At 38.6% G+C, this 144,179-nt stretch overlaps 1 pseudogene; it reads right to left on the bottom strand.

Annotated features, from left to right (window-relative positions):
• Positions 1–136,367: 136,367 nt before the first annotated feature.
• Positions 136,368–136,831, bottom strand: LOC112934510 (large ribosomal subunit protein uL23 pseudogene; annotated as a pseudogene).
• Between the last annotated feature and the right edge of the window lie 7,348 nt (positions 136,832–144,179).

The following is a 144,179-nucleotide window of genomic DNA, read 5'->3' as shown; positions in this document are numbered from 1 at the left end:
ATTTATTCATGAAAGACACAGATACAGGCAGAGGGAGAAGCAACTCCACATGCAGGGAGCCCAATGCAGGTCTTGGTTCCAGGACCCCAGGATCACGCCGTGAGCCAAAGCCGGGCGCTAACCCGCTGAGCCACCCAGGGACTCCTGGTTGTAGCTGTTTCTGTTGGCCCTCTAGATACATGGCTTTTTGCCGGAAGCAGCTGAATCCTATCAAGAATAATTATTGGTAAGGAGGTAAGAGAACAACAATGATGAGAAAACAAGGAAGGGGAAGGACAGGAAGGAGGAAGGAGAAAAGAGGATAAAACTTAGAAGTCTTAAAAAATTTCTTAAAAAGTAAGAGGAAATGTAAACAACCATCCTTACTTCCCAACAATAACAAAATCCCAGGGTATTGCTTCACCTTCAAATTCTTTCCCCCAAGTCCTGCTGTGATTAACGCAACACAGTTGCAACTGGTTAAACAATTATTAAAGTTTGTCTAATGAATGGAAATATTCAAAACAATTAAAAGGAGGTTATCCAGCTCCCACATTTCCAGATGAGAAGAGGAGAACTAATATTTTGAAATCTCTAGCTAAGTAACACTGTTTTGGCCAATTGTTTAAATCATTGGTAGATTTTTTTTTTTCAGTTTTTAATCTTCCAACACTAATACGGTCTAGTTTTTATACTATTTGCTTTGTGAAACATACAATTGATATTTAAAAAGAGCAGTTGTACGTTGTAATAATGTCCTATGGCGACAGATGGTGATTACCCTCACCAATCCCTTTGTTGTACACCTGGAACAATATAATATCGTATGTGGACTATATTTCAGTTAAAAAAAAAAGGGAAAAAACAGAAGGCATTAGCACAAGGCAATCTCCTTTCCTGTGGAGTGGTTAATAAACATACACCTCCAGACCCTAAGATGTAAGAAAATTAAAAGGATCCTGCTTAAAGAATATTAAGGGGTATCATTATTTTTGTATAGAGAACAAAGGAGGTTTTTTCCTAATAGTGGGAAAACTGGACTCGAATCGAGGTGCCCTTGACACCTATATTTTGGGAGAGCCTTATAGATAAATCAGTGAGGTCCGATCACGATTAAATGGTGTTTCACCCAAACGTTGTCGGTGTGTGGCAACGCATCCATCAGTCAGCTCCGGCAGGTAAAAGTCTCTGGGAGCAGGAACAGGCCCCGGGCTGGCTGGTCTGCGGGGGGCGGGGGGACCGGCCCAGCCTCGAGCCCCTCCCGGCTGTCCTGGGCTCTTCAGGCCGTGATCGTGGCCCGCGGCCTCCGCAGCCCTCGGTCCGGGCGTCGAGCTCGGGATGCAGATGACGCCAGTGGATCCGCTCGAGCTTCCAAAGAGCTGGTTGAGGCGGGGCCCTCAGCCCTTCCCAGGGGCTCGGGACCCCGCGACCGCCTTGCAGGGGGAGCCCCGACGGCCCCCCGAGGCCTGGTTCGCTCGTGGCGGCGGCGAAGCCCGTGGCCGCTGCACCCAACAGCCCGTTAGGTGAGGCCGCGCCGCGGAGGGGAGGGGAGGGGAGGGGAGGGGAGGGGAGGGAGGGGAGCGGAGGGGAGGGGAGCGGAGGGGAGGGGAGGGGAGGGAGCGGAGGGGAGGGGAGCGGAGGGGAGGGGAGGGAGGGGAGGGGAGGGAGCGGAGGGGAGCGGAGGGGAGGGGAGGGAGCGGAGGGGAGCGGAGGGGAGCGGAGGGAGGGGAGGGGAGGGAGCGGAGGGAGGGGAGGGGAGGGAGGGGAGGGGAGGGGAGGGAGCGGAGGGGAGGGGAGCGGAGGGGAGGGGAGGGAGGGGAGGGGAGGGAGCGGAGGGGAGCGGAGGGGAGGGGAGGGAGCGGAGGGGAGCGGAGGGGAGCGGAGGGAGGGGAGGGGAGGGAGCGGAGGGAGGGGAGGGGAGGGAGGGGAGGGAGGGGAGGGGAGGGAGCGGAGGGGAGGGGAGGGAGCGGAGGGGAGCGGAGGGGAGCGGAGGGAGGGGAGGGGAGGGAGGGGAGGGGAGCGGAGGGAGGGGAGGGCTGCGCCGAGCGCCCCGACTGCCTGGACGGCCTCGGTTGTTCAGGGGCTGGAGGGGGAGGGGCCCGTCCCGGAATCGGCGCTTCTCTTTCATCTCCGGAGGAGAAAGCTGCGCCTCTCCCCGGGAGGCCCTGAGGAAGCCCCCCTGGTCCCCCACGCGAGCCTGGATCTCGCCCTCATCCCGTGGGCCGCGGCCTACGCCGGCACCTGCCAACGTCTCCCGTTGTCGCGGTTCGCATAGAGCGAAGGGATGTTCGCGCTGCGCACAGGGATGAGCCCAAGGGGCTTCGAGGTGTCTGCATGCGGCCTGGGGGGAAACTCATTATTCTTTGTATTCAATGATTATGAGAAGAGAAGAACTTACCAAGCATTAGTGGACGTATCAAATATTAAAAAAAAAACACCAATAAATAAAACATTTTCCAAAAATTTTTACGATAGGAACGCCCGGGGGGCTCAGCGATGGGCAGCCGCCTTGGGCTCAGGGCATGGTCCTGGGGTCCCCGTCGGGCTCCCCGCCAGCAGCCTGCTTCTCCCCTCCTCCGCCTGTATCTCGGCCCCTCTTTGTGTCTCTCATGAATAAATAAATAAAAATTTTTTATTTTTAAATTTTAAAAAAATTTTTTATTTATTTTTTCCAAGTAGGGAAACTATGGCTTTCTTTATTGTTGCTGTTTTTTTTTTATTGGAGTTCAGTTTGCCAACATACAGCATATCACCCAGTGCTCATTTCATCAAGTGCCCCCCTCAGTGCCCGTCACCCAGTCACCCCAACCCTCCACCCACCTCCCTTTCCACTTAAACAAATTTTTATGATAAACTTGCTTTCATGCCCACAAAATTTTAACATCAGGTGTTATAGTTGAAATGCCATTTCTGATTAAGACTTTTTATTTTTTTATTTTTTTATTTTTTTAATTAATTTTTATTGGTGTTCAATTTTGATTAAGACTTTTTAATAATAATTTCTTCAATATATTCATGGTCAAGTTTGACAGTAGACTCTTCCTGCAATTATATGATAAAAAAATTTAATAATAAAATTTATAGCACTTGAATTATGATTGAAATAACAGTTTTTCCTTCTCCTTACAAACGTGATTAATGTTGATGTCTTAGGATAACGTTTCTGTAAAACTTTTTTCTTTTTTTTTTTTTGTTTTTTTTTGTAAAACTTTTCCTATTGGATATTTCGACATAATAATAAAGTTACATATTGCAGGTTGCACTTGCATGGTTAGAGCATGCAGTGGCAAAGGGGCAGAAGTATCTGACTTGTATAATGACAGAGATTTAAGCTGATAAGCCCAGTGTCCTCCAAGAGCCCCCATCCGACCTCCTGAAACCCAAGGGGCTCGTGGAGCTACTTAGAAGAGTTTATGTAGAAGGTTCTGAAGGCGTATTCCTGTCCCTGGTGTTAGGGTTGAAGGTGGTGCTGAGGCGGATAGGGCTTCCAGCAGGCACCGGAGGGAAGCAGCTTGCGACTTTGTCACCATGCACATTGGACACATCTGTCCGTTGGTACTGATGTGTTCTGAGTGACCCCTTTAAAAAGCCAAACACGGGATCCCTGGGTGGCGAAGTGGTTTGGCGCTTGCCTTTGGCCCAGGGCACGATCCTGGAGACTCGGGATCGAATCCCACATCAGGCTCCCGGTGCATGGAGCCTGCTTCTCCCTCTGCCTATGTCTCTGCCTCTCTCTCTCTGTGTGTGACTATCATAAATAAAAAATAAAATAAAATAAAATAAAATAAAAAAAAAATAAAAAGCCAAACACCGTCCACAAAATAGCTATATTTATTTTGAAACAATCTAGATAGCTGGCTCCTAGAAATTAATATCCAGGCAGGAGTCCGCCCTTTGACCACGCTTAGTGAGTGATAGAGCAGCAAATGCCACATACAGTCATTTTGCCTGTCCCCTGCAGGCGCTTCTGAGATGTGTCAGCCTCTGAGGATCCCCGCAGGAGGCTGCCTACGGATGGAGGGGATGGCCTGGGGACAAGCCAGTCCAGTCGCCCTGAGTTTCGAGGGGTCTGTATCACTCAGCACAGCCGTGATCCGCTCGCTGTGTACCAGGGTGTTTCGGCACCTTGGTTCGTGAGCCGTCGTGTGGATAATGTTGGAAAAGGACATCCCTGCGTCCCGTTCCCCGTGCCATGTATGTGCCTGACTGAGATGCTCTGGGAAGAGCCCGACTGTGACCAGGAGACCCTGAAATTCTGCACTTCCAGCAAAGGTCTGCGGAAGCCACTTCCCCAGCTGTCTCCCGCAAGGCCACAGGGGTCAGGGCCGGGAAATACCCAACCGTGACCTGCCGAGTGGTGAAAAATGGCATTTGTGCAGGCGGGCCGGCTTCTGGGGTGTGTTGGTCCACAGATGCTGCTCCTGTGGGTGGAAGGAGAAGGTGGAGATGAAGGACTCTGCTTTGAGACAGGAGTGTACACTCCCTGACATTTGAGGTACAGAATCACTCGTGCTGACTTTGACCCTCCCTTCCTTGTGGCTCAGAGTTGGGACGTGGCTGTGCTCGCTGCGGCAGCACCTGTACCAGAAAAAGGAAGTCGAAACATTTCTTCTCTCAAGGTCAGGAATAAACTTCCCATCTTTGCTTCTTAGCCCTTTCCTCTTCACTTCTTATAGGGCCTCATTTATTTCTTTTCCACCTTAAGCTTTCAGCGGTTCCCCCTTCTCTGATTTCTTCTTTTCAACCTTGCAGTGTTTTGTTTTGTCTTTATTTTGCTTTTTCTTCCTAAAACAACTCTCTTGTCCTTCCCCTGGCTGCAGTTCAGTTTTTTCCTTTCTCTTCTATTAATGCCTCTGAAGTATGACAAATTTCACTGCGTTTCTCAAACACTTGAATTTGTCTTCTGCTTTAACTGCTGCCCTGAACTGATCTCATTATGGTCCCCACTGACCTTCGTGTTGTTAAATGCAGTATACATTTCCCAGCTCTTAGTGATCGCTTTACTGCATATGCTACTGTTAATCATTCCTTCTTGGAGAGATTAAAGAGGTTCAAAAATTCTTTGACACTCCTATCAAGAGATGTTTAATTGCTGTTAAAACTAGTGGTACTTATTAAAACTAGTGGGCCACAGTAAGGCAAAGTAGATGACAGTTGATGTTTATTCCCCACAGAATTATCTGTATAACTATAACTTTTCATCTCTAACTCAGAAAAAAATAATAGATGCCTGGGAATTATAATGATAATATATTGATAAGGAAATATCAAACCTACGGTGATTTTATGTCTGAGATTTTTTTGGGAAGATTTTATTTCTTTATTTGAGAGAGAGAAAGGGAGCATGAGTAGGGAGAGGGGCAGAGAGAGAGAGAAGCAGGCTCCCCAAGGACCAGGGAGTCCCATGTGGGGCTCCAACCCAGGACCCTGTGATCATGACCTGAGCCAAAGGCAGACGCTCAACCAACTGAGCCACCCGGGTGCCCCCATATCTAAAATATTATTCACAAATGTTACTAGTTCATTATCTGTAATAAGTTATTTCTAGTCCACCTCTCAAGTGGCTCTAGTCATGACACCATGGCTAGGAAAAGTTGCTCTAACCTAACCCTGTGATGAACTGTAACCTGTAGAGCCACTGTGAAGAAATTTTGACCCTCTGACAGTGAAGTCAATGATTATGGACCTTGAAATAGTACTTGCATGTCCAATACATTTTGCTACCTCGTTTCCAATATCAATCACTTTTATTTCTCTTGGGAATCCTCTGGCTGAAGTTCAAGGCCTTTTTCCAATGCCAAAATCTAAAATCTTCATTTCATCAGCTTTGAATGTATTTTTAAAATGTCAGAATGCATTATGACAACTTTATTTATGGGATAAAGCCAGAAAATCCTTTCATTATCTTCCAATACTCAGAAGATATACCGTGTAAAAGAATATCAGAGATGTTTCTCTGGAAATCTTTGTATCATGCTTGGACCTGCCAAAAATTTGCATTATAGTCCCACAGTCTAGATTGGGAGTTGGGGAGAGAGGGATATTAATAGGTGGTGATATAATATAAAAAAATCCTGTAATCTGGATCTCTGGGTGGCTCAGCGGTTTGGCGTCTGCCTTCGGTCTAGGGCGTGATCCTAGGGTCCTGGGATTGAGTTCCGCGTCAGGCTCCTCCCATGGAGCCTGCTTCTCCCTCTGCCTGTGTCTCTGCCTCTCTTTCTCTGTGTCTCGCATGAATAAATAAATACAATCTTAAAAAAAAAAAAATCCTGTAATTGAAGCACCATGTAACACTGTTTGAGGAAGTCTTCCCAGAAAGGAGGAACTTTGAGGTGGGCCTTATAGGATGAGCTGGAGTTTGTGGAGGGAAGAAGAAGTCTAAGGGTCTTTCAGTCAGAAGGAAAATTGTGTGAAAGCACTTTGGGGAGTAAGAGGTTTGGGAGAAATGCAAATTGTTCCATACACCTAAGTTAAAAGGAGTATGTGACCGTTTTGGCTGGAGTCTCGCTTACATTTTATTTCTGAGGATACACTGTGGTATCTCTTTCCATCTGCTGCTTTCTGAGAGTTAAATAAACGCTGATCCAAGACAGGCTCTGCACCTAGTAGCTTTCCATACTCTTACAGAGTGGGTTAAGATAAATCTCTAGGATATTTATAGATGATACCTTTAAAGCACTCACAGTATATCGACTAAGACAAACTAGAATCATTCTGTATCTATTTACTTGTGGTGGACGTGGGGAGGGAACTAAAGCATAGACAGCAGTGAAAGATTTGTTCAGGAGGGTTTAGAGTATTACTCAGGATCCCTGACTTCCAGGAAAGGCCTTGGTTCATACCTACACACCACCCAAGATCTCCAGACACTGTTTTCCATAGTATCCAGGTTTATCATCATTTTAAGGGAAAGTACATCAAGAGGGCAACTATCTCTGCCTTACAGACCCTTTTTAGTATGAAAAGAGTCACCACTTGTACCACCCACCAAGAAAGGAAATACTTCATAGCTCAGTCTTGGGTATCTACTGAGCCTCATGCTATACTTAGCACAATCTAAGGGGAATTAGAGATTATATGTTCTGCATCCACTCTAACGAGTGGGTTTTTTCCCCTGCACACCAAGCAATTCTCCAATACCAGCAAGGTGTCCTACAATTCAACTCAATTTTCACCACCTGAAGACAGTGTCAGATTCCACAGATTAAAGGTTCAGTTCTATGAACTGCATCCCTTCCTCATCCCACACTCCAGACACCACCTGGGCTTCTGACCTACCATCTATAGCTTGGAGGTTTCAAGGACCCCTTCCTTGGGTTTGATTAATTTGGTAGGATGGCTAACAGAACTCAGAGAAACATTTAAATTACTCACAAGTTTTTATTTACTCTACTCGGCAGGTTGTGATAAAAGGATATAATTCAGGAACAGCCAAATGGAAGAGATGCATAGGGAAAGGCATGAGGAAAGAAGGCAGATTTTTCATGCTTTCTCCTGCCACCTCCATATGTTCACCAACCTGGAAGCTCTCTGAATCCAGGTTTTATTACATAGGCATGATTGATCAAATCATTGGCCGTTGGTGATTGAACTCAATCTCTAGCTCATCTACCTTCCCTGGAGGTCCAATCACATGATTGGCTCCAAGAGCTACCAGCCTCCATCCTTAGTTTATCTAGGGACTTTCCAAAAGTTACCTCATTAACATAGTAAAAGACCTTTGTGCTCTTATCACTTCGGGAAATCTAAGTGTTTTAGAAGCTCTGTGCCAGAAACCAGGACAAAGACCAACTATATATTTCTTATTGTGAATCACAGTGTCACAGATATCTATAAAACTCTTGGAGTTCACAGTCAAGGTGACAATATGGCCCACTTGGAGCTTAATTACATAGAGTTGGCTCTAAGTCTTAGAATTCTTTGTTTTCCTGAATAATCTCATCCATTCCCATTAGCATTAGCTCAAATTTGTGATGGACTTTGAAAACTCCCAGAACTTTTTTTTCTTTTTTTTTTTTTAAGATTTATTTATTTATTCATGAGAGAGAGAGAGAGAGGCAGAGACACAGGCAGAGAGAGAAGCAGGCTCCTCACAGGGAGCCTGATGTGGGACTCGATCCTTGGACCCTGGATCACACCAGAGCCAAAGGCAGACGCTCAACCGTATTTGACAGATTCAAAAATCAAATTAGTTTTTTTTTTTTCCCTAAAAGCCCATTTTAGATGTTGTTCTATTTAAATATTAGTTAATGGTATTATATGCCATTGAGCAACCAAGGCAGATACCTGGGAGTCATATTTGATTTCTCCCTATCCTTCACACCTTAATATCTGACCTGTCACTAAGTCCTGTTCATTTACTTTTCAAGATAATATTCCATTTTCTTTTGTAGTTCAGTGAGAATGTAGCATTCTACAATTCATATTTATACTTGGGTAGCAATGGGTGGTGGTTTTGGAATATCTATTTGACAATATATATTGGCTCAGTTTCATCCAGGTTCTGTATTAGGTTAACTTAGCTTTTTTTTTAAAATTATTATTTTTTTAAATTTTAAAAAATTTTATTTATTTATTTATTTATTTATTTATTTATTTATTTATTTATTATTATTTTTTAACTTAGCTTTTTAAGAGTTCTTTCCTCCATTGATTTCTTCTCAGAAAGCATCTGGGTGGAGGAAAGCTGACTTACCTCACACAATGTGAGACGTATGTATATATGTGTGTGTGCACGTGCACTTGTTTGGGGCAGTGGGGTATGTATGTGTAGGAGATGAGATCCACATGCCATAATTTGATTTCTTTTTTTTTTTAAAGATTTTATTTATTTATTCATGAGAGACATACACCGGCAGAGACACAGGCAGAGGGAAGAGCAGGCTACCTGCAGGGAGCCCGATGTGGGACTATATCCCAGGACCCCTGATCCTGAGCCAAAAGCAGATATTCAACCACTGAGCTACCCAGGCGTCCCCATTATTTGATTCCTTGCAGGTCTCCAGCTGAGATGTCCTTCTGCCTCTCCCTGGGCATTAACCTCTGTCTTCACTGAACCAGTGGCTAAGAAGTCTTAGCTGGTTTTTGATGGTGTTAACATCCACTGTGGCCAACCATAGGCCCCGCCATTATCCTCAGTCCTGAAGTAGCTGCTCTTTGTGGCTTCTGCATTTTAACTCCAGGTCCGTGACATTTTAGGGGTCCTCTCAGCATGCCTTTGCCTCCATGGCTGGTGGAAACTTCTGGATCTTTTGTGTACTAAGCTCTATGTTGACTAAACGTATCTTTCTGATCACCTCTTTCTGCCAATGCCATTTCTTTATCTCTACCATAAACTGTAGTGCTCTCAGATCTAGTCACATTTATCTGAATTTTGTATGCATCCCTTTGAGTTCTGAGCTCTCTTTTTTTTTTTTTTTTTTTTTAAGATTTTTTTACTTATTCATGAGAGACACACACAGAGAGAGAGGCAGAGACACAGGCAGAGGGAGAAGCAGGCTCCATGCCGGGATCCCAATGCGGGACTCGATCCCCGGACCCCAGGATCACGCCCTGAGTGGAAGGCAGACGCTCAACCTCTGAGCCATTCAGGCGTCCCGAGTTCTGAGCTCTCTGTTCTACCTCTGGAAAGTGAAGGACTTTCTTTTTTTTAACCTCTTTTTGAGCAGGTTATATTTTCTCCATATGGAGGCAGCATTTGACATCCTTTCCTTGGGGCCATAGGGTGCTAGGACTATGGGGGAATATAATTTACAGAGCTAATAGACTACATTTACTATTTTCAGAATAATATTCTTATGCAAAGACTCATTTATACATACATTATTAAAACAAAATTATACTATACATATTTTTCTGAAATTTTATTTTATTTTTAGATCTTATTTATTTAAAGAGTTTCTACATCCAACATGGGGCTTGAACTCATGACCCTGAGATCAAGAGTACCATGCTGTTCCAGCCGTGCCAGCCAGGCACCCCTGAAACTTCTCTTTTAACCTAATAATATATTTTGGAATATTTTCCATGCTTAGATATTCAGATGTACCTAGTTCATTTTAATGGATACATAGCACTCTATTTTATGACTATCATAAGTTGTCTGGTTGATGGACATTTAGTTTGTATGCTGTTTTTTTATTATGGATGTTTCTGCAATAGCTATCCTTGTACATTGTGAACAAAAATTTTAATTTTTCTATTTCCTTTATAAATTTGGTGTTTTCTTCCCTGCTTAAAATGTTTTTTCTATTTCAAAACCAAAAATGTATTTCTTTTTTACTTTCTTTTATGGCTTTAAATGTTTAATGCATTTGGATTTTATATTTTACATGTTCTGTGATATAGGCAGCATTGCTATTTTCCATGTATTTTAAAATTGTGTATTTTTAAAAGAAAACTTTTTTTTTTTTCCCCCACAGAAAAATTTTCTGGTTGAATTGGTTCCATTGGGAAAAATTTAGGTTGAGGGATGTTCTAATTGACCTCAATTTCACACTCAACATTTCAGTTCAGATTCTTTTGTCTCAGGCTATAATTGCCAATTGTCCTAAGCCTGTCTTTAGAATAAGATGGATATAAATTTCCAGCTCCTCTGTTTGCAATTGTTAGGTGGTTAATTATCCAAATACTCAATCTCCGTTCACAGATCCTCACTGCAAACATGACGGCGTACAAAGTTAGGTCTCTTTAAAATATATGTAGAATCCCAAAGTGAACACCAACAGGTAGAATTTGTGCAGCTCTGTCATCAGGTTAGACATATTTTCAATGATATGTTTGTAATAAAATATAAAAACAGAATTATCAGAGTCTGCATTTTATTTTAAAAAATATTTTATTTATTTATTTTACAGAGAAAGAGTGAGAACACAAGTAGGCAGAGCAGCAGGCAGAGACAGAGGGAGAAGCAGCAGGGAGCAGGGAGCCTGATGTGGGGTTGGATCCTAGGACCCCGGGATATGACTTGAGCTGAAGGCAGACGCTTAACCTCTGGACCACCCAGGAGCCCCGAAAGCCTGCATTTTAGTGATATTTGTGTATACTGGTATTTTTTGCAAAAAGAGCATGTGTTTCTTTTTTTCCTAAGTACCAGTATTCATTTTTTAAGAAATTGGGAAACACAAGACATGTACAGAGAAGAAAATGATTCACTGGCACCTAGAGAAAGTCATGCTTAATGTGTTGGCCTGTTTTTTTCCTCATGTTGTACCTATATAATCCACTCATGTTTCTTTATATAGAGAGCGAAGGAACACCAAATTCATTTTGGCCAAATGCTGAGAGATTGACTATTAAGATCAATATTCAGCGGAACTGAGACCAAAGGCAAATATAACCATCAAAAATGAATTTACTGAGGTAGATTCAAGATGAGGTCAATAAACTGAACTATTACTACAGTTCCATATTCAAATCTTCATAATATAATTTTGGCAGTTTGACATTTTGGTGCAGAAGCGTTACCGTCTACCTAGACATCTTAGTTGCTGGCCTGCTCACGGGCCTCAGACTCCTCTTGTGGCTTCTAAAGAGATGCTCATTTTCAGCTCAGTTCTGTGGGGGACGTGATGTTTGTTCCTAATGGCCATGCTGCCACTAAGGGATTGAATGTTTGCTTCTTTGGAATTGTAACCAACTAAGGTAAAAATTCATCTACTGTTCATATTCTGCCTTTGAAGATTCGATCATTGCTAATTATGCAATTTTATTGAAGCAATTTCACAAATTTAAGTGCTTTGTTCAATTGGAGAAAAAATAATGAATAAAGTATGTTTTTAATTAAAATTTTTTTGTATACACAAGATTTTTTTTTAAAGATTTATTTATTTATTTATTTATTTATTTATTTATTTATTTATTTGAGAGAGAGAGAGAGAGAGAGAGCATGAAGTGGGTGAGTGGTGGAGGGAAAGAATCTTCAAGGAGACTCCCTGCCAGGCGCTGATATGGGGCTTGATCTCAGTACCCATGAGACTATGACCTGAGCCAAAATCAAGAGTTGGACGCCCACCCAATCGACACACCCAGGTGCCCCTACACATGATATTTCATATAATCACTTGTGCAACTTTCTTAAGTCTTAGATCTAGAAAAGTGGCAGTAAAGCAAAGTCATTGGCTTTCAGTTTAGCAAAATTTTCTTTGACTTTCCATCTGCATCTCAGCTTTCACTGCATCTTTAGTGGAACAGCATGACCCGAAGCTCTTCACAGCAGGTATCATCACGTAATACCTATCCTTCCATGGCAAGCTTCGCCTGAAAAACCACCTTTCCCTGCAAGGAACTACTAGTTGTTGCTAGTGCATCCTGTATATCTGCATATGTTCATCTCTATAAAGTACAATGTTAATTAACCCTTTCTTTTGGAAAGCAGTTTAAATGCTTTTCTTTGTTTTTTTTTTTTGAAGACATTGAGTAGCTATTAACTCTCATTGTTTGATCATGTTATATGAGTACATGATTAGGCAGTTCTCAAATTTTTTATATGCCATATTGTTGTCTGTGGCTGCAGAAGAATTTTGGATGTGGTCACAGTCTTGCTGCCGATAGGCAGTGTTTTTGTTGTTACGCTCTGCTAGAATGACTTCCTGAGCACACACAACTGAAGGATGTGAACAGAACATGTGACTGGGTTCCTGAACCACTCAGAGGTTTGTCTGTTGTATTGCCAGTGACAACAGCGTGATTTGCCATTCTATAGAGATTCCTTTAGTAAGACTGACCTGAACGGTTGGTGTTCAAGATAGAGAAATTACTTGACGAGAGTAAAACTGAACCCATGTAATTTATCATTAATCTATGGTGCAGACATGTATACAGAATACTCCTGGCTGTTTATTTATTTATTTTTTGTTAAAGATTTTATTTATTTACTCATGAGAGACAGAGAGAGAGAGGCAGAGACACAGGCAGAGGGAGAAGCAGGCTCCATGCAGGGAGCCCGACGTGGGACTCAATCCTGGGACTCCGGGGTCACGCCCTGGGCTGAAGGCAGGCCCTCAACCGCTGAGCCACCCGGGGCATCCCATCCTGGCTATTTCTAAAAGTTTGTATGTCTAATTTAAAACGTGGAAGATGTTTAACAGTGTCATTAACCATTTATACCAAGTAGAATATAATTCAGGAAAATATTTTTCAGTAACATAAGTTTTAGAATTCATACCCTGGTCAAATTTCAAAAATCCACCCCCCCTTTTTTTTATGTCTGAAAAATCATTGACTGTCTCTGGCAAACAATTCAATGGGCCTTTTGTTTAATTATTATTTTTTTTAAGATTTTATTTATTTATTCCTGAGAAAGACACAGAAAGAGAGGCAGAGACACAGGCAGAGGGAGAAGCAGGTCCATGCAGGGGCCCGATGCTGGACTTGATCCCAAGACCCCAGGATCATGCCCTCAGCCAAAGGCAGATGCTCAACCACTGAGCCACCCAGGTGCCCCCATCTTAATTTATTTCTAACTTTGCTCCTCATTTCCCTTTTCCCTCACTTTACCTGCCCTAGGATTGTGTCTCCCCACGTAAGGAATTCATGCTTAAGTCACGTTGCAGGCTCTGCTTTCTAGAGAATCTTGGTTAACACATTGGCTGTTTACTTTCTCCCCCACCCTTTTTTTTTTTTTTTTGAGATTTGCCTATGTGTGGCCTTTGTCCATTTTCCTGCCTGGATATTTATATTTTGTTGAATGATTTGCAAAAGCTCTTTGTTAGACGAAGAGCTAATACCTTTGTCACTTATTTTAAATTTTGTTTTATTATTTTTAAATTAAAAAGTACTTTCAATTTTTATTTTTCTGCACTTTGGCATACATTTTTGTTTTTATAGTTTCTTTATGTTTTAGTTGTGAGCTGTGTCACACATGTAGAAGGATGTCTAAAACAGATCTCTTTTAGATAATATAACAAATAATAAAACAAACCGTAGTTACTTCTATTAAGAAACTGGTCATCCACTGCACTACAGAAGTCCCCCACCATGACCTACTTTAATCACATACTTAAAAAAAATTATTTATTTGAGAGACAGAGAGAGAGAGAGAGACAGAGAAAGAGAGACAGCCTGAGCAAGCAGAGGGAGAGGCAAAGGGGAGAATCTCAAGCAGACTCCCTGTTGAGTGGGGGGCCCACTTGGGGCTCTACCTCACAATCCTGAGATCATGACCTGAGATGAAATCAAGAGTTGGACACTCAACTGACTGAGCCACCCAGCTTCCCCAAATCAGACTTTTTCTTCTTGTAATCATTCTTGTGATTTCTGTTTTTTTGGTACTCTGTGTGTGTGGATGTGCATGTGTGTGTGTGTACATATGTCTCTGTGTGTATCACTATTTTCAACTCCTTACCTCTCATCTTTTCAGTGTTGGCTCCCACTCCTTTCTCATCCACAACGGAATGCCATCTCATGTAAAATGTGGAAATATAAGGTAGACGCAGGAAGACCAGACACAGGTAGATGATGACTCTGTTAACACAGAATTCAAGCTAAAAGGAGAAATGAGCAAGACTGACTGAAGTCATGAAAGTTGAAGAAAACAGTCACTAATATTCATAAAATGCTGTAGGATCAGTTGTGGCTACGGCTACTGACGTAAGTAGGGAAAGAAATATCAAATCAATCTCCTAAGCATAGCACAGTATTTTGTGGACTGAGAAATACAGAGGTAAGATAATGAAAGAAGAATTACCCAGAGACATTCAAATATACATGATATATATATATATAATAAATAGATACATATTCCTCTGTTGCATGCCATCTTTTTAATAGAGTCTAACCCCTTCCCTAGTATAAGGTGAACACAGACATATGAGACTAGAAGTTAAACATGGGGTCATAAAACGAACATTATGTGTTTGGAAGTGACTTTATTCCACTCATAGGCCTAAAAACTTTGGGGCAATATCAATTCCATTGTCAAGGGCCATCATCGATCTTGAACTTTAGGGTATCTTCTTTGTTCTTGACTTCTCTATAAGTGATTTTCTTGTCACTTAGAATATAAAACTCTCAGAGAGAGCTTGTATGTCAGTTTTAGAGTAGGAACTTAAATGAGTTTTGGTTAGCCTAGCTAAAAGTTTGTCAATTTTATTGATACTTTCAAAGAACCAATTTTGTTTTCATTGCCTCTTCTCTATTGTTTTTCTGTTTCCAATTTCATTTATCTCTACCCTAATCTCTGTTATTTCCTTCCTTCTACTTGCTTTGAGTTTAGTTTGCTCTGTATTTCTATTTTCTTAAGGTGGAGTCTTAGATACTGATTTGAGGTATTTTTTTCTCTTCTAATTTTGGTGTTATAGCTAAAAATTTCCCTCTAAGCACTGCTTTACCTCTATCTAATAAATTTGGATATGTTTAAAAATGGCACTTGATAGAACATCTGAATATATAACGCCATTGTCATCTAGCTTCCAGTATTGTTGTGAAGTTCAAAATAATTCATGTGGATCCTCTCTTTTTCTTTTCTTTCTTGCAAGTCTTTTTTTTTTTTTTTTAAGTAGGCTCCATGTGGGGAGCCCCTCTCCAACGTGGGGTTAGAACTTAACCACTCTGAGGTGGAGACCTAAACTGAGATCAGGAGGTAGACACTTAACCAACTGAACCACCTAAGTTCCACCCTTGAAAATCTTTTAATTGTCCTCAGAGTTCTGAAGTTGCACACACATATACCACATTATGGCCTGTTTGCATCCATTGTCCTGGATAGGTGATAGCTCCTTTCTTTTTTTTTTTTTTTTTTAAAGTTTTTATTTTAACTCCAATTAGTTAACATACAGTATAATATTAGTTTCAGGTGATTAAACACTTCCATACAATATCCAGTGCTCATCTTGACAAGTGACCTCCTTAATCCCCATCACCTATTTAGCCCATCCTCTCACCTACCTCCCCTCTGGTAACCATCAGTTAGCTCTTTAGAGTTAAGAGTCTGTTTCTTGCTTTGTCCCCCTCTTATTTTTTCCATCTTTGTTCATTTGTTCTTAAATTCTACGTAGGAATTTAAGATACCATGTGATTTCACATGGCATCTGTCTTTTTCTGACTGACATTTTGCTTAGCATTGTAACTCTCTAGCTACATCCATGTCATTGCAAATGGTAAGATTTCATTATTTTTTAAAAAATATTTTATTTATTTATTCATGAGAGAAACACACACACACACATACAGAGAGAGAGAGAGAGAGAGATTGAGAGAGAGAGAGAGGCAGAGACACAGGCAGAGGGAGAAGCAGGCTCCCTGTGGGGAGCCCAATACAGAACTTGATCCCCAGACCCCGGGATCATGCCCTGAGCTGAAGGCAGATGCTCAACTGCTGAGCCACCCATGTGTCCCTAAGATTTCATTCTTTTTTATGGCTGAATAATATTACATTGTGTGCATGTGTGTCTATGAATGCTTTATCCATTTATTATCAGTCAGTGGATACTTGGGCTGCTTCCATAGTTTGGCTATTGTAAATAATGGTGCAGTAAACACAGAGGTGCATGTATCCCTTTGTTCTTGTATTTGTGAATACCCAGTAGTGCACTTGCTGGATCATAAAGTAGTTGTGGAGCCCATCTTGGGGCCTGATCCTACAACCCTGAGATCATGACTTGAGCCAAAATCAAGACTTGGATGACTGACAGACTGAGTCACCCCTTTATTTTTAAGGTTTTGGGGATCCTCCATACTGCTTTTCACAGTAGCTGCAAGTTTGCATTCCCACCAACAGTGCATAAGGCTCCTTTTCCACATTTTTACCAACACCTGTTGGTTTTCACATTGTTCATTTTAGTCATTCAGACAGGTATGATATGATATCTCATTGTAGTTTTGACTTGCATTTCTCTGATGATGAGTGATGATGAGCATCTTTCCCTGTGTCTGTTGGCCATCTGGATGTCTTTTTTGGAGAAATGTCTGTTCATGTTTTCTGCCCATTTTAAAAATTGGATTGTTTTTTGGGTGTTGAGTTTGATAAGTTCTTTATAGATTTTGGATACTAACCCTTTATTGGATATGTCATTTGCAAAAATCTCCCATTCTCTAGGCTGCCTTTAGTTTTGTTGATTGTTTCCTTCATTGTACAGAAGCTTTTTATTTTGATGAAGTCCCAATAACTTATTTCTGCTTTCGTTTTCCTTGCCTAAGGAGATGTGTTTAGAAAGAAGTTGCTATGGCTGATGTCAAAGAAGTTACTGCCTGTGTTCTCTTCTAGTACTTTTTGTTATTTATTTATTTATGATTTTATTTATTCACAAGAGACACAAACACACACACAGAGAGATAGAGAGAGAGAGAGGCAGAGACACAGGCAGAGGGAGAAGCAGACTCCCCATGGGGAGCTTGATGTGGGACTCGATCCCGGGACTCCAGAATCATGCCCTGAGCTGAAGGCAGATGCTTAACCAGTGAGCCACCCAGGCATCACACTTCTAGGACTTTAAAAAAAATACTTTATTTATTTATTAGAGAGAGAGAGAGAGAGAGAGAGAGAGAACATGCTCATGTGCTTGGGCAGAGGGGCAGAGGGAGAGGGAGAGAGAGAATCTTAAGCAGACTCCTTGCTGAGCATACAGCTAGATGCAGGGCTCGATCTCAGGACCCTGAGATCATGACCTGAGCTGAAATCAAGAGTTGGATGCTTAACTGAGCCACCCAGGCACCCATCTTCTAGGATTTTTATGGTTTTCTATCTCACATTTAGGTCTTTAATCCATTTTGAATTAATTTTAATGTATAGTGTAAGAAAGTGGTCCAGTTTCATTCTTTTGCATGTTGCTGTCCAGTTTTCCCAACACCATTTGTTGAAGAGACTGTCTTTTTCCCATTAGATATTCTCACCTGATTTGTTGAAGATTTTTAAAAAGATTTATTTATTTATTTTAGAGACAGAGAGAGAGGGAGAGAGGGAGAGAGAAGGCAGTGGGAGACACAGAGGGAAGGTGAGAAAGAGAGAATCCCAAGCAGATTCCATGCCCAGCATGGAGCCTGATATGTTGCTTGATCTCACAACCCTGAGATCATGACCTGAGCCAAAAACGAGTGTGGTGCCAACCTACTGAGCCACCTAGGCACCTCTGTTGAAGATCAATTGACCATATAATAATGGGTTTATTTCTGGGCTTTCTATTCTGTCACACTGATATATGTGTCTATTTTTGTGAGTTGATGGCTTCTTTCAGTCTAGATACCCAAATCCTTCAGTTTTGAAGAATTTTCTTGTACTATATCCATGATGATTTCTTTACCTCCATTTTGTTTTTCTCCATTTCTATAATTCTTATTATTCAGACACCCAATATTTTGGATAAACTATCTTTTAGTTTCCTTAGCTTTTCTTTACATTTTCCACTTTTTTTTGTTCTGCTCTACATACAGCAATATTTCCTTAATTATATTTTTCAGTTCTTCTGTTGTGTTGTTTAGTTTTGCACCCACACTTTTTTTAATTATCAAGAGTTCTTTATCTTTGACCAGTACTGTTCAATAATAATTTCTTATTTCTTCCAGCAATATACTCTCTTATGTCTCTGAAGAAATTTTAATAATTTCTTTGAAATTTTTATTTTGGCACAGTCTAAGTTGCTTTTATTTTTTATTATTTATTTCTTATGCACATGAATGCTCTCTCTCTCTTCTCAGGTTGGACAATTTCTCCTTGGTTATCTAGTGATTTTTGGCTGCTGTTCATATTAAAGAATGAGGTACAAAAGCACTGACTGGAAACTCTGTGTGCATTGCTGATTCTTGTTACCTGTGCACTTTATTCTAGGGTGATCTGACTGGGGTTTTTAATTGGGTAAGCACTACTATTATTGTCTTTTTTGTTCCTTGGAATGGTCAGAGAATAATTAAATCCTTCTTGTCATGAAAGAGCAATCCTTAACCATTTAATGAATTAGAAAGCAAACTTTTTTCAAGAGAGACTAAATAGTGATATATTGTACAGATTAAATAAAGTATTATCAGTGTAAATAGAATACACTGACATTACACAAGAAGTAGGCTGTATTTGCATGTCATAAATTTCATTGTTCCGACTAAAGCTTAAACACATGTCACTCTGTAGAGTGTATTGCCAAATACTTGACATCAGCACCAGAATTTTGCCATTACACTGCAGCGAATTTTAAGAGGTCCATAACTTAGCTGATACTATTTTTTGGGGGGGGGCAATGGATGTTGGGTGCATCATTAGGAATATCAAGTTGTGGGCAGCCCCAGTGGTGCAGCGGTTTAGTGCTGCCTGCAGCCCAGGGCGTGATCCTGGAGACCCGGGATCGAGTTCCGTGTTGAGCTCCCTGCATGGAGCCCACTTCTCCCTCTGCCTGTGTCTCTGTGCCTCTCTCTCTCTCTCTGTGTGTGTGTGTCTCTATGAATAAATAAAATCTTAAAAAAAAAAAAGGAATATCAAGTTCTCCCAATGATTTGGAAGGAAAGCCACCAGCAGGAGAGAGAGGTCCGATGGTTCTGGTGTTGGCCATTACCTTAAAAGTCTTTAACTCTGCTGTTTTATGCTTAGGAAAAATAATACTTTGGAAGGAGAAATCAATTTGAGATTTGAGATTGGACTTGGGAAATGGATTAAGCAATTTTCTGGATGTTTGCAAGGATTATTCCTATTTTCATGTTTTTAGAGACTTCCAAAGCAAATGGTTCTATAACTATTCTCAGAAGCATATTGTTGCATAGGGGTTGGGTAGGGAAGTTCTTCCTCCTACTTCACTTTCGTCTCTCTCTTTTCTTTTTTCTTTTTTTTTTTTAATTTTTATTTATTTATTAGTCTCACACACACACACACAGAGAGAGAGAGAGAGAGAGAGAGAGGCAGAGACACAGGCAGAGGGAGAAGCAGGCTCCATGCACTAGGAGCCCGATGTGGGATTTGATCCCGGGTCTCCAGGATCACGCCCTGGGCCAAAGGCAGGCGCTAAACCGCTGCGCCACCCAGGGATCCCCGTCTCTCTCTTTTCTTTCTTTCTTTTTTCTTTTTTTAAAGATTATATTTATTTATTCATAAGAGACACAGAGATAAAGAAAGGCAGAGACACAGGCGGGGGAGAAGCAGGCTCCATGCAGGGAGCCCGATGTGGGACTCGATCCCAGGTCTCCAGGATCAGGCCCTGCGCTGAAGGTGGCACTAAACTGCTGAATCACCCGGGCTGCCCCATCTCTCTTTTCTTATGTTCTCCATGGGATAAGAATTAGAAGTGTCAAAAAAAAAAAAAAAAAAAAAAGAATTAGAAGTGTCTCTTGCCAGTGATTCCTCAGTTTTCCTTTTCTTCTGATGTCTAAATTCTGACAAGAAATCTGAGTTGAGTTAATTCCCTTTTAATATTATTAAAATGTAGAAGAAGGTGGCTAAATACTATTTTAGGCTGGATTTTTGTTGTTGTTGTTTGTTTTTACATCAGTGAGGTTATACTAATTTACTTAAAAATATACTTACTTGTGTCTACCAGAAAAATTAAATAAAAGTTAGTATATGTGCTTATGTGCTATATTTGTGACATTTTTCTTGCTGATATTCATTTTGTCATGTCAACAAGCACTAATCTTTATATTTCCAATTCCTGTATCCCCCCCAAAAAATATTAACTGAGTTACGGGTCGTTTATTGGTATCTTAGTATTCATTCATTTGTTAAATGCCTTGTTTGTTTGTGAAGGCAGAGGTAGGGGATATTAAGATATGCTGCAATGAGGATCCTTGATTCACAGATAATAAAATTTGAGATTTCAGAGAAGAGGGCCTTGAAGGTGGGCTTCTACTAGTTGAGAACATTTTTATGGAAGAGGTATGACTTAAACTAGGTCTTGAAGCAGAGGCAGGATTTAAATGGTTGGAGAGGCGGATGCCAGATCAGGTTTGGAGAGTGGAATGGATTAGAATGAGCTGTATGAGTATGAGTGATGTAGAGTTCATTCTGAAGAGGCGGGAGTTTGTGCTAGAAATACTAAAGTTGGTAAGGGAGGCTGTGGTTAGATTATGAAGGCCTTGAAGATTGCTAAGGATTTGATCTGTGGGGAATGTGTTTTGGGAAAAAGGGTGACCCAATATTTTGAGAAAATGAATCTGATGATCCTTTACAGTATAGCACAGTGGTAAAAAGCATGGGTACAGAATCAGAACCATAGCCTTGACTATTTATTTGCTGTATAAACTTTGGCAAGCAGTTTATCCATTCTGGGCCTTAGTTCTCTCATTAAAGAAATTAACTTATTAATTTTTATTTTTAATTGTGGTGAAAAACACTCTTTCTCCATTTTAAAAATGGAGGCATTAAATAATAATGCCACCTACCTCTAGGGTTATTGAGAGGAGTAAATGAGATGAGGTATGTAAAACATTTGGTACTTTCATAAATGCCTGGTACATAATCTTAGCTAAAAATATTATCTAAAAGGGAAGAGACTTATGTCCCCCCACCCCATGGTGCCACCCCGGGGGACCTTGCAGCTGACCAGAGAGCAGCACAAGGAATGGCAAGACCATTTTCACCTACTTTACTGGCTCTAAGGACTCTGGAGGGAAGAGCTAGCACCGACCGCATGCAGGCTGAGCCAGTCGTGGGAGAGGGGCTGAAGTATTAGTGAAGGATGTGTGTTCATCTACTGATGAAAAACCGTATTGGAAAAGATCCAAATAATGACTTCAGAAAAACCTTGAAAGTAACCACAGTGCCTTCCCTACTTAAATATGGAACGCCTCAAAACTGGTCGAATCTGAGTGTCTTCTGGCCAATCTGGTGGAAATGTTATTCTCTAAAGATTAACATTTGCTGATAGCAGTTGTGTCGTGATTTCCTGATTTGCTCTGGGATAAAAGAAACTGCTTGCTTGCTTTGAGTTCATGTTAGCAATAAATATAAGTACATAATAATGTAAAAAAAAAAAAGGTAGGTCCAAATAGAAAGTGCTATTGAGTGCTCATGAGCCTTCAGCAGAAATAAAAGGGAAGAGAGGCTAGGGACGGTGAGAGAGGGGAAACTGACAGTAATTGAATTGTGAGTTGCTCAGGCGTTTTTTCCCCTGTAAATATTGCTACGGTTATTTTTTGTCAAACTGTATTACAGCTGGCCCTTCAATAAGGTGTGTGTGTGGGGTGGGGGGGGGCATTTCGGGGCACTCCTCCCTCAGGTTAGAAATCTGGGTATAGGGCAGCCAGGGTGGCTCAGCAGTTTAGCCTGCCTTCAGCCCAGGGCATGATCCTGGAGACCTGGGATTGAGTCCCATGTCGGGCTCCCTGCATGGAGCCTGCTTCTCCCTCTGCCTCTCTCTCTCTCTCTCTCTCTCTCTGTGTGTGTGTGTGTCTCATGAATAAATAAATAAAATCTTAAAAAAAAATCTGGGTATAAATTTTGACTCCCCCAAAACTTAACTCCTAATAGCCTACTGTTGACTCGAAGCCTTGTTGATAACATAAGCAGTCAATTAACACATATTTTATGTTATATGTATTGTATGCTTTAATCTTACAACAGAGTAAGTTAGAGAAAATTATGTTATTAAGAAAATTATAAGGGGGAGGTGCCTGCATGGCTCAGCTGGTTAAAGATCAAACTCTTGGTTTCCACCAAGGTCATGATCTCAGGGTGGTGTGATCCAGTCACTGCAGGCTCCCCACTCAGTGGGGAGTCTGCTTGAAATTCTTTTCCTCTCCTTCTGCCCATCACACTTGTGCTCTTTCTCTCTCTCGAATAAATAAATAAGTAAAATCTTTTTTTAAATAAAGATTTTATTTATTTATTTATTTATTTATGACGGGGGGGAGGGGCAGAGACGCAGGCAGAGGGAGAAGCAGGCTAGGCTCCATGCAAAGAGCCTCATGTGAGACTTGATCCCAGGACTCCAGGATCACACCCTGAGCCAAAGGCTGATGCTCAACCACTGAGCCACCCAGGGGTCCCTAAATAAGTAAAATCTTAAAAAAAAAAAGTGCCAGAAAAAAATAAAATTATAAGGAAGAGGAAATATACTGACAGTGGTCTACTATAAAAAAAAAAATTCATGTATAGGCAGATCCACAGGATCTGTCTCCTGCCTCAGTAGTGTATGGAGGGAATGGATCCAGGGACTCAGCTTCTTCCAGCTTCCCACCACCCTCCCAACTTCTTTTCCAGTTGAAACCTTCACCACCGTCTATTTACCATCTTCTATGTCCGAGGCCAGCCAGCACGTTTCTTGTGTTTATTAGCACCTTATTGCTGATCAACCGTGAGCTCTCAGATTCATCAGAATTACTCCACGGAGGTGGAGGCTCCTGGACCTACCACCTGGTCAGAGTGCTTGAGAGGGGCCTGGGCACCTACCTCTCTCTGGATTCCATGCCCTCCACCCCCAAGGATGTGGCTCTGGAGGGCAAGGTTCACATTTTCTGCCAGAGGGCATCTGGCTTGTGGATGCCCAACTGGCGCCTCGCTGTGCCCTCCTCCAGGACAGACAGAAACCCTGGTGGTCACTTCTAACTCACTTGCTGCTCTTTCCTTCCCACACTTCTCTGTGTTGTCTTTAGTGCATATTTTCTCTGTCTCTCATCTTTCTTCCCTGGTATACAACAAAATCAAGGATTCTCTAGCCCGTGGTGCACCGCCTCCTGAAGAGCTGAGATTTTTTTTAAGATTTTATTTATTTATTCATGACAGACACAGAAAGAGAGAGAGAGGCAGAGGGAGAAGCAGGCTCCATGCAGGGAGCCCGATGCGGAACTCGATCCCGGGTCTCCAGGATCACACCCCAGGCCGAAGGCGACGCTAAACCACTGGGCCACCTGGGCTGCCCAAGAGCTGAGATTTTGAGCGGTAACTGTGAAGGTGGTAATTGCAATTTAGTAGAGCTGTGTGCATGGGGAGGCGGTATCTACTGTTTCTCTTGGATCTCGAACCAAAGAATAATTTCCTTTGGAACATGTTGATAGTTTGCACTTTGGCTTCTGATTATGTAGAATATTTTGGTTATGGCGAGATGAGAGAGAGGTAAGAATCTAACTGTAACGTGATCAAGTCGGTTTTAGATGAAGCCTAGAAGAGTTAATGAGTTGTACTTCACAGAAGAATTTCTAGGTAGGAGGGCCTTTGTCTTTCAGGTGTGCATTAACATGGGCCAGGGTAGGCCTGGTGTATAGTGTAAAGGGCATTAGTGGGATAGGTAGAATTAGAAAGAACAGTGACCCGAATTTATTTATTTATTTAAAGATTTTATTTATTTATTCGTGAGAGACACGGAGAGAGAGGCAGAGACACAGGCAGAGGGACAAGCAGGCCCCATGCAGGGAGCCGGATGTGGGACTCGATCCTGGGACCCTAGGGTCACGCCCTGGGCCGAAGGCAGGTGCTAAATCACTGAGCCCCTGAGCCACCCAGGGATCCCTGAGACTTGAAATCTGTTTTTCTTCCCATTCCACTGCTTTACCATGATCTATCCTGAGGAAGATCAAATGAAATTGGAACCTGAGTGATTTTCAGCTGGTGATGGTTGAGTCAGAAGCAGTACGGAGGTTTATTTTGCTCAGCGAACAATTTATAGATAAGACACATTAAATATGTAAACAAGACCTGAGGGTAGGACGAAATTTTTAAGTTGTTCAACAGAATACATGGTTTGAGGCACTTAAAAAAAATTCCACTAAGCACTGCTTAAAACACGATTTATATGTGGATAATTGATGTGCTAATTGCAATTTGAAATCTCATTAAACTAATTTCCAAACATCTCTACTGGGTGATTTTTTTTTCTCTAGTTTATGTTGTTTGTACTTGAAAGGAATGAAGCTGTATTTCAAGAATGTTTATAATTCAGATGCTTCACAAATTCCAATTGTTTTCATCATTAATTAGTGATGATTGATGGTTTATTTCTACCTTGTTTCAAGAAACTCCTAAAAGAAGGATTTTTATAGAAGATCTGTTGATATCTCCCTAAACACACACACACACACACACACATAAAATTTACTTTCAGGCAAATATATATATGTATATATATGTACACATGAATATAAATTTAAATATATGTGTATGTGTATATATGTGTATAAATATATATATATGTATTTATGGTTGGGCATTTCCAGGTTTCTGTCTGCTAAGAATTCCTCTCTGCTTTTTAAACTTTGAAAACAGGCTTGAAATTTGTAAAAAGACAGAACATTATTTTTAGTAGGCTGGATTATTTTTTTTTCCACTCCTTCACTCCCTATAGTTATGGATTATACATCTAAGCCTTTACTGTGTGGCCTTGCAGTCTCTCCTTTTAGAAGAGGAAGAGCATACATATTTTTTTTATCTCATCGATTTACTTTGGAAAACGGAATCTTATTTTTTATTGAAACATAATTCATTTACTATAAACTTCACCATTGTAGAGTGTAGAGTTCTGTTTTCAGCATATTCACAAAATTGTGCAGCCATTGCCATTATCTAATTCTGGGACATTTTCATCACCCCCAGAGGAACCATATGCCACTTAGCAGTCTCTCCCTGAACTCCATACAGCCACTAATCTACTTTCTGTGTTTATGGATTTGCCTATTCTGGACATGTCATATAGAATTTAGAGTCATGCATTATGTGATCTTTGATATCTGGATTCTTTCACTTAGTACAATTTCTTTTAAAGATTTTATTTATTAGAGAGAGAAATCATGTGCACATGAGTGGAGGGGCAGGCACAAAGGGAGAGAGAGAGAGAAAGAGAGAGAGAGAGAGAGAGAGAGAGAATCCCAAGCAGAGTCTTTGCTGAGTGCAGAGCTTGATGTGGGGCTCCATCTCACAACCCTGACATCATGTCCTGAGCTGAAAATCAAGAGTTAAACCTTTAATTGAGCCACCCAGGGGCCCCTCACTCAATAGAATGTTTTTAAGACTTATCTAGGCTACAGCATGTACCAGGACTTCATTTCTTTTTATGGTCAAATAATATTCCTTTGTATGGATATACCACATTTTTTTTATTCATGCATCAGTTAATGGACATTTCAGTTGTTTCCACTACTTGTCTATTATGAATAATGCTGTTAAGAAGTTCATGTACAAGTTTTCATTTTATATATTTATTTATATATTTATTATTACTTTTTAAAGTATTTTATTTATTTATGCATGAGAGACACACACACAGAGAGGTAGAGACATAGGCAGAAGGAGAAGCAGGCTCCCCGCAGGGGACTTGATCCCAGGACGCCAGGATCATGCCCTGAGCCAAAGGCAGATGCACATCCACTGAGCCACCCAGGCATCTCATGTACAAGTTTATTTTTTTTAGGTACAAATTTTTATATGCGCAAATGGTTTTAATTCATATGCATAGGAATAGCATTGAGGAATAAGATATCTCTATTTTAGAGAACTGTCAATCTGTTTTTTTTTTTATAGCAGATGCACCATTTTATGTTCCATCAGTAATGCATGGATTCCAGTTCCTCCAAATCTTTGCCAACATTGTTATTGTCATTTTGATTATAGCCATTCTAGTGAGTGTGAAGTTGTATCTTCTTGTGGTTTTGATTTTCATTTCCCTAATGGCTAATGATGTTGAACATCTTTTCATGTCGTGGTCAGTGAAATTTCAATGGCTGTGATGTGAGCAAAGGTTTTAAATCTTCCTTTGTGATTTGACTTGGCTTCTTGTGCTTCTACCAGCTAACACAAGAACATGCCCCGGGTAGCTGCTGATCCAAAAAGCATGAGGAGACATTAGAAGTAGACCAAACCCAGTTCACAGTCGCAGCCAAGAGGAGCTAAGCCCTACACTCTTGAGCAAGACTACCGGTAATCTCTATTTGTTAAGGCATGTCCATTTTTTAAAGCAAATTATATATACTACCTATACTAGCAGAAAAAGAATTACCTTTACTTAAACACTATAATGAAATATAATAAGTTAGGTAGCAGGTCATAAACTTCTATGTTGAATCTATTCTAAAAGTTAAAAATCAGGGGACTTTGGTCCACTCTACCATCCTAGAATGATAGAGCCACAAGGAGATTTTGTAACTGTATAATCCGAGCAGCCCAGGTGGCTCAGTGGTTTAGCGCCGCCTTTGGCCCAGGGCCTGATCCTACATCCGGTGCCCTGCGTGGGGCCTGCTTCCCCCTCTGCCTGTGTCTCTGCCTCTCTCTCTCTCTCTCTCTGTGTGTGTCTCTCATGAATAAGTAAAATCTTAAAAGAGAGAGAGAGATTCCTTAAAAATCAAAGCGAGTTTAAACATTTGCCCCCATGAGGGTAGGACTGCCTCTGCTTTTTCATGGCTGTATCCCTGGTGTGCACCACTGGTACATAATAGGGGCTCAGGAGGTATTTCTTAAATGAGCAAATACATTTAATTTGCACATAATTTAAATTTATATTTTATTAGCTTTCCCCTCCGGCAGCTAGAAAAATCAGAATGCGAAATAACTGACAGGGAGGGAGAAAACATGGGGAAGGCATCCTTAGGTAGAGCTACAGGAAGTGGATGCAGAGATAGGGGGCGGGTAAGTACACAGGGGCCTTCTCATCCCTCTGCTCTTCCCCCACGAGGAGAAGGCGCAGAGGGAGCGGCGGGGCTGTTTACCAGCTTTCCACTGTGCTGGCCCGTGCAGCCTCTCAGGCCCATGCAGTGGCCGCCACTCCGGGCACGCTCCCTGCCTGCTCTAGGCCCCATGGCCATGCACAGCAGCCTCTGCCCTTTCTCTGCTTTTTATTTTATTTTTATTTTTAAAGACTTATTTATTTATTTATGATAGACATAGAGAGAGAGAGGCAGAGACACAGGAGGAGAGAGAAGCAGGCTCCATGCCAGGAGCCTGACACGGGACTTGATCCTGGGACTCCTGGATCGCGCCCTGGGCCAAAGGCAGGTGCTATACCGCTGAGCCACCCAGGGATCCCCTCTCTCTGCTTTTTAGACACTCGTCCCCATCCCTGGGTGGGGGGTGGGGGCAGGAGTCAGCGGCTGCACGGCGCTGCCCTGCAGGTTGGGTACAAGTCACTCGTCCTCAGTGTCTCCACTAACGTGGAAATGGAACTCCTGTGTCACCTAAAGAAATCATAAGCACTAAACATCTGCAAGGTTTAATGAGCAACTCCAGAAAGTGGGAAGTTTAGAAATGCAAGACTTTATTCTGGTTATCATCCAGTGGCTTTAAGCCCAAGGTCTCTTGCTTCCATTTCAAGTTTCTCTTGTAGTCAAACCTATAATTGTCTCGAGCAAAAGTTTTTACTTCCCCACCTTTTTAAAAAGGGTTTTATTTATTTGCATGAGAGAGAGAGAGAGAGAGAGAGAGAGAGCGCTAGCAAAGAGTAAGGGTGAGAGGGAGAAGCAGACTCTCCGCTGAGCAGAGCCTGGCGTGGGCTCCATCGATCCCAGGACCCTGAGATCAACCCACTGGGCCACCCAGGTGCCCCCTCCCCCACCTTTTTAAAGACCATGAAATCTTTGATTCAAACAAATTTCCTGTGAAAACTCCATGTATGCGCCCCGGGAGTAGGGGTGTCTGGTGCTCTCCACGAACCCAGCAATGTCACTGTTTGCAGCAATTCAGGCCAGCGCAGTACATGGCGATGAATTAGCTAAGACAGGTGCAACACAGTTATTTCCTCAACAATTACATTGTGGGTGCCTCAGAAAATGACTGCTTAGCCGGATGCTCATTTCAAACAGTATTAGGGAAAGGAAATAAAATGGAATAAAATATTGAGAACAAGGGAAGCTATTTGTGCTTCGATTTCTGAAATACTGGTTTTTGTTTTTCCCCGCCCTGGGGATTTTAATCTGGCCACAGGCAGAAGGTGGTCATTAGTGAGAGATGGTATCTTCTTTTTTAAATGCTCTGCTACGCTGTATGTACATGGTCGTAATTGGCTCTCGAATGCTCACTGTGCACAGAAATAAGGAGGATGAAAGTGGGTCCCGGACAGCACCAGCTTCGGTAAAGGTCACGCTGCAGAAGCAGCCCAGGCCGCCATAGGAGGAGCAAGAGTTCAGGGGTAGAAGACTGGTCTGTGTGCTGGTTGCAAGAGCTAAGGCTTATCTCTTGGCCTTTGGGACCTTCAGCTTTCTAGGTGTAAGATGGGGACACTAATCCTTGTTCTGCCTTCTTCATGGGGGATTTCTTCCAGGAAGAAGCAGGAACCTCGGGGAACCTGTTTCCTTTGAGCATCTAGTAAAAACTTACTCTCTTGTCAGTGACCTTCATTACCCGGTAACCTAGGGCAGGGGCTCAAGTCACATAATGAACATAAGAGTATTTCAGCACGTTGGAAACGAACATGAGCTTTTCTTATGTTAGCATTTCAAAAATACCTGTGGATGAGGTGCAATTTTTTTTTGCTAAGGTGCACTGTGTATATTAGACTGTCTTAGGCCCCTTGGGGAAGAATGAGACCAGTAGATCATGCATTTGGGAGGCAAATGATCAAACGAACCCATGAATTGAAAAGGGCATTATTAGCTGCGTTGGTTTGTTGAGCATCTTCATTGCGTCGGGCACGGAGACAAGGGATCTCCATGACCCCTTGCTAGGTAGGTGGTCTCTTGTTACAGGGGAGGAAGCTTAGGAGCTGGGAGTTTACAATAAGTTGCACCAGGTCATGCAGCTTCGGAGGGTCAGAGCCAGTACTCAGACCTCTCCCTCTTCCTCCCTTTTTCCCCCACCCTTCTCTTCATCTTCCTTTTGCTTGCCCATCCCCTTTCTTTCCTCCTTCTCCACACACACACACACAGACACACACACACAGACACACACACACACAGACACACACACACACACGCCCATCCCATATTTAAAACTAAGCACAGATTCTATTATTAGCCAATTGGATTAGTTTTCCAGTTACTTTATAGGAGTCATACCTTAGGATTTTAATCTCCATGTTTTTAATATTTTAAAATAGATTATCAACTTCCAAATAAGACATCTTAAAAGCACAGGTTGTTGGAGCTGACATCAAATCTATACTTTTAAAAAATACGACCGGCGGAGTAAACTAAGCCTGTTTCTCTCAGTGTTATATTAAATCTCTGAAAATTGGGTTTTTCATGTAGTAGAAAGTCCCCTTAGAGAAAAAAGCATTTCAGTTGTTACTAAAACTTGGTGTGACAGCCATTAGGTTTGTTATTCTTACTGAGAGCATTACTCATAGCAGTAGGGGTGGAGCTTTCTTTAACCAAGCATAAGGAACATGTTCAATACAGATATCCTCTGTGAATTCCATCTCAGCTTTATACGTAGCCAATGTGATGTAGTAGATTTAGCGTTCCTAGGTTGCTTTATAACTTGGTGTGGGGAATAAGGTACGTGGTAAAGGTGAGAATTTTTAGCAAATGCCACGTCTGAATCTCCTCAATTTCTCTATGGGGAACACATGTAGGTTGACGTAAACGGGGCTGCTAATTATCTAACTCGAAGTATCATGTGTTTAGTGGGCAGTCTGTCATGAGCAAGTCCCAAATATACATGAAAAAGAGTAACTTTTCAGATAATCCTTTGGAATATCTAAACAAAAATACATATTTTGAGTAGCACAGATTGGAACAGTGCATGAAAACTAATGTGTATCTCACTGTCACACCAAGGGACATGCACCATTTTTCAAATCAAGATTCATAGGTTCAGGTTCTTGGGGTGCCTCGGTGGCTCAGTCGGTTAAGTGTCTACCTTCAGCTGAGGTCGTGATCCCAGGGTCTTGGGATGGAGTCCCGCATCGGGCTCCCTGCTCAGTGGGGAGTCTGCTTCTCTTTCTCTCTCTGCCACTCCCCCTGCTCATGATCGCTCTTTCTCACTTACTCTCACAAATAAATAAATACAATCCTTTTTTTGTTTTTAAAGATTTTATTTATTCATGAGAGACAGAGAGAGAGAGAGAGAGAGAGAGAGGCAGAGACACAGGCAGAGGGAGAAGCAGGCTCCATGCAGGGAGCCTGACACGGGACTCGATCCCTGGTCTCCAGGATCAGGCCCTGGGCTGAAGGCAGCACTAAACCGCTGAGCCACTGAGGCTGCCCAAATAAACAAATTCTTAAAAAAAAAAAAAAAAAAAAGGATCCATGTTTTTTTCCCTTAAGGTTCAAGGAGAGAGTAATTACTTGTCAAATAGGGGCTTGGAGGGTTACTTTCATATCCTAAAACATTTAAATTTATATTAAAATTCTATATATGAAGTATTCTTTTTTTATTTTTATTTTTTTAAAGACTTTATTTATTTATTCACGAGAGACAGAGAGAGAGAGAGGCAGAGACACAGGCAGAGGGAGGAGCAGGCTCCATGCAGAGAGCCTGACGTGGGATTTGATCCTGGGTCTCTAGGATCAGGCCCTGGACTGAAGGTGGCACTAAACCTCCGAGCCACCCAGGCTGCCCTAGAATATTTTTTATTCTAAGTTCTGTGCACCTGGGGAATTTTTTTTTAAGTTTATTAATTTTTTTTTAAAAAGTAATCTCTGCACCCTACAAAGGGCTCGAACTCACGACCTGGAGATTGAGAGTCACATACTCTTCCGACTGAGCCAGCTAGGTGCCCCTGATGGAGGAATACTAATTTGGAATTACTATATTCAATGTTGAAGTGTGTTTTGGAACATTAAAAAAGTTCATGTGTAATTTTCATCTAACGATATGTTGAAATGTTGGCCAAGGATTGAGTTTACTGCACATCACTGATAAGAATACTTGAAGAAAATACTTCAAAATTAATTGTACAGACTGTGATTGATTTAAACATTTTTCATTGCATCCTCAAAATAAATGCTTTTATTTTGTTTCTCACGTGTAAGTGGCCAATAAAAGTTTATCTTGAGGTGTCCGTCTGAGTAACAGAGACACACACTCCTCTTATGAAAAATGTTTAGAAGAATAAACTGAGGTCAAGTTTTTCATTAGCTTGAGCTTCTGGGTTTCTTTTTTTCTCCCCAGTTTTATTGAGATATGATTGACATAGAATGTGTAAGTTTAAGGTGTACAGCGTGTTGATTCGGCACACTTACATGCTGCAGAATGATTATCTCCATAGCACTTAGTTAATACCTTAATCACATCAAATAATTACCATTTCTTTTTTGTGGTGACAACACTGAAGATCTACTTTCTTGCAACTTTCAAGTATATAATACAATTTTATTAACTATAATCACCATAGTGAACATTAGATCTCCAGAACTTATTTGTTGTATAGCTGGGAATTTGTACTCTTTGACCCAACATCTCTCCATTTCCCCCATCCCCAAGTTTCTGGCAACCACTCTTCTCGTCTCTGTTTCTACGAGTTTGGCTTTTTTTTAGATTCCACATATAAGTGAGATCATACAGATGGAGATCATCTTTCTCCATCTGACTTAGTTGACTTAGTATAATGCCTTCAGGGATCCTCCATGTGGTCACAAGTGACAAGATTTCTTCCTTTGTAATGGCTGAATAGCACTGAATATTTAACATAACGTGTTTATATATTTAATGTTATTAAACATATATTATTAACATACAATATATATTTAATATAATATTAAGTGTTTATACATATCTTGGCTGTAGTGAATAATGCCACCATAAACAGGGGAGTGCAGATATCTCATCAAGATTCTGTCTTCATTTCTGTTGGATGTATACTTAAAAGTGGGATTACTGGATCCTATGCTAGTTCTATTTCTTGAGGAGCCTCCCATACATTTTTCCACAGTGGCTGCACCAATTCACATTCCTACCAACAATGCACGAGGGTTCCCTCTTCTCCACATCCTCAATAACACTTGTTATCTCTTGTCTTTTTGATAATCAACAGTCTAACAGGTATGAGGTGATATCTTGTGGTTTTGCTTTGCATTTGCCTGATGACTAGTAACATTGAGAGCCTTGTCATGTACCTGTTGGCTTTTTTGTAGGTTTCTGGAAAAATGTCTGTTCCGTTCCTCTGCCTATTTTTTAATCAGAGTGGTTTTTTTTTTTTTTTTGGCTACTAGGTCCTATGAATTCCTTATAGATTTTAGATATTAAGTCATTATCAGATATATGATTTGTAAAATGGTTGCCTTTCAATTTTTTTGATGGTCTTCTTTGCTGTGCAGAAGTTTTTTAGTTTGATGAAGTCCCATTCGTTTATTTTTGCTTTTGTTGCCTCTGCTTTTGTTGTTAAATTAAAAAATCATTTTCAAGATTGATGTCAAGGAGCTTGTTGACTACATTTTGTTCTACATTTTCTCCACTGCCTACGAGTTTTCATGGATTCACGTCTTATGTTCAAGTGTCTAATCCATTTTGAGTTGATTTTTGTGCATGATGTAGGAGTCCAGTTTCATTCTTTTGAATATGGCTTACCATTTTTTCCAGCATCATTATCCTTTCCCCACTGTATATTGTTGGTTCCTTTATCATAAATTAATTGACCATATATGTGTGGTTTATTTCTGAGCTCTCTTTTCTATTCTGTTAGTCTGTGTATCTGTTTTTAAGCCAATACCACACTGTGTTGGTGACTGTAGCTTTGTAATATGGTTTGAAATTAGGACATTTGCTATGTCCAACTTTGATCTATCTATTTCTTTCTTTCTTTCTTTCTTTCTTTCTTTCTTTCTTTCTTTCTTTCTTCTCTTCTCTTCTCTTCTCTTCTCTTCTCTTCTCTTCTCTTTCTTTTCTTTTCTTTTAGATTATTTTAGAGTGAGAGCGTGTATGCATATATGAGCATGCAAGTGGGGGGAGGAACAGAAGGAGAGAATCTCAAGCAGATTACCTGCTGAGTGTGGAGCCTGACCCAGAGCTTGACCTCACAACCCATGAAATCATGACCTGAGTTGAAACCAAGAGTCAGACGCTTAATCTACTGAGTCACCCAGGTGCCCCCTGGCTTTGTTCTTTCTTCAGATTGCTTTGGCTATTCAGGTTTTTGTGGTTCTGTACACATTTTAGGATTGTTTGTTCTATTTTTGAGGAAAAAAAGGCGTTGGGATTTTTATGGGAATTGGATTGAATCTGTAGATTGCTTTGGATAGTATGGGCATTTTAACACTATCACTTCTTTTAATCCACAAACATGGAATATGTTTCCATTATTTGTGTCTCCTTCAATTTCTTTAGTCAGCATTGTATAGTTTTCAGTGTATAGATTTTTCACCTCTTTGGTTAAATTTATCCCCAAGTGTTTTATTCCTTTTTTTTTTTAAATTATTCTTTTTGATGCTATTGTAAATTGGGTTGTTTCTTAATTTCTCTTCTGATGGATTATTAGTGAATAGAATGCAACTGATTTTTGTATATTGATTTAATTTCCTGCAACGTCATTAAATTTGTTTATTCTGACAGTTTTTTGGTGGAGTCTTTAGGATTTTCTTTTTTAAATTAATTCTGTGCCCAACATGAGGCTTGAATTCACAACCCCAAGATCAAGAGTCACATGCTCTATTGACTGAGCCTTCCAGGTGCCCCTAGGGTTTTTTTTTTTTTTTTTGTATAATTTTTCAGATATAATTGCTCATGATTGTACTTACGATCCTATATATTTTTGTGATAACTACTGGAATATCTCCTTTTTCACTTATAATTTTATTTATTTGAATTCTTTTTGCCCTTGATTAGCCTAGCTAAAGGTTTATGTATTTTGTTTATCTTTTTTTTTTTTTAAGATTTTATTTATTTTCATTAGAGACACAGAGAGAGAGGCACAGACACGGGCAGAGAGAGAAGCAGGCTCTTTGTTGGGAGCCTGATACGGGACTCGATCCCAGGACCCCTGGATCATGCCCTGAGCCGAAGGTGAACCCTCAACCACTGAGCCACCCAGGCGCCCCTATTTTATCTTTTCAAAAAAAAACAGATTTCAGTTTCATTAACCTTTTCTGTTGTCTTTTTAATATTTATTTAATTTATTTCCACTCTGTTCTTTGTTTTTTTTTTTTTTTTTTTTCTTCCTTCAGCTAATCTTGGGCTTAGTTTGTTCTTATTTTTCTGGTCTCCTTTAGTTGTTTGAGATTTTTCTTTTTTCTTTTTTTTTAAATATATTTTTCAAAGACTCCATATATTTATTTGAAAGAGTGAAAGAGAGCAGGCACAAGTAGGGAACAGCAGAGAGAGAGAGAGAGAGAGGGAGAAGCAAGCTCCCCCTGAGCAAGGAGCCCGATGTGGGGCTCAATCCCAAGACCCTGAGATCATGACTTGAGCTGAAGGATGCTTAACTGACTTAGCCATCCAGGCACCCTCTTTCTTTTTTCTTAGTGTAGATGTGTATCACTTTAAACTTTCCTCTTCACATTGCTTTTACTGTATCCCATAAGTTTTAGTGTATTGTTTCCATTTTCGTTTGTCTCAAGATATTTTAAAAAATATTTTATTTATTTATTTGAGAGAGACAGAGTGCAAGAGAGAGCAGGAGTGGGATGAGCAGCAGAGAGAGAAGCAGACTCCCTTCAGCGGAGGGATCCTGATGCTCCATCCTGGGACTCCGGGATCATGATCTGAGCTGAAGGAAGACACTTAACCACCTGAGCCACCCAGATGCCCCTCAAGATATTTTTTTATTTCTTTTTTGATTTCTTCTTTGACCCATTGGTTGTTCAAAAGCATGTTGTTTAATTTTCACATGCTTGTGAATTGTTCAGTTTTATCCTTTTAATTAATTTCCGGTTTTATACTATTGTGATTGGAAAGGATGCCTGGTATGAGTGAAAATGATACTCTGTGCAAATGGAAACCAAAAGAAAGCAGGGGTAACTGTACTTATATCGGACAAAATAGACTTTAAGCCAAAGACTGTGCAAAAGACAAAAAAGGTTATCTTATAATGCTAAAGAGACCAACCCAATCCAACAAGAGGATATCACATTTGTAAATGTTTATGCATCCAACATAGAAGCACCTAAAAATATAAAGGAAATATAAACAGATCTGAATGGGGGAATGCATAGAAATACAGTACTAGTAGGGTAATTCAATACCTCACTTTCAACAATGGATAAATCATCCAGTTAGAAAATCGATAAGGAAACATTGGACTTAAATGACATGTTAGACTAGGTATGCTTAACAGTTATTTACAGACATTCCGTCTAACAGCAACAGAATACAGTCTTCTCAAACACACAAGGAACATTCTCTACGATAGATAATGTTAGACCACAAAACAAGCCTTAATAAGTTTATGAAGTTTTTTTTTTTAAGATTTCATTTATTTATTCATGAGGGACAGAGAGAGAGACAGGGACACAGGCAGAGGGAGAAGCAGGCTCCCTCCGGGGAACCGATGCGAGACTCGATCCCGGGATCCCAGGGTCACGCCCTGGGCAGAAGGCAGATGCTCAACCACTGAACCACCCAGGCATCCCAGAACTTTTCAAGTTCTTTATCTGCCAAATTTGGTTTCCTGAAATGGTCATTGCTAATATTTGGTTAGTGCTTACTCTGTATGTGTATGCTTATTATCTACATGCTACGTGTGAATTGTCTTTCTGAATCCTCACCACCCCAGGAGGGATTTGGTGTAATTATTTCCACTTTACAGATGAGAAAACCCAAAGATTATCAGGCTGGTAGAGATAGAAATCTGGAATTGAACCTAGTATTCTGACACCATAGCCCATGCTCTTAGCCATATTATTATCTATGATGTAAGGTAGAATTGAGGAATGGACTAGGAATAGACTAATATTTACTCCTGCTTCTCATCCTTTCCTAAGTCAGTATTGGCTCATGTTCTTTTTAAAGGTTTTTTTTAATGATTTTATTTATTTATTCATGAGAGACATGGAGTGAGAGGCAGAGACACAGGCAGAGGGATAAGCAGGCTCCATGCAGGGAGCCTGATGTGGGACTCGATCCCCGGTCTCCAGGATCACACCCAGAGCCGAAGCCACCCAGGCGTCCCGGCTCATGTTCTTTTCAATTCTTTGTTATTCTCCTTAAGGTTTTCTATCTCATGGGATGTCATATAAATGTCTCCTCCAATGTAGAATATTGCTGGGGTAGGGTTCTCTTTTGGGCAGTCCCAAAGTGATGGTTTCTATGAAGGGATGACGATTTCCCCTGACATAATCCTGTGGTGTCCCTGGTGGGTGGGGCACAGATCCTTGCCCCCTTAGTTGTGCTCCTATGTGAGAGAAAAGCAAGAGGATGGCTGCCAACCAGGCACTGTTTCTGGACAAGTGTCACTTGATAGTTCTGCAGGGTGGAGAAAGGGGCAAGTGTGGGGCCTATCAGGGGTAGAGGGAAGGAAGCAGGCTAGTACATTTCTATAGAAGTAGAATCAGCCGAGGGCTGATAGTCTTTGGCAGCAGGAAATTGGGTATTATTTCTGGAGAACACTTCCTGTCCCCAAAGGAAGAATTTATCCACTTTGCACATTTTCCTAGTTACACCAGGGGCTTCCTAAGAAAAAAAAAATACTGTTGTGGCTTCATGTCTCTCTGTTCAGCCAGGGGTCTGTGATAACTATTTTCCAGGAAGTCCTCTGGGGGAACTCACAGGACAGGAGAGAGGAGATTTATCTTTGATGGAGACGAACATTTTCACTCTCTTCCCTATTTATCACCCCCCATTCCACTGATTTGTCTTTAAGCTAATTAGCTTACTAATTTTTTTTTAACTGTCATTTACTGAAATTCTGTAGGTTTTAGCCACATAGAATTCAGAAGGTCCCAGTGTGGGCTGGGAAGTTCTGGTCAGTCCGCCCAGCCCCAAGCTTATCCCTTCTACCTGAGGGACCTTTGAGGGGTGATGGTGATAGGATTACCAGTGAGACCCCTGCATGGTTCAGGCTGGTGAGCTTGCACTCAGATACTCAGTGCGCTTGCTCCTTGAGAACCAGATCTTACATTTTTCTGCCTCCTTGATATTGTACTCTGGTCCCTTTGATCAGATACCCCCTTTCCCATCTGAAATACAGCAAAGCCCCAGTTCTCATCATTTCTAGGAATAGTATTGCTGATGTAACTATCTGGGAGATTCCATTGACCATTAATTTTTTTTGGATATCGACTTTTGGGCTGAATTGTGCCATCCAAAGTTCATAAACACTACACACTGTACCGGCCTAGCTCCCTCCAAGCCCTTGTGGAAAGTTCTGCACCAAGTGCTTGATCCAAAGCAAGGAGTGTGGTACAAAGTCAGGGTGGTAGTATAAGGCATCACATTTTATGTATTAAAATCAACTCTTCGAAATAACATTTAAATCTTAATAGGAGTATTTTTATACTACTACAAAACATGCTTTTAAAAAGGAATATGTAACCTCATTTATTCTTTGCAGACTTATTTTATTCACCTCCTTCTTTTTCTTTGTTGTAAACAACCGTTTCTCCTTAGTCGCTCATACAGACAGATGGTCTCAGTTATGTACAGTGGCTGCCATCCTCTGTGTTGCTATGCAACAAAATGCATCCTATCTGCGTCCTTTCTCTGTTGTATCCCGTTTCCGTTCAACAACTCAAAATAACTAGCCGCGTGCTTCAACATGCTACTTCCTCCTTTCTACAGAGTTGAATATCTATCAAGTATCTTCCTGGGCTTCCTATCTCTTCCTGTTACAGCCTTGAAAAAAATGTGTTTGCCCCAAATTGATTTTCCTCATCACTTCCTATTTACATCAACCCACTCAGTGCGAAGGCAGGCAAAACATACAGCAGTGAGTCATGCAGCTGTTGGCCCATAGGGGGGAAAAAAACCGGGTCAGCCAATTGTGTGATGTTTGAAAGCAAGATTTTTTTTATTGTGGTCAGGTGTGGGGTTCCTTCCTGTTTGTTCTTTTTATCATGGTGTTTCCCAGCAGACACTAGAAAGTTAAAAAAAAAAAATTAAAAACCAACTGAACAAATATCAAAGCTCGTATCTGGGCTTAAGAAAGAGGATGATAAGCTTGGCAATTCTTACAAAATAAGGGGCGAGCAGGAGACATGAAAGTGTTCTGCATTTTGAAGATAGGAGTTCAGAATTAAAAGAGAAGCCCATGCCAAAAACCAGAAACAAAAAGTCTTTTTTAAAGATGGTAGGTCATGTTGGGGTTCTCTTTCTCTTTTTTGTTTAAGCACTAGGACATTAGACTCATTTATGGATTCTTTCAAAACTCATTTCATGCCCCCTTAATTCATGCCGTTTTTCTTATTCCTAGCAGTCACAAAACTCAAATAATTAGACTAATGTTGACCTAACTAAGAAATCAGTGGATGTGGAATGGGAGAGCTGGTAACATTGAGGTTGGGGCAGTTGGGGAGAATATATTCATCACTCCTTGCTCTTTAGTGATTCCAAATTCCACTATAGGAAGGAAAATCTAATGTCAAGTGGAAAAGCATGCATGTATCTGAAGGCTCAGAGAACACATGTGATTCACATTAGTGTTATCTTTCTTAATTTTAAAAACGAAGGTGCTACAACCTCGCATGATTTAAGTGAAGTGTAAAACATAATAGAATTATGATGCAGTACAATTACTATAAATTCAACAAAAACATTTCAGTTACCTTAAATTTATGTGAAATTGTGCAAAATGTTCCCTTCAGAGGTGAGCACATTGATCTTTTTTTCTGGGACCTTTTGGTTTCTCAGTCAAGTATTCTCTGGGGAGTCATTGTAAATTTCCTTTTGCACTGGCGGGGGGTGGATGCACTTTTCTTCAGTCCTCATTGTTTTTCATGCCTGTCTTTACTACATTTATGTTGGCCTCTTGCCTGAAGAAGATTCTAACGGCATACACTGATAATTATCAGAACAGATGATTATTGTGGCCAGGTCTCCCACCACACTGTTCATGTGGATACTCAGAACACTGAGAATTATTGTTCAGGTCTTGACCACAATCGAAGCTAAGTAACCATGAGGATCTAAGTGTCATAGCACTACTCATTTGAGGTTATGGTGGTTTTTTTTTTTTACAGGACCTTATCAATATCACCACAACCCCATATGTCCCCTTTGAATATTCTGGCTATGTTATGCGTGTGAACAGAATAAAGTGAAGCACCGGCCTTACGTAGTGACAGTGTCAGGTTGGACCCAATGGCGAACAGTGGAAGAGGGCTATATCTGTGCCTTGAATATAGATTGTTAATGATGTTAATGTTCATGGGTGGGGGTGGGATTCTGAAGTCATTTGCTAGACAGATGGTGGTCATATAAAAAAGGAAAAGGAGGGCACCTGGGTGGCTCAGTTGGTTAAGCATCTGACTTCAGCTCAGGTCATGACCTCAGGGTCCTGGGATCGAGCCCCACATCTGGCTCCCTGCTCAGTGGGGAGTCTGCTTGCCCCTCTCCTGGTAATGTGGATATGTTAAGTTCATGTATACATATATATATGTATTTGTGTGTATATATATGCATTTAAGATATGTATATGTGCATACATATGAGTATGTGTGTATATATATATGTATGTATTTATGTGACAAGTAGGTAATAAAAATGATTACAACCGGGATCCCTGGGTGGCACAGCGGTTTAGCACCTGCCTTTGGCCCAAGGTGCGATCCTGGAGACCCGGGATCGAATCCCACGTCGGGCTTGGGATGCATGGAGCCTGCTTCTCCCTCTGCCTATGTCTCTGCCTCTCTCTCTCTCTCTGTATGACTATCATAAGTAAATAAAAATTAAAAAAAAACTTAAAAAAATGATTACAACCACTCAAAATAATTTTAGCTCATTCTTTCAACATGTGCATCAAGTACTACTTTTCATTCCAAATTTATTTTATCTGTGTTTTATTTATTTTTAAGTAATTTCTACATCCAGTGTGGGGCTCAAACTCAGTACCCCAAGATCAAGAATTGCATGCCCTTCAGACTGAGCCAGCCAAGGTGCCCCTGTTTTATCTATGGTCTTAAAAAAAGTTAGGTAAAATAACATTTCTCTACTAGATATTTATAATATTCAAAAATTTGTTTAAACGGTTACAATACTATAATTTCATCAGATGTCCAGATTATTATTACTATTTTTTAAAAATTCTGTGCTTGAGAGAATCTCCTGTCCTGTGGTTCATATCATACTCAGGAAGAGTAAATAATAGAATCAAGTAAAAAGAAGCTCCCTTGTACTTCATTTTGTTTTGAGGGCTCAGGAACATTCAGTTCACCTTCCATCATTCCTTTTAGAATATTTCATTGTATCATTTAAAACTATGAGTCTTAAAAATCGTTTCCATCTTGACCATGGTGCACATTCCAGGAAAGATAGGCCATGGAGTGCAAGTCCTCATCTCCCCCAGGCAGAACTGGCATTGGGCACATGAGGGGAGCAGTGAGGAGCAGTAGCTCATTGACTTGGGGGAAAGCAGCCTAAGTTAGGTTAACCTTCTAGCATCGCCGTGGTGACTGAGTGTCCCCAGAATTCATGGAAGCAGGCATAGGGATTAATATTGCAGAGAATATTTTTTTCCTCATTTAAATAATAAGTTTTGTTTTTTCTTTTAATACTGGAGTAAAAAACATGTTTATTGTAGAGATTTTTGAAAAGCCACAGGGTGAGAAACACTTTTTGTAGATTATCACCAGTAACCTTGGAATGTATTTTCTTTTCCCTTTGATTTTCCTTCCTATGGCGTATGATTGTTCTGCATGTGTTTTTCTAGTTTTTTCCCCCCTACTTATGAATGGTTTTTCCATGTCATTAAATATTTTGAATTCTGATTGATAATAGCTGCATATTCCATATAGAAATAACTTTGGTTACTTAATAACTTTATTTAATAGCTTTATTACTACCAAGAGTAAATTCATTTTTCTTTTAAAAATAGCTCAAAATTTTATTATGAAATAATACAGAATAGTGAAAAGGGTGCGTTTTGTATCTGGTACCTACCCACCTCTCTGATACCTCATTTTATCGTGGCACACAGCACATAGAACACCCTCACAATGGTAGTCTATTCAGGCTCACCTCTTGTAGAATGATCTGACACTTAAAACTTAAACCTTTCTATTTTTTTAAAGATTTATTTATTTATTCATGAGAGACACAGAGAGAAAGAGGTAGAGACATAGGCAGAGGGAGAAGCAAGATGTGCGATTTGATCCCAGAACCTGGGGTCACACCCTGAACCAAAGGCAGACGCTTAACCACTGAGCCACCCAGGCGTCCCAAAACTTAAACCTTTCTTCTGAACTCAGTTGAGGCTTTTATTTTAGGAGTATCTTTAGAAATTCTATTCTTTCTTAGATATTTGCACTTCAAAGAGGATCCGGAAAATGTAGATAAGCAAATCTCTTATAGAATTTTGTTTAGTGCATCCTGAGCCTGTATGTGGCATCTTTTGGAGAAGATATACTCCTCTGTCAGTATATTTGTGGCTGGTTCTGCCTTGGGATCATAATTGTTTCCCAGTTATTTTATAATTTTGGCACCTGTCTTCCCAGTATCAGTTGTCAGTTTTTATAGTTTTTTTTGGCGGGGGGGATGGGGATGGAAAGTGGGGGAAGGAGAGAGAGAATCTTAAGCAGGCTTCACGCCCAGCATGAAGCCTGACATGATGCTGGACCTCACAACTCTGAGATCGTGACCTGAGCTGAAATCAGATTGAGCCACCCAAGTGCCCTGTCAGTTTTTAAAATAAAAGTCCAGGGAAGAAAACTTCTCTTGTTTCTGCTCAAAAGTTAGCCCAATTCTTGGCATGTTGCTAATAATAATAATAATAATAATAATAATAATAATAATTTTAAAAGCAGTTTACTTAATCAGAGTGGTCAGACGGGACACTGATATCTTAAGATCATGGGATGCAGTTAGTCTCAGCAATGAAGGGATGTTTCTTTTTTTTTTTTCAGCTGAGAAGATTTATTTTTGTTTTTAATTTTTTTAAAAATTTAAATTCAATTTGCCAACATACAGTATAACACCCAGTGCTAATTCCATCAGGTGCTCTCCTTATGCCCATCACCAGTCACCTCATCCCCCCAGCCTCCTCCCTTTCTGCAACCCTTTTTTTGTGTCCCAGAGTTAGGAGTCTCTCATGGTTTGTCTTCTTTTCTACTTTTTTGAAGGGATATTTCTTATACAACTATTCCCAGGACAGAAGTCATATGGAAGATGGCTAAAAGAAAAATTTTCAACAAATTTGCATGATGAGAAAGAGATTGGGTGCTATTCAGCAGAATAATTAAGCTTATGTCTAGGGTTAGAACATTTTGAGTACATTAAGTAAATTTTGAGATAACGTACCTCAGAGTCATAATGGTGTCAGAATTTTTAACTAGTATTGGCATTCTTTTCTGTTGAACCATATCCAGCTAAACAGATAGTAGTGGTCATCAGAGACGCGTTTCCCTGAGTGGGAAGATGAATAATGCTCTCTTTTAAGTAATGGAGATAGGAATAAGCTCTGAGGCTACATGCCTTTGCCATTACTCTTCCTCTCTTTAATGTATTTTTTGTCTTCTTCTAATGAACTCTTACTTATCCTTCATGATTCAATGCAAATATTGTTTCAGACACTTACTGATGCCCCTAGCCTAACTCTACACATCCTAAAACTTGTACTTCAGTGCTTTTACAACTGTTCTATGTTTGCAAATATTTAGTTATCACAGATAAGCATTATGCCATCATTGAATGTCCGCTCATCTCCCTTATCCTTGAATTTGTCAAGTATGGGACCATATTCTATTTTCCTTTGCATTCTGGGGACTTATCACGACCCATTGCTCATATGGTATGTGATAAATTTTATCAGGTAAATGAAGAATTACCCACAAATCATGTTGCAAGTTATTGACAAAGCTCATAAAACCACGTACAGCGATGTGTTTTCTTATGCTATCTTTTTTTTGGCTATCTTGATCAAATGCACAGACAAATTGGGGAATTAAGCCTCAGCCCATGACATCTACAAGGCCCTGTTTCCCTTGTGGTCTTTTCTTTGCTAAGATTATCCACCTCAAGCCGTAAGGGCCAATATCTTTTTTCTGACTGTACTTGAGTACATTCCTATCACAGAAGACTTTTCTCTTTGGTTCCCTCTGTCTGGAATAATTTTCCTCCAGCTATTTGCATGGCTCAGCTCATCACTTCATTATGTCTTATATCCTCCAAGGCCACCCTGTTTAAAAGACCAAACTTCTCAACTCCATCACTTTATCCTAATTTATATTTCACACTGAACACTATTTGACATTATAATACACATTTTAAAACTTACATATTTCTTGTTGTTATCATCCCCTAGAATATAAACTCCTCAAGGGCATGGACTTTATTTTATTCATTGCTCTATGCCCAGCACCCAGTACAATGTGTGTTTATCCAGCTTGTAAGTAAATATTTGTTGAAGGTTTGAACTTCTCTGCTCTGAGAACTGGGCTGATAGTTTAGATGTGCTGAGAGTTTGCATTGGTATGCAAGAGAAACAGTTTTTCTTAATAAGAAAAATCAGAATTATGGATCAACCATTGAACCTTGTTTGATATACGCTAACCCACCAATATATTAAGCTGTCTGCTGTTGACAGTTTGCTTTGTAGCCAAAGTGGTCTGTTTTTGGCTTAACTTACTGTTTGTAGATGTAACTATTATTCTTTTTTTTTAATGTTTTAAAAATATTTATTTTTTTTAGAGAGGGAGAACATATGTGTGCACAAATAGGTGGAGTGGTAGGAGGAGGGAAAGGGAGAAGCAGGTTTCCCTGCTAAGCAGAGAGCCCCACTCAGGGCTTGATCCCAGCTGGGACCCTGGGATCATGACCTTAGCTGAAGGCAGATGCTTAACTGACTGAGCCACCCAGGATCCCGTGTGATTATTCTTTTGAACCTATCAATGTGTTCTAGGATCTGATAACACTCTCCAAGATAGAAAAAGCTCTAGGCCTCTAACAGGACATTTACAATACAAGTGAAGGAATTTCTTATTATAGAATAAAAATAATAGAAATAGAAATTTCAATATTTCTCATTAAAAATCCTATTGAAAAAAAACTTTTATCCCACAAATATTTTCAGGGATTTTTGACTGCAGCACAGAAGCAATTAATTCAATGGCAGAAGAATAAACTTTTATTTTAATTTAAAGATTTTATTTATTTATTCATGAGAGACACAGAGAGAGAGAGAGAGAAACAGACACAGGCAGAGAGAGAAGCAGGCTCCATGCAGGGAGCCCGACGTGGGACTCGATCCAGGGTCTCCAGGACCACACCCCGGGCCAAAAGCGGTGCTAAACTGCTGAGCCACCTGGGCTGCCCAAGAATAAACCTTTTAACAAGTGGTACTGGGGCAATTGGAACTCCATAAGCAAATAAATGAACCTCAGCCTGAACCTCTTTCACTCAAATGTATCATGCAAAACAGAAAATGTGAATCTATCAGACTTTCAGAAAAAAAACATAGGAGAAAAATCTTTGAGACCAAGGGCTAGGCAAAGAGTTTATAGACTTGACACCAAAAGAATGATCAATAAACAAAAATATTGAAAAATTATACCTCATCAGAATGAAAAAAACTTTTGCTCTGTAAAAGATTGACTCTATGACAAGGATGAAAAGGTCAACTACAGGTTGGGAGAAAACATTTGCAAATCATATATCTGGTAAGTGCCTTTTATCTAGACTAGTCCTAGTAAAGGATTCTCAAAATTCAACAGTAAAAAAAACTTTACGATTCCAATTAGAAAATAGACAAAGATACGAACAGGCATTTCACTGAAGAGGATATATGGATGTCACATGACAAATTGTGTAATATCATTGGTTATCAGGGAAATGAAAATTGAAATCACTGTAAGATATCATTACACAATGATCAAAATGTCTAAAATAAAATGTAGTGACCATACCAAATACTGAGGAGGATGTAGAGGAACTGGATCATTCATACATTGCTAATAGGAATGTCAAATGTTACATCTACTCTGGAAAATAGTTTGGCAGCTTTTTTTGTTTTTATTATTTAAGTAAACCCTACCCCCAATGTCGGGTGGGAACTCGAGACTCCAAGACCAAGAGTCATATGCTCTATAAACGGAGCCAGCTAGGTGCCCTATAGTTTGACAACCTTTAAAAGAACTACTTTTGCACTTATCAGGCAACCCAGCAGTTTCACTCTTGAGCATTTAATCCAGAGGAACAATAACAACAAACCTTACATTTATGCACAAATCTGTCTGTAAATATTCATAGCAGGTTGATTTATAATAGCCCCAAACTGAAAATAACCGAATGTCCTTCAGCAGGTCAATAGTTAAACCAACTGTGGTAGTACCACCACACCATGCGGTACGACTCAGCAATAAAAAGGAGTAAACCAGTGATACGTACATTAACTTGGATGGATCTCAAGGGGATTTTTCTGAATAAAAAAAGATTGCATACTGTATGATTCTGTGTATTTAACAGTATTGAAATGACAAAATTGTAGAGATGGAGAACAGATTAGTGGTTGTCAGAAATTAAGGAAGGGTAGGTGAGGTGGGGGTCATTGCAGCTATGAAGGAAATGGAGCCTTAATCCGATGGAGCAGCTCTGTATCTTGATTGTGGAAGTGATTACATGAATTTACACATATGATAAAACTGCTTATAACTAGACACACACAAGAGTGTACGTAAAATTGGTGAAATCAGAATAAACTGGTGAGTTCAGTGGAGGATAAGAATGTCAAAGAGCATAATAATTATTTTTAAAGAGCATTTTTAAAAATTTAGATATAATGGACTGAAGACAGAGGAATTAGCTTATCAATTAATATATTAAGGTGTTACAGAGACAGAGAAATACATGCGCATCTTTGCAAAATGGTACCTGCTTATAAAAAAGGGACATTTCTTAATAGCTTGTTGTAGTAGTTTCCTAGGGCTGCTGCAGCAAATCGCCACAAACTGAGTGGTTTAAAACAACAACATTTTATTCTTTCACAGTTCTCGAGGCTCATAGTTTGAAACCAAGGCGCTGGCAGGGCAATGCCCCCTCTAAAAGGTCTGAGGGAGGTGCCTGTAGTAGCTTCTGGTCCTTGCTGGCATTCTTTGGTCTCTCTGCCTTTCCTTTTATAAAAACACCAATCATTGGATTGGGGCTCACCCTAATCTATTACGATCTCTTCCTAATTTGATTATATCTGCAAAGACCCTGTTTCCAAATAAGGTCACAGTTAGAGGTACTAGGGTTTGGGACTTGAATATGTTTTTTTTGAGGGTACAATTCAACCCACAATGGCTGTTATTGTTTTCTTTAGGAGGATAATGAAGGATACAATCTTGTACCAATCTTGAAACAATACAGACGTATTAGCCGTGGCCAGTTTATTATCTGAGAAAATATGTATGTCTCTCCACATGGAAAGTATTGGTGACCACTTGCTGGGTTTTGGGGGAGTAGTAGGACAAACTACTGTTCACATCCCATCCTTTTATTGTTAGGACTCTCCCTCTTGTCTGCTGTAATACCTTTGACCCACTTCGTACAGCCTGTTAGTAAGAGTCAAAAGACCAGCATTTCTGTGATTCAAATTTAGCAACTTAGTTTGTTCCAAAGAATTTCTCCCTTTGTAGGCATGTGTGGATGTGACACTAGCTATTATGACTGGTGACTTTGCTTTTTGAGTCAATATAGACATTCATTTTATGTGAACTTCATTTATAAGGTGAAAAATGGGGATGCAACATGTTTTATACCGCAGTGCTTTTAACTGGGGCAGGAAATCAAATCAAGAGTCCGAAGCACATTCCTTCTGGAAAATCTGTTAAAGGAAGGAAGTTCCCTGAGGGATTTTTAATCCTCTTGCACAGGACTTTGTTTTTTTGAGGGTCATTCAAAAACAAATCTGTACAAAGTGCCCTATAGGGCACTCAGGACATATTTGGGGAAAATTTATAATGCTGCAGCATTATGATGCAAAATGCCCTTGTCATGCTAAAAGATATAGGATTTGCTGTCCTAGTTGAGTAAGAGAAGAGTAGCATTAAGAAAGAGCAGGTGTGCTCAGAGTTTCCGGCTTATTAGAAAGAGTTCACAGGGGCAGGGAACAGCTTACTTCAAAAGTTTTGCAAACAGGAGTAACCCTGAGGAAACAAATGAGGATGGAGTAAGGCGATAGGGTTTTTTTTTTTTTCCTTTTCTTTTTGTCAAGGAACATTTTTTAGTTGTTATATTTCAGGAACCCAGGAACCCAAGAGGTTGAGTCCCTGCTGGCTTTCCTGTTGATCCTTAGCGGCCTGTGTGGTGAATGCATTCCTCACATCACAGGAAAGACATTGGAGCCGTGGTGGAAATATTAGCAGAGCTGACAGTTCTGTGAGATTCTGAGATAGGAAACTTCAAGCTGCTACCGCAGCTCACCTCCTTAACCCAAAGAAATAGGTTCTACTAGTTGGCTCAGGTGGTTAGTATGTGGTACCAATGAGACGGAGTTGTTGGGTTCGTTCTCACCAAAGGTCTCATTCTCCCCCTGGGGCTTGGCCACTGGCTTCTCTCCATAGTCCGTCCAGTCATTCTGTGTTTTCAAAGGATCACAGGGTGTTTCCTTGCAGAGCATAGCTGGATGGTGCAGCTACATGACGGAATTGTAGTGGGGTTTGTTTATTGTACGGACTTTAATGGGCCGCAAATATAAATGGAATTACGGACAGTGCCTGACAATTTCCAGTATTAAAAGTCTGTCCAAAAAGTATGGAGTATTTTCTTTAGGAGATCTCTTTATAATTAATGAAAACTTTCTGCTCTTGGCTCAAGATTTAAGCATCTCATTTTTGTTTTCATTATTTATTATTATTATTTTTAAGCATTCCATTTTAAAAATCTTCATTCAGTGAGTTCCAGATATAGGTCTATTGTTCACATGTATGAAAATGAAAAAAAAAAGTTATGAATGAATACGCTTGCTCTTGAATATAAGCAGTGCTTCTCTATTAGGTGGGAGAGAGGAGGAAAAGGTGGAGAACGAGAGTCCTTATCAAGAGCAGGGTAGGCTGGTCATACCCGGCTCCCCAAGGAGTCAGGCCCAGCTCCTCCTCCTAGGTGCTTTACTCCGATAATCACATGTTGTCCTGTGGAGTCACCATTATTCACAGAAATCTGTTAAACCCCTTTACTTTATGGGGAAGGAAAAAAGGTTGAGATCATATACCCATTTTAGTCCACATTCCTTCTAAGAGAACAGAATCCTGACCTTTTCCCCCATCTGGAATTGGTTTCACATCCTGGTAGGGCAAAGCATTGCATTTTATCCATTAAGGATATATTTTCATTACAATTGCATAACAACAATACTAATTAATTAGTGTTAACAAAACATTTTTTACCAGCTAGGGTTCTTCTAAACCGTCTCCTTTCTATGGAGTGAGCATTCACTTTAACAACGGTTGGTCAAAATTTGAATCACAAATGGAGGCACAGACTCCTGCTCACTCTCTGTCCTTCAGTTGGACTCTGGGAAACAGTACTTTCTTCTCTCTCCCAAAGATTTGTGATAGCTTACTTATAGCTTAAAGTCAACAGTCCAATATATTGCCTCTTTTATTCTGTTTTTTTTTTCATTCAAATTATAAAATTCAAATACATAAATTGTTGGATAGACTTATAGGCTTTTTTTTTTTTTGAGCCAGAATGCCTTCTTGAGGCAATATTCTCCCTGACAGCAGCAACATCCTTCCTATCTCTTACAGTCCCTAGGTTAATACCTTGAAATATCTGGAACTTATGGATTTTTTTGGGTAAATAAGTCCTTGGGAGGCTGGTGGAACTGAGGATGAGGGTTTCCCAAATTTGTGAGGATCTTCAAGTGAGTGAACTGTAATAATGTTAGCATCCATTTCATTTTTTTTAAGATTTTATTTATTTATTCACAAGACACACACACACACACACACACACACACACACAGAGACAGAGACAGAGAGAGAGATAGAAGGCAGAGACACAGGCAGAGGGAGAAGCAGGCTCCATGCAGGGAGCCCGACGTGGGACTCGATCCCGGGACTCCAGGATCACGCCCTGGGCCAAAGGCAGGTGCTAAACCGCTGAGGCACCCAGGGATCTCCAGCATCCATTTCATTTGTTCAAATTATTTATAGAGCATGTCCTAGACATTTTGCTAGGAAACCACAGTCACGTACTTACATATGCCACCAATGTCACTAGGGACTATATAACACTCCTTGGGCAAGAGGCAGGAAAAGGGCAGGGCAACAGGGCAAAGAACACCCCAGAGAAAGGTGAGTAAGTTTCAAAGTGGATAGTGATGGAGATAATGATACTTGAATTTTTTTTTTAAGATTTTATTTATTTATTCAGACAGAATAAATAAGAGACAGAGACAGAGAGAGAGGGGCACAGACATAGGCAGAGGGAGAAGCAGGCTCCCTGCAGGGAGCCTGATGTGGGACTCGATCCCAGGACCCTGGGTCACGACCTGAGCCAAACGCAGAGGCTCAACCACTGAGCCACCCAGGCGTCCTTGATAATTGAATTTGAGGGGAATATCACTCCATCAGTCATAGTGTCAGGACGAGCTGGAGTAAGTTGTCTGTTCTATAGGCAGATTGAGGCTTGAGAACTAAGTTGAGTTCAGTTATTGAAGATAAAGAAACTCCCCCTTCTGCACACCTGAGTTATAGTGAGCATACTTTGGCCTCTTTACTAGGGACATGATGCTTTCAAAAGTTAACTTGGACTCCTGTGAACAGAACAGGACAGCAAGAGTGAAAATAGGAAGACAATTACGGGGACCCAACATGGTGGTTTGAACCAAAGAGGGTAACCGTAGAGAGAGAGAAGTGGATGGATTCAGGATCTATTTTGGAGATAAAGCAGGCAGGATTCACTGTTGGATTGAGTGGATGTAGGGAGCAAGAGAAGGAGTAGACTTAAAGGGGCCTTCGGGGTCGGTCTTTGGAGCAAAGGGGTAATATTGCCTTATACTATTATTACAAGGGGAGGGGCAAGTCATGGTGGAAGGGACATGGCATCTCTGAGGAACTACAGCCAGAAATCTGACTGGATGACAGAAATGGGGGGGGAGAGGTAGCTTGAAAGTGTGGTTACAGTTGGACCATCAGGGCTTGTCTTTATTCCCAAGGGAAGCGAAATCTTTCTTCCTTTAATTCTCTGTGCTCCCTCTCCCTTCGGATGATTAGATATAATTAGAGTCTTGCTTCTATGGTGTTTCTCCTGAAGCTAAAAGTTTTCTGTTCAAGGATATTAAACAATTGTATTGCCCCTCTAATTAAAAAAAGTTAAATTATGTTATCCTATTCAATCCTTTTGACCAAACTAAAGAAAAAACCCAGAAAGGGATTATTATTTTTTTTAAAAATATTTTATTTATTTATTCATAAGAGACACAGAGAGAGGGGCAGAGACCCAGGCAGAGGGAGAAGCAGGCTCCCTGTGGGGAGCCCAATGTGGGACTTGATCCCAGGACTCCAGGATCACGACCCGAGCCAAAGGTAGATGCTCAACCACTGAGCCACCCAGGCGTCCCTTATTATTATTAATTAATTAATAATTGAGACAACAGTGTCCAACATAGCTACATGATATACCCACATTCATACCGAAAGTGGCAGTGTCCTGCTAGATGCCATACCTCCCTGTTGCTTGCTATAGTATAGTGGGTAGCTATTACCAAGGAATGAATAAAGAAAGGGCCTACTTTGCCTCAGATGAAGAGACTAAAAGGACACCTGGTAGAAACCTTCAACAATTTGGAGGGCTCTTACCCATAAACTGCCGTTGTCATCTGTTGCTCTTAAGAGCACAACTAGACTCAGACCAGGCAGGTCAACACAATGAGATCTGTGATTTGAGAGAGAGATTGGTCAGCTTATATAAGAGGTCATGGGGTCTCATATGGGGACAGCAGTTAGGAATGAAGAGAGGGCACAGAGGGAAGGAACATTGAAGAGGCAGCCCCAAGGCTTTGTACATGATGACCTGAGGCACGCAACTGTGAGGGGGTGAGAATGTGGGTTTCTGGCTTGTTCCCTGGATAATTAAATGCTGATGGCATCCGTCAGGTGTAGGAAGTATCAAGTGTATACTTATCTCACCCCAATTGCGAAAATAAGTATATACTATCACACTAGCCATTTTCTCAAGATTTACAAATTTCATTCTCATTAATTTGTTTATTTTTCAAAGATACGATTCGGAAATAATGGTGCATGTCTTGAAAACAAAGATTCCTTTCTATTACTGATATATTAGGGTGACAACAAGCGTATATAGTTCTAATTCTTTTTTCCCTGGACCATTCAATTTACCCCTTTTAAAACAATAGCATTCGTAATTCGTTACCAGGACTGTTATGTATGACTGTGTTTCACATTTAATATTTGACAGCACGTGGCGCTTTAAACAGGTACAGATTAGTACTGATGTTATATGCCTTATGAACAGAATTTGAGTTCTCTTCATTTGCCTACACATCTACATACCACTAAGATCGATGGCTAATTACAGTGGTTGGCTGGCTCCATTACAATGTCAATAACAAAGTTAGTGCCCCTTATGGAACACTTCAATATAATTGACATCTGTTTTAAAATCTGGTAGAGTAAACTTCCCTTACTCTTCTATTTATGTTTGTGTTGGAAAATAATCAGGGAGATCTTGAAAACAGACCATATGTTCAATGACAATAAATGCTTCAAATAGTCTCTTTGGACACATACTTCATTTGGAGCACAGCAAATGATTAATGCAGATTCTTTTACAATTTCCATGTGGATAAAAGGATTTGAGACACACTTTCTTCTCACCTCAAGTGCGTTGTTGACTGACATGCACTTCTGTTGTTTATTACTACATAAAATAAAAGAGCAGGACATATGTTTGCTGAGATAGCAGTCACAGAGGGGCGAGGCAGCAGGTCAAGAGCTGATTAAGATTTATTTCCTCTGCATACTTGCTGCACAATTATTCTTGTACTTATTTGGTTGTTTAGAGGAAGAGAACTTAAGACTCTTCCTGGAATGGTCTCTTTGCCCCAAACATTCAGAGTTCAAGAAAATATGCAGTAAAAAATGTCTGAGAAAGGAAAAATGTTTAACAACAGCAATTGTAGTCAGTAAATGATTCCTACTACTAATGATGAGAGTAATGGCAAGACTTTAAAGACAGAAGATTAACAAAGCTGGTTTCATAGGATGTCTGCTTGTTTAGTCCTTTATTCTCCATTTGCATGTTAAAGATCTCAAGGCAATAACATATTTTCTGATATCCTTTCATCTCTTGGGTTTGTTAAAATAGTTGCCTTTTAATATTTAAAAATATTTTTATAATATTCTGAAATATCAGCCTAGTAGATTTTTTCCATACCTTATTTTTTTCTTTTTTTTTCCATACCTTATTTTATATCATATTTACTATCTTGAATTTCTTCTCAGAGGGAGTTGACTCATTTTCTGTGGGTGTCAATTTGCTAATCTGTATGACAGAAATCTTAATATTTCCCTTACAGGGACAGTATGAGCACAGAATGCAAGAATGGTGTGCCAGTGCTTGGCATAGAACGTTTTTTAAGTAAAAAGTTTTTCTCCTTCCCTTCTCATTTTGCTTATTTATTTTTTATTTCCTTTCTTCATTCTTCCCTAGTTGTAAATCTTAAATCCATTATTTTCTAATGATACTATCTTTCTCAGGTTTAAATGGTGACCATGGATTTATCTCAGTCAAAATGAAGAGTAGTGGTTCTTTTTGTGGAATGATTGGTAGAAGGAAAAGACGGAGGGAGGGTCAGAGGAAGAGAGGAAGACTTAAAAGGGAAGAGCTTCTCTTTATTAACAATAGTGATAGTTCAGTTTTGTGTTTTGTTTCATATTTTTCTATTACTTAATAAAAAATAGACTTGGTGAAATATAGTTTAACATTCTAGAAGGTAAAATTCTACAAATAAAATGGTGTTCCATATTGAATTAATGTCCAGTTCTTTTTAAAAAATCTACTCTGCAATTATTGTGATCCAGGCATAGACTTATCATGTGTATCTAAAATGTAATAAAAAAAATTAAACTCATTATTTTTGAGATAATTGTAGATTCATATGCCATTGTAAGAGATGATGTAAAGAGAGCCTATGTATCCCTTTACCCAATTTCCCCAAATTGGAACATCTTGCACAACTCCAGTACAAAATCCCAACCAGGATATTCATATTGATGGAATCAAGATAGACAACATTTTCATTAACACAGGGATCTCTCTTGTGGTCCTTTAATAGCCATACTCATGTCTGTTTCATTCCTCCTTCCTTAACCCCTGGCAACCACTAATCTATTCTCCATTTATATGATTCTATAATTCCAAGAATATTATACAAATGGAATCATACAGTATGTAACCTTTTGGGATCGGCTTTTTTCACTTAGCATAATTCTCTGGAGATTCATCCAGGTTATTGAGTGTGTCAACAGTTCATTCCCTTTTATTGCTAAGTCGTGTTCCATTGACTGTACCACAGTTGTTAAACCATTCATCCATTGTAAGACATCTGTTTGTTTTTTTCCCCCTACTGTTCTGCTATCATGAATCAAGTTGCCATAAACAGTATAGGTCCTCCTGGACTCATGATAGGGTTATGTTCCGATCAACCCATAGTAAGTTGAAAATACTGTAAGTTAAACATGCATTTAAAAAATATGTTTAATATACCTAATCTACCAAACATTATAGCTTAACCTAGCCTAATTTACTTTTATTTTTATTTTTTTAAAGATTTAATTTATTCGTGAAAGACTGAGAGAGAGAGAGAGAGAGAGAGAGAGGCAGAGACACAGGCAGAGGGAGAAGCAGGCTCCATGCAGGGAGCCTGATGTGGGACTCGATCCCTGGTCTCCAGGATCAGGCCCTGGGCTGAAGGCGATGCTAAACCACTGAGCCACTAGGCTGCCCATCCTAACCTACTTTAATGTGCTCAAGAACACACACACACACACACACACACACACACACACACTCACATATATATATATAGCCTACAGTTGGGCAAAGTAATTTAACACAAAGGCTATTTTATAATAAAGTGTTGAGTATCTCTTGTAATTTATTGAAAACTGTATCTAAAGTGAAAAGCAGAATGGTTGTAAGCATATGGGTTGTTTACCTATGTTGTTGCATGGATCACTGGGAGCTGTGGCTCCCTGCCCTGGCTCAGCATCACCAGAGAGTTAGACTGCATATCAGGAGATGGGAAAAGATTAAAATTCAAAATTTGAAGTATGATTTCTACCGAATGCATATAACTTTGATACCCTCATAAAACTGAAAAACTGTAGTTGAACCGTCATAAGTTGGTCACTGTTAGTAGTATTTTGTGTGAATATAAGTTTTCATTTCTCTGTGATAAATGCCCAAGAGTACAAATCCAGGGATTATATTGTAGTTTCATGTTTGTTTTTAAAGGATCTACCAAAAAAAAAATAAATAAAAAAAATAAAGGATCTACCATTTTCTAGAATTGCTGTACCATTTTATATTCTCACCAGCATCTAGCATGTGATGATGTTACTTTTTTATTTTGGCTGTTCTGATAGAAGTATAGTGATACCTCATTATGGTTTTAATTACCTTTCCCCTACATCTAATTATGTGATGTGCTTATATGCCATTTGTAAATCCTCTTCTGTTCTATATTTAGCCTTCAAACCTATTAACATATTATGTCTCTTTAGATCTTTAAAAATTTCTTTTATCAGTGTTGGGTAGCTTTTAGAATACAAGATCTTTTTTTTTTTTTAAGATTTTATTTATTTATTCATGAGAGACAGAGGGTGGGGAGAGAGAGAGAGAGAGAGAGAGGCAGAGGCACAGAGACATAGCAGAGGGAGAAGCAGGCTCCATGCAGCCCGATGTGGGACTTGATCCTGGAGTTCTGGGATCACACTCTGAACCAAAGGCAGATGCTCAACTGCTGAGCCACCCAGATATTCCAGAATACAAGATCTTGGTCTTGGTAATCATTCTAAAATGTGTATGTATAACTAGTCATCGTCATGTTGTACACTTTTACTTTTAAAGATTTATTTATTTATTGAGAGAGAGAATGTGTGCACATGTGCTGGGAGGGTTGGATGGGGCAGAGGGAGAGAGAGAATCTCAAGCAGACTCTCTGCTGGGCATGGAGCTTGCAATGAGGCCGGATCTCATGACCCTGAGATTATGACCTGAGCCAAAATCATTTGGATGCTCATCTGACATAGCCACCTAGATGCCCCATATTGTATGCCTTTAAATATAGAGAATTATACTTATCAATTAGTCTACAATAAACTTAAAAATATGTATATAACTCCTGTATCTGTTTTGTGATTTTTACATCCAAGTATTTAATTATTTAATTTCTTTTTTTCTAAGTACTTAATTTCTTTCTTTTTCTTTCTTCTTTTTGTTTTTGTTTTTGTTTTGTTTTGTTTGTTTTGTTTTTTTTTGTAACAGAAATGGTATTGTATTTTTAAGCTAGATACATGTGTTCATTGCTAGGGTATTGGAATACCATTTTTTTAAAAGATTTCATTTATTTATTCATGAGGGACAGAGAGAGAGAGAGAGAGAGAGAGAGAGGCAGAGACACAGGCTGAGGGAGAAGTAGGCTCCATGCAGGGAGCCCGATGTGGGACTCGATCCTGGGTCTCCAGGACCGAAGGTGGCACTAAACTGCTGAGCCACCCAGGCTGCCCCTTGAAATACCATTAGTTGTGTGTTTGTCTTGTATCCTGAAACCTTGCCAAATTCACTTAGTTTTAGGAGTTTTATTATAGATTCAAGATTTTCTACATAGATGATCATATTATCTTCAAATAGGGATGATTTCATTTCTTTCTTTTTGATCTGTTTGTCTTTTATTTTCCCTCATTACCATCTTGCCAGTGGCAAGCTCTGTATTAAGTAAAAGTAACAAGTGTGGACATTCTTGGGTTGTTCCCAGTTGTAGGAGCAAAGTGTTTAGTCTTTACCATTAAGTAAAATGTTGACTGTAGTTTTTTTTGTAGATACTGTTTATTAAGTTAAGGAAGTTCTGCTATCTTTTCTGAGAATTTTTATCATGACTGGATGGGGAATTTTATGAGATTTTTTTTCTTCATTGATATGATCATGTGATTTTTTTCTTAGCTTGTTAATATGTGGATTATATTAGTTGATTTTTGGATATTGAACCAGCCTTGCATCCCTGGGAATAGATCCCACTTGGTCATGATAAGTAATTCTTTTTATGTATTACTGAATTTTTTAAAAAATATTTTCTTAAGGAATTTTACATCTCTACTGTATTGTCTTACCTAGTTTCAGGATCAGGACAATACTAGCTTTATGAAATTATTTGAGAAGTATTCTCTCTTCTGCTACTTTGTGAATACTGGGTAAGATTGGTGTTAATTCTTTACACATTTGGTAGAATTCTCGAGTGAAACCCTCTGTGTTTAGAGATTTCTCTTTTTGGGAGTTTTAAAATTATAAATTAAATTTCCCTAATAGTTACAAAACTATTCAAATGGTTTATTTCACGTTGGGTATTCATTATAGTTTATGTTTTTTGAGGAATGGGTCTATTCTGTCTCGGTTGCTGACCGTATGTGTGTAGGGTTGTTTGTGGTAGTCTATTATCTTTAGATGTCCTCTCACCTGTTTTATTTCTAATATTGTTCTCTCTCTCTTTTTTTGCTCTCTTTGTTTATGTCAGTTTTGCTAGAAGTTTGTCAATTGTATTGATCTTTTCAAAGAACCAGCTCTTTGTTTCATTGGTTTTCTTTATTGTTTTTCTGTTTTCAATTTCATTCATTTATGCTCTTTATTATTTTTCTCCATCTGTTTGCTTTGGGTTATTTTACTCTTCTTTTTCTAGGTTCTTGAGATGGAAGCTTGGATTATTGATTTGAGACTTTTTTTTAATGTATGCTTACTAATTTTTTCTTCATTCAGTTTTAGATTTCCTGGTTCTTGGTTCTTTTTTATTAAAACCTGGACATTTTGGATATTAAGCTCCAAAATTCAAGATCTTATTTAAACTTTTTGTTATAATTGGATTTCTCTGATAATACTTATCAGAGGAAAGAGAGACATTGCCTCCATACTGCTAGGTTAAAGAGGAAATCTAGTTTTCCATTTGGCCTCTATTGACAATAGATGTCAAGGGAGTCTGCACTTTGCTGATTGGGAGTGGAAATTTTTTTTTAAGATTTTTTTTTTTAATTAAGTAATCTCTACACCAAATGTGGGGTTTGAAGTTGCATTCTCTACCCACTGATCCAGCCAGCAACTCTGGGAGTAGAACTCTGAAAGGCCTTCACTGATACCTCCCTGACTAGGAGGAGTAGGAGTTCCTTATTACTGTTCCACTCTCCACTCTGCCTCCACTGACAGCATGGGAGGGGGTTGACCTCCTTACTTCTTGTCAATGACAAAAGTCCTGACTCTTCACTAGACTTCCTCTAACAAGCATTGAGGAGGAGGATGCTTCATTGCTACCAACCAGAGATGGAAGTCTATGTAACCATGTAGTCTCCATGGACTCCTTGGGTGGGGGGTTCATTTTTGGAAGGTGGGACAAAATGTCTCAGCTTCCTATTTGGTCTTTTCTGACATTCCTGAAGGCATGTTGTTGCATCTTGGTACAGGCTTTGAGATTGCACTCTGGGTTCCCCACTTGGCCTTTGCTGTTATGGGTGGGACCAAGGTTTTTCCAGTGGTGTTTGACTAGAATAGAGTGATTATTGTCTAAAAGTTTATTTGTTTGTTTGTTTTGTCTTGCTAGACTGACCCTCTTCTGGACGTTTGGCTAGAGGGAGCAGGATTTTCTTTCCTTTTGGGGGGCAAGGATCCTGCATTGGCATGTGCAGATTGCTGGCTTCTTTAGCAAGTCTGGAATTATATAAGACAAAAAGACAATTCAGGAAAGTCACCACTGTGTTCTTGGGTTCTGTGTTCCTTCACTGGTTTGCCTGACTCTTCTCTCCATCTTTCAGCTTTATGTTTATTTTATAAAATGTCCAGGATTTGTAGTTTAACTTAGTGAGAAGAATAGGGAAAAATAGATCTACTCCATCTTCCCAGAAGTTGAAGTTTCCTAAAATAGAAGTCATAGTACACATATTCACTTGATTTTGTTTAGAGCCTCCCTTAGATGGCTAGGCAGAAATTCCAAACATTGCAATCCATATATATTTTTTAAAGATTTTATTTATTTATTCATGAAAGCCACAGAGAAAGAGGCAGAGACATAGAGGGAGAAGCAGGGTCCCTGTAGTTGGGACCCTGGGATCACAACCTGACCCAAAGGTAGATGCTCAACTCCTGAGCCACCCAGGTGCCCCACAATTCATCTTTTGACCTTCTCCTTTTCCCCTGACATGTTTTTTTTTTTAAAGAACACATTCATTTGAAGTTAACTAAAGACAAAGTTATAGTACAGCTTATAGATGTTCTTATTATATTTTAGATTGGCTCTGAATTCTTCAGTATAATACTTGTTAATTATTAGTTAATTCTGTTAGGGAGGATGGTATTATAAGTAATAACATGGATTTTTACCTGTTGGTAATATTTAAGATTATTTTGCATCTAAACATTATTGAAGCTGCTCACAAGGGACAATTAATTTAATATTGACACAATCTTAAATAAATTGAAGAGGCATAAATCAGAGTAATGAGATTCAAAAAACTGTTAATATTAATGGGGAAACCTTTTGGGAAGCATAGTATGAAATCAAAGAAACTAGGAATCCTAGATGTAAATGATGAAACTAGTTAATGATTAAAAATTTGGTTATTTTTGTTTTAATTTCTTTTCAAGTCAGGCTATTCTATGTCCTTAAAAAAATGCAAGTCTTTATAACTATAATCAGAAAATGGGATGCAGAATTCTCAGAAATTAAAAAAAAAGGATTGACATCTGTAGAGAATACATCTGTCTTTTGGTTTTGTATATAAGGAATCAAGACAGCGCTAAACTTTATTTATGAAATAAATATGTGAGCTGTTTCCTAAATAACAAGTTCATAAATATTTATTAATAAGTAGTGGATGTATGTCAGAACACACAAATGCACATATATACTGCTGTGTTTAAGGGGTTTGGCAATTTATTAATCTCTGATTTTATTTTATTATTATTTCTATTATTTTTAAGAAAGATTTTATTTGACGGAGAGATAGATCCAGAGAGCACAAGTTGGGGGGAATGGCGGAGGGGGAGGGAGAAGCAGGCTCCTCCCTGAGCAAGGAGCCCGACATTGGGCTCAGTCTCCACAGGTCCTAGGATCATGACCTGAGTCAAAGGCAGATGCCAAACCAACTGAGCCACCCAGGCACCTAAGAGGGGGTTATTTTTAAACATAGAACAGGACTAATTGGATCTATGGCTCCTGGTCTAATTATTTTTGATAAGCATATGTGATCACTGAAACCAACTTATGAGCTTAAAAATAAACATTTAACTCTTTGTTTTAAAATCTTGATTTCTATAGCCTTCTAAACATATTGTGACATCTTAGAAGCTACTTAATGAGGTGCTTCCTGACCTTTCTGTGTGGCAGATATCCCTTTGCTCCTATGTCTCACACTCCTAGCTTTAATCATTCCCTTCAGATTTTCTGACTCTTCAGTAATTCCACAACCTTTCTCCAAGCAATGTATACATCACTCTTCCTCATCTTTTTATATCAGCCTATGTATCTTTCTAAGGCATAATTTAAATTCATCATTTATTTAAATTTATTTTTGTTCCCTACTATCAGGTAGGGAATGTGAGGGATCTATAAATAGTAGACTGAATGGACTCCTGCCTGGAAGTAACTGTCACTCATGCAGAATAAGTCATATACACAGATTGTTGTCATACCAACTTGAAACAGTGTGGAAGTTTTTACTTACTGTAGAGGCAATGAAATCAGAGACATTGAAAGAGGGAGCTATCTCCTCCAGGTAAGGGCTAGAAAGGCCACTTGGTAGGCAAGGGGGGCCATTTGAGTTGGGTTTTGAAGCTGGAGTCAAATACAGATTTGATTGAGAACTGTTTCAGGTGATGAAAGAAAAGCAACAAAGTGATGAAATGAGCTGTTGAGCAAAACAGACAAAACTCCAGGGGAGAATTGTTTATGTTTCACATATATTTTGAGAGTAGTGCTGTCATGGCTTACCACAGTTTTGAATGTGAGAGGAGAAAGAAAGAGAGCAAAGATGATGCCAAGGGTTTTGGCCTGAGTTGTTGGAAAGCAGGAAATGGGGAAGGCTGCAGGAGGAGTAGGTTTTAGGGGTTTTAGATTGGGAGTTCATTTTTGCATACATTGAGTTTGGGAGTGACTGTGAGTTATCTCAGTGGAGATGTGCATAGTGTAGAGAGTTGGATATCTGAATGTGAAATTGAGGAAGAAGAGCTAGACTGGAGATAGATATTTTTGAATCTCTGGAATTAAGATGATATTTTATAGTCATTGGATTGCACAAGTGTAAAGCAAGAGAGTGTGAGTAGATAAAGTGAAGAGGACCAAAGTTAACAGCAAAGCTTGCATTTGCTAGATGTAGAGAGTGTTGGTGCCTCAACAAAAATAGAAAACCCAGGAAGGTAGGTGGTGAATATAATTTGGGATATTTGAATTTGGACTTGATCGTTGGAGATCTCTGTGCAATGGTGAGCATATAAGCCTGGAACTTGAGAGAGGAGGAAGATCTGCTGAGAGATGAAGGCAAGTCAGTGATAAGCTTATCAAGGGAAAGAATGGAGAAGGAGGCCAAGGGTCCTAGCAGATGTTCCATAGAAATAGCTGAATGAGTCCAGGCTAGTTTGGGAATAACAGAGAGGCCATCAAGGGGCTGATGTAGTATGTAAATAAGTAAGAAGTTGGAAACTTTGACTGTGGAGGAAACTAAGTCCTGTTGGCAAGTAAATTGCTCAGGGACTCACCATAAGCCAATGGTGTTACAATTCAATCTCAGTTTTATGTGCTTCCAAAATCTGTTCTCTTTCCTCTACAACACAAAGGCTTTGCTAATTCATTCCTCTTATTCTATAGAAGAGTTAACTAACAAGGTCATACAGTTAGGTAGCATTTGAGATGGTTATAGAACCAGGTTCTCTGATTCTCTTGTGTTGTCTTCACCATAACAGAATTTTAATAAAATCTCAGCTGAGATATAATCCAATAATATGTGTGCTTCGTAGTCCCCCAAATATACTGTTTATAATAAAACTCAGTAGGCTGTTTCAAATTTTACTAAATTCAACTTTAGCTGTTGGAATTCTAGATTAAGGCCAAGTATTCTGCAGATGCTTAGAATTCCCTAAGAAGACAATTGGCTTGGAACTGGACATGTCAAGTAAATTTATGAAAATCACTGAGTCATTTTCTTAACCTAAGTACATTGATAAATTTATTTATGATTGCATTATTAGCAGCCACTAGTGTGTTGAACAATGACGATAGACTTTCACAGTACTGCTCTTTTCAGCAATAAAATTGGTAGTGTTGTTGAGGTTTCACTTTTCACCTTTGACAGCTTCATAGGGTATATTCTCAAAAGTCACAGGCATCAGCTTTCCCATTGGCTGTGCTATTACTGGAGGAACTGACTTAGGCTACTTCTATATAAACCCACAGAAAAGCTGCTTTAACAGATTTACAATGTATTGCCTAGGTCTCCAGTCAGTGAATCAGGAAGTGAGACTCTTACTGTTAACAATCTAATAGGGCCCTCAAAAACCATTAAAGTGGAGAGTTGATATAGCATCCATATATTTCAAGAAATACATACTTTGGTTTGAAATACTTAGTTGAGAGTTTCCCTTTAAAACTTACTGAAAGTGGTCTCAGTTTTGCTTTGCCAAATAACCTATTTTATGGCAGTCTATTTCCATATTTTTTTTGCAAGAGCTTCAAATTTATCATATACTCTATTTTTCTAATCCCCACAACACTATTTGGAGCCTTGGAATCCTGCACTATTACTGGGCTTATGTATTGCTTCATGGGAAAAACTCAGAGGAGTCATTCCTTAGCTTGGATAGAAACCATTTCCATTGCTACTTGCTCATTGTTTATCTGAATGTGTTTGCTATCTGGCTTTGTGGATTTATCCATACCCTAGAAAATACTTGGTTTTCTAGATATCTTCATATCTGTAAAAGATATGGGAATATAGGGATGTACATATAGAACATATATTTAATTACCCTGTACCTGTATAACTTATGCACAAGTCTCCGGCTACCCCCTGCCATGTTGAATATATTGACAATTATATGTCTGTCTACAAACTTCCCTCCCACTTAAAACATCTCAGTGAAGAGGGGCATTGTATACTTTCTAGAGAAACTCAACAGTTTTGCTTGAGTTCGAGCATAAAAGAGTTTAAAAGTTTCTCTTATTTTTTTGTCCATGAGCTTAAAGAGATTAAACCAGTGATTTTCCTTGGACAGTATGTTTCACTTTCAGAAAGCTAGGACAGTAGGGAATTGTCTTTGTCTCTCTTATTTTATAATGATCAGTTTTATTTTTATTTTTTATTTTTTATTTTTTTTTAAGATTTATTTATTAATTTTTTTTTTAATTTATTTATGATAGTCACAGAGAGAGAGAGAGAGGCAGAGACACAGGCAGAGGGAGAAGCAGGCTCCATGCACCGGGAGCCCGACGTGGGATTCGATCCTGGGTCTCCAGGATCGCGCCCTGGGCCAAAGGCAGGCGCCAAACCGCTGCACCACCCAGGGTTCCCTAAGATTTATTTATTTACTCAGAGAGAGAGAGAAAGGCAGAGACACAGGCAGAGGGAGAAGCAGGCTCCATACAGGAAGCCCGATGTGGTACTCGATCCCGGGTCCCCAGGATCACACCCCAGGCTGCAGGAGACGCCAAACCGCTGCACCACCAGGGCTGCCCTAATGATCAGTTTTAAAATTTGAACCAGAAATGAACCTTCTTTGCTTTGTATCATTAATTTTTAATATAAAAAAATCCAGAATAACCTATATATAGATATAATATGCAACTGTGTGCAATACAATTTACTTGAAAAAAATCTTTTAAAAAATTAAATTCAATTAATTAACATATAGGGTATTCCTAGTCTCAGAGATAGGGTTCAGTAATTCATCAGTCTTATATAATACCCAGTGCTCATTACATCTTGTATCCTCCTTAAAGTCCATCACCCGTCCCCCTCCCCCTTTGGAAAAACATTTTATTTTTATTTTTTATTTTATTTATTTTTCGTTTTTTTTTGAAAAACATTTTAAAAAGCACACTTTTTATTTATTTAGTCTAAAACATACTTCATTGATAAGTTCACTGTTGTCTCAAATCAAGCATCAATTCAAGGAATAAAATTACTTCTTCTTCGTCAACAAATATATCACTGATAGGAAGAATAACAACTACCAAGTGTTATAAACAGGAGCTTATTTATAGAACAATTCAGTTAAAGAAAATTATTCTTTTAGATTGATTGGGAATTGAGCCTTGATAATTTTAAGACAGAATATCTCTTGTATAAACATATTTTTAAAATAAATCATTTATTTATTTATTTATTTAAGATTTTATTTATTTATTCGTGAGAGACACACACAGAGAGAGGCAGAGACACAGGCAGAGGGAGAAGCAGGCTCCCTGCAGGAAGCCTGACGTGGGACTCCATCCTGGGACCCTGGGGTCATGCCCTGAGCTGAAGGCAGACAATCAACCGCTGGGCTACTTGGGTGCCCCAAGAAATCATTTTTTTAAAGAAATAATTTTTATTATTTTTTTCCTTTATTATTATTATTATTATTATTATTTTTTTTTTTTATTGGAGTTCAGTTTGCCAACATATAGCATAACACCCAGTGGTCATCCCGCCAAGTGCCCCCCTCATTGCCCATCACCCAGTCACCCCAACCCCCTGCCTACCTCCCCTTCCACTACCCCTGTTCATTTCCCAGAGTTAGGAGTCTCTCATGTTCTTTCTCCCTCTCTGATATTTCCCACTCATTTTCTCTCCTTTCCCTTTATTCCCTTTCACTAGTTTTTATATTCCCCAAATAAATGAGACCATATAATGTTTGTCCTTTTCTGATTGACTTACTTCACTCAGCATAATACCCTCCAGTTCTATCCACGTCAAAGCAAATGATGGGTATTTGTCGTGTCTAATGGCTGAGGAATATTCCATTGTATACACAGACCACAGCTTCTTTATCCATCATCTTTTGATGGACACCGAGTCTCCTTCCACAGTGTGGCTATTGTGGACATTGCTGCTATAAACATTGGGGTGCAGGTCTCCTGTCATTTCAATGCATCTGTATCTTTGGGGTAAATCCCCAGCAGTGCAATTGCTGGGTCGTAGGGCAGCTCTATTTTTAACTCTTTGAGGAACCTCCACACAGTTTTCCAGAGTGGCTGCACCAGTTCACATTCCCACCAACAGTGTAAGAGGGTTCCCTTTTCTCCGATCCTCTCCAACATTTGTTGTTTCCTGCCTTGTTAATTTTCCCCATTCTCACTGGTGTGAGGTGGTATCTCATTGTGGTTTTGATTTGTATTTCCCTGATGGCCAGTGATGCGGAGCATTTTCTCATGTTGGCCATGTCTATGTCTTCTTTGGTGAAATTTCTGTTCGTGTCTTTTGCCCATTTCATGATTGGATTGCTTGTTTCTTTGCTGTTGAGTTTAATAAGTTCTTTATAGATCTTGGATACTAGCCCTTTATCTGATAGATCATTTGCAATTATCTTCCCCCATTCTGTAGGTTGTCTTAGTTTTGTTGACTGTTTCTTTTGCTGTGCAAAAGTTTCTCATCTTGATGAAGTCCCAATAATTCATTTTTGCTTATGTTTCTCTTGCCTTCATGGATGTATCTTGCAAGAAGTTGCTGTGGCCAAGTTCAAAAAGGGTGTTGCCTGTGTTCTCCTCTAGGATTTTGATGGAATCTTGTCTCACATTTAGATCTTTCATCCATGTTGAGTTTATCTTTGTGTATGGTGTGAGAGAGTGGTCTAGTTTCATTCTTCTGCACGTGGCTGTCCAATTTTCCCAGCACCATTTATTGAAGAGACTGTCTTTTTTCCAGTGGATAGTCTTTCCTGCTTTGTCAAATATTAGTTGACCATAAAGTTGAGGGTCCACTTCTGGATTTTCTATTCTGTTCCATTGATCTATGTGTCTGTTTTTGTGCCAGTACCACACTGTCTTGATGACCACAGCTTTGTAGTATAGACTGAAATCTGGCGTTGTGATGCCCCCAGCTATGGTTTTCTTTTTTAAAATTCCCCTGGCTATTCAGGGTCTTTTCTGATTCCCCACAAATCTTAAGATAATTTGTTCCAACTCTCTGAAGAAAGTCCATGGTATTTTCATAGGGATTGCATTAAATGTGTAAATTGCTCTGGGTAACATTGACATTTTCACAATATTAATTCTTCCAGTACATGAGCATTGAATATTTTTCCATCTCTTTGTGTCTTCCTCAATTTCTTTCAGAAGTGTTCTGTAGTTTTTAGGGTATAGATCCTTTACCTCTTTGGTTAGGTTTATTCCTAGGTATCTTATGCTTTTGGGTGCAATTGTAAATGGGATTGACTCCTTAATTTCTCTTTCTTCAGTCTCATTGTTAGTGTATAGAAATGCCACTGACTTCTGGGCATTGATTTTGTATCCTGCCACACTGCCAAATTGCTGTATGAGTTCTAGAAATATTGGGGTAGAGTCTTTTGGGTTTTCTACGTACACCATCATGTCATCTGCAATGAGGGAGAGTTTGATTTCTTCTTTGCCAATTTGAATGCCTTTTATTTCTTTTTGTTGCCTGCTTGCTGAGGCGAGGACTTCTAGTACTATGTTGAATAGCAGTGGTGAGAGTGGACATCCCTGTCGTGTTCCTGATTTTAGGGGAAAGGCTCCCAGTGTTTCCCCATTGAGAATGATATTTGCTGTGGGCTTTCTGTAGGTGGCTTTTAAGATGTTGAGGAATGTTCCCTCTATCCCTACACTCTGAAGAGTTTTGATCAGGAATTGATGCTGTATTTTGTCAAATGCTTTCTCTGCATCTATTGAGAGGATCATATGGTTCTTTTTTTTTCTCTTGCTGATATGATCAATCACATTGATTGCTTTACGAGTGTTGAACCAGCCTTGCATCCCGGGGATAAATCCCACTTGGTCATGGTGAATAATCTTCTTAATGTATTGTTGGATCCTATTGGCTAGTATCTTTTTGAGAATTTTTGCATCTGTGTTCATCAGGGATTCTGGTCTATAATTCTCCTTTTTGGTGGGGTCTTTAGTTTCGGAATTAAGGTGATGCTGGCCTCATAGAATGAGTTTGGAAGTACTCCATCTCTTTCTATCTTTCTGAACAGCTTTAGTAGAATAGGTATGGTTTCTTCTTTAAACGTTTGATAGAATTCCCCTGGGAAGCCATCTGGCCCTGGACTTTTGTGTCTTGGGAGGTTTTTGATGACTGCTTCAAATCCTCCCTGGTTATTGGCCTGTTCAGGTTTTCTATTTCTTCCTGTTCCAATTTTGGTAGTTTGTGGTTTTCCAGAAATGTGCTCATTTCTTCTAGATTGCCTAATTTATTGGCGTATAGCTGCTCATAATAAATTTTTAAAATCGTTTGTATTTCCTTGGTATTGGTGGTGATCTCTCCTTTCTCATTCATGATTTTATTAATTTGAGTCTTTTCTCTCTTCTTTTTTATAAGGCTGGCTAATGGTTTATCTCTCATTAATTCTTTCAAAGAACCAGCTACTGGTTTTGTTGATCTGTTCCACAGTTCTTCTGGTCTCGATTTCATTGAGTTCTGCTTGAATCTTTATTAATTCTCTTCTTCTGCTGGGTGTAGGATCAATTTGCTGTTTTTTTCTCCAGCTCCTTTAGGTGCAAGGTTAGCTTTTGTATTTGAGTTCTTTCCAGTTTTTGGATGGATGGTTGTATTGTGATGTATTTCCCCCTCAGGACTCTTTTTGCTGTATCCCAAAGATTTTCAATGGTTGTATCTTCATTCTCATTAGTTTCCATGAATCTTTTTAATTGTTCTCTAATTTCCTGGTTGACCCTTTCATCTTTTAGCAGGATGGTCCTTAATCTCCACGTGTTTGAAATCCTTCCAGACTTCTTGTGATTGAGTTCTAGTTTCAAAGCATTATGGTCTGAAAATATGCAGGGTAAGATCCCAATTTTTGGTATTGGTTAAGACCTGATTTGTGACCCAGTATGTGGTCTTTTCTGGAGAATGTTCCATGTGCACTTGAGAACAATGTGTATTCAGTTGCGTTTGGATGTAAAGTTCTGTAAATATCTGTGAAATCCATCTGGTCCAGTGTATCACTTAAAGCTCGTTTTTTTGGAGATGTTGTGCTTAGAATATTATAGAAAGTGCTGTGTTCAAGTCACCAAGTATAAGTGTATTATTATCTAAGTATGTCTTAACTTTGGTTATTTTTTTTTTAACTTTGGTTATTAATTGATTGATATACCTGGCAGCTCCCACATTTGGTGCATAAATATTCATTATTGTTAGGTCCTCTTGTTGGATATATCCTTTAAGTATGATATAGTGTCCCTCTTCATCTCTTACTACAGTCTCTGGGATAAACTTTAATTTATCTGATATAAGGATGGCTACCCCTGCTTTCTTTTGAGGACCATTTGAATGGTAAATGGTTCCCCAACCTTTTATTTTCAGGCTGTAGGTGTCCTTACATCTAAAATGAATCTCTTGTAGATAGCAAATATATGGGTCTTGCTTTTTTATCCAGTCTGAAACCCTGTGCCTTTTGATGGGGTCATTAAGCCCATTCTTGTTCAGAGTTATTATTGAAAGATAGGAATTTAGTGTCATCATGATACATATTTGGTCCCTGTTTTTGTGGATTGTTTCCTTGGACTTCCTGTTTCTTTTACAGAGTCCCCCTTAATATTTCTTGCAGAGCTGGTATGGTGGTCACATATTCTAAAGAAATAATTTTTAATGCCCGCCAGTTACATCAGTCAAACCCTTTAAATAGAGAGGAGGGACACAGTATGGTCCTCAGTGATACCCAACAGTCCTGCTTCATTGAATTTCCTCTTGGTCTTTGTGTGTTGACTAGCTTATCCTGCTCACCTTCCCTCCTCTTATATTCCTATCCAATCCATCATTCAAATCTCCTTCATTAGGTTTACTTGGGCCTTCTCAACTGATTGTAATTTGTACTATCTTTCTTTTTAGTCCCTAAAATATTTCCCTTGTAGTCCTGAATGGAAGAAGATAAGGAAAAATTAGAAAGCTATTGTCACAATCCAGGTAAATGATACGGTAGTTTGGATTAGGGAATTAAGAGTAGAGATAAAAAGAATAGATAGTTTTGCGAAGGATTTTCGAGATAGAATTTACGTAGATTGCATGTGAAGAATAAAGAAAATAATAACTCCCAGATTTCTGACCTCTGAGATTACATGAAAGGCAGTACCATTTTCTAAATTAAGGAAGGTTGATGAAGACAAGTTTGGGTGGAAATTGTGTTAGGTTTGGGATTCCTATAAGAAAACTATGTTAGTTTGGAAGGCTAACTGCCTTTTTCACTGGAAATTAGATTTAAAAAATGTGTATTAGCCTAAAGAGTAATTTTTTTTCACATTTAACACATGGGTAAATAGAAAGACAGTGTTCTTCTATGTACTGGTTCAGAGATCCAGGCTGACAAAACTTTGCCATTCTCAACATGTCACATGACTCCCACATGACTTGGGAGGTTTTTATGGACCAGGATGGAAATTATACATCAATTACTTCTGCTTATATTTCATTAAAACACAGTCAGATGGCTACATCTGCCTAGGAAACATGGTCTAGTTTTATGTCCACATATGATTTGATGAGCAGGAAATGTCACCACATCCAATTAGAGACTTCAAGTAGGCAGGTGGAAATTAAGTCTAGAGCTCAGGGAAGTCTATACTGGAGATGTAAGTTTTGGAAATATATAACATAAAATAATATCTAAACGTATGAGACAGGGAGAGAGTCATCTGTAGACATGGCCTAGAATCAAGTGATTCCTGACATTTGTGGCCAAGTATTATTAAAGAGTAAATCCACAAGAGACAAAGTAGAATTAGATGCGGGCTAACACACCACTGTCTGGTGGAGGAGAACATTAGTCTTCCCACTCTGAGCCCTAACAACCCATGGGGGTGGTCAGTACCCTTGGCAGGAAGAAGGAAGGCGTTTTGATATAGCTTTTACCCTGAGGACCAGAGAGACCAGTCTGGAGCTGTGGAAGACGAGAAGGAAATGGGACTGGACTGTTGAATTGTGTATTTCTACTCTTTAAGATCTAAAAAGAAAGGAAAGGAGGACAGGTGGGCCTATTTCTGAGTCATTCATTTTAGCTTTAGGCACTTGTGCAAGTTACTTAGACTCCCTATTTGCTCATTTGTAAAATGGAGATAATTATCATACCTTTTACCTAGGGTTTGGGAATTCAGTGAGATGAGGCACCTGAAACATAAGCACAGTGACTATCACATAGGCAGGGCTCAATGTGGTCTTAGTTCTTCTTATTTCAATATCTTTGAGAAGCATCTATATATTTGTAAATGGCTATGTATTATCACTGGTATTCAACAAATGGTAAGTATAGATGTAGTAAAGTCAGAGCAAATCTTAATGCCATTGGGAGATTATAAAGATAAACCTTCAAATAAATGTTATGTGAAGAACATTGTAGTCTTAGGGATAAACAAATATCCCTAAAAACAAATATTTTTAGGGATAAAAAAATATATCAGTATACCAAGACACTCAGGTAAAATTTTAAGCCACTTGGCAAAATCATTTCATAATTTCTTTAATTTAGTATTTTGTAAGCAGATTTACAACAAAAGACTTTTTTTTTTGGTTAAAATCCTATAGCAGTAGAAATTGTAGACATTTCATATTTTTCTTATGTTAAAAAATTCTGTAGTTAATTCTTATTCAGGTATAACTGACAGGTATACATCAATACTATTTTCAGTTCTCAAATCAATAGCCTGGATGTTTTTTGGAAAAAAAAAGTCTAATTAGTTTCACTGAGGGGTTTCCTTCTAACACAGGGGAAAAGCTCACTGCTCCTGAGGTATTGACTGGGATAGAAACCCTTTTTAACGGCCCCCTAAGAGGTCAATTTAAGGGCTCTGGGCAATATGTGGGAACTAAAGTAGCTGTAAAGACAAGTTCTGTTCTTTTGCCCAGCTCAGTTAGTACCATTTTGTTTACCTTTGGTAGAAAATATGCTTTTCACTTTGGGTGCTAGTTTTTTACAAGTGGGATGTTGTTGCCCAAGTGCCCAAGTAGACATGAATCATCCATGAGCAGAACAAAAAATGTCTCAATACAAGTCCTGGGCCATTATTAGTTCTTTGGATATATTCTATTGCATATATTCCTCTTAAAATATCTTTCCCTGTCATTTTCACGTATCAACCATATACTTCTCTTTCAAGATCCAACTCAAATGTCACTTTCTCTTTGACTCTTTTTTTCTCCTGTCAGACTAGCCTTCTCTATTTTGCAACTAGACTATTTTGTGCTTGTTGAGACTAGCACTTTCCCCAGTGCATTGCAAATATTTCTTTGTGTGTGTGCCTGTGCCTCACTGGGTTATGGACTCCTTGAGGACCTGGTGCATATCATATTTAACTTTGAATCTTCAGAACTTAACACAGTACCTGGCACATATTTATCCAGTAAAAATCTTTATGTGAAACATCTTTATCTCAACACGTAGATTTTTGTTGAAGGCCATCAGGTCTCAATGTTATCATACACTGAGAACAGTAGTTCTCAGCTGGAAGTGATTTTTGTATTCCCTACATCTCCCCCATCCCAGGGATATTCGGCTCTGGCTATAGACATTTTCAGTGGTCACAACAGAGGAGGAGAGATGGTGCTACTGGAATCTAGTGGTAGAGGCCAGGGATGTTGTTAAACATCCTACCATACCCAGGACAGCTCCCCACCCCATTCCCTAAATATCAATTGTGCTCAAGATGAGAAATCCTGTTCTAGAAGAAAAGAAGCCTATATAATCACATTTTCTATTAAAACTGTAGTGATAAAAAACCAAATACAAAAACCAAAAATCAAAAAACCCATAGTGATCTACATAGTATCAATGACTATTTATAAACTGCTACTGCCAAGCAGTATCTCCAGCCCAAATGTGTATATTCTATGCTCCTGACCCATACCTATCTTTCCACTTTTTTCCTTCTCTTCCTCCCTCCTTTCCTTCTCTGCTTTGTTTTCTTTTTTCTTTCTCTCTCTTTCTTACCATATTTGCTCATCATCTCTACCTGCATGTCTCAAGTCACTTCAAACACACATCAAAAATAAAAGTTTTCATTTTCCTAAGACATTCCTTGTTAGCTGTATAAATTCTCCTAATTAGTGCTCTTTCTCTCAATTTAGCTACGTAAGCTAGAAAACTTACATTCAACTTCTGCATAAAATTAGATCTTTTAATAAATCCTAAGTCTTCTCTTCTGTCCAGGTCCTTATCACCCTCTTGTCTTGGCAGCTGCGGAGTCTCCTAATTGACCTCCCTGACCCTCTACATCCCCTTTCACATTACTACAAGAATACACTGTTTTAAGGAATTGCTTCTTCATGATTATAAGATTAATGGGCAATCATTGTAACAATTTGGAGATACCAAAAACAATAAAGAGGAAAATGTAATTCATTTTTTGGGGTAATACAACCTAGTACATTTCTTTTAGTTTCCTCTTCTATGTAAATATTCTGTATTTCTTACACTAAATTGGAAATACATAAAATATATAATATATAATTATAATGTCTTTTTTCACTTTTGTTAAAAATTCTCATATCATTAAATATTATTGAATATATTTGGAGGTATGTGTCTATTTGAACTTTGTTCTTATTATCCAGGAAATCACTTGGATTGGGCTTTTCTGGCTGAGAAAGACTGTGTATAGTAAATGAGGTCTATGTCCATGCCTAGTAGTATTGTAGTAGATGTAGCACCCTAGAATAATGTCGTATATTGAATAACATTGATTGGATGGGCTCCTCTGGCCCAGAGGCAGTGGCCTGTAGCATTTTCTAGATTTACGTACATGCAGATCTACGTTTGCCTTATATAATAAGTTTCATGATAGTGTAGGTAAAAAATGGTCAAATGTCAGCAATTTCATATACTATAACCTCTCTATGAGGCTGAGCTTGGTAGTGGTACAGCCCAAGCCTCCAGGATGTCTGATGGGGACCCTTACTTCTTTTAGCCTTATCATTTGTACCTGTGACCTTCTGATAAGGTCTTTTGGGGGACTTAGCATTTAGCACTCTATCTAAAATGTTCAGTGATTTCCTTCTAAATCTTCTTGATTACAAAACCTTCTTTAATTTGCCAGTGTGGTGTCTATGTCTAGTTTTTCATCTTGAGATGACTATTGACATTTGTCATCTTTCATATTTTCCTTATTTTTGCTCACCTCCTTCTGTCAAGGGATGTCTCAGTTGCTTCCACATATCTCTTCAGTACTGGTGCATACTATGTTTTGTTATGGCAATGTGAGGTGGATGTGTCCTGCCCATGGGTAATGTGAGGATGATCGATATCATGTCATACCACTGATTCCCTTTTTTTTTTTAATTAAAAAAAATTTTCACGTCAATTTTTGTTACAAGTGGTGATGAGGAGCTCCACGTCAGTCTGGTGCTTCAAGCATTGAGCATAACTCAGGCTCCCCACCTTGCATGGATCCCTTTCATCTTTTCTTTATATGAAGTCAAATATAGTTGAGTTTTGCCTTTTCTGAAAACCAAATCTGAAAATTATACTGTTTTAATGAGACAATTGTACCTTTGGGGGGTTACTAGTGTGTTTTATCTTTTACCATTTTATATTATGTGTTTTTAATGGCTTCCTTGGTTTTTCTTTTACTTTTTTTTTTTAAGATTTTATTTATTCATGCAAGACACGGAGAGGCAGAGACACAGGCAGAGGGAGAAGTAGGCTCCCTGCATGGAGCCCGATGTGGGGCTCGATCCCAGGACCCCAGGATCATGACTTGAACCAAGGGAAAATAGATGTTCAACCACTGAGCCACCCAGGCACCCCGGGTTTTCTTTTACTGTGTAAATTTGTTTTGTGTTTGGTTTTTCCCCACTCTGAACCTTTGAGTGCAAGAAATTTTTGAGCCTGAACCATGCATTGCTCACCAGAGGTCTTTTTTTTGGCCTTGCTTATATGGCATTCTTATTTATGGTAAGTTCACTTCCCAGGATCTGACATTGCCACACCATCCACCTACCATCTCTGTCCTGTAGTTTTCTGGGAGTTTTCATTCTAAGATAAAAAGAAAGGTAATAAAGGCTGGATGACAGTTTTCAGACTGGTTCAGATTGTAGATATTTGAGATAGGGAACAGAATTTGCAAGAGGGATTAAATACCTATTTAAAACATTTCAAGAAGGTGTGCTTGATTTTATCCTGAAAACCAAGGAATCTGTTAGGGGATTCTAAGCAGGGAAAATGCATCGTTCAAATTGGCGCATTAGCAGGTGCCTCTATTGCCTGGCCTGAGTGACAGATATTCATTGTTCTCCTCCAAAGTGTGTGTGGCATGTGCAGTAGTGATAGAGGGAATCTAAGTAATTCTAAGGATTTTTGTGCTTTTTAATGTTTTATTGATATAGATATCTAAAGGCAATTTTCTATTCCCTGACCTCCCCACTTTTTAAAGTTTACAGAATGCTTTTTAGATATTTTCCATCTGTTCTACCAGAAATTTCTGAATTTCATGTCAAGTTCTATTAAATGTATCTGAAGAAGTCATTTAACATCTAAAAGAAGAAGAAAAAAGTTAGCCTCCCATGTTCTTCAGCTTGGGTATGTGTCTTAGACATACTAATGAAATGGATAGAAATTTATGAGTAGTCTATTAAGATAGCCTATTAAACAATATGTTGTACATCCATAGTTTATTGACATTTGATGTTTATAAGGAGGCTCCCAAGCCTCCATAAAACTCTTAAGTTATTTCTGAATCATCAGAGAAAAATTATTATTTTCAATTTATTTTTGTGTATGTTTTAGTGTGTTTTAAATTTTAAAAATATTTGTGATCTTTGCCTGTAAATGTAATTCTATATTTAGTAGATTTTTTTTGATGAACTAGAATATCTTCATGGGAATTAGTCTCCCTTCCCAAGTTTTACAGTTTTATCCTCATTATAAACTCTCTATACTCTGTTTTGGGTCAGAGCTATTTCAACATGTGCCTCTTCTCCTTGATTTATTATTATTATTTAAATTTATTATTTACGTAATTAATTAATTTGCTCTTTACCTTACTATTTTTTACTTTACTATTTATTTTAGTTTATTTATTGTAGCAAGATAGTGGATGACCTGTTCTATTAATGGAATTGCAAAATCCTCTCCTTCCCCATCCACCTCTATCCCCTGTGTTCCTGGTTCCTAGTGTCTGCCTGTATGGAATATTCAGAAAAACTGTGGAAAGGTTCTAAAGTTCCATTCAAGTATTCTCACAACTGTATTGCTGGTTTCTGAAATATTACAAGCAGAACTTTGTTGCTTTAGCATTGATTCAAATGTAAGTGCATATGTATCTGAGAAGGATTATGCTTTAAGGTACTAGGGTCTTTTGCAGTCCAGTATGAATAAAGGAGCAAAGCATATCTTTTATAGCATAGAGAAGAAAAAGCCCAATTAGGGGCAGAGATCTAGATGCCAGGGGTACCCAGGAAAAGCTTCTCCACCATGGCATTGTGGCCCAAATCTTGGTGTGCTCTCTGGTAATGAACTATCACCAGGGAATGAAAAACCTATGCAAAGATTCACTAATTCTAAACTTCTCCCATCTGGCTGAAATCACTCTAGTTTGTAATTTAAATTCATTGTACTTGTTAGTGGAAGCAAAAGACAACTTGATCAAGGGTTCAGTGATGTCATGGCTTTCCTCCTCACATCTCTTTTTTAGGGGAATTTTATATTAATTCCATTAACCTTTAATCTGTTACCCAGACTTTTAATTATTGCTCTGTTCTCTCAAGGCTTTTCTCAAAGATTTCTACAACCTCCAGGGCTCAAATGGAATGATGCCCTGGTGAATGAGCATCAGGTAAACTCTGTTTTCAGTGGGGTGTGATTTCACACTCTTTCTTGTACTCTTGTCTATATAGTTCATATTTGAAGCCTTGTAATCCCTTATATAACATTGTCTTGGCGACTGTACTTTTTCCGAATTTCATGTTTCAGATACAGAACTCAACTTTGTCACATGGTGTTTTACACAGCATACTTTAAAGGCCATCTTGCCTAAGGCCTGCAATGATGTTATCAAGACCCTTATAGAAGCAGGGGAATAGGGATAATTAATTTTTTTTGGAGATTCATAAAAAGTCCAGTATCTACTAGAAAATTACAATGAGCCCAACACAGCAGAGAATTGCAGTAAATTCCTATCTTCTTCATATTCATAGTGATCTGGTAAAACCAACCTGCTTATATATCAATATGCTTCTCTGTAAAATTAGGTTAATGATATTTGACTTCTCTTGGCCCCACTTTGGGATTTATGAAAAGTAAAGAAATAGAAAACATGACTGTAAAATATTTTGAGCTGAAAAATATCATGTGTAATTGTTGGTTTATCTGAAGTTAATGTTGGTATCACTAAATTTGTCAAAATAACTTCTGTCATCCTTTCTTCATTCCTGTCTTCATACTTGTCCCATAAACATGCATGTAGTACAACATGTACCAGGTACGTGTCTGCATATTACATTGATAAATAAGATGGTGAGATCCTTGCTGTCATGGAGTTTACATTCTAGTGTGCCTGAGTGTGTGTATTTGTTTGAGGAGAGACAATAATAGGTACGTAAATGAATATAGAAGCGAGTACACATTGTAAACATTCCTGAGTAGGAAATAGAGTGATGTAATAGAAAATAGCCGGGAGTGCAGAAAAGGCTGATGTAGCTGAAGAGTGGTAGGTCAAGTGGTGGGTGGAAGATGGTGAGGAAGAGGCTCTATCCTATAGAGTAAGGTTGTTTTTATTTTAGGAGCAATGGGAAGCACTCAAATGTGAAGAGTATCTTGAGCTGATTTAAATTTTAGAAAAATCACTATAGTTGCTCTTTGGAGGATCCAGATGCTTTTTGGAGGTGAAGGTGGAAGCAGGGAGCCCAGCCAGGAGGCTATTGCAATTATTCAGATGGGAGGCAATGATGGCTTGAACTGGGGTGATGGTCCAGAGGAATATAGAGATGAGAAGACGCATTCCAGGTATATAGTGAAAATAGAACCAGCAAATCTTAGTGAGGGATTTCGCTTGGGGGATGAGGAAAAGGACATCAAGGATAAGTCCTGTATTTTTAGCTTGAGGATGATGGTGTCTTTTATTGAGCTACGAACATGTTTGAAGGGGCGATCAGCAGTCTTTCAGGTTTTTGTTTTTGTTTCTGTTTGTTTTCTGTTTTATATTTGAGAAGCCTAATAGTAGTAGGTATCCAAAGGGAGAGGTCGAGTAGGTTGTCATGCATTTAGGTTTGTTTCACAAGGGCAAGGTCAGCTCTGGAGATATCTAGGAGATGTTAATATACAGGTGTGTTTATTTATTTATTAAAGATTTTATTTATTTATTCGAGAGAGAGAGAGAGAGAGAGAGATTGAGATTGAGGCAGAGACACAGGCAGAGGAAGAAGCAGGTTCCATGCAGGGAGCCTGACGTGGGACTCGATCCTGTGTCTCCAGGATCACACCCCAGGCCAAAGGAAGTGCTAAACCGCTGGGCCACCGGGGCTGCGCTATATAGGTGTGTTTAAAGCAGAAGATTGGATAAGATTCTCCAAGGATAATGTACAGAGCAAAGATAGTAAAGGTTAAAGCTGAGCTGGAAAGGAGGGGAGCACTTCTATATTTGTCAGTCAACTGGAATAGAGGTCAGCAAACCACAGCCTGTGGACCAAATCCAGCCTGCGGCCTGTTTGTGCATGGCTACCAGCTAAGAAAGGTTTTTATATTTTGAATAGGTTGTAAGGAAAATAAGAGAAGAATACACGAGATTGCATGTGGCTCACAAAGCCTGAAATATTTATGATCTAGCCTTTTAGAGAAAAAGTTTGCAAAAGTTAAAGAATCTGAAGCCAGTAAGGGAAACTGAGAAGAAATGTGCAGAAATGTAGGGGGGAAATCAGAAGAGTGTGATGTCATGGACATCACAAGATGACAAGAGAGTGTTTGAAAAAATTTTCTGAGAGGCTACTAAACTGAGGACAAAGAATGACCTGAGTATCGGAGATGATCTCATTAGTTAAGAAAAGCAACATTAGTGTCAATAACAAACCACACCAATATTTCAATGGCTTTGCCACAATACAAGTTTATTTTTCATTAGTGCAATTTTCGGTTGACCAGAGGTGCAGAGGTAATATGCTCTGTTCCATATATCTAAATGGGGACACAAATCCTTTTCTCCTGTGGCTCTGTAATACTTTTGGGCTCTGAAATATGAAGCTAGATCCATCAGGTCTGCAGATGGAGAGAGAGGACGGATAACATGTAAGAACTTTTTGATGGGCCACATCACTTTTGCTCACGTTTGGTTGGTTAGAGCTTAATTGTATGACTCTGCTCAATGGCAAAGGAGGCTGGAAACTGTAGCTTAGCTATCACTTGGATCATGAAGTGGGATGGTAGATGGAGAGGAATGTAGGGTCAAGAGAAGTTTCCCATGAAGGAAGCCTTGTGTTGTAGTAGTAATAACAGTAAGGGTAATGGTGATGAGGATACTAACAGCCATTTTGAGTACTTACTATGTACCAGACATGGTTCCAAATACTTTTCCTGTGTTAACCCATTTAATCCCTGCAATATTCTTAGTAGGTGTTCTTGTTATTCCTATTTTAACAGATGAGGAAGCCAAAGAAGAGCCAGGTTAAATAATTAGCCCAACATCACATAGTTGTCAACAGAGCCAGCGATAAAATTAACGTGATTCCTGAGTTAATGTTAGCTATAATGCTTGGTAGGAAGAGCACCACTTTTAGAATCAAATGGACTTGGATTTGAATTCTTAACCTGTTTCTTTTTAAAAAAATTTAAATTTTCTATTTTTATTTATTTATTTTATTTATTTATTATTTTTTATGGTTAAAAATTTTATATTTAGATTTATCACTCAGTTTAGATGAGTCCAATCTGATCAAGGTGTTGACCTTGGCAGCATCAATGTCATAGAGCTTCTTCACAGCCTGTTTGATCTGGTGCTTTTTGGCTCTGACATCCACAATGAACACAAGTGTGTTGTCTTTTATTTTCTTCATGGCTGACTCAGTAGTCAGGGGGAACTTGATGATGCCATAGTGATCAAGCTTATTTCTCCTGGGGGCGCTCTTTCGAGGATATTTGGGCTGTCTTCGGAGATGCAGGGTCTTGGGTCGTCGGAATGTAGGTGACATATGGATCTTTTTTTGTGACTGTGCACACCTTTCAGCACCGCTTTCTTAGCTTTCAAAGCCTTTGCGTTGGCTTCGGCTTTGGGAGGGGCAGGGGCTTCTTTCTTCACCTTCGGCGTCATCTTCGTGAAAGGTAAATTTTTTATTTTTAAAGATTTTATTTATTTATTAGAGAGAGAGAGAGCATGAGTGGGGGTAGGAGCAGAGGGAGGGGGACAAATGGACTCCATGTTGAGCGTGGACCTCAAAGTGGGGCTTGATCTCATGATCCTTAGATAATGGCCTGAGCCAAAATGAAGAGTCAGATGCTTAACTGACAGAGCCACCCAGACACCCTTTGACCCCTTTCTCAACAGCTATATGACCTTGGGAAGTCATATAACTTCTCAGCTTTCTTATCAATATAAAGAAGATAATGACTAGTATAGAATTATTTTTAATGTTAAATAGTATATGTAAAGCCCATAGTATTATGCCAATATTTACTAGACATATAATAGATGGTGACTTAATATACTAATTATGAAAGATATGTCGGAATAGATTTTTTTCATTGTACATATTTCTTCTTCACTTTCTAAAAAATTTAGAAAACTTGCTCCTGTTTATAGTCCAGTAGATATGAGTGAAAATATCATTATGTATAAGTCTTTTATAAGTATTTTAAGTATTTACAAGTATTCTCAAGCATTGAAAATCAAGTTGTATATGATTTTAAATGTATATACTACTTTATAAGCTCTGTAACACCTTAGGGGAAACCTTCACAATACAACCTGCTGTCCGATAGCAAATTGATGTTCTGTGCTTTTATTGTCATTTATCCCCTTATCTTGAATAAATGTGCCTTGTTTAAAAAATTCTAGAGTGGAGGGATAATCTGTTAAAAGACCTTTCACATTCAAAAGGTCACTTGCATTTTATAAATACAAATAAACGGATATATCATCTAGTCAGAAAGATATTTCACCTATCAAACCAGGGCCTCTGTCCAGAGAAATGTGAAACCTCCTAAATTCTCTGAACTTTTTAGAGCAAGAGAAAGAAAGCAGAAAATGCTGTAACTGGTTGAGAGTGTTGTCAGCTAGTAACACTTGCCAGGTAGCAAAGCTATCTTTGCCACTTTAAAATTTCTAAAAGAAAAAAAATGTCTACCACATTTGGAAGCGGTTTTAAGTAGTTTTTCATTGGTGGGATTTGTGTGAACAGAGTATGTCTTAAATCTAAGACAGATTCATTCCTGAAAGTGAAAGACCTCACTATAAGGCAGTTATAAGATATGGGCCCCACGGACAGGGTCCCAGGTACTATACAATTTTACATTAGAGACTCTAAGCCATTAATGGTATTCTTCTAGAAGAAGCTGTCTTCTGGGTTCTAACTCCTTAAAGAATTAACATGTCTTAAGAAGAGATACATGGAAACATTCACCTGGCTCTGTTCTCCTGCCCCTTATGGGAATTCCAGACCAACTTCAGTCTTTTCACAGCTGTACCAGTGATGTGCAGGCTGATAAGGGCTGATTAGAGTCCTCAGGGGCACTTAGAGCATGTGCTGCTTGGGATTACATGGCCCCAGAGCCAAAGACTTTGCAGCATAGCTATTGGTAAAGAGCTGTGGATTCAGATAATTTTCTAGTGATCTTATCATTTACCAGAGGCAAACTTATTGAATCTCTTTCAGCTTCACTGTCCTCTTTGCAAAGTGTGGCTATTTATGCCTCTGACATAGAGTGGCTATGAGGGTAAATGAAACAATGAAGGTAAGGTGCATTGCACCATTTCTGGCAGGGAAGTCCACCAAAGATGGAAACCGTTATGACTACTACTTAGGCGTTAGTAAGCAGTCTACTCTGATAGATCTGGGACTTGGGTACTGCTAAGGTGATTCTCAATCTCGGAGACCAAATGAGAGAAAAGAGTTAAGACAAAAACTGGATACTTCCTGCTCCGAATTCTCTAGCTCAAGCACAGCCTTTTAGGGGGTTGGGTCTGAATGGGAAATCCAGAGAGGGGAGTCAGCCTAGGGGCTCTAATATGATCCTGGGTAGGAAAAAAATGCTCACAAGGTAAAAACTGAATTCCAACAGATGTGGAATTGGAGAGAATCAAAGACCCTGTCAAGACATGGGATGGAGACTGGTGGATCATTTCAGTCTGTGGCCAATTGGGTGGAGAGTTTTTCTTCAGGCATAGAGAGTGGGACAGCAATGACAGGTGGGAAGCAGAACAAGAGAGGCAGGAGTTGTGAGCTCAGAGTAGAGGAAGAGGGTCTGAAAGGGAGGGAGAATTTAGGACCTGGGGAAAATCAAGCCGTGTGGATCCTTGGTTAATACTCTTTAGTCACAGAGATGGGGAACTATGGGCAAGGTCTGATCCATAGATCAGAGAGATAGGCTCCCCAAAGCTGACATTTAGGCTAATACGGTCAAGCCTCTAAAGGCAGAAATGCTGTGGGATGGGGACAAGGATGGTGTCACTAGCTAAGGGAGAGGGGAGATTGGGAGAGAATAGGACCTGTAGTGATCAGACTCTGGGAGGGTTACCTTATGTTTGCTCTTGTTCATTGTTAAGATGTGTCCTGAGGATGGGGCTGGGCTGAGCCTGTGCTTGGTGTAGGAATTTGTGATTTATGAATCACATAATTGTGTGATTCATAATTGTGAACGATGAGGGCAAGGCCCTCACAACTACTGGGTGATCTTTGTAAGAATGCAAATTTGATCCTATTTCTCCTCCTCATACAGCCATTTAGTGGCTCCTGTTGTCTGTGGGATAGAGTCCAACTTGCTTAGACTGGCATTAAAGGCCTGCTGCGATGGAGCTCCAGCCTCCTTCCCAGGTTCGACATTTCCCCCTCAGATATACTCTGCTCCCCACCCTTGCAAAGCTACTCATCCTTTCCCAAACATGGCTCTGCCAGACTCTCATGCCGTGTGACCTCCCATTGTCTATAAATCCTACTTGAATTAAAGTGTAATCTTATGAAGAAGGCAAATTATAAGAAAAATAAAGCGGTAGAAATCCAACTGGTGTTTTGAATTTGTTTCTTGAATAGTAAATCTGTAAACGCAAGTACTTAAAACGTATCCTTCTTCTTGGTGAGGTCTTAAAGAGATCCTGTCTCCCCGCCTTCGAGCCAGATACCCTCCTTGGTGTTTCTGCAGAATCCTCTGCACATCTGTTATGGCATTTGTCACACTATGGGATGCTTTTGTTTTCTTCTTCATCTTCGTAATCCTGATGCTAAGCACAGCATTTAACATGTAGGTCCCCATTTCTGAAGTATGGAGTGACTAGTGGAGCAGCTGTGAGCATCCTTCCCTCCACACTTCTGTTGTGCATTGCACATACCCTTTTGTAACCCTCCTCTGATTTGCACAGATCACCGGTTTCCACGAGAATGTCATCTTTTAACTATAAGCTCAGCGAGGCCAGGAGCTGTAATTTTTCTTTCTGTATTCCTTGCACCTGGCACACAGAAGATGCTCAAACAGTATTTGCTGATTGAAAGAATTCGAGTAACTTTCAAAAGACAAGTGACCTCTGTGCAGAACCTGTAAAGATTATGTTCCAAAATTGTTACTGTCCATTAAAAGCAAGTAGTCCCAGAAGATTTCTAGCTGCATAAAGGTTTTCCCATTATTCTTTAATTGGTGCCCCGTAGCTGAAACTCCTGTTGTTTTGTCTATGTCCCTGTACAATAGATATGGATTCTCTTCTGGGTCTCCCTGAAGTGAATAGCAGTGTGTAAACATCCTATAGCTTCAATATATTGATTGAAAAACTGGATACTTTATATAACTTCTATCTTTCTTACTACTCCTATTATCTTAAGGGTTATATTTATATGCAGGTTATGTGTGTAAAAGTTTTGAATGGCACTATGCTTGAGTGGGGATGGGAAAGAAATTTCTTAGCTCTCCCGGAATTAATTCTAAAGAAACTGTATCGTAGTGCTATAGATAATTAAATAGTATTATGTTTTAGTCAGCATCTTGACTCTGGGGGGGAAAAAAAACTTTACACTGTAAGTTAAAAGTATTCTAAACATAAAAATACTGAGAAAAATTCTCAAGTTCACCTTCAGAAAATTTACATAGAAGATTTTAGTGGCGTTTTCGTCTTTCATTGGTATGTAACAATTTTTTAATGAATAAAAGCAAGACAATTATTAAACATCCAGAAGGAGCTTGTTTCTATTAACTCAAGGAAAACCATTCAGCTTTGACTTACAAAGTATGTCTTTATGTTGACATACTTTTAGTCATTTTTAAAGTTGAAATTCCTTGAAATATTTTGAAAAGTACATTCTCACAAGGGAGAATTATAAAATAATTAAAGCAGTGGAAATGCAGCAATTGTTTTAAATTTGTTCCTCGCATATGAAATATGAAAATATAAGTGCTTTAGCACATTTGAATTTTTAGCAAATTTATACAGCAAAAACAGAGTGATTGCCTTCAAGTAATGGAAAAAATTTAGAGATAAGTAAAAGCAAACAGCTGTTATATCCTGTATAAAAAAAAAAAACCTCTCTCTGTATTACAGTATCACAGTGCTATTAGTATATTCTTTTAAAATTTGGACCAAAGACAATGAGATTGTGGAATTAATATATTTTATGCTACTAATATTTTTGTGTATAAGAAACTTGTCTATTGGAGTGCATGCAGCAGTGGAGGAAAGATATCTTGAGCAGGGTGGGTAACAGATGTTGATGGTGATCAGTGATAGATGAGTTTCAGGTCACTGAGGCACAGGCCGGAAACTTCAGGGTGGCCTCTTTGATGAAATCCCAAGGGGGGTGGAAGAGGGAGAAGGGAAGAGTGGGTCCCCCACTCAACCTCTGCAGTGTTGATTGGCCAATCAGGAAACCATGTAATCCAATATATCTTTAAGACAATCTCTGAGTAACTTTAGATGTGATTAAAAGAGATCTTTATATTAAGGGAGATAAATGAAGCAAAACCCTGTTTACTTGGATGATCATTTCTTATTACACATCTGTTTAGCTCCCCTGTACATTGCTTGCAACATCCTACAACTCTATTATGTTGCCTACAGGGAACAGAGGATGAGAAATGAAAATTTTTGCTTTGTGTCTAAAAAAATGCCATACAATTAGTTTAGAAGTGACAAAATCAGCTGCTTGGTGGATTGTTTTGTCTGTGTCAAGGACCTCAAAGTGCTGTCTATCCACAGGTGGTCCACAGGATGGTAAAGCCCAAGGGAAAGAAGCCAGAAGTATGACCAGGCAGTCCTAGTGGTTGTAAAGGTAAGGCAATGAATTCATGAATATTCACATATTCAGAATGAATTTCCTGGCCAGAGAGGAGAAAATTCTGGAGTTGTACATTCTGCATTTACTAGGGTAGGTCTGTGTCTCTTGACCCCTCATTTTTTCCCTTTGTTCCTTTAAAATTTCTCCCATTGATAAATCAAGGTGAAGGGGGAGAGCATAAGAAATCATGAAAATATTATTTATAGGCCATTTTATTTCACACACACAATTTTTAGGTTCTAAAGAGACATAGAGAATGAAGAGGAAGAAACATTGGTTTATGTAACTCCGGAAAAGTTGGTAACTTCAGAGCCACATAGGAAAATAAGATCCCTAGTTCTCATTTTGGATTTCAAAAAATTTTCAACAGTAATTGTTACGAGCTTCTAGTAAGTCCCATTTTACGTCTAAAGGTAAATCCTGCTTGTGGAGTCTGGTTTCCAGAATTCTTAATCAGTTTTTATCACTAATGAGATATATGTTTTTCGGAAAGTCTTTTTTTATTCCGACATTTACTTTCTTCATTTTCAAAATTAGATGGTGTACTAAATAATTTCTAAGGTCTCTTCGACCTCTTGACAGTCTCTTGATATAAGAACTTTTGACTAAATTGAATTTCCTTCCTTTTCCCTGTTGGTCTCATCAATGTGCAAAGAAAAAAAAAGATTTTAGTATCTAGTGGATAGCGAAACAAGACCCTTTGAAGACAAAACAAGTCACAAGACTGGAAACTCCTCCATAACAGATTGTCTACACAGAGTTGCTTCAGTTGTTTTGAATAACTTGATCTGTCAATGAATTAGTAGCCTTCTAATTCATGATGGAGAGGTTGGGAAATAAAGACCCTGATTTTTAATTAAGCTGACCAGTCATGGTGCTGGTGGAATGTCTGACGAGACCCTATGGAATCCGATTTCAGTTAATGCCACATTCTGGTTTTATTTATCAAGCTCCGTCTGGAAGTGGCTCTCTAGGCCAGAAGCTATCAAACACATTCTCTGTTGGGAGCAAGGAGGAGTTTCCCTACATTTTCCCTCTTGACGGTACCTCTCTATGGCTTAACCTCAGCCAGTCAAAACACCGATCGATGTCACCGTGACAGATATTTTTTCTACCGTTATAGTGTCTGTAAATCAAACACCATCCGGGTATAAGGGAAGATATCATGACACTACATCATCCTTTGCAATTCCACCAGTGTCAAAGAACAATAAGCATTACTTTAAAGGAAAATATTTTTTGAAAATAAATTGACGCAATATTTCAAAAAGTTGAATTTTGTAGTGCAAAATATGGTTGGAAATATGGTTCTTGGTTCGCTGCTGGAATGCACGTCCTTTTCTTTTCTTTTTTTCTTTTTGGTTGTAAATGAGCGTGGGAACGGGGATAGTACCCAAGTAACAAACTGAAGATGCCATAGGGAAGACAAAGAAGAAAAAAAAGATGTTTCTCCCCTGCTTACCAACTAGTAGGAGAAATAAGATGTGATCCGAATAATTCTAATCCAAGACAAAGAGTGATGTGATAGGAGACTCCAAGCTGTCTGAGCTAGCCAGCTCAGAGACAGAAAACGGAAGAAGCTGGGATTGGCAGAGAAGAAGGGGAAGGACTTCTTCCTCCCAGGGATGAAGAGGACTTTGGGTGGTAATTGTGGCTTGAAAACAGAATTTTCATACAAAAGACTCTTGAAAAGAGCATGAATGACCAGAAAGGCCTGGAGAGGGGCTGGAGTGAAGACAGGGAGGCCCGTTCATCTTCCCCGGGTGGGAGAGAACATGAGCTGAGCTGTTCAGAGCCCACTCCGGTGACTTGTATCTAGGGCAGGAGGGATCTGCAGAGAGAGACACAGTCATCGGCAAGCTGGCGTGTCGTGCTGCCATCCTAACACAAGTCAGGGAGCGGGGGGTTGTGGTCATCAGGTGGCTGTGGGTTATCCTGAGGTGCTAGTGAGATGGGGAGCTTCCTTTTCCTCCTGGCTTCACCTCAGGGCCGGCATGGCACAGCATATTGCTGGAAAGCCTGTTTGACTGGGTTCAAGTCCCAGCTCTGCCATTTACTAGTCATGCAACCATTGAGCAAGTTTTACGATGACTCTCTGCCTCAGTTTTACCATCTCTAAAATGGGCATAATGACTTGTACCTGCCTGGGAAGGTGGCTGTGAAGACTAAGCAAGCCCCCGCTGGCGGAGCCTTCCGAGTGGTGCCCTGCCCTGTGGAGCTGACTGTGAGGCCTCACCACGCGGCCTGCCGTTGCATTTCGGGTGCGACTTCCCTGCCCCTCCTCGCTTCAGTTGCCTGCAGCCCACGAGAGGTGTAGGTGACAAAACTTGAGCTCTGCATTCATAAGGTATTTGAGTAACTGCTCAAAATACTTTGATGTTCACAGAAAAACACTTTGCCTGGGGTCATTGCTCACGTTGGGACAATGAACTCTCTTAGGGCACGGCCAGGAAAACCCCTTCTGTGAACCACAGAAAGACCTAGGATCATTTAAATATCCCCGATTTGTGAGGAAGTACAGAGCCTTATATTAAAAAAGAAGAAGAAGAATCTATTAGAGTCTGCGAGAAAGCTGATTACAGATGAGGGCAGAGAAGAGAACGTTAAGAAGATTAAGAGGGCCCTGCCCAGGCCCCCTTTCCCACAGGGATATTCTAATGCTGACACCATCCCAATCAGTAGTACCCAAAGGCGATGCTCACACCTCTCTGTGCCTCTCCTGCTAAAGAGTGAACTCAGGCTTTGGCCAAAGGTAACAATAAATATTAAAACCTTTATTATCAATGTTTGATAGCAGCATGAAACATTTATATTTATGTATTATTTCATTTGCTGCAAAGATGCAGGTGGTTTTAAAGATGCTACCGCTAGGCCATCTTTAACAAGAAGATCTAATTATCTTCCTACCCATTTGCCTTTGTTTGAGGCGAGCAGAGCGCATTAGACAAAGAAAACCCATGCTGCAAGGAGGGCTGGGATAATGCTGCCTTACAGCTGCATCATTTGTTCTGAATCAAGGTCGACAGTCTAGAGGCTGTTGCGTTTTGCCTGTTTCTTAATTTTCTATTTAACTTCCTTCACAATCTTTCTGTGATTTAGAAGCAAATGCATGAAGACATTTTGGCAATTACAAAAGCCATTTTCAAACGATGGAAAGCGCTAACACGAGCTAAGACATTAAGAATTCCTTTGGCGTGGATGTGGTGAGACCTCGTGCCCCACGTAGCCGTCTTTGTGCAACGCAAAAACGAAGGGAAACCGAGCCCTCCACCTGCCACCCTTGTCCGTATCAACATAATTACGCCAGTCATTTAACATAGTTTCTTATGAAAGATGTTGGACATACACGAATGTTTTAAAAATGTGTGTTGTGATGGAGTTAGAAAAAGAAAATCCCACTTATATTTGTAATCCTAAATCCCTAACTGGCCCAAAGAGGTGGTCGGACCTTAGGAAGAACATCGGTTTTAGCAAACCAGGGTTTGAATTCCCACCCTCCCACTCACCGCCTGGGTGATCCTGGGCATGATGTTTTCTCAGACTTAGTTCCTCTGTCCATAGGACATGATGACATCTACCTTCCTGGACATTTGTGAAAATGAAATAAAATGATATTTATAGAGATTCTTAGCAGGATGTTTGGCACAGAGGAGTCTTGTTTCATAGTAGTTTTGCCAGTATTAATAATACTTCATTTCCTTTCTAGGTTTAGAGGTGAAAATAATTGTGTTTTTTTTCTCTACGTGTATTTTTTTCAGGTTACTTTAAAGTTGCATTTTTTTGTATGTTAAAGAGTTTCTATCTTCTGAGAAGTGTTTGTTTTTTTATTTTTTATTTTTTAGATTTTTGTTTATTTATTCATGAGAGACACACACAGAGAGAGAAACAGAGACACAGGCAGAGGGAGAAGCAGGCTCCACGTGGGGAGCCCAATGTGGGACTCGATCCCCAGGACTCCAGCATCACGCCCTGAGCCGGAAGGCAGACGCTTAACTGCTGAGCCACCCAGGCGTCCCTTAAAAGTGTTTAACTATTTCTAAGTGCAAAATTTACTATAGCCTTCTCTGAATTCCACTCTTTTTTGAAGATGTAGCTTTGCAGATCTACACAGAGACAACAGCTTGTATGTATAGGTGGCATGTGATTTCTGACCAGTTCTTCTCGTATATGTGTTAAATATTTTTATTCTTACCTGGCTATGCTTTAGTTAAAGTAGCTATGGACAGATTTTAGATATCAGCTCTAATCTGCTTAATAATCTCTCCTACTGGGTGTCTGGAGGTCTGACACAATGTAAACCATACACTTAATAAATAATTAAGTACGTATCTTTAAAGGAGCTGAAAATAACACCCCTGATAATGACTTCTCAAAGTACAAAGGACCATTCAACCATCTAGTTGAAACACATGTTAATTAAAAATTGAAAGTCATAAGTAATTGAATATTGATTTAATGTTTCTACCCTGCAGGGCAAGTTGAGGAATTCTGGCAAATTTATATAGGAAGGAAGCTTTCTGCAGGCATCCCAGGGGAGGAACATGTTTCTAGAAAGCCCCTGTTGAACTGAATTTTGTGGGTGGGTCTCAAGCCCTCATCCAATGGCTTTTCTTAGATTTTCCCTCTTTATGCAGCCTTGGTATTGTCATTGTATGGAGTGCTCGGTGAGATAGATCACATGCTTATTCAAGGACCCTGGAGGGCAGCCTGAAGATGCTGGAAGGTTGTGGATGGGATATCAACAGAGTGAGATGGTCAAGAGTTAAGTGAGCAGCATTTCTATTACATGGGACAGTTTATTATTATGCTCACTGAAACAGAAAGAATATAATTTAAACAATTTCAGTTATAAAGAAGATGTGTTCAGTATTTCAAATTTGGAAAAATAAAAAAAAACATACAAAAAAATCACTTATAATCTTATTATCCAGTAGCAGTGTCTGCTAATGTCTTGGTAAACTTCTTTCTAGTCTTTTTTTTTTTCTTTTCCTTTGATAATGTTGAGAGAAGAAGACATGAAAAGGAGAAATGAGAAGAAAACTAATGAATAGAGCCAGATGAGTGATTTTTTTTTAAAATTTTTAAATTTAAATTCAATTTGCCGACATATAGTATATCACCCAGTGCAGATGAGTGATTCTTGTATTTGACAAAATAATCCCAAGGATATGGAAATTAGTGTTCTATTCTCTATTTACACAATACTTTTCATCTTAAACCAAAAAAATGTATCTGTGAGTTATTTGTTTTTTCACATGTGTGAGCAAGGGACATGTATTATCATCTGCTCTTTTCTTCCTTTTTTTTTTTACAACAGGTGTCCCATGAATAGAAACTTCATCTCATGATTCACACCTCAGAATTCTATATTGCTTTCTAAATCTTATTTGTTTTTTCTGGAAATAGTACCATAAAAGGAGTGATGCCATTTTTCAAACAGCTGAACATTAGGGATGAATTACAGAACAAGTATTATATAGCATCATGAAAATTCAATTGCTTTTGATGATTGGAAAATTGAGTGTCAATAGAATTTTGCATGATTTAATACTCAGGGATATCAAATGAATATGTTTATTAATTATTTGCTTATAAAACAAGTCTATAGAAGAGGGGGAAGATATTGAAATAGTACTGTATATTTTATATTTTCTCTTATTTATTCCAGATTTTGAATTCTGTGGAAAAAAAGGAAAAAAGAAGGTGTTTGTTTTGACACATCATAGGGCTGACCCATTGGATAAAAAAAATCATCTCTTTTAAATAAAACTGGTGTGATAAGAATTAAAACTCATTAAAATGGGAAATTAAGTCTTCTCAGTCTTAAGTGAATTTCTCACATATTTTAGGCTACTGGGGATTTTCTAGTTGCTCATAACTTTACCTATTAAAATTTTAACACCCCACATCAATATATTTTACAGGCTATGTAGAATTTAGAGCATATCCTTTGGTGTCTTCTTTTGAAGGCGATGTGCTTTCTAGCTTAGGTAAACCATGCCTAAGCTTCTGATTAAGCAAATCCTCAGAACTCATAAATTCGATCTGAACCACAAAAGAGAGATCATCTTCAGTACTGGAATTTTACCAGACCCTTGACATACTAGAAGCCAAACGTGGCTTGTTGTTTTACAGTAAAAATAAAATTCAAAGTGATAAATTGTTTTACTTGTAGGATTATTTAGAATCTTGTGTAGGTTAGGCTTAACAAAAGCCCCAAATTATTTAGATTAAAGCACATAAAAATTTTCAATTATTTCATCCCAATCTTCTGGCACTGATGTAGATGAGGAAGTATGAGTTCAAAAGATTTTCTTTTTCTCTTTGTTATTTATGCATTTATGTCATTGGATGTTTACCAATTCCGTACTTTCAGGAAAATTTCGTGATTCATCACTTATATATAACACCCAATGCTTTTATCTATCTATATATTTATCTATCTATCTATCATCTATCTATCTATTTATTTAAGGATTTTATTTATTTATTCATGAGAGACACAGAGAAAGCAAGAGAGAGAAGCAGAGACACAGGCAGAGGGAGAAGCAGGCTCCATGCAGGGAGCCTGATGTGGGACTCCATCCCCGGTCTCCAGGATCACGCCCTGGGCTGAAGGCAGATGCTAAACCACTGAGCGGGCGGGCTGCCGCACCCAATGCTTTTTAAATTAACAACTAAATAACAGATATTTGTTAAATACTTGGTTATGTGCAAGGTATTGTGATAAGTACTACAGCGAGTAAAAAGAAAATAGAGGTTAGCTTTTTGGGGAACTTAATGATTGCCGAGGAGCATGAGACATTCGAATAGGAAATTATTAGAGACAAAGCAGTTTATGGTAGAATTATCAAATAAACTTTTGAGAAGAATGGTAATTGCAAATAACTAATAAGATATAGGAATTATTTATCTCACTAGTGAAGTTTTATTATTTATTTTAAAAACAAATAATGAAAACCAGTATAGTTAATAACTGTAGGTAGCAAAAACTTTGTGTGTATGTGTGTACACATTTACATATGTAGAGTTTTCTCTGCTATCAGAAAATACAGTGTTCCTATGAAACTTATGTGAGCTCAAATGGCATAAATCTAAGAAGCAATTACCACTAATTTACGTGGAAAAATTTTTGAGCATTCCCAGACCCCAAAAATAACCTGTCTTAGGCTTTTCTGATACCTTAGGACACATCTTGCTAACGGATGCACAAAATAAATCAGGATGAAGTGCAGATGCTCACAGGTTCAAAGCTATGGTGGCTTGATGCTAGCAGACTGAGTGTAGTTCTGGGGATAGAAGCTTGGTGGGACCACTCTTGATACTAGGAGTGCACGCTGCCTCATCTAAACAGATGGCCAGTGCTATTTTCACTTTCTTTTCATCAAAAGAGAAAATTATCCTCAGATTTCTTTTTGCAAAAACAAGTTCTAATGCAGGTCTTTTCTAGAAGCAAACTGCCATAGGGTGAACTTTCCAAAAGTGGGGATTCCTGCACCTAGTAGTAGGAAGGGATAGGTAAATATATGCATATATATGAGAATATATCTATATATAAGGTATCAATAAGTAAAAGGAAGAGTGAATCAGAAGAAAAAAATTTACATTGTTTGGCATTGTTCATGAAAATTCAGTTAGACGTGAACTCTGAAAATATAGCAGAAAGCTTAAGGAAAGAAGAGGCTCAAATGAAAGATCAGTTGTGTAATGTATACAGAAATTAGGTAAGAAAAGATTTTGCATGAATCTGAAAACTCTGTAGTAAGACTTCTATGCAATGTGTACATCGTAATCTGTTCAGGCTGCTAAAACAGAATACTAGAGACCAAATGACTTATAAACAACAGAAATTTATTTCGCAGAGTTCTGTAGGCTGGCAAGTTCAAGATCAAGTCACAGGCAAATTTGGTGCCTCTGATAACAGCCAGCTTCCTGGTTCACAGGCAGGTCCTCACATGGTGAGTCCTCACCTTCTGAGTCCTCACATGGTGGAAGGGGAAGGGAGCTCTCCGGTTTCTCTTATAAGGGCACCGATGCCATCCATAAGGACCCCACTCCGATGACTTAATCACCTCCGAAACACCCCACCTCAAAGGACCATCACACTGTGGGTTAGGTTTCAACATGTGAATTTTGGGGAGACATAAATATCTAAATGATGGTGGTGCCTATGATAAAAATTAAGTGTGTGCCTGCCAGCTCCACCGCCGGCATGGAGAGCAAATGCCCATAATACTCAGTAAGAGACAAAGAGTGGAAAGTGATGAGAGAGGAGGCAGAGGTCAAGATCTCTAGACGAGGTCTAGAGATTAATGCCAAGAAGCTTTTTCTGGAGAAAATAGTGGAAAGTGACTAAATATGTCTGAAACTTAAGCCAGTATGTTAACCTATTTTGGTCAATAACTTATTATTTAAGTGATAAGAAAATAACTTACTCTTTAATTAGAATGTTAAATTAGAAAGTGCTTTAAATGCATACGAGGGTAATAAGTGATCTGTAAAAAATCAAGGTGCTCTCAGCTTTATCTCCTGTGATATGAAAGATCAGATGATAGTGTAATAGCGTCTGCAGTTTTGAGGGAAAAAGACTCTGACTTTGAAATGTTGTATCCAGACACATAATTCATGTTCACGTGTTCCAAATTCTATTCTTCTTACTATTTTGAAAAAAAAAAATTGCTTACATCTGTCACCAGGTAGATGAAGCAGAATTAAGAGTTCAAGGATGGAGTCTTTGTACTGTAAAAGAAATGGCAGTGAATATCAAAAACATTCACATAGAGAATTTAGAATAAATTTATAAGTTTTGGGGATAAGTTCAATGCCAATACAAATGCAACTTTTAAAGAAAAGATGCAAAATGTAACAATTATTTTGTGGCAATAACCTGGGGACTGGCGGAGGTGGAGGTGAGTGGGAGGAAACCAGTCTGGTTCTGAGAGCTCATCAAAGTCTTATGTGAGGGAGACACAGCTGATAGCCAACAAAGCACAATTCATATGGCAAAAGGTAGGAAAAGAAGTCAGAGAAGAATAAATACAGAGTAAAAGCAAGTGTTTTAGTAATCAACAATACATGAGTTAAAATTCAAATTCATAGAGAAAATTTCTCAGATAAGGCTCAAAAAAATCCCAGAGTATATTATTTATAATTTCTACAGAAGGGTTCAATTAAATGATGAAAGAAATTCATTATAAAAAGAGATGGCCATGATAGCTTTGGATTTATTAAAATGTGAGACAAACAGAATAGAACTGGATGAAGATGATTAGTATTTATTGGTAAAATACAAGATTCACAAGCATGATACAATTTACGTTCAAGTACAAGAAAAATTTAAAATATAAAACCAGATTATTGTTGGAGACATCACTTTTCTTAGCTTTGGATAAATCAGATAGCCAAAACATCAATTGGAATAAAGAAAATATGAAAAATATAGTCATTACAGTTGAGTATTCCATGGGACATTTTACATATATTTTCCCAAATGCTTATTTGGCAAAAGAGGAAGTTAAAGCCACAATGACCAGTTTTAAAAACATAAAAAAATGTTTGTCATCACTAATGGATTTTTTGCCACAAAGTGGTAGAGAAAAATTGATTTACAAATGATTTAAAAATAAAAAGAAATAATGAAAATACATCAACTACACATTCAACACAAAATATTAGAAAACAAATAATAAAGGAAACCTTAGGAAAAAAGGAGAAGCCATAACAGAAGCATAGATAGAATAACATATCAGAAACAGGAATGCAGAGACTTGAAAAATCAGTCTAAGACTTGGTTATTTGCAAAAATGTTGAGAAAATTCTGGCTTCTATTTAACAACAAGGGAAAACAATATTAAATGAAAGTATACATGAGAAAAAGTGTTGAACAGCACACAGAGAGGCAAAAGAGTATTTGCAATTGAACACTGTAGAGAAGTTCATGGTAATCCACTTGAAAATAATCGAAGAAATTCTTATACACTTACTACAAATTCTTGTAATCAAGAGGTAAAAGTCTTGAAGAGACTAATAACATGAGAGAAACTTAAACTGTTATTACTATTTTGAATAAACAAGGTTGAGGGCCTAATGTTTTTTTTCTAGTGACTTGTTTATTTTTTTTAAGAACTCTGGAAAATTATGAAAATCTTAATTTTTAAAATGTAAGCATGATATAAAACTTTTCAAAGGACACAAAAAAGGAAAATGACAACCAATTTTGCAGATTTTATTTTTGAATGTAGATACAAAAAAATTTCAAAGTTACACTAACATAAGAAGAACAACTAATCTATAGCAAAGAGAATTTATATTTATTATCAGGGAGTCTATTACAGGTATCATCAAATATGTGAAAAAAAATCTTCACAAAAATGCCAAGGTGGTATTAACAGCATTCTATATTGATTCTTTATGATGATAAACTATTACCAGAAGTATTCTTCTTTGGTCCGATTAAAATAAAATATCTGGAACCAACAGTCAACATTCTACTTAACAGAAACATTAGAACTATTTCAACTAAAATTAGGAACAAGGATGGATGGTAATGATTATTGTTATTTAATATTATCCTAGAAATTCTAGCCATTTCAATAAGCATGAAGAAATTATTAAGAGTTATAAGCTATTAAAAAAGAAGAAAAAATACACTTACTTTCAGATTATTTTTATGGTCCCTCCAAAAATATTCAAGACAATCAACTGAAATAGCCATTAGGAAAAACTATTGGTAATGTGGCTAATTAGCTAAACATCAAAACCAATAATTTTTCTATAAACCTATATAACAAATTAGAAATATGATGAATAAAATGTCTTCCTGGTAGACACAATACTGAGTAAAAATGGCTATCATTTATTTAAAATATATCTATATTTTATTTAAAAATAAAAAACATCACTCTTGAAATTATAAACCCAAAAGACAAATAAAAATTAGGAAATCATTTATCACTGGTGTTGGAGAGACCAAGGGTTAATATATTAAACATAAAAAGACCTCATCAAAATGGATTAGCAAAAACACGAGATCCCCGAAATGAAAAAAAGAAAATGGGCAAAAGATATGGTTAGGCAAGGCACAGTAGGAAATAATCACCTGGAAGTAAACTAAGAAATATATTCAGCACAAAGAGGTATAAACTTAATCATATGCCTTTTCTATTTATTAGTTTGGCAAATATGAGAAAAAAAGTGATATTTGATGTTAGCAGGCATTCAGAGAAATGTACTCTTCTAGGGCTGGTGCGCATGTAAATTGGTATAATCTTCCTGGTGGTAACATGGCATGAAAATAGTTCTGACCCTTTGATTCACTAATTCCTCTCGTAAGATATTATCCTAGAGAAATAATCATAGCTGTAGACAAAGATTTATATGGTCTAATATATAATATTAATAAAATTGAAGATGAGAGAAAAGCATAAGTTTTAGAGTATATATAATGGAATATTGTGTGGTCATTAATACTAATGTTATTAAACTATATTTAAGCAGATGGAAAAATGCTTACAAAGTTAAAGAAAAGGAAGGAAACTTAAACAGGCATAAAATGATACTAATTGTAAGTCTCTGTGTATATCTATGTAAATATGTGTTTACATAAAGAAAAAATAGTAGGAAATAAAATGTCAATAGTATATGTCTCATGGTAGCATTTCTTATATCTTTATACTTTGCTTTACTTAAAAAATTTCTACATTCCAGATGGTTCTGTATACTACAATTTCATCTAGGTAAATTGTGAGTGCTTAGTGTGAATAATGTATAAAAATAAAGAGTTGTGTTAAGGCCGTAGGCTCATGGGATTCATTATTACTTTAAATAATTTTAATATGCTATTTTTAAATTTAAGAAAATGTGAATTTATGGAGAGTGGAAGACAAAGATACTTTAATATTTCTGAATCCTCTAATGGATATATATTTTTTTTTGTTGGAAAACTATCATAAGATAAAATCCAGGCAAACACATAATAAATGTGGCTCCTACAATTGTATTTTTGCTTGCCTGGGTTTAGGAATAAGTTTCAAAAATTTTGAATCATATTTCGCCTGAAAGATCTTTGGATAGCTGCTATACATCTTTAAGTTGACATGTACAATTTTGTTTTACATTAGTGGCTGACATAGAATAGTAGCAATTTCTGATGAATGATAGATGTTTAAAACTTTATGTTGGTTAGATTACTTTCTAAATGTATTCAATGGAATCAAAACAGCTTAGCCCTAGTCTTGCTATGTGGCCCATGGACCATGGAGTTATGAAGATTGTTTCAGGTTATCTGCCAGATTAATGATATTTTCATAAAGATAATAGACACTTATTTGCCTTTCCCACCAGGTTAGCCTTTATACTGAGGATGCAAAAGCAACGGTGGATAAAACTGCTGGCATTTTAGCAAGAACCCAAGATAGGCGCTCAACTGTAGTTATTAGTGAGTGTATACCTCCTTTCCACAAAATCATGATTTAAAAAAAATGCCAGTTGCATTTAAGAATGTTTTTTAATTTTATTAATTTTTGACCCTTGAGTCTACATATTTTTGATATTCTGTGTGCCAACGTGGGAACACACACAGTTATTTTAAGAGAAAGCATTTTGCAATTATTTCAGTGGGTAACTAAATCAATTACTTTTTTTTTTTATCATGAACCACATTTTACCTGAAGGAGCTATTGACAGAAAAACTATGGTTCTTCAGACTCGGATGTTTGTTAGACATTTTTTGAAAAATGAGCCAAGTGAGTCTATCATGTCAAGAAAGACAACTGATAGTACTTGTCAGAGATACAAGTAAAGTTTTCAAACAAAATGTAGATTTTGGAAAATTTGTGTTTGCTACTGGGAACATGGCAGCTTCCCAAAATGTCAAGTCTTTTCTGGAGACCAGTGGCGATAGCTAATGTGAATTTTTGATATTGCATAATGAAATGTCTCAAATCCCTGGAAAATCTGCTTACCTAGGTGAATACTTATTTTCTAAATTACCAGTGTAAAATGTTTCAAAATCATGCACAGGAGAAACACCATTCAAAGCCCAAGATAGGTCAATGGTATTTAACAGAATATGAAGACTTCACTGATGCTTTCAGATTCACATTGCAACTAACCTTTAAGGAACTACCACTTGTTGAGTTTTGGTGTAGTGTCAAAAAAGAATATCTGCAATGATATTAAAAGGTTAATTAAAATACTCTCTCCTTTTCCAGTTACATATCTTTGAGAGACTAAATTTTCTTCATTTATTTTAACCAAATGGATTTTCAAATAGGTTAAATGCAGAAGCAGATATGAGAATGCAGTTGTCTTCTAAGCCAAATGTTAAAGATACTTGCAAAAATGTAATAGAATCACCCTTCTTACTAACTTGTTTTGTTTTTGAGAAATGTGGTTATTTTTCATAAGACATGAAAAATATGTTAACATTAATGACTTTATTATTTTTAAATGAATTTTAAAACTTATAATAAACAGCTTGCATTTTGAAAATGTTAATAAAATTATTAAAATAATAAACTCATTCATGTTACCATATTTTTAAACACCTTCTGGGTTGAAACATTACTATTATTAGTGCATGACTGAGTAAAACAATAAATAATCAATAAATACATCTCACATTTTGGTAAATACTAAACATCAAAAGTAAAATTTTATTGAAATAGTATCTCTTCAGATGATGGATGTGGTTTTCTCCTTCAATTAGTTCATGTGTCTTATAAATAAATACCACATTTGCTAGTTGATACAAGATTCAATAAAAACTAACCTTAAAGGAAGAGAAGTTATTGGACTATTAATAAGTGCAGTGCCTACAAAAATTGCCTTGGTGATTAAATTTTAAGAGCAATCATAACATTTGGATCCACAACATCTTCCTATTGAGTTCATTTAAATTCAATAAATGAATTGGAAGAGTAAATAGGTTTCAGAGAAATGGTTGATGGCAAACTGGAGACAATCCCAAGGAGGAGAAATGAATATAGCGCTATGATACCCAATATTCTTTTGGAAAAGTAATGAACATGTTTCTTTTATGAGTTTGAATACATAGCCAAGGAAATATAACCATCAGTTACCTTTGACATATGTTATTTCTACCCAAGATGTAGTGTTGAACTGTCAAAGGTCAATGTGAAACTTTTTACCGCCTCAAAATCATACAAAATACACAACTGAAAAGCAGGCTCATGTCTTGATTAACAGAGGCTTAGTAGACATACATATTTCATATTGTCCCTTTGCCACCTCAAAGAATTCATACAGTGTAGCATAATAAGATTCAGAAAGGGCAAGAAGTGTCTTTCTTTTGTAAAGGGGGTAAAGGGCAATTGTGCAAGGAAGATGGGAAAGGAGGATAGGTGAGGTGCCCTGACCAGGACTCACTCTTAAGCAGATCAGTTTAGGAAAGTATATATGGAACACGTGGGCCTGGAAATGGATTACCATAAAACTAAAATAAATACCTACATCATTCTTTTAAATGTATCCTATGGAATCTAAATATCAGAGCAATTTGTTACTCATTATCATTCGTTTTACAAAATACATGGAAAAGCTCTTCTTTTATAGTTGAAATTTATCATTTCATTTCTCAATTAAATTCATATTTTATCCTTTACGCTTGAAAGCTTTTTACTAATCACTCTGCAATGCAAGTGCCGTCCACTGGGGAGTACCTGGACTCTGTGTTTGAAGATCTCTGTCTAAGAAATTCACCATAGGAATGTGAGCTACATCTAGTGAGACATCTAGTTCTCTTGATGCCTTCTTTAAGGCTGCCAAACATTGCAATGGGATTCGTTAATTTTGCTTTTAGTTTTGGTGGGTTTCCTACTTTAGAATGAAGGTCGACTAAGGACTACTTACACTTTCTGCAAATTCCCTTGACTCTGATTTCTATTTCAAATATTAAAGGCAAAGGTTTTTTTTTTTTTTCTCTTCCTCCGTTTTCCATAACTTTAAGGAAAGGAGGGAGGTATTGACTCAAGTTATCTGTAGACTGATCTTAGCATGAATATAAGAGGTTCATGCTTTTGAGCTTCTTTTGATCTTAATCCCAAATGCCTCCCTATCCAGAGCGTTGGTGCCTAAAGTTCTCTCCCAAAGGATGCTTTGCCTTAGACTGGCAGTCTTGTTGCTTTTTTCTTTACCAGTGAAGTGATAGGGTCAAAAAACCCAGGATGGCTTGTTGTAAAAGAAGTATTGAAGGAAGATAGCAACTTAGAGAAGAAGAGGGAGCTGGAGTTCTTAAGAATGGAGAGGAGGCTCTTTTGAAGTTCTAAGACCAATTCCAACATCTGTGTCACCAGGTAGTTCTCAGACACCTAGCAAGGTATCCTAGAATTCAACTTAGTTCAGACACTGCCTACTAGAGATAGCATTAGATCCTGCAGGTTGAGGGTTCAGTCTTTGAAGACTGGCCCCCCACCCACAGACACCTCAGAGAGCAGTCAAAAGCCCAGGTTGTCAACTGTACTTTTGATAAACTGGCTATAAATCAGAGGTTCCTATAATCCCCCTCTTTGTGTTCGATTACTAGAGTGGCTCATAGAACTCAGAAAAACATTTTACATACTGGAGCACTGGTTTATAATAAAAGGATATAACTTAGGAATGGCCAGATGGAAGGGACACACAGAGCCGGGTATGGGGAAAAGGGCAGGGCTGCCATGCCCTCTCTGAGTGTGCCAATGTCCCTAAATCTCCATGTGTTCAATAATCCAGAAGCTCTCTGATCCCTAGTCCTTTTGGATTTTTATTAAGAGGCATCATTACTTAGGCATGATTGATTAAACTAATGACCATTGATGATTGATTCAAGCTTCAGCCCCTCTCCTATCCCTGGAGGTCAGGGGAATGGGACTGGGACATGGTTGATTCCCCTGGCAATAAGCCTTCATTCCTTAGGTGAAGTCCAAAAGTCACCTCATTAGCATAATGATAGATATCTTTATGGCTTTCATAAGGAAATTCCAAGGATATTAAAAGCTATGAGCCAGGAACTGTGGAGAAGACCAAATATATATGAAATATCTGAATGACGAAATATATATATTTTTATAAATCACAATGCCTCATAGACCAAACATAAAGCAACCTGACTTCATGATTTTGCCTCAGACTAACTATGAAAATATTATAAATTAGAAAGACTAGTGTTAGAGTCAAAGTTCCATCAAGGAGGACAGTGCAGAGAGGAAATTTTGGATGGGATTCCTAATATCTGAGTTAAACTCATTAGTCAACGCACTCGAGCAGCCTTATATTTATATTAAGGGAGTTTTGAATGTCTTATGTCTTATAACAAGGCTTTCTGAGAGGACTCTGTGGATTGTGTTTAGAGACAAAACCAATTTGACCATTTTAACTTAATTGAAGAGTTTCCCATCTCAATTGACTTGCTACCTATTAAAAGATAGAAATGTTAGTACAGGATGTCAATGTTTAGTAATGATTTTCCTCTGAGGGCTGCATTTTCATGTGTTCCAGTCATTTTTATTGCGTACATGAAAAAGCTATGCCACATGGCTTATATATATATACAGGTGTTGCTTTGAAGGCAAGCGCACATCCTCACCTGATAAGCCTATGTTGGAATTTATTTAATTCATAGTACAGAGACTGGTGACCAGAAAAGACTGTCAGATTCACACGTCTCTATGGAGATTCGTTTAAGTGAACTGGGTCACACATGAATTAATTTTTAGGGAACGTTTTGAAATATTAAGATCATAGGAGGGAAGTTAAGGAAGTCCTTAACCCAGGAAGTCCTGGGTTTGAATTTTGACTATGCCACTTTCTTTGGACTTTGAACAGATTAACTTAGTTTCCTTTTGACTCAGTTTCTGTATCTGTAGAGTGGGGGATATTAGAGATCCCTCAGAGAGATGTTATAAATGTTAAATGACATAATACAAATGAAGTGTCTGAGATGCTGAGTGTTCAGTATACATTGCCTAAATTGTTTTTATTTATAAATTAAGAATTTGAAACAAATTGCTTATTTTTTTTGCAGTAATTTGGAGTATATCCCCCAAGTAATGCTGGAGATAGATATATTCAAACATCTTATCTTTTCAGTTGATGCCAAGGGTAAAGAAATGCATATATATTATGTCTAAGTAAATGGGTCAGCATAAACTAGAGGCTCCGTTAAGCTCAATGAGCTGATATGTATTAACCTGATTATGACGATGTAGTTGCCGTGTGGGAACAAGGCCAGGATTCATGGAGACAAAATTAAGTCTTAAGGTACCAGGCTTTCAACTCACACAGAGTGAAAACCTCCCCGTTACATTAATGCCTAACGTTTTTTTTTTTTTTTTTCCAATTTAATACAGATCCATCTCTTTTTATTTTTTTTATATGAGCGGGGGAGAATATTATAATCATTCTTCATAGAACACTACATTGTAAAGACTTTTTATAAATGTCCACAGGCGTCCTTAGCTGAGAATGAATCTATTTGAATAAAACCAGTAATCTGAAGGTAATTAAAGTAGTTTTGTAAGGTGCAATAAACATCCATTGTTGGGTCTACAGAGCATTAGTTTATGCTATTGTGAAGAAGATGTCTTTTTAGGTCCTGAGCTGTTTTGAAAAATTTCAGAGGCCACAAGTCTGAAAAAAAAAACAAGGACAAGATAATGACTGGAGACACAATTAATCCTGGTGCCTCTGTATGGTACAAACTGTTACAACAAGCAAAGAAAAAACTGGGCAAGGGTTATAGAAAGAGAAGTTAATGCATAGTCTTTTTTTTTTTTTTTTTAATAAAAGCTTCTATGTAGAGGACTAAATGGGTGGAATGAACAATAGCTGAGAAATTAAAATAGCATAAGATAATAAATACATTGTGTTATAAAGGAGGAAAATGAATTTATGTTTGCAGAAAATATGAAATATAATTTGTGTCCATGTGTATGTGACAACAAGATCAAATTTAGGTAAATACTCTTGTTTCTTTAGGCATGACCTCAGTTGGTGTCAAGATTTCAAAAGCCCATGTAATACGTCACACATTCCTGACTCAAAATCCTCGCCTCCCATGTAAAGGGGTTGCACGTTACAAGGAGCCTGGAAGAAACGGCCGGGGCACACTCTGAAGGTCAGCTCTTATCTAGCAGCAACTTTTTACTTTTAACTCTTTTTAGACTTCCTTCACAATGGCCTATGTTTATGAGGGTGAACAAGAAAAAAGCAAGACGCTTTCTGGGTCTGACTCCTACCCTAGTGGCCTCTAGATCAGATTTCCCGATTTTGGAAATTAAATATACCCTTTAAATATGAAATAGTTGGGCAGCCCGGGTGGCTCAGCAGTTTAGTGCTGCCTTCAGCCCAGGGCATGATCCTGGAGACCCGGGATTGGGATCGAGTCCCACGTCGGGCTCCCTGCATGGAGCCTGCTTCTCCCTCTGCCTGTGTCTCTGCCTCTGTCTCTCTCTCTCTCCATCTCTCTCTCTCTGTGTCTCTCGTGAATAAATAAATAAAATATTTTTTTTTAAAAAAAATATGAAATAGTTAACTTCACCACCCTGAAGCTGAATGCTCACGCAGGGAACTTTCAGCTTCTCTGCTGCCCACCCCCTTCCTCCCAAAACAGATTCAGTCAGCGTTTTAGGAAAACCTCATTTTTTATCTGTGACTGTTTCATGTGGGATTTAAAATAAAACAACGGAGTATTCAGTTAGCCCCAGTGACCTCTTCTAGATTCCAGGGTGGGCTTTCAATGTGTGCAATTATTTGAACTCCTCCTAACTTCAGACAAGTAAGAAGTGTCTTCCTGCTTCTGCATCAAGTTGGGAGAAAGGCAGTTGGCTGGAGCCGAGCTCAGTTAAAACAACCCTTCTCTGAGTTGTGTAAAGTACATGTACTAACCCAAATCAAGTATTTTCCCCTCATTCTCACCAGTCATGTGCTGAGTTTTACACATGGAGACAATTGCGTCAATCCACAGATCTTGGGGCATATCTTTTCATATCTATCTGCAGCCACTATTCCTTTTAGGTTGGACACAGAATGGCCCCTGAAGAATCAAGCATTGATCTTCAGGAAAACCAGGATGCCTCACCTGCATACCTATGGCTTAAACGTACCATTCACATCATATACTGAAATCCGTTGTGCATGTAATAACCATATTTTTCCAAATGAGTCTCTGGCTTCTCAGTCATATTTTTCATCAAAATAGCAGTGGTTCTGGGCTAAAATTCTAATGTTTGCATTCCCTTGGAAGAGGGCTGCCAAATTTAGCAAAAGGCAAACAACAAACAGCAAATGAAGTAGGATGCCCAGTTAAATTTGAATATCAAGTAAATCTTGTTTTTTTTTTTAATATAAGAGTGTATGATACAATCATAAGGACATGCTTATACTAAAAAAAATATTCACTGTTTATCTGAAATTCATATTTAACCAAGCATCCTGTATTTTATTTGGCAACTCGATCTTGGAACCATGATGGATTACAGTTAGGAAAGATGGTCTCTGTTTCACAACTGAAGAAATTGAGGCATAAGGGGCAAAAAACCCCTTTACTTCAATATCCCAGAGAGTTGCTGCATTTGGTCACTTCATGCTGTATGGCACCCTTCAGGCACAGTTGAGAGGAAGCAAGGCTTCCATGGGCATTTTCTCATGCTCTTATTCTTTTTGATTTTTCCGTTCTTGACTGCCATAACTGCCACAAAAAATACATATTAGGATAACTGCCAGCCGAGAAAGCTCTATTATATTATTTTGCCATTGTGGGTAAATTATTGACTTACTGTCTTATTTACTTTTTTCTCATGAAAAGAAAGCATATTGGTGGAATTTCAGGCATCAGTTTGTGGTAAATGAGAGAAAAAAGTTGAGGTTGTGATGTGGGTTCTTAAAATATTATTACATTGGGCCAAATTTCAGTATCCTACGTATCAATGCTATAAACCTGCAGCTGATGTCTGTTTAAAAAGTCACTTGGCAAACCTAATAATCTAACAATGTGTAGATAAATGGCAAGTTTATACCTCTGCCCCCAGTAACTCTGGGATAGGGGATTCAGAATATATACTTTACCTCCAATATTGTTTTATAAGATTTCTTGAATACAACAAATTTGAAAGAATTATACACTTGAGTAGCAATATACCTTCCACCTAGAGTCTACGAGGAACATTTACTATATTTACTTTATTGTGTCTGTCTTTCCATCCCTTTCTCCATCTATCAACTCATCTTTGAAGCATTTCAAAGTAAGTTAACATTCGTGTACTTCATGCCTAAACATGTCAGCAGGTATATCATCAACTAGAACGCATGTATTTATTATTTTTAAGGTAAAAATTACATATAGTGAAAGGCACAAATCTTAAGTGAACCATTTGTTACATTTTGATAAATATACACACCCATGCAACCTCTAGGTGACACAGATTATGTCTGTGTAAGATACAGAACACTATCATCACAGTAGAACATCTCTTTAGGGCTCATTCCAGGATAAGTGATTACTGTTCTGACTTTTTTCATTATAGATTAGTTTTGCCTGTTTAGAACTTCATGGAAAGAAAACCACCCAATATATATTCTTGTGTGATACTTCTTTTGCTCAGCATGGTTTTGAGATTTATCCGTGTTGTTGGCTGTATCAGCTGTTTGTTTCTTTTTATTGATGAGTAGCATTTCATTCTATGAATATACCACAGATTGGTTAGCCATCCCTCTGTTGAGGAATACCTGGGATGTTTCCAATTCCTGGTTATTATAAATCCTCTAGTATATGTCTTATGGACATGTTTCCTCCCTCCCCCTTCTAATTCCTCCCACCTCCCACCTCTGGAATAAACAGGAATGGCGGCAACCTGGTTTGGGAAGCATTTTGCTAGCCTATGCCATTTTGAAAAATATTGGTCATCATATTGATTACCGACTGGCTTTCATAGGTAAATGTTTCTAGTTTGCAAATCTAGATTGTCTTTAGTTTTTCTCTTAGCTTCTTACTTTGCTCTTAGATCTCAAAGGATCTAGATCTTCTCTAAATTGTTGAGACCAGTCAAGGGCATTATTGAACCCTGAAACTTGCTTAGAATAAGTCTTCATTCTGTTCTGGATGTGGAACACTTCTGGTAGGGTCTTTCTCAGAATCATGTTATAGCATGAGGATGAACGTATCATTGACTTTCATATTCACTGAGCATGTGTTGAGTGGAAGCCATATGCTGTTCCCTGGGAATATAAAGATGATAAAGCTTGGTCCCTGATTCAAAGAGCTCAAGATCTATAGAGATAGACTAGAAAAATGGCCATTTCAGTACAAAGTGGTAAATATTTTGATAGGGATATTCACAGGGTGCTGTGGGAGGACCTTGAAAATGAACTTGACCTAGGGTAGGGCGCATCAAGAAAGAGTTTCCAGAGGATATGAAGACCAAGTTATGTTATGATGGACCCAGGAGCAGTTAAATAGCAGATAGTAAAGGGAATGAATGTGTTTCAGGCACTGGGACTATGATGAAGTAAGTGTTAGGGGCAAGGAGACAGTGAGTTGCTTTGAAAGTTCAATGCCAATAGGTGAGGGTAAAGAAAAAGGAGGCAGTACTTTTAGATGGGCTTTTAGGTTAAGTTAAGGGTGACTGGGACACCTGGGTGCCTCAGTGGTTGAGCGTCTGCCTTTGGCCCAGGTCGAGATCCCATGGTCCTGGGATCGAATCTCATATCGGGCTCCCTGCAGGGAGCCTGCTTCTCCCTCTGCCTGTGTCTCTGCCTCTCTCTCTATGTCTCTCATGAATAAATAAATAAAATCTTAAAAAAGGATTAAAGAATGTTAAGGATGACTTTATATTCTGAAAAGTTTGTGCACCCATCTGTCTCTATGTAAGGAGTAGGTCATAGACCACCAGTTATTTCTGTACCCATTCTGATAAACTGAAAAAGAGCCTCAATTCAGTGGCTCCAGTATGTGTTCACTCTTCAAAATAATGCTCACGAGTGTAAGATGTCTTGCTGGTAAGGCTGCATGAGATTTTCTTTCTTTCTTTCTTTCTTTCTTTCTTTCTTTCTTTCTTTCTTTTTTTAAACTCAGTATCAGGCTGTACTTGAAGGGAAATTTCAGAATCTTTGCTACAACTGGGTAACTGCTGACCCCAGCATCCTTAAATTAACCTCTCAGGAAATGCAAGATTTATAAGTTGTGGGCTTTTTTTTTTCTTTTGAAAAAAGGTCTTAATAATTCAAAGAACTTTTTAATGATTTTAAAAGTGCATGTTAAATACTTGATGGATTGGATCAATTCAGTCTTTGTAGTGCTGTGTGTTGACATCCTCCTCTCTACATATGGAAATTCGACAGATGTACAGAAATGCTACACAGGATGGGATGTTTCTTTATGACATTTCCTTGTGCATTTCGTTGGAGAAAAGAAATGTGTATATGCGCTTTATAGTTAGTCATTAACTATAAAAACAAGCTTATTCACAAACCTGCTTTGATCTGAATTTCCTGTGATTTATCTTTGGTGTCTTAGCATGTACTGAACTCCTGATTGTTATTAACTCCCCAAATATTTACATCACTCCAGATAATCAGTGCTTATCACAGTCAATACAGATGTTACAAGATCCTGGAAGAAAGATAGTGTCAGCATAACATTTTAATTATGATAGCATGTGCTTTTCAACTGTATCTTTTGTTTACCGCATCAGCAAACACAGCTACTGCGTCTACCTAATACACAGAAAGTATTAAAATGGTAGAACTTGTAAATTATAGCTTTTGCACCAAGTGCTTACCCTTGAAGCAATGGTGTGCAAATGCTTGAAGGTATTAACACTTGTTTAATTAATTTAAATCATGCTGCTAAGACCATATTTTCGCTTTCTGTTCCCCTGAGCTTGCACTCTCTGCATGGTTGCTCAACTGTTAGGTAAAACAAATTTGCTTGTGGATGTTAAATGATACAAAATATCTGACTTGAACTAGCGTTTCACTTCTGTTAGTGAAATCACAAGATGGACTACTGTGAGGAAAAAATAATTTCACTTTATTTTATCTGTTTGGCAAAATTCTGCTTGAATTGTACATTTCGTTTTCAGGCATCGTGCTTCAGTTTTTACTCTTGAGAGCGACGTGCTGCCAAGTTCTGTGAGACCCGTGATATATATTTCTCCGACCCCCCCTCCCACCCCCAGAGCTTCACAGCCACCACTCCTGCAGAGGGCAAACCTGCATTTTGGAGAATGGATGAGCAGAATCAGGTGGCTGGTGCAACACCATCCAGGGGGTCCACTGTCACCACCGTCCTCGTAAATGGTGCAGGTCTGCCTAGCTAGGGCCACCTTCGCTCTTCCTGGAAGAGCTGCGGTTTTATATCAAGCATCTGCGCCAAAGCTAATGGCATGAAAGCTGTGCTGTGTGGAGGGTTCCCAGTGGACGGGTGGGCCTCACGCAGCTCCATCAGAGCATCTTCACCTGAAAGCTAGATGCAGGGGGCAGTGAGAACTTGCTGATGGTTGAAAGTTGAAGGTCTGGCTTCTTTTACTTGTATTTTACGATGAATACTTGCTCTGATAAAATGAAATGCCTGTGCCCTTTGCCCTTTCTCAGGTATGAGGCTGGGCAAACTGCATCTTCTATAAATAAGAGATATCACAGGGACTCAGTCTTTAAATGAAACACCAGGGGAAATATATGGTAATATCAAAGCTCAAGTTTTAATGGGAAGCCTGTGATGATAGCTAAGAATCTCCTCCGTCCTCAGCCCCTTATTTTTGTATCCACTGAAATAAGGGCTTAAAGAAAGATGCTGTCTCTAGAAAGGAAGGGCCTCTGTACCGGGGAAGACTGTGAGATATATTCTGCTTTATAGGCCTCCTGTCCTCTCCAAGGACCTAACTTGGTCACACTCTCTCAACTAAATGTGTTTGTGGATAATTTCCTTTTGTCAGGTCAAGATGCTGAATATGTGGATCTTTTTTTTTTTTAAGATTTTATTTATTTATTCATAAGAGACACAGAAGAGAGAGAGAGAGGCAGAGATACAGGCAGAGACACAGAAGAGAGAGAGAGAGGCAGAGACACAGGCAGAGGGAGAAGCAGGCTCCATGCAGGGAGCCCGACGTGGGACTTGATCCCAGGACCCCGCTCTGAGCCAAAAGCAGACGCTCAACCACTGAGCCACCCAGGCATTCCATGTTGGATCTTTTTGCAAGGAGACAAAGATCGTGATATTGGGGGCCCTTGGGGACTAGTGCAAGAAGATCAGGAGTTAGTGAAGGGTATCACAATAGGCCTCTACTGTAAAGGCAATGCAGAGAACATAAATCCACGCTAGCTTCTTCCTTATGGAAAAGTCCTATCACAGTAGTGCAAGAAATCCTGTGCTGAGAGGCCATGAAGACAGGTGTTGGCACCTTACATTCTTGAAGGAGCTTGAGAATTTCATCAAACTCATGCCTTTGACAAAGTACAACTAAATAGAAGCCATTGTGGAAAAAAATGGGTATAACATTTACTTAAATTTAAAATAAAAATAAGCAAACAAAGTAGAAGCCTCTAGGGAGACAATAACATGCTCCACAGACTCTCCATTCTATCCCATAACATACCATCATCACTAGGTTCCTTTGATTATTATTATTATTGTTTTTTTTTTGTTCCTTTGATTATTTTACCCAAGCCAGAACATTGCACTTTGTTTCTGAGAGTTTTGCCTTTGGTTCAGCCATTCATTAGTCACTATTTTTTGAGCTTCCACAGCTCAAATTTATGAACAAATAAAGAGATAATGATAAAGTGAGGGAAATGGAATAACAGAGGTGTACATTAGACATTACTGAGATAGAGGTTGGGCCTCAAGTCCCACTGGGAGCAGGAGAAGTTGGTCAAGAAAAGCTTCCTAGAGGTTGGTTGGTTTTGCTGGAGTATGAAGAGATAGATTGATGAGGGGAGAGAGGTAAGACTGCTTTGTGGACGGGACGTCTTGCAGTGTAAGGGCTTTCCCAATAACATCAATTCATAGTAATTTTTCTAGATTTATTTTTATTTATTTATTTTAAAAGATTTTATTTATTTATTCATGACAGACATAGAAAGAGAGAGAGAGAGAGAGAGAGGCAGAGACATAGGCAGAGGGAGAAATAGGCTCAATGCAGGGAATCTGACATAGGACTCCATCCCGGGTCTCCAGGATCACACCCTGAGCAGAAAGCAGTGCTAAACTGCTGAGCCACCGGGGCTGCCCAATTTTTCTAGATTTAAAACTACAATGTACTTACATTTGAAAGAATTCTATACATAATAGAATGGAAGACAAGAGTTGCAATCACTTGATGGGATTGAATTTCAAATATGTTAAGTAGCAAAGATTTTTTTGGATCACTCTTCACTAAGTAGAACTACATTACCATATACCTTAAAGTCTCATGCATTGCCTCTATATAGAAGAGTGATTCATCAATCACCAATCGTCAATGTGTGAATCAGTTTTTTAAGTGAATCAAGTAATTTACATATGCCCTGTTTTTCTTTCATGATTATTTTGAAATAATCGTAATAGTTATCAGGATTTACTAAATTTTTATTATTTTGGACTATATGAGCTTGTAATCAACATTATTACTTGGGGTAATTGTAACAATTTAATAATAATATTATCAAGGGGTAATTCTTAAAATGAATAACATTGATAATAACAAATTAACTGAAAATAGTTTACATATTAATTTAAAACCATTACTATTGCATTTATTAAAATTAGATCTTTCAGGGCATGGATTCCAAAGATACAAACCATGTTCTTCCAAATGATGAATTTGCATTTCTTTGGAATATTTCATACTGTAAACTTTTCTCCAAGTCAAACTTATTTTTCAATTTACAATACTTTATTTATTTCTCTTTTGAAGTATTTAAGTTTTCTGTATTACATATGGAATAGATGTTGTCTATATGCTGTAAACCTCCAGGTTTAGAGAAATCAAATATGGGATTGTGGGGACAGTCCCTTCGGCCTTACGTGGTGCAACTCCAGGGGGCACCATATACTAAATAGAACTTGAAAGGCAACCAATTTTTGGAATTGTGCAAAGTGGCTGCCCTGGGGGCTGGGATGTGGGGCATGGGGAAGGATGTTTTCTAAAAACTAAACACCCTCGCTGAACCAACTGGGTATTTAATCGATAGGTTTTCCCAGATTCTTTCTGAAGAAACCCTAGATGAAAGGGATGTTTAAAAGTGTTTTTAAACCCAAAGTTTCTCTAGTTTAAGTTTGAGAAATCCTGGGGTAAACAAGTTTTTCACTGTAGGATCTCCCATAGTTTTAAAAATGCTAGTGTGCTCTGTGAACCTATAAGTGAAGATTATAATAGGTATTATTCCTAAGCTTATTTGATCATGGAAATGTTTATTGGCTGATTTTGTAGTACTAATGTTTAAGGTCTTATCTATCTGGTGTTTGGTCATCACAGAACATCAGAATGACACTCCATTTCCATGGCTCCGAAAGAATAGGCAAGGAATATAGAGTGGGAGACAATTCTGAGTAAGAACAAGGGAAGAATGCTCAAGTTCTCTAAATTGTAAAAGGAAAATGGGCATTTGACTATTTTGTTCTCAACTCTTTTAAATCCTGCCTTCCTTAATGATGCTATATTGTCTATAAAGATACATATACATGTGATATGATATATATTATATTGATATATTCACACCTGTTAAAGGATAATAATAAACCTGAATAAATGTAAAATCCAGTGTGCTGTTAACTAAAATATAAATTTTACATTAAGATACACACACAAAGGAATATATGTGAATTGTAGATAATTTGGGTTAATATAATACTTTTGTTTGTAGTATTCAGATCAAAGACCTCTTTTGTCCCCTTCCCTCCTGTTTGGTCACAGTAAGTATCCTCAATTGTTTAAGAAACAAAATGACTTGAAAATGATTTAGGAAACATGGGTCTTCAGTTCCCAAGCTTTGGTTTGTTAAATGAAATGTCCACGCAGCCAGTCGTTTTTGTCACATGGCCAGTCTCGAATCAGAGTGCAGTGGCTCTCTACATGTGGAGAACAGTCCCAGGCTGCTCAGTCAACCATGGTGGCTTCGACTTGAGACTTTCTATTTCACATCAGATTATAACTTTTTTTTTTTTGAGTGGCTAAGAGTGAAGTTTTGTTTTGAACAATCAATAGATACCTCAGTTCTCCAATTCCGTGATCTGCTCACTCGTGTAAAGAAATCATTATTTTATGATTGCATACTTTCATTTTTGTTCACTCAGTGATTATGGTTAGTTAAGGATAAAGCCGTTTATCACTTGAAATGCCACATGTATTTAACAATTTTCTGGATTGTTTTCCTTTGACATTGTGAAAGGGAACCCACATTTTTAAAAATCACACTCCAAACTATTATAAAAATGAAGTGTTAGAAATCAATTCAAATGTTAAATACAAAGGACATCCTTGGCTCATTAAGTAAAAATATCTCATTTAATGAGCAGGAAAGCACTGGAGCACACTGAACCCTGACACAAAGCAAATTATTTAAGTGATAAATTATACTTTATGGGGAGTGTAAAAGTTAATAATACTCAGGGGCACGGTAATAAATGCAGAGGTGTAACTGACTTCATCGACTGCTTTACTTACAAACATGCCATATGTACTTAGTTACTTGGGATGATCATAAAAAGAAAGGATAGGCACTACCCAAAGATTCCTAAAGCGATCTTAGTATGATTGTTTTTTAGTTGCATCCCCGACGTTGTATTATTTCAAGAGGTCCTTTCTCCTTTTGTTCCTGTCATTTGCAACATTCTGCTTCCTTCATTTTTGTTTTCACTTTTGGTCAAGTATTTGACCTTGTAGCAGTTAAAGCTGCAGCCTGCTCCTTATCTCTTGGCAGGCCTCATAAAATCAGCCATGCATTCATCCTCCTGGTGGCCCACAAATGACCTCAGACCACACTTCAAGAGGACCAACATGTCGTATGAAGAAATGGGTGGGTTAGCTTTTGTATTGGCACCACCCTGGCTCTTTCCTAAGCAAACATTTCTCGGTAGTGTTGACTAGATCTATAAACAAATGTGGACAATAACCTCTGTCCATGCTTTGCTCAGATGCGCAGAGTTGTGTTTGCCAGAGCTATCTCCACACCAGAGGAGAGGAGAGGAGAGAAGAGTGGCTGCACTTGTCCGGATGATTAGGGCAGATTGAAGGTGAAGTGCAAGGAAAGGACCTGCTTTTTTTTTTTTTTTTAAATTTAAATGATACCTGTGTTTTTTTCTCTTTTGAAATGAAATTTGTTCCACAATTCTTTTTCTTGACCCCTGCCTGGTTTTGGGTCTGAGCAAATCCAAATGCCATATAATTTTGTTTATGTAGAGGTAGATTCTAGGTGATGTAGCTTACTGATGCTGTATGAGGGCTTTTTATTCCCCCTGGATGTGAAAAAATAATATAGTTTAGAATCCTTGTTCAAAGTTGATTTTAGGGGCAGCCCGGGTGGCTCAGTGGTTTAGCGCTGCCTTGAGCCCAGGACCTGATCCTGGAGACCTGGGATCGAGTCCCACGTCAGGCTCCCTGCATGGAGCCTGCTTCTCCCTCTGCCTGTGTCTCTGCCTCTCTCTCCCTCTCTCTCTCTCTCTCTCTCTCTGTGTGTGTGTGTCTCATGAATAAATAAATAAAATCTTTAAAAAAAAACAAAAAGCTGATTTTAGTTTGTAAGACCACTTTGAGGTCAGTTGCAGGATAAGTAGAGAATTCCCTTAATGCCAGAGCACATATGACTTACAGTGGTGTTTCACACTTCTGAACCTTTGCATATTCTTTTTCTTCCCACTGAAACAATTGGATTTATTAAGACATATATGAGCTTTGGAGACCAGGCCATTGAAGACCTAGCACCAATCTCATGTGCCTTTGCATATTCTATATTTTCTGCCTGGTTGCTTTTTCCTCTTGTCCATTCGGCAAGGACAACTGGGTTTCAAACCCGGCTCAGAAATGGATTCCTCCAACTACTCTCTTCCTTTCTCTCTTCAGGTTAATTAATTTTTTTTCTAGGTTACTTTTTAAAAAAAGATTTTATTTCTTTATTTGAGAGAGAGAGAGAGAGAGCATGAGCGGTGGGGAGAGCAGGGACAGAAGGAGAGGGAGAAGCAGGCTCCTCCCCTGAGCAGGGAGCCCAGGACCCTGGGATCATGACCTGAGCCAAAGGCAGGTGCTTAACTGACTGAGCCACCCAGGCGCCCGCGTTCTATGCTACTTTTAAAAAACATGTTTATGTTACTGTATTTTCTTCTTGTATAATAACTATTCATATTTTCTATTATGCTTTAAGATCCACAAATATAGAAACCCTGCCTTGGTCGCCATTGCATATCTAACACGTAGACAGATAGTGGCCCATAATGATGGAAGCAAGGATGAAAGGAGGAAGAGAAGGAAGGAAAGAAAACCTTTGTTATTAGATATGGCATCCTTGTTCAGCTATTCTTTTAGAAAAAGATTTCCCTTCCTTAGGACTGGTAGAGCTTTGAGCCAGGGTACAAGGCTTGGCTAGTGGAGAACTGGTTGGATTTTAGTCCTTGCTCTTTGCCTCTTAAGACCGAGGAAAATAGGAATAAAGAGAGGGGCTGGTTCAGTCAGTAGAGTGTGCAACTCTTGATCTTAAAGTTGCGAGATTGAGCCCTACATTGGGTGTAGAGATTACTTAATAAAATCTTAGAGAGAGAGAGAGAGAGAGAGAGAGAGAAAAGGAGAGACAAAGGAGAGAATGAGAGATAGGGAGATGTGTCTCTCTTCACTCCTATACTGTGTACTCCCTAAGGGGCAAAGACTATGTGTCTTCACATTTGAGTTTGAGAGCCTTGCACATAGTAACACTTTATACATAATTATAGGATTGAATTGGATTATTGATATTTGAGATTGTGTGAGGGTGCTTTATATGTAGCATGGAACTGAAAGAGGAAGGATTATGAAGAAAATGGAGAAAGGTTAGCATGGCAGTTGGAGGAGAGTTTGGGCAACTATGATAACTGTTGGTCATGTCTGGAAGGCTGAGTTGAGTGGCCGAGCCCTACTTATGATAAATGCCAACAATTGCTGTCTTTTTGCAGAATAAGATCATTAATTTTTTTTCAGATTGTTTCTAGAGGTTGAAATTATTATTTATATTTTTAAGATCAAAGAAGACCATCTATAAACAAATTGGAGAACTAATAGATAAGATATTAATTGGTTATCCTATGATGATGAGTCTCATTGATGACTGTGTTCACACTTTGAGTATTTACTACCTGAAATTGGATTTATTATTTAAGTATTTTCAAAGTGTCTTTCTTGGTTGGTCTGCATTATAATCATCTTTAAAAGTAAATATAGATAGAGTTCTTTTTGAATCATTTGATCCTTTGAAAGTAAAGGATCACCTGGTTGCCAGTCACCTATCACCTGGGTGCCAGTCCCATTTCTGCTACTTAATGGGGGTGACTTTGGGCAATTTAACTCCCTCAACATATGCTTTATTCAAACCTAAAATATGTATGGCCTCTACCTAAGAGGTTATGTGGTCTAGATAAGATAATGTTTGTAGTGTGCTTAGCATAGAGCTTGATGTTACTAATATTATTATTATCACAGCTTAAATGACAAAATATTTTGTAAATACTTTTTTTTCCATATGTATACTTTTTGTTTTTGCCTATACTATCTATTTTACTTTGGAAAACTACCTCTCTCTTACTCTCAGTTCATGGGGTGTCTGTGGAGGTAATGGTATCCCTTGGCTACAGTGGTAGACACTTTCCAAAGCCAATTCAGTTGGAGCTAATGAGTATCAGCGTGGAACTGGTGTATGAGGTGTTTCTTTAGCTAGAATTGCTAACTCAAGCTGCTGGTGAGCATTTTTTCACTTCACATGGAGGACCTGGCTGGAATAATTGCCTTTGCAAAAGATGGCAGAGCCACGTGTTTGCAGAGAGAGAGAATGAGGTAGGTAGGTAGATAGACAGATTTTAGTTGATATTGTTTGAGCGGCTGGATCCAGACCTAACTGTAGCTAGAGCTAGAAGCTAGAATTATCTCTGGACTTTTTAATATGTGAACTTTGATTATGCAAGTTTGAGTTAGTTTTTTTTTTTTTTTTTGATTTGCAGATGAAAGAGTCCCAAGTAATTGTAATATGATTATGGTCAGTCACAGTGGAGTATTCATGGAAATGGCCTCCTTCCCCCTCTATGCTTGTGACTGTGGGATTCTTGACCTCTTCCTACTTAATGTCAACGTACCCATTTTTATTATCCCCCGTCTAGTTAGGTTAGAGTTAGAATCCGTAATGAAAATGAAATTTAGTATTATCGGTGATGATTCATCTAGAATAAGGCATTAGCAATTAGAGGGTTGTTATTTAAAAAAATATATATATGTATTTTAAATAACATAATATGTGCTTACCAGACTTGTTCAGGGAATCTTCTCCAGGGAAGGGACTGTGTCTCACTTATTTTGGTACCCCCTGCCTTGGGAGCAGTCCTACCAGTTCACAGGTGGTCACTGAACATTCATTGATTTCAATACACTTTGACTACATCAGATGTGGAAGATAGGCCCCTCCCTTTTCTTCTCCCATCCTCCTCTGTCCCTTCCTCTCTATTTCCTCCCTCCTTTATAAGAAAAATTTAAAAAATACTAAAAAGTACAAAGAGTTGTAGAAGAAGCATCCATGTTTTAACCTCACATTAACAGCAATTAATATTTTGCCTTTATTTTTTCAGGTCTTTAATATTCCATTTGACCTTTTCCAACCTTTTCTCTTATCACCTCTTCTGGATAACCATTATTGGTTTTGTGTGTGCCTTTCCAGTTTTTTTCTGTAACATTATACACCTGTGTGCTTCCATTAATGACATACAGTATATCACTGTTTTATGTGTGCTTAGTAAATTTAATTAATGATATAGGGCTGTGTACATACTGTCCAGTACATCCTTTTCAATTAACATGCTTTTGTGATATGTCCACTTTGATTCCTTTTAAGTACAGTCTAATAGTTCATTGAATTAGTTTATTACATTTAACTTATCTTTTGAGGAACATGTAATGTCTTTTTATGGTAGGGATATATTATAAAACCTGCTTTTACAAGCAAAATCTTATGTTTGAAATTCATAATAATTTCAATGTAAATTTTTGAATTGAAGCATTTCAGAAGCAATTAGAAAAACTAAAATAAACAGAAATTCCATATGATCGATTTCACCAAAGACAGATTTTCATACTCTGTTTTCATATATTAACTGTCTGTACTGATACAGGTATATATTTATATTTTCTTTTTAAAAATATGTTTATCTCTGAAAAGAATTTCATCATCATTTGCTCTGGCCCTTTGTTGTTCTTTGAACACTCCAGGCACTCCTACCCCAGAACCTTTGCATCTGCTCTCTCCTATGCTGGCAACACTTCCCCAGACTTCACAGGGCTTTGTCCTCATCTCCTTAAGGTCTCTGTTCAAATGTCATCATCTCAGTGAGGTTTACTCTGTCCCATTTAAAATCACATACTTGGAGCACCTGGATGGTTCCATTGGTTGGGCATCCCACTTTTGATTTCAGCGCAGGTCATGATCTCAGGGTTGTGAGATCTCTCCCGCTTAAGATTCTCTCTCTCCCTCAGCCCTTCCCCCAGCTCAAACCCCCTCCCCCCCGTGCTCTTTACCTTCTTGTTGGCATTCTCAACTCCTGTTTTTTGCTGAAATTTTCTCTATAACATTTAATCCTTTTCTCCCATACTATATATTCTAATCTTGTTTATTGTTTATCTTCTTAAAGAGGCAGAGCTCCATGAAAGTAGGGAGTCTGGGACTCAGAAGAGAAATCTGGGTTGGAAATACACATTTAGAAGTTATTGTAGTATCTCTAGTAAATGAAAAGAGGCCTTTGAATTAGATGAACTCTAACAGTTAATGGAGGAGGAGAAAACAAAGGAGTGTAGAGAATATAAACTGAAGGGTTAAGAGGAAAGCTATGAGGATGTGACGTCAAGATCCAAAAGAAATCTGTTCAGAGAAGAAGGGAACAATTAGCCATCAGCTGCTGTCGAGAATGCAACTTTCTCCATTTGGCACAAAGCGGTTGTAAATCAGGAATCTGTTGTGCATGACAGCATAGAGGCCATTAGCCGTCTACAGATGATCCCTAACTTACGATGGTTCGGCAATTTCTCAACTTTACAATGGTGCAACAGGGATATGCATTCAGTAGAAACCGTACTTTGAATTTTGCTCTATTCTTGGGCTAGCAATACATGGTAAGACCCTCTTTCGTGATGCTGGGCACTGGCAGCAAGTCACAGCCCCCAGGTAGCCACGCAATCACAAGAGTAAACAGTTGACACACAGTCATTCTGTACCCATACAACCCTCTGTTTTTCACTTTCAGAACAGTATTCAATAAATTACACGATCTAGTCAACACTTTATTATCAAATAGGCTTTGTGTTAATGATTGTGCCAACTGTCAGCTGATGTAAGTGATGAACATATTTAATGTAGGCTAGGCTAAGCAATGATGAAGGTTCAGTGTATACGTGCATTTTTGACATAGATATTTTTAGCTTATGATGGATTTATGGGGACAAAGTCCAATTATAAGTTAAGGAACATCTGTAGAGGATGCTGTTGCATACTGTCCAGGTTCCTTTTACCCGGCCATTGCATCTATACTCCTGATACTATGAGATGAGTGCTAAGGACCCACAATAGACCCCTTCTCCAAAGAATTGCCCTTGTCCAAATGGAGGCATTTGCATTCCCCACCTCTACCTCGATGGTGTGTTTGTAAATCTTTAACACTCAGCTCTCTGGAAAAGAAATGTATGCCCTTATCTGTCTGTGTCTATCTCTACTTTTATTATAAGTTTTACTGGTATGAAATATGTATGTTATGCAATAATAGTAAAATATCTAATACTCTTTAAATTTAGTATAGCTAGTTGATTCTTATGGAATGCTTTCCTTTTTTTCTTCTTTCTCTCTTTTATTTTAAAACATTTTATTTATTTATTCATAGAGACACACACAGAGAGAGAGAGAGAGACAGAGACACAGGCAGAGGGAGAAGCAGGCTCCATGTAGGGAGCCTGACGTGGGACTCGATCCCGGGTCTTTGGGATCATGCCCTGGACTGAAGGTAGTGCTAAACCGCTGAGCCACCTGGGCTGCCCGTCTTTTCCTTCTTTCTCTTATTCTTTCTTTCTTCTTTTTTTCCCCCTAAACTCTTGTATGCATAGCCAACCTAGGTATTCAACTGGCTAACCAATGTAGTTATGTAAATGCTGGTTGATATTTGCGTTTATGTTAATGAGTAGTTTGGAAATGAAGCAGCAAGGATGTGTGTCAGAATTTCACTCATTTATCAATGACATAACTTCTTTGCTGAATCACATAATACTTTTCAGATACTCCAAGAGTATTTGGTTAATTTGTTTATTCACAATGTAATGGCTACTTCATTAATATTTTCTCCATCATCTTTTTTTAAAAGATTTTTATTTATTTATTCGAGAGAGAGAGAGAGAGAGAGAGAGAGAGAGGCAGAGACACAGGCAGAGGGAGAAGCAGGCTCCATGCAGGGAGCCCGACGTGGGACTCAATCCCGGGTCTCCAGGATCACGCCCGGAGTCGAAGGCAGGTGCTAAACCGCTGAGCCACACAGAGATCCCCTCCATCATCTTTTTAAAAGTACTTGATCAAGAAGTAAATTGAAGCTCCAATTCATACTGTTTGTCAATTTATTATTTTTTAAAAGATTTTATTTATTTACTCATGAGAGACACACAGAGAGAGGTAGAGACACAGGCAGAGGGAGAAGCAGGCTCCCTGCAGGGAGCACGATGTGGAACTCGATCCCAGGACCTGGGATCACAACCTGAGCCAGAGGCAGATGTTCAACCGCTGAGCCACCCAGGCGTCCTGTGTCTGTCAATTTCTATCTAAATACTCATATTATGGCTGATTTCAAGTTACCACTGTGATGTCACGAATCTGAAATTGGAAAGAGATGCTCATTAATAAACCTTTATATAATATTTCTGCCCACAGCATATAATAGAAGTAATTAACTTCAGGAACATGGATAAATATAAAAAATAAGGGCACCTGAAGTGATTCATTTTGAGTATTTTATTACCTTTGTTTTTAACATACTTTAATTGTAAATTTATATAATTTACTTTCTAATAGTAGCTGTGTTTAACAACCAGCTTACAAAATTTTGAGAAATTTAAAAATTGGTCCTCACCAGCCATACAAGCCAGCTTCAGTGTACCATCCCAGATTCCACTCTCTATGCAGCCTACCACCACCACTGACTGACATGAAGGTAGAGAAGCCCATCTCTTTTGCCTCTGTGGGGCAATTCACAGGACTCCCCGTGGATTTGGCTAAAGCTAGTCTCCAGTTGAGATGACATTCTTGTTTAGGCTTTTTCCCCTCTGCCCAATTATACCTCTCTCATTCCCTTTTTCTGAGAGCATCCCATGAATAAATCATTGGCACAAGAATTCCCATCTCGGGATCTGCTTCTGGGGAATCCACCTAAGACATTGTCTTATTAAGAATATGTGTGGTAGGGCTAAAACCTAATTGAGAAGAGTGAGGAGTGAATTGTAAAGTGAGGAAATGGGGACAGCCCTTGTACACAGATTGAGAAGAGCAATAATGAGTGAGAAAATGAATGGAAAGTGAGTGTACAACAAAGCGCATTGACATTGCTGGACCATGAAGTGGGAACCAGGATGGGAGAAGAGGAGGCACTGGAATCAGTTCTTCCACTTTCTTCTCCCAGCATTTTATTCTCTTTCTCAGTGTCATAGCATTTATCTCATTTTTTTCTTTTCTTTTCTTTCTTTTCTTTTCTTTTCTTTTCTTTTCTTTTCTTTTTTTCTTTCTTTTCCTCTTTTCTTTCTTCTTTTCTTTTCTTTCTTCTTTCTTTCTTTCTTTTTCTTTCTTTCTTTCTTTCTTTCTTTCTTTCTTTCTTTCTTTCTTTCTTTCTATTCATTCATGACAGAGAGAGAGAGGCAGAGACACAGTCAGAGGGAGAAGCAGGCTCCATGCAGGGAGCCCGACGCAGGACTCGATCCTGGGTCTCCAGGATCACACCCTGAACCGAAGGCCGTGCTAAACCACTGAGCCACGCGGGCTGCCGCTTTATTCAATTTTCTAATTATATTTTCACGTATGTGTTTGTAAACAGTAACTGGCTTTCCCCCATAGATTGAGAGGTCTTTGAGTACAGGGATCTTCTCTGTTTCATTCTCCATTGAGCAGCCAGTGCCTGATGTAGTGGTTCTTCCAGAATATTTATTGGAAGAGTAAGTGAACGAATGGCACACAAATGGACAGATGGGGTAGCACAAGTTTGTGTATTTTTGGTTTAACATATTCAAAGTGAGTTCTTCTAATTAAAGGAAATTAAAAATGAGAAGAATTGTCTTTTATATTTGCCACATATTTACCTTTTTGGGCACCTTTGATTCTTTTGTGTAGATCCAAGTTTATATCACCTGTTCTTTTCCTTCTAGCTAAAGAACTGTCTTTAGCATTTCTTATAGTACAGGTTGGCTGGTAGCCGATTCTCTCAGCTTTTACTGATCTGAGGACATTGTTTTTTAATTGTTTAATAAAAAAATTCATACACAGTGTATGTTTTCATTTTTGTTGTTAAACCTGTAAATGTGAATTATAAATGTAAAGATTTCACTTCCAAATGTAACTGTAGGTATCTTCAGATGAGGGGATTATAACTGATTTTTTACTTTGTTTTGCTCATCTAAATTGTCTCATTTGGTCATATTTTTCTTTTTTATTGTAAAATATATGTACAATGTTTACCATTTTAGTAATTCAGTGGCATCAAATATAGTCACAATGTTGTGTAACATCACCCACTATCTAAACTCAAACCATTTTGTCATCCCCAACAAAATCTCTGTACATGTTAAATAATAACTTCCCCTCTATTCTTCCCGCAATCCCTGGTAACCTCAATTCTACTTTCTATGTCCAAGAACTTGCCTATTCTAGGTACCTCATGTAAGTGGAATCATATGGTATTTGTCCTTCTGTATTTGACTTATTTTATTAAGCATAATATTCTCAAGACTCATCCATGTTGTAGCACATATCAAAATTTCATTCCCTTTTATGGCCAAATAATATTCCATTGTATATATGGAAGAATTTTGTTTATCCTTTCATCTGTCGATTGACAATTGGGTTGTTTTACCTTTTGGCTTTGGTGGATAATGCTTTGGGTACAAACACCTGTTTGTGTCTGCTTCCAATTCATTTGGATATATGCTGAGTCATATGGTAATTCTATGTTTAACCTTTTGAGAAACTGCAAACTGTTGTCTGTAGCAGCTATACCATTTTGTATTCCCACTAGCAATGCACAGGATTCCAGTATCTTCATATCCTTGCCTACACGTGTTGTTTTCTGGTTTTAAAGGTTATAGCCATCCTAGGAGGTGTGAAATGGTATCTCATTATGGTTTTGACTTATATTCTCTTAATGATGAATGATGTTGATTACCTCTTAATGTATGTATTGATCATTTGCATATCTTCTTTGGAGAAATGTTTATTCAGGTCCTTTGCCTATTTTTGAATTGGGTTGTTTTGTTTCGTTGAGTTTTAAGATTTCTTTATGTGTTGATATTAATTTCTTATCAGCCATATGATCTGCAAATATTTTCTCCTGTTCAGTGGGTTATTCTTTTACTTTCTTGGTAGTATCTCTCAGTACATAAAAGGTTTTAATTTTGATGAAATTCAATTTATCTATTTTATTGTTTGCTGACTGTGCTTTCGGTGTTATATTCATGAAATCACTGTCAAATGTAATGTCATGAAGATTTTTACCATGCCCTTCATTTTTGAAGGATATGTTTTCTGGATATAGAATAGTAAGTTGATTTTTTAAAAATTCAGTACTTTAAAGATGCCATTTCATTATCCTCTAGTTTGCATTGTTTCTGACAAGAAATGTGAGGTTATTATGATCTTTGTTTTCTTGTATGTTCCTGTTTTTAAGATTCTGTCCTCTCACTGATTTTCAGCTATTTGACTCTGATGTACCTTGGTGTTGTTTTCTTTTGGAGTTCATTGAGTTACTTGGTTTTGTGGATTTGCAGTTCATCAAATTTGTAAAAAACATTCTGCCACTATTTCCTCAAATATATTTTTTTGTTCTCCTCCTTTCTCTGGGACTCCAATTACCTATTTGTGAGACCACTTAATATAATCCCACATATTATTTATTAAGGCTTTGTTACTTTTTTTTCCAGTCTTCTTTCTTTCTCTGCTTCAGTTTGGATAGAATTTACTACTATTTCATTCTATGCCAATTGTTCGCTGAGGAAAGTCTTAAGTCTTGATTTTACCCATGATTAGAAGGCAGAAATCTCAGACTTTATTGACAGTGCTCTTCTTTTTGGAAGTATGTATGTATGTATGTATGTAGTTTAAGTAGCCCAGCATGAGCCCAATGCAGAGCTGAACTCATGATCCTGAGATCAAGACCTGAACTGAGATTGCCTGAGATCCTTCAGATCCCTAAAGCTGGATAGATGTAGATTTAAATGATATACACATCACTTAATAGCTGTGTAACTTTGGGAAAATTATACTGTAAACATCAGTTTTCTATTCTATTAATAGGACTTATTCTACCTACTTTACAGGATTACTGTGAAATGCATACTAGGTGTTTAGTAAATGCTAGCTGTCTTCTGCTCACTCTTAAATTGTTCAGTCTGGTTATGCCAACAGCTATGCTTTCATTTGGTTTTATGGACCAGTAGGTACTTTAATGAGCCTGTCCTCTCAGTTCCCTTGATCACCTATCGACTTATCTTTCTGCAAATTTTACAATTCCTTTGTGATTCCACTGAGTTTGTTAGAAAAGTAGACATAGCATTTTACAAAATTAATTTAGTTAAGCAAGGAGAGAGAGAGAGAGAAATCACCTAAGTTTAAGGATCCCATTTAGAGATGATAGATCCCAGAAAACCTAGGAAGGTCCTTTATTTACTCTGTTTGCCTCTTTATATTTCTAAGTTTTCTCACTGCATAAATGTTACTACTTTCAGATCCATGGTTCTCTAACCAGGTGCTGAGAATGGCAGCAAAAATAAGATAAAACAAGATAATTTAATTGTTTCACGATCCCTAAGAAATTCAGGCTATGAGAAGCTGGAAGAGCAGGACTTGCAGCATTACTCAGCAAAGAATGAAAGTAACTTACTGCCATAAAATGGATGAGGCTAAATACCTGGAGATGCTGAGCTGAGATTATGATTTCAAAGACCCTCTGTAGTAATGCTGACCACTAAAACTTTCTGTGAGGATTGGCATGTTCTGAATCTGCACTCTTCACTATGGTGGCCGTTAGCCAGCCACAGGTAGCTTTTGAGCACTTGAAATATGGCTATGGTGACTGAGGAACTAAAATTTTAATTTTATCATTTTAATTAATTTAAATTTAAATATCCATGTGTAGCTAGTGGCTACCATATTGGACAATGTAGTTCTATAGCAATCCTATTTTCATTATATGAAGAACTTGCAATAAATCAATATACTTACAGACGGTCTTATCAACTTTCTATTGTAGATGTGAAAATGCTAGATGTGGGAAAGTTATTTGGACAGGCAGGCTATAAAACAAGAAAGAATGTGTTGGATATTGCATGTGCTGGAGTCCTTTGATATACCTAGAGGCCCCTGAGTTAGAGTAAGGACTCATGTCATGTTGGTCTGACCCATGGAGTAATGGGTATCTGAACTTTTAAGGTATAATTTTTAGAACTTTAGAACTTTTAGAACTTTATTTTTTACTCTGCCACTAGTATGGACACCACTGCCCTGTCCTACTTTTTCAACCTAAAATAAGTCCTTTCAGGCTAAATGAAGGTGTTGTGTTAGATTGTATTACCTTTAAAAGAAGTTCTTGTTACTACATTCTTCTTAAACATCAATTCTCAAAATAACTTCAATCACATATTTAAGTAGAATCGAATAATACTTACGGTCAATTTCACGTGTATTATCTCCTTTATTCCTGTCATTGGCCTTGTGAGTCAAACAGAGTGGGCATTATTATTTCTGCTATATAGACGTGACTACTGTGGCTTCAGAGAAGCTCGGTGACTTGCTCTCGGTCATCCAGGAGTTGAACCAAAACAGTTTTACTCGTCGTTTATTCTTGCCCTCATTTGCTAGCTGTACTAGTTCATGAGGCCAGTTGGCTTTTTAAATTGATGACTGGTTTTTCAGTATCTTCAAAACAACATGACTTCAGGCTTGTGTGGCCTCACCCTTATAATTTCTGTGCTTCAAGAGGAAGACAGCTTCGATTCATGTCAGTTGTTTAAAATTAATGGTACACTCATATTTTATTTAATAAATATTAATGGTTGGATTTGGCAGAGGGCAAGGGGCTATTTTAGACCTTTCCTGTAAAGAAGATCATTATCACACCCCCAAATTTGATTTCTAGAGTGCTTATTTATCAATATTTATTAGATGCCTTGGTTACTCCTAATTATCCTTCCCAGGTCGTGGTACAGAACTCCTTTCAGGCAGTGTTACCTCGGCTAAGTGTATTCGAGCGCACTTACTTAGCAGTTCTGTCCTTCAGCAGAGATTTGTTCTATCTTTGAGATAAAACTGGGTTGTTGTCGTTTTTGTCAGTACACGATACAACAGAAATCCTAAATCAATAACACTTTTTATTCCTATGCAATTGATGCAGAACAGCCTTCTTCACATTGAGGTTTAATGTGTTGTAAATTAATTATCTGGAATGAATACGGGGTCAATGGACCTTGGTATGACCAGGACGTAATGTTAAAGTGTTCCATTTCCTCTTCCACTCCTCAGCATTCTTACTCTGTCTTTTGTGTACGCCTGTTATGCCATCTTCTGTGGTAAGCTCCCTTAAGAGTAGTTAATGCCCCTCTAGGGATTGATCGATAGAAAAAAATTTGCTTTACCATAAATTTGCTAAACTATTTTCTGCCTTCCAGGCAAAAACGGGACATTTTTATTTGTAATACATATAGTGCTACTTAAAAAGAGAAAAGAACATTTAATTGGAATTTGAAATTGCCAAATTCAAACTATCACATATTTTCCCTTAATTCAGAGTGATATCTGAAAGATTTGTGCAAATACATGTGGGTTTCATCGTCTACCAGTCTCTGTTGGAAATGAGAACAATTGTTTATTTTCCAGAATTCAGTTCAGGAAAAGATAACTTTATCCGTCCCATAGTCTAAATGTGGATATGATGGCAGCCCCATTTCAAATGATAGAAAATCAGGCACAGTGAAGTAGATTTTTCCATCAGAAGCACAGCAATTAAAAGGCAGGAATTCACTAAGTTTTAAAGTACTCAATTTTCTATTTTCTTTAAAATAAGAATGAGAGAGGCAAACTCCATTATAGTTTCGAGGGTAGCTCTGCTATTAGTAGCTATAGAAACAAGGTAACCAGGTAGTGAATAAGAGAAAAAGAGGGAGAGAGGGAGGGAGGGAGAAATAGAATGTGAATAGGGCAAATAAAACCACCAACCTAGCCGTAACACTTGAATACTAATATCGTGATTTAGGAACAGGTGAATTGGGAAGTAGATTAGCCAATATCTTGGCTAGTTTATCAGCATGAACACTTCATTGTTAACGCCTGGTTTCTCTGACACTTGGGCATACAGTGCAGCATCCAAGCAAAACAAATACAACCATCTTCAAAGGAGAAGTAGTAGTAAAGAATAGGGATATAAATATACAACGCCAAATTGCAGGAAGCACACTGGGGTCGGCTTCATGATTTTTTGCAGAAGCCCTTTCCCTTCTGTCAGGTTAAGGGATGGAGAGTGGAACCAAATCTGCTTTACTTCCCTTGACAACGAGGTCAACACCACTTGTAAATGTGACCTCCTCCCATTGCAGCTGTAAAGTGTCAAAGGTGGGGAGCTCAGTGGGGACACGGATTTCCTACAAGACAGCACATTTTCCAAACTCCGACTTGCCACATGCCTGGTGGAAATGCCTCTGATCTTAGTTTAAGTTCTCCGGGGATGTTTTCAGCTTAGACTTTATCCTCACATCTGTCCTGGATCAGCAGACCGCATTACATTGTCGCTTGATCTTTAGAAACAAACACCCTAACAACCAAGCTGGATGCCCTACGCGGGCAGCTTTTTGAGTCCACCGAGTGTGTTTCCTTGCTAGTGAAGAGCCTCAGAGGGCCGTGCAGGTACGGAATCTAGCCTCCGTGCTTCTGTTTCAGAGACATCTATTACGGGATATCCCGATAGATACCCCAAATGGAGGTAACTGCTAAAACCTAAGCTTCAGTGAAAGGGAGGCATATACTTCCAGCGTGTCATCATCCTGAGCTACTAAACAGGATAGCAAGGAGGTCAGTGTGTGCCAAATACGGAAGCAACCAAAGGATTTCAGGTTTTCAGAGTGAAATCATATATATTCCTTCTAAGAGGCAGTGTCATAAACGGGTTAAGAGCAGGGGTTGGCACACTACAGCCACAGGCCCAATCTCGTCATCCACCTGCCTTTTTTCTGGTAAAGAAAGCTTTATTGGTATAGTCAGGCCTATTTACGTCTTTATGACTGCTTACCCCCCTGGATGGTGGATGGAATAGCTGTGACAGAGGCTGTACGGCCTGCAGAGTTGAAAATATTTACTATCTGGCTCTTGATGAAAAAAGTCTGCCAACTCCTTGTAAAGAGTGTGGGCTTTTGAGGTCCACTGTCTGGAATATGAATCCTGGCTTCAGTATATACTGGCTGTGGTGCCTAGAGCAGATATTCTTTATGTTTCAGTCCCCTAGCCTATAAAATGGGCATCCCAATAGCAGTCTCCTTTGGGGTTGCTGGGGAGATTATATGATTTAATGAATATTATCTTAGGGATCCACCTGGCTTGGAGTAACCAATCCTATGCTACCGCTCACCTTTTCTTAAACTACTCTGAAAGCGTTCTAGATCTCTACTAAAATTATTTTTGCTTTCTATTGGGCACAGGACAATTTTATATTTTTAGGAACATTAAGTTTGTAGGCATCAAGACTCTTATTTCTTAAAAAACATGCACATAAGCAGCCTACTCTTATTAGGAGAAGTTACAAAAACTTTGGTCACCTACGGGATTTTTCACTTATTTAAAATTTCTAGCATTGTTCAGATTTTGGCACCAAATGTGGTTCACAAAGAACTCCAATCATTTGTTCTTAGAATACCCCAGTAAGATGGGCAGAAGCAAATCTTTTTTTTTTTTTTTTTTTAAGATTTTTATATATAGACTCATGAGAGACACACACACACAGAGGCAGAGACACAGAGGGAGAAGCAGGCCTCCTGTGAGGAGCCTGATGTGGGACTTGATCCCAGGGCCCCAGGATTATGCCCTGGGCCAAAGGCAGATGGTCAGCCACAGAGCCATGCAGGTAGCTCTGGCAGAAACAAATCTAAACCATTCTACCTGGCGAAGGTATAAGATGAAACCGATGGAAGAAATGTAGATAGCTCATTCTGAGAGACCCAAGCCCATGCCTTTGAACCCTTAACCTTGTGTCCTCAGATTAGGAATCCACATCATATTGCACTGGAGACCAAGGAGTCACGGGGAATTATTCTCTTTGGTCCCTGGCTGGTTGTACCAGGAAATGTTGCCAGATCAGCAGAGTATGTGTCCCATGGCTCGATATCCCTTTCCTCTGTCTGGTGCCTCCTTTCCTCGTTGTCTTTGGCTGTTCACGAGTCCCTATGTATTACGCTCTTCAGGTCAGACTGCTTCCAAAGTGACTCATGTTCCAAATGATCTTCTCCTTCTCACTCCATAGTCCCTGAGCAAAACTCCCAGTTTGGGACCCATCTATAGCAAGCCAGAAATGGAGCTGATCAAAGTGACTTCTCAAGGAATATTTATATTTCAAAAGGAGAATATTTTATAAACTAGCTAGTGAGGTGTTTCTGAGCAGTGGGATCTTCCCCATGCTTGTTGCTTTCTCTAGTTGAAATCCTTCTTTCCTCAATGCCTTTGGTTGGCAGTTTAGCACCCCGACTTCTGAAAGATTGCCAAGTCTTATACTAGGCCAGATTATATTATCCTATTATGCCAAAGCACCACTTGTAAAGAAGATGCTCCCTGTGTAATAATGGGTTGAATGTGATGGTGTAGTACCTCTAATGAGTGCTCCTTCAAACCCCCAAATGGCACCAGACTGTGCATAGCGTGTCTTAAATACATCAGCCTGGAAATTGGGGAGTTTCATGTAAAGAGCTGCAAAGCAATCAAGTATATACTGAGTTCCCTCTTTGTTCCCCTCCCAGTCAGGAAATTGCATGTTTGGTGGAGAATTTAGAGTATAGTTCCTACTGGGCATCTGGAATTTGTGACTCTTTCATAAGTATTGCACTTTATCCTATCACTCTTTAAACTCTGTTGCTGGGTGTTAAGGAAGGTACTTGTTATGATGAGCCCTGGGTGTGTATGTTGAATCACTGAATGCTACTCCTGACTCCAAAGTTATACTATTTGTTAACTAATAGGATTTAAATACAAATTTGAAAAATAACTCCTAACTCTGTTGAGACACTTTCAGGTCATTTCAACTCATCTGGAGTTTGAAAGACTCTCTATAACCCTTTTCATAAGGTATCTTAGATGGTGCCAGGTACACGATTTTGTTTACTTAACCTGTGTCTAATAACATCAATATATACTGGTTAATTGTATTAGAACTCTGTATTTACAGAGCTCTTTTCTTCCTTAGAGTCTAACTTATTTTCCCAAAGGTTATTGCATTTTCACTTAGAGCACCAATGTAAGTTAGAGGGCAATTTCCATTATTTCATTATTTTAGAAGAAGGCTTGGAGTCAAAGTGACTGACTTCTCCAAGGTCAGCCACTCTTCAGATATGGACAAGGGATGATAACTCAGGCTCCTTCCAGCCCCAGCCAGTTCCCCTTTGTAGACCACACTACTTCAGTGGCGTGTTGTGTTGGACTGCTACTATGGCACCATACTGAGGGTTTGTGTTGTGAAGTGTCTTTTAAAGAAATTGTTTAGCTAGGCAACTAAGCCTTTTGGCTTAGTTTGCAGAGGAACCGACCTTACATTGAATGTCTTCCTATGATGAGCGTGAAGGCCTACCACACAGGGGAGCTCTTTCATTCTTACTTACCAACTCTGAGCAAGACTCAGACAGGTTTGCTTCTGCGTGGAAGAACTTCTTTCTTCACCTGCTACATAAAATAAGCACAGTGACATCAGTTTTAGAGATGAGCACAAGATGCCTACATTTAAGACGAGAGGCATATAAACTAGGCATGAGTTACTTAGGTAATAAAATACAGATATTTGATTTTTAAAATTATAAAAAGTAAGGTTTGTGTTTTTTTTTTTTTTTTTTTTTTGGAAACCAATACCTGGAAAGAAAAAAAAAAGGAAACCAATACCTGGGAAGGAGCCACAGCTATTGAGAAGACCTCATTCTGAGACAGTAGGGGGCTCCTCTCTGCTACTTATACCATTAGCTAAGAATTTTCATTTCAAAGGGAATTGGTTTTACTTTTGGATGAAGGTCATAACCCCTTTAACACTTGTTCTTTGTCTTGTGCCCCACCATGTGCCATCTTGAAGTGATGCTGGGAAACAAGGTCATTTCTTGGGTTGATTGCATTGTGGCTGCTTGTTGGTTTGTGTGGATCTAGCTTCTGCACCTGGAGTGAGAATAGTGTTTGACAGCTTCATTGATATTCTCTCGTTGAATCCATGGAGATCAGAGCTCCTCTTGGGTCTAGTTCGTATAAGTCAACAACTATATAAATGTTCAGTGAAAATGAAAATATCTTCAAATGCCCCATAGAGAAAAGAAGAGCTTTGATGGGTAGTTCAAATTGGTTCTTTCCGTAATTTACTTTTTTTCATTTTCATTAGTGTTATTCTTACTTTTTTTTTGGTTCATTTTTTTTAAAGGTTTTATTTATTTATTCATCACACACACACACACACACACACACACACACACACACACACAGAGGCAGAGACACAGGTAGAGGGAGAAGCAGGCTCCATGCAAGGAGCCTGATGGGGCACTTGATCCTGGGACTCTAGGATTACGCCCTGAGCCAAAGGCAAGCACTAAACTGCTGAGCCATCCAGGGATCCCCCTGTCATTCTTACTTTTGACATGCTTCCTTAATGATGAAATTTATTATAACATTGTGTTATAAGCAAGATATTTCAAGTTAACAAGATATATGATACGGGAAGAATTGACATTGAAACAGGAAGCAAAGTAAATGGAAGAAATTACATATTTAAAACACTCCATAAATGGGATGGTCAGTTCCTGAATAATTGAAAGTGATGTATTGGACAAAACCTTTGGAGGTCATGGAACATTACATTTAAAGTAAACATTTTAGGAACGCTGGGTGGCTCAGCATTGGGTGTCTGCCTTTGGCTCACAGTGTGATCCTGGAGTCCCGGGATCAAGTCCCAGATGGGGCTCCCTGCATGGTGCCTACCTCTCCCTCTGCCTCTGCCTCTGCCTCTCTCTCTTCTCTGTGTCTCTCATGAATAAATAAATAAATAAAATAAAGTAAAATTTTTAAAGAAAAAGAAGGATGCTATAATTTTTGAGAATTATTTTATTATTTGTATTTTACAGGTGAGGAAAGTGAAATTTTGAGGGGTTACTAAATAGCTTAACTAAGGTCACAAAGCTACCTAGTGGAAGAGCTGGGATTCAGGAAAAAGTCTCTTTGGCTCCAAAAACTCACTTTTTTAGTGGTGCCTTCAGGAAGGGTGGGAGAGAGAGAGCACCTAACAAAGAACAGGATACATTATAGGGTGAGATAGAGGGGATAAACCAGTTCAAGAGACCATGGGAAGTAGGCTTCCTGAAGGCAGAAACTCAAAGTCTCTTGGAACTTTTGCAACTCTCCCCTTTGCCTTGCTCCCAACCCAGTAAAATTGCAAGTTATTTACAAATGCAGTAGAAATATCTTAGCTACTTAAGAAGAAAACTAATTTTAAGGATGTCTATTACACTAAGAAAATTAATAGCACTTATTTTTCTCTGTTTTGCATGATTACTCAAATGGAACTAAGGCATTATGTATATATTTCACACTTTTCACTCTCTCTTCCCCTCCATTAAGTACTTAGTATCCCAAGATGCAGTATTATTAAATACATCAGTATAATTCCTTTAGACAGTTTACATAATTAATTTACATCATAGAACATACAGAGTATAGTCTATTCTTCCCTTCAAATAACCAGTCTGCATTTTATGTTATGTGAAGAGAAAAAAAATCAATAATTTCCTTTATTTATCTGAGCTTCCCAGATGAAGGCAGTCTTAGTAAAAAATATATGTGTGAACTGGTAAATTCATCAACTTGATCACAAGTCTTTATTAATTGATACTTGTGACTGCAAACTGTTTTTTTTTTTTATAAAGGAATCAGCTTTCCTAAATTCTATTCTAATGCTAATAGCAAATAATATCATTGCTATAGCTGGGCTTGTGTTATCTTCAATTCCATAAAATGTCTCAGTAAGTTAGCTTAATTGTTAATAAATCCAAATTTAAATTATCCTATCAGAATGATTTATTAATTTAGATAGAAATTTAATTTTGCAATATTTCTTACATGAACCATTTAATATCTAGATTGTCTCATGAACCATTCAATATCCAAGTCATTTTAGAAGGGAGCCATAAACAAAATATGCAGTAACTTGGGCTTATTTCAGCTTATATTTAGGATGACTGAAAAAGTAGTGATGTTTGCAGATGATGGGACCTATCTGCATTTATTGTATTCAGTACAAGAGAGACAGTCTGCCCATGCTAGATCTGGAGGGGAAATTGTTAAAGGAGTAAGTTCTAGAGAACAATCTAGGTGCATGTGTTACAGTTCAAAAATAGGGAAACAAAAGAGAAGGGAAAAAAATTCACCTGCAGTAGATCTGTATGGAAGACTCTGACAGGTGCTACAGGCCTGCCTATAACCCAGGCCTGGACTCCTTAGTCACTCTGATTGGGAATGTATGGGCTGAACTGTATCCCTCCAGATTCATATGTTCAAGTACAAATACCCTCTAGTACCTCAGAATGTGACTGTTTGGAGATAGGGCCTTTAAAGAGTTAACTGAGGAAAAAATGAGGTCCTAATTCAATACGGCTGGTGTCCTAATAAGAGATTAGGCACAGACAATATAGTCATAGAGGGTGACCACCTTAAGACACAGTGAGAAGGCAGCCATCTATCTGCATGCTGAGAAGAGAGCTTTCGGAAGAAACCAAATCTGCTGACACCTTGATCTTCGACTTCCAGCCTCCAGAATTGTGATAAAATCAACCTCTAGTGTTTAAGGCCCCAGGCCTGTGGTCCTTTGTTATGGCAGCCCTAGCAGAATAACACAGGAAACATCATTGGAGATGGCTGGAGAAGCTAGGCAACGAGGCCAAGGAGATGTGGGCTCAGTGGGAAAACGGCCCACTTTGGAGTTTTTATTTTTTGAAATGCCTATCAATTTTAGTATTTACAGCAGAGTGAGTAAACTCATACCTCTGAGAAAGGGAGATGAAATTCTTTGACTTTTCTGCTATCCCAGAGTCTTCTTTTGAGCTCTTTCTTTTTCATTATCTTTCCCTTCCGCGTGTCTTTTTGCTACATCCTTTCCCAGGTAGGCTCCTGCCTACCAGTTACTATCCAGTTAACAAAGCTGTGCAGTATGTTCCAAAGTCTGTAGTGTATTGGTGAGCTTTGATTCATTCTGCACCCTGCTTAGAGTGAAGCATATCTTTGCTGCTTAGTGAACTCTTCTCTTGACAGTGAGTTTCCATGTCATGTTACATATTTTCCATAAGTCCTGTATTTCATATTTCACACAGATAACAGGATGAGAGCTAGCAAGATCTGAGCAAGGTGACCAGTGGAAAAATAGGGAAGAATGTTTCAGCCCTAAGGAGGATCTAGGGTGTTTTCTACTGAAGCCAGTGCTTCCTTAGTCCTTATTCTAAAAGGCTCAGGGGTCACAGGGAGGGTGTGGGTGATAACAGTAGGTGATGTGGCTACATCTCTGGGCAAAGATCTATGCAATAGTAAAGAGATTTTTTAAAAAAAAAAACAAGAGATTACTTTTTGGGGGTGTTTAAGTTCTTTTATTTAATAAAAATTAAATGTTTAACTATGGTAAAAATGAAATAACATAAAATTTATTCTCTCAACCAATTTTAAGTGTTCAAGTCAATAGTGTTAAGTATAGTCACATTGCGCCTAAGTTCTTAAATAATGAGTCATATGCTAAAAATTCCACATTGTTACATGATTTTTGGCACAGACGATCAAAGATAGTCATTAGATTTTTATTTTAGAAGTAATATAAAAATAATCAAAAACATTCTAATGTGAAATCGATTTAATTGTACAGGAGTCCACAAACATATCATCTACTAGGAATAGGCTCTGTTTCAGATACTGCGGATGTCGCAGTGAACAAGATAGACCAGAGTCTGTTTTTACTGAGCTCACATTTCTAGGGTGTGATGGGATGACGAGAAGGTTCTCAAGAACTGCAAAGGGTTGGAGATGTTACCATACTTGCAAGCCAACAAGTTAGCCTGCTACAATTTCATGACTCCTGGGTTAGAGTCAAAGGACAGTTTATTATTCATATCAATAGAAGTACCAGATAACCACTGTTTTTCTTGTGCTGGTTCCCAGACACCTCTGTGCCCACAGGGCAATGTGAAGAGGGCCAGGAACTACCCGCACGTACAATGAGTTATCTTACAGGAGAGGGACCTTAAATTTGGGGAATCCGCATCTTTTCTAATGGGCAGTAAGCACGCCTGTTCTTGGCTTCACTGGGGGAGACACTATTTCGTTCTTTCTGTCTGTAAGCAAATCTTCCTTTTGCCCTGAAGGGAAGCACTGTCTCTGATTTCATACGTTACTTGTTATGCAAGCATTCTTGGAAAGATCATCCAGAAGAAAGGAAGCAATGCTTCTTTTGTAAGATGTGCAGAAGCATGAGGGACCTAAGGAGGATTGTCTCCAGCAGTAGGTAGGGTGGAGATATTGATATTTATACTGAAATCTCTATACAAACAGGAAGGAGTCAACTCAGGTAAATTTACATCTGCAGTGGTGGTTCCCAGCATTGGTGCCAGCAGTCCTGTGAGAGAATGAACTTTATATTACCTGGTGGAGTGACCCCGTGCCACATAACCAGTGTGGATCAGGACTTCTATTTCCACTGCCCCTCACTTGCTGTGTCACTTGGGCTGATTGCATAGCTTCTATAAATCCATTTCCTATAACGTAGAAATAATAAAAGCTACCTTTTAGAGTTAGTGGAAGAGTAAGTGAATAATGTTTGTAAAATACTTAGCATAAAGTCTGAATATAATAAACATTCAATAAATGGTATATTTTTATTTACTGAGGGCGTTCTAGGTGTCCGTAGGCTTTACTTACATCATTTAATTTAATCCTCATAACAACACTGCAATGTAGCTATTACTGTCCTCATTTTGTAGATTAGAAAGTGAAGACTCAGATTTATCTGAGGTTACCAGTTAGTAAATGCTACAGCCAAATCCCAACACAGGTCAGTCACTGTCAAAGCCCACACCATTCACTACCCAATAGAGTTTGGTACTCAGTGCCTGTACTCTCCAGGAAAATTTCCCAGCTCTAAATCTACCTCTGCCATTTATTATCTGTGTGATTTTGAATAAAATCCTTCATGTAAAATATGGGAAGGATAATAGTATCTAGTAATATGGTTATGAGGGTTACATGAAATGATACCTACATAATCCTTGACAAATAGTAATGAAAACTTACATTTATTGATGTTACTAATATTGGTTTTTATTGCTGTTGCCATGATGGTAATATGGTGGCAACATTATTTATTCCAGATGGTCCTTTCCTTCTTGGAAATTTGGGTCTCAACATTCAGCCTCTGTGATAAAAGTTACTTGTTAGCTGTACATTAGAATGGTTTTGAGGAACAATAAATACATGGATTATAAAGTAGGGTAAGGGCTTGATACATAACCTCAGATTTGATTAGAAGAAAGAGGAAAACATAATGTTTTATCAGTATAAAGGCAAAATTGCTTTTCTATTCCATCTTCCATTTCTCCCATAATTTTGGTAAATCATACAGAACTGTAATTGACCCAAACAAATGGATAAAATGTCACTTTATTTGCTTTAGCTCATTATATACATTTGCTCTATGGATTAACTTACCTTACATACATTTCACACAGCATTTAACATTTATTTTGGTGAAAAAAGTGCTAGTGATAAGACTTCTCATTAATGTGTACTAGTGAGTATTTGTCAGTGAAGTAAACCATTTAATTATTAATTTCAATAAAGAGTAGCATTGAGGACAAGTCAGTAGGACAAAGAAAAATTATCTTCCTTACTCTTTTTTTTAAATAAAGATTTTATTTATGTGTTTGAGAGAGAGAGAGAGAGAGAAAGAGTAGGGGCAGAGCGAGACGGGAAGCAGACTCCCCATTGAGCAGGGAGCCCTATGTTGGGGCTCCATCCCAGGACCCTAGGATCATGACCCGAGCCAAGACGGATGCTCAACTGACCAAGCCACCCAGGTGCCCCTATCTTCCTCACTCTTTTTTTTTTTTATGGTTAATTTATCTTTAGATTTATCACCGGCTGGACTCAGTTTAGATGATTCCAATTTTGTTGGCATCATCCAAAGCATCATAGTCAGGAGCCAGTCGAACATACGCTTTCTTGTCTCCATCAGGCCCGATCAAGGTGTTGACCTTGGCCACATCAGTATCATAGAGCTTCTTCACAGCCTGTTTGATCTGGTGCTTATTGGCCTTGACATCCACAATGAACACAAGTGTGCTGTTGTCTTCTATTTTCTTCTTGGCTGACTCAGTAGTCAGGGGGAACTTGATGATGCCATAGTGATCAAGCTTGTTTCTCCTGGGGGTGCTCTTTCAAGGATATTTTGGCTGCCTTTGGAGATGCAGGGTCTTGGGTCGTCGGAATGTAGGTGACGTGTAGATCTTCATTTTTTTGTGATGGTGCACACCTTTCAGCACCGCTTTCTTAGCTTTCAAAGCCTTTGCTTTGGCTTCGGCTTTGGGAGGGCTTCCTTCTTTGCCTTTGGCGCCATCTTCGTGAAGAGGTCTTCCTCACTCTTTAGCTTCCAGAGATATATTGCTATAGGAAAGGATTATGACAGATGTCAAAAGCGATATGGTCTAGCAGGAAAGACCACACACCCAGAAGCCAGCCTTACCTGGGTTTGCATCCCAGCTCTGGTGCTCACTGGTTGTGTGAACATGGTAAGCCTCCTAATCTATAGTAGGCTCATCTCCTTTTTGGGAAAATAAGGATAATAAAAAAAAAATATATCTTATGGAGCCGTTAGGTCGGCGGGGTGAGCTTATAGGTATATGAAGTGCTGAGAAGAGCCCCTGGTTCACAGTAATGTTATAAAAGAGTTAGCTGTGGCTACTTCCTCTCAGCCACCTGGCACGTGACTCATCTATACCATTGTCCTCAATCCTCATGTGCAGAGATGTTGGGGCCCCTGAGTCTGAGACATGGCTGCAGGAGACCCTACAATAGTGCCGTCAGTACCATGACTCAAATCATTGGTTAGACTGAAATGTGTGTGTTTTGTTTTGTTCTGTTTTAGATTTTATTTATTTATTCATGAGAGACTCACACACAGTGAGAGGTAGAGACACAGGCAGAGGGAGAAGCAGGCTCCATGCAGGGAGCCCGATGTGGGACTTGATCTTGGGACCCCAGGATCACGCCCTGGACCGAAGGCAGGTGCCCAACTGCTGAGCCACCTAGGGATCCCCTAGACTGAAATGTTTTGATCGGGTTTGTGAGATCTGGTATTGCTGAATGCTTTGTGAAGATACATTAAAGAAATGTCTTCAAATTACGTTCTCCTTTCCAAGTATTCCTTGTCGATATGCACGAGTATTTCTGACTTTCACAGCATTTACCATGTTGCCAATTAAATTGTTCATGTTGATGCTAGACTATTTTAGCTGAACTAAGGATTCAGTTTTAAAGCAATTTATAGCATTGTACTTAATGCTGGTCAATTGCCTTTTTATTAGTTTCCTAAATCTGATAGCACACATATTAAATTCCAGGGCCGCAGAAATTTGAAGCTGAATGTTCTTTATCCTCTAAACTGTTTGGCTAGTCTTGCATATTTGTTTAATAAAAAATGTCTTCTGATGCCTGAGAACCTCTCCCAGTCTCTCTAGCATGCCGTGCCATCTGTCCACCTCTGGTTGCCCTGTCCTTGCTGTTTTCCTCCTCCCCATGCTGTTTTCCATTCTTTAAGCCTCCTTTAAGTTTAGCTAGATTTACTTTCAGTGCACCTTAGCTATTTTTGACTTTCTCTAGAGAGTTATTGGGAAATTTCTCACTATCTTATTCTCTGAGTTAATGGTGGCAAAACAACACATGATGAGATGAGCACTGGGTGTTATACTATATGTTGGCAAATTGAATTTAAATAAAATATTTAAAAAACAGTGGAAAAACATAACTCCATTAATTTTCTTAAATTCCTTTTTCTTAGAAGGGAAGTAAGTGATTGCACTTCAACAACAATAAAAGGACATTTGTAAGGAAAGATAATGGAAAAGGCTAAAAACTTGTTGAAAACCACACTCTTTAAGAAATAGCAGTAGTAATAGTGCAACATTAGGAGAACACTGATGAAGAAAAAAATTAAGGCAAAGGGGTACTTTCTCTTTTTTTCTGACCATTTTAATGATGAACCTTTGAGATGAGCTAATGTATCCCTAAGTGCTAACTGTCTGAAGCACTCCCTCCCTCCCAAAAAGACATTGATCTTGCCCCTAGGGCACTCATGCTAAATGGAAATTGTGGGGAAATATTCTTTACTGTTACCCCCCTGGGAAAGGCTGGTGCTAAACCACAAAGAAAGACAACTGACCATTCTTAAAAACCCCAGAAATGAAAAAGAGTTTAATATTGTATTTATAAAATATAATTTTCCCAATTCCCGCCCCCCCAGACTGCTACACTCATTTATTTTTTATTTTTATTTTTTGCTACACTCATTTAAATAATTTACACGTTTTCTAGAATCTCCTAAGACCTGTACCTGCTGTTTCGATGCTTTCTTTTTAATAGCAATAAGCTTGTGAAGGATCGAAGCCCCTTGAAGAGTTTCAGGCTGTGCCAAAAATCCTAATCATGTGTTGGCTGACTACATACATTTGTTGAATTTGTGGCCCACAGTAGCGTGAAATAAGAAGCAAAAGCCTGTGTAGTCATTCCGCGTCTCTTGACCAGATACACTACTAGTTCCTTGGTTCAGTTAGAACAATTATGAAAACGCCCAGCAGTCAGACAAACAATTTTCTGCTAGCATATTATTTTAAAAGAAGGCTGGCAACCCACTCTGGAAGGCCTTCAGTAGCTGGCCCCCAGATGGTAGATAGTGCGGGACAGAGGGAAGGCTTGGCATTGCCTTCAATTGCTTTTAGCCACAGCTATGAGCAAGGGGAGTCCGTTACCAAAGAAGGAACCTGAAAGACTCAGGAATATAATGGGTGAGGAAAGCCTGCACTTAGGAGGCCAGAGCAGCACTGAGTGGTTGCACCCAGGTGCCAGCCTACCAGTAGGCCTTCCAGGGAGCTTACTGTAGAGCCGTAACACGATAGCTTAACATGCCCAACATCGCAAATACGGGCACGTTTTAAAACCAGGCGCAGAGGAAGAAAACATGTCAGAGCAGAGCGGTGTTATTTTTAATGGAGCACGTGTTTGTCTTGTAAGTGTGTCCTGAAGAGGGGAGCAGGTGTCTGGTTCCTGGTCACTGCTTCTGATGCACAGCGAGAGGCGGCCACTGGGTCTCCCACAGCTACTCACCATCTCTGATAATGCAGATGAAATGATACCCGTCCAGGGTACATGCACAACACTATCCTTCCTCAATATTTGTGTACAGTTGTTTTGAAAGTAAACTGTCCTCGGGGTGTAGATTTATGAGCAGTCTTTGGGGTTGAGCCAGGTCCTGTTAGGCAAAGATTAACAGCCCAATAAATAGAACCCGTGCACCGCTGTAAGATTAACACAAGGAAATGGCAAAGTTGATCTAAGGTCTACTCCTAAGGAAAAGATGTGCCCCACCCCTTTTTTTTTGTGGAGAGTAAGAACACGGATTTGTCAATAGTAAATGAATAACCCTCGTGTTAGAGAGTTGTCAATATGAGAGACTCCATTTCCCATGTTCAGAAATAAAGCTACCTATTATTTTGGTAAGAAATGCCTAAATTGAAATTCTAAAGGGCATTATGAACTTGAATTAAAAAGGTAATGGATTTTTTAATAAGTTCTGGGTCAAGATGTATTATCAAACTATTTTCCATAGGGCATAGAATATACCATCTATCCTTTTTAATAATACCAGATCTAGCCTTACTTCCAGAAGCCAGCTGAGGCTGCCTGTCTATTGTAGTCTCTCCCACCATCCCTAACAATGAACAAATAACTGGAAGACTATGAAACATTTTAAATAGAACTGTCTCCTAGAGAAACTGTTACTGGCAGACACAGGCCTGATCTGGACCTGGGTAACTTGCTTTGGGAAAGAGAAGATCAATACAGTTTGGGAGTAAGTAGAAGAGGGAAATATGAAGATGGATTAAGTCAATCATAAAGCACATGATCTATGCCCTGACATGCAGCCTTATTCTCTGAATGCTCTGATTTGGGATCATGCAGAGGATAATTCTCTGTGCTTTGAAATTCAAAGGCTTTTAAAAAACTATTTTAATTATACAAACCATTTATTAGTAATGAAAGTACTATGTCTGCAAATCCTTAAAGACTGCGAAGAACTTAACCAAGCATTTGGAAAGTGGTCTGCATATTCTAAGGCGTAGATGAGCTTTCCTCTTCTCTGACATACAGTTTAGACTCAAAAAAGCTTTCAGCCATTCCTTCTGTTGCTCTTAGCTGTCTGACTCTGCTATACTCTATACCCCTTCCTCTTGATCGTGTGCTCTGTTAGAGAACTCCCTTGCACCCACCCGGAAGCCTTTCTTGCATTACTGCTTGGTACTGGGTCCATGGACACTCCTATATGTGGCAATGGAGGAGAAGAGGAAGGTAAACCTCAGGACCTACACGATAGCTGAACTCACCAGAATGAAATGTTCATATATTCTCAGTGAAAAAGTAAATTATTAGCAGTTAATAAATGCACAGAAAAAAAATTGCTTCATGGCATGTTTAGATACCCTGTGGTTGGGAGTGAATTAGCATGCAGTAGTGTTGTGATCTTCATAGCTGCATTCATTTTGCATGGTTTCTGATTAGTGCAGGAATTTACTTTATAATGTGATTTAATATTGGAAGCATAAATTCATTGTTACAAATTGTCTTCTGTTTTCTATATTTCACTAAAATGAAGCTCTCGGTAAGATAAAAGAACGCCTGCCTCTTTCATCACAGACATGTAGAGAGAGAGTGGATCTGGAAAACAAATTTATACTTTTTCTGGAAATGGGAATCACTCATAAAACACTTAATGAGTTCAAGGTCCCCTTGTTGCCATTGTGCCTCCTATTCATATGGACTGTGAACAACCCAGAGGTAGTCGGACTAGTGGCATGTTATTGGATGACTCTGCTTCAAATTTGAAGAATTTATGAAAACTCTGAGTGCCAGACAAAAATAGACGTTAAAAGGGTGAGATTAATATTCAGCAATCACAATGTATAATTAAAGAGAAAATGAAACGAACTGTTTATGCAGGCATAGTGAGTTGCTTTAATATCACAATAGACCTGAAAGTCTGTGGCAAGTTTTAAAGATTTTGCTCAGAAGTGTAGAGCCCCTCTGAGGTGCTCTCACAAGTTATAACCCCCATCGACATTTTTATGCGTGTCGTGAACTTGTTTACCAGCTGCACGTATGTACGATGTTCAGATGTCTCCTGGTGCTGCTTGTCTCCCTCTGTGCATCTTTGTGCACTATACATCCTCATTAATTTTGGAAGGAATTTTTAAAGAGTGTTCAACTAACACTTCTAATTAGTAACCGATTTATTTTTTTTAGGTGTCGGAGTGCAAAGCTCATTGAAACAACCCCCAGATGGTTGGATTTTACTCTAAAAACAATTCCTGATAAGAAAAAGACTAACTGATGTTTCGATGTCTCAGTGAGTCTTCCAACTCGGTTAAAATTCTCTCCCTGCTGTCTAAACTCTGTTCTCCATCTCTAAACTTTAGACCTGCGGCAAACCGACCAGCTTCACTTTGTCTAAAAGACCATCAATCTGCATTTTATTGTCAGAGTCGTAGCCTGGCTGAATTTGTATTGACATCCCCCCACCCCGCCCCCTCTACCAGATGGACTCTGTGATGATTTTGCAGGGCAGGGGTTGGGGGCGCTCTGTAGGGTGGATACTGTGTATAGGATGCTGGTGAGAAAAGAGATGAGCAAGCACATAGGCAACAAAGGGGGATGATTACCAATCACCTATATGTTTTAGGAGGGCATCCTGGAATTTAGAGGGGAGGTTTAACAACTGGATTTCTTGGTCCACGTAGGCAAGGAAGGCTGTCAGGGAGGGAATTATTAGAGTATAGGGGGGTCAAAGAGGAGTGAGAGTTAAGAGATGAATAGTTGAGAGCAAGGCAGTGAATCAGAAGTTGCCTTGATGCCGCTATTCTTTTCTCTCCGCTAAGGAAAGGGGCATCTTTTTATTTTCAAGTCTTCCTGCTGCTAAGGGCATACTGACCTCTAGGTGTCTACTTTGGGATACCTATTCCCAAACTGCCTATCATCTCTTCACTCTTAGGTGGCTCAGCACCAGGTCCTGGAGAACAAGATGTGAGGTTCTCACCCTTTTGGCTCTTCCGTTACCTCTGCTCCCTAGAACCGTGGCTACCCAGTATACTCTGCCTCCTTATCCTTTTTTTAAAAATATATTTTTAAAAGATATTTATTTATTTATTTATTTATTTATTTATGAGAGAGAGAGAGAGAGAGAGAGAGACCACAGGCAGAGGGAGAAGCAGGCTCCATGCAGGGAGCCCGACATGGGACTTGATTCCGGGTCTCCAGGATCATGCCCTGGGCTGAAGGCAGCGCTAAACCGCTGAGCCACCTGGGCTGCCCTCTGCCTCCTTATCAACCACAACCAAAGCACCTTCCATTTGATAGTTATATGGGTAATACTTCTGCTCTACCTCAAAAAAGACTAACTAACATGAAAAAAAAAAAGGTATGCTAACATGAAAACAAAAAAGTGCAAGTTGTCAGGAAAATTTGAGGAGCCAAAAATCCTCCCCATTCCAAGTAAAGAATATTTTAATACAGGACTTGATAAAATAATGCCATTTTCTCATTCTTTTGTTTCCTAAATTTTAGTCATTCCCATACAATATTCAGTATTTTTGCCCTATATCTATTACCTATTACTTATTTAATATTATTTTAAACTGACTTTTAAAGTTTGCATGGATTTTAATGAAAAGGAAACTTTAAATCACTCCCATAAATGGAAAACCAATATTGTTTTCCTTAAGTAGAAGATATTACAGTCAATAGAGTAACACACGCCATTGAAATTTAACTAGTTTAATGTGACATGCTCAGGGCTTTGAGCCTGAGGTTTATTCTTTTTATTAAAAAGGAGTATTAGTAAGAGTTAGAGAGGAATTCAGGTAGTATTAGAACCAAATTGAGAAATTCCCCTTGATTTTACCCACAAGGAGCAGTAGAAAAGATTTAAAAAGGGAATATTCCTCTTAATACTAAGTTCTATATTTGATTTTCTGTCCATATATCGTTTAAAAAAGGATGAGATTAATATTCAGCAATTACAGTACATAATTAAAGAGAAAAATGAAATAAACTGTTTCTGCAGGCACAGTCTGCCCCGCACTGATCATCCCCACAAGACTCTAAGTGATACGATTTTCAAGTTAGAAATGGAAGAACAAAATCTAGGGTGTTCTAGCGAAGATCTCACCCCTTCACATTAGCCCCATCGTCAGTTGGAGAGAAGGTTCAGAGAGAAGTAACTCTCTCATTCTTTTGTGTGTGTTATTTCAGCTGTTTCTGAGCAAATTGGAGACCCTGGAAAACTGACGAGAAGATAGGGAACATAGGGGATGCAACACTCAAAACTCAGGGAAATGTGTTGTGCGCCTATTAAACATGAGATCTTTCAGTTCTAATGTGAGGTTAGCTCTATGTGAAGTTCTTTGTATTGATTTGTAAGTTGTGGAAATAACTTGTCTTTCCCTCTTGAAATCCCACAAAAATCAGTTGGTTAAAATACAGATCATGTTCTAAAAGACAGTTTATAGGGATATAAAATGCTGGGACAACCAGAAATCCCACATTTTAGATGTCAGGGCATTTGATCCATTTCTGTGAAGCCCTTTGACTGATTGAATGTCTAACCTTGTAAATTTAAGTGCCTTTTACTCTGGAGATCT

The sequence above is a fragment of the Vulpes vulpes genome, chromosome 13 (genome assembly GCF_048418805.1).
Source record: "Vulpes vulpes isolate BD-2025 chromosome 13, VulVul3, whole genome shotgun sequence".
Lineage (NCBI taxonomy): Eukaryota > Metazoa > Chordata > Mammalia > Carnivora > Canidae > Vulpes > Vulpes vulpes.
The sequence above is the reverse complement of the archived record's forward strand: the minus strand, read 5'-3'. Positions and strand labels throughout refer to the sequence as shown.